The sequence below is a fragment of the Pelodiscus sinensis genome, chromosome 3, assembly GCF_052426305.1.
Source record: "Pelodiscus sinensis isolate ZL-2025 chromosome 3, ASM5242630v1, whole genome shotgun sequence".
Taxonomy (NCBI): Eukaryota; Metazoa; Chordata; order Testudines; family Trionychidae; genus Pelodiscus; species Pelodiscus sinensis.
Window position 1 is genome coordinate 59060160 of NC_143054.1, and position 103490 is coordinate 59163649.

The window sequence follows — 103490 nt, forward strand, 5'->3', positions numbered from 1 at the left end:
GACAATTCAGGAAGACTTGGTAACCTAGGGCAATTCAAAAAATGTGTGAATGGCTCCTTAAGAGCCACCTGGGGAGACACCTGGCCACCCTTTTGACATGTAATGATGACCCATATTTGGGTCCTGACCCATAGGTTGGGAAACCCTGCTTTAGCTGCAGGATCTGGCTCCAATCAGATATGATGCCCAGTTCCCACTTGGAGCTGTCCAGAGTGCTGGTGTTCACCAGTCAGCCCTGAGGTCTGCCTGGGTCTAGCTCCAGGATGGAACTGACAGGCCTTACCTAACAGCTCCTTTTATAGCAGCCCCCTGCACTCTGATTGGCTGCAGCAAAGGTTTCCACTTTACTCTGCTCAGAGGACCTCTCTGCTGCTCTTGTTGCTTGCCAGGGTGCTAAAAGGCCTCCAGCGGGGATGTCAGGCTTTGTCCACCCCATCACAGATGGAAAATATCATGTTGTCTCTGTATAAATCCATTGTATTCCACATCTTGAATACTGCAAGCAGATGTAGTTGCCTCATCTAAAAAAAGATATATTGAATAGGAAAAGGTTTAGAAAAAAGCAACAAAAATTATAAAGATATGGTCTGAGCCCCAATATGAGGACAGTTTAACAGGACTGGGACTTTTCAGCTTGGAAAAAAAGATGACTAAGGGGAGATGAAATAGAGGTCTATAAATTTATGACTGGTTTGGAGAAACTAAATAAAGAAGTGTTATTTACTCCTCATAACAGAAGAACTGGGGGTTGCCAAATGAAATTAATAAGTAACAGGTTTAAAACAAACAAAAGTAAGTATATTTTCACACAATGTACAATCAAGCAGTGGAACTCCTTTCCAGAGGATGTTGTGAAGGCCAAAACTAATAGGGTTAAAAAAAAAACCAGATAAATTCATGGAAGAGAGGTACATCAATGGCTGTTAGCCAGGATGCGCAGTGTTGGTGTCCTTAGCCTCTGTCTGCCAGAAGCTGAGAATGGGTGATAGGAGATGGATCACATGAGGATTACCTGTTCTGTTCATTCTGTCTGGGGCACCTGGCATCATCCACTGACAGTAAGACAGGACATTGGGCTAAATGGATCTTTTGTCTAATCCAGGATGGCCATTGTTATATTCTGATGTAGCTGGTGAACTTTTGTGGCCTACAATTTACAGAAATGCAGATTAAATGATTATGATGATCCCTGAAGACCTTAAAATCTATGAGACTAAGATGGCAAATATTTTGTTACAGAGGGAACTGCAGTAAAATCAGTGACATCTTTTTTGTATCTAGAATGACATCTATAAGTAAAGCAAAGAAGACACCAAAAAAAAAAACCCCCAAACAAAACAAAAACAAAAAAACAACAACTCACACCCAGATATTCCATCATATCCTGGTTTGAACCATACACATGCTGTTTCCCTTGCAGACAAAATTCTCCATGTAAATCCATACATGCAATATTCCTCTGACCTCAGAGAGAGATTTTGAACCTCTTACTCTGGCTAGGGATCAGCCATTAATGGAAAGTAAAGTGTTTACTATCTGGTCCAACATGTGTGAACTCTTCCACTAACTTTAAGACGCACAAAGCTATTCACTTTACACATATGAAAATCTTTCAGAATTATCCTCTCTTGTGGAAAGAAGCAGCTATACAGGGAGGAAAGTAGTATTTCTCTAAACCTGTAAACTCTTTCTATATAGTACATTCATGATTCTTAAAAGCCAACTTTCTGATTTGCCCACAACAAATGAATTAAATTCCCATTCTCTGTTTTACAATAGTAGAAGATTTCATTTACTACTAAGTCATTTGTATTGAAGTGGCCAGGTGCCCATTAAACCCAGTTCATGATCTTAAACTAAATCAATCACTGTTTAGCTTTTGTTATCACCATATGAGGAGTTATTAATATCCTCATACTGATTCAGAAACTGCCTCTGCAATTGAACCTCCTATTAAACCTTAGATTAGTAAGTGCAGTCCTGTCATACACATGTTCCATTAGCATGAAATGAAAGTTTGATGTATGATGTGACAGAGTTAGCAGGCTCACTGAATACACAGATATTATGGAAATTACAGTATACAATGATTTTGCCTCACAAAACTCCTATTGTAGCCTTAGTTTACTTTGTAGTCCCTGTATCTTTCGTGATACTAGTAAATAATAATATTTAGCTCTAGTATCTGTTAAGGTAAAACTTTGCCCCTGCTTAATAGCTTAATGCATTACTATCTTTATATGGCATATGTAGTGATAGTAAAAAAACGTACAGTTTTCCCTTTGTTAACATTTTGACCAATGGAATAGTGTGTTTCCAATTTTTCTTCTTTGGAGTCTTCCATACCTCTTGCAATGACACAAGAGTCTCACATTTCTCTCTACATCAATACACCCACCCTAATCATGGCCAAGGAAGACTGAATAATTGTTCTCTGTTAGAGCTGATCAACACACTGCATTAATTGGGCTCCTATAATTTTTGTAATACCTACAGCCTTTTCTGATCAGTTGCATGGCAAGCTGGGAGCCAAATCAAATATGGATTTCTCAAATGTCAATACAGTACTGACGTTGCCATTAAGCCAAAGGAAATTCTGCCTGATAATTTTATCTTTACCTCTCCTGGTTTTTTTGCACGGTTTGAGCACTGTATAATTGAGATATTAAAGGAATACATATGTAATATCATATCCAATGAAATCTTCATGAGGTTTGACTCTTTCCTTGCTATTTGAATTCAAGTTTATAAAGACACATTCATGCTTATTATTATTTGTTGTTAGACTTCTGATAATGCCTGGTGTTCCAAATCAACTTCACTAATACAATATATTTGTGAATTAATCTCCCTAAAATACAAAGTGACCTTTTCTAGATTTTCTCAAGCTGCCTTCTAGGGCACCATTTGGTAACATTTAACTTACTTTTCCTTTATCAAAATCAGCATCTTTCTCACTATGGAGTCTCAAAAAAAGACTCTTTTTGCTGCTTGCCTATTTTTAACAAGGTCCAAAGCTATAATTATTTTAGAATCAACTGGGATCCTCATTTTATGAATCATAATTTATGTTTCTTTCTTTCAATTATGTTTTACAAACAATCAGAAACTTCCAAATCCTAAATAACTTTTTTGCCTCAGCCAAAGGGAAGCCCTTTGCACTCCTGCATCCACCTTTGGTATGGACTGTCATCCAGTAGGGGGTCCACTGAGGATGGAGAAGGCTGAGCCCTTACTTCCATGTGTGAATTCTGTGCATGAAAGGTTCTCTCTCTGTGTGTATTTAAATTAGGATGATCAAGGACTCAAGTTTTACTCAAGTCTAGTTCAGGCAAATCTTCCAATGAACCAATAGCATGAGACCTTATGTCTTGACCTACTATTTCTTTCAATTTTGTTGCATTAATTCCTAACAATGTCATTCCATTTAATGCCCATTTCAATTTGTCTCCATTCTGAAAAAAAATGGTAGTATACTACTCTTTACATACTGACATTACCTCCAAACATTTTTCTTGTGGGCTCTATATTTACATTAGATATCTGTACAAACTCTGTAACAATTTTCAGAGAGTCAAGAAATGCTGTTTGAAATGCTGGTATAAATAGCATGTTATGCATAATTCAGTTGCAAATTAATTTAATTGTAATGGTTACATAATAGCAAAGGTTGGACTTGATTGTGTAAAGAAATGCATTTGGTTTCCTCAGATCTTCCACAGATTATTTGCAATACTCTAATGTTCCTGCATTTCAAAATAGCCCAACAGACTTTCCTGGAGAGTCATATCTATTTCTGTGAATCTCCATCAGAATATTGTGTGATTTAGTAAGACCACTCCCAATGTAATCTACTTTTTCTCATTATAAAGAGCTAGATTACCTAAAGCAGTTAATTAAATACCCTCAGGTTACTCTATCACTTTCTTTGCAATCTTCTATGTTATCCCTGTGCTTATATCATTTTAAATCAAAGTGACTAGTAGGCACACTCTTTCCTGATTTAGCAAAGGATTAAAATTGAGAGCCATCTATACTATTCCCTGCTTTTAATCTTCCTCTTAATCCATTCTGCTTTTTTGCCAGTATTTGTAAACAAAGTGATTTGATTTCTTTTCCATTTTACTGACATTAGGGCCGTGATAAAGATTTAGTGCAAAATTCAGTTGGACTCACACACACATAAATGAAAATGAAGGGGGCTGCAAACCTGCAAGCAGTTGGATCAATGTAACTGAGAGCAGAACTTGATCCTGAGCAAAAAATAAAGATCCAAGGGAACCAGCAAAGCCCAATAATGGAGAAGCTGGAGAAATAGATAACTTTAAAAAAATGGTCACGAGTTGCTCAGTAGAAGAAATGAACTTCTTGGTCTCTCCTATTTCTAATAATTTTCATTGGATAGAATCCAAGTTAAAAGCCTGTTTTTGCCAAAGGGTATGAAAGTGAATGTGCAGCACCTCTAGTTTTCTGGGATATTCACCCTCAATCTTGTTTCAGCATGATAATCATGAAGCAGTAAATACTAGACTGACCCCTACATGACTTCCCATCCATGGATGACATAACAGAGAACTCTCGGAATCTAATAGCAATCACAACAATGAAGAGTAGGCAATCCTGTGAAAACTATGTCTTTTGAAGGGAATTGAGTTCTTCCACTCAGTCCTACAGAAAAACTGCAAACCTCCTGATAACACAAAATTGAAAAAAAATATTTTTGTAGGAAGTGACAAAGCGTATTTATGTGTAAACAAAAATGATTGAAAACTTGCATGACTTATGTCAAAGCAAGTCAGTAAGCTTCTCATAATAAAAGAACTTTCAGCATTGAAACATCATAGGTCATTTGCATTTTAACACTTTGCAATGATAAGAATAAGATAGCAGGCAATTGTATGTATATCATTTAAAAACTGATTGCTTAGGATGAATTTGTGAAGGGCTTATACTCAGCTGTTACTCAGAAAAAACGTTAATTGAAAAAATTCTGGAGGCAGATGATGAGCAAGTGAGGAAAGGGGCCCCTCCAAAAGCACAACCCACATTTTTATCTTCTTAAGAACATCATTTGTTTATCTGAGGAGGGGAAATTACACTTTACTTCACATTTAAGTGACCCTCCTGCCCTTTAAATCTCTACACTTCAGAAAATCAGATTTGCCATTGATATGAACAAGCTGACACTTGCCACCTCTCAGTAGGCTGCCCTGACATCCCCTTCTCATTTTGAATTAGTTATATAAAGAAAGTACAATTTTCAATGTCTTTCCCTAGCAGCAAAACCCTTCAATATTTCCCAAATGAAAAAATATGTAATAGCACACAAGACAATTTTTACAGGAAAATAAAATTGACTCCATCAAGCCCAGCATCCTGTCTTGAGTGGCTAGTACCAGATATTTTACAGATGCAAGAAACCCCTGAAGACATGTCCATTTTTGACTCATAATGATTGTTCCAGAAGATAAATGTTTGTTCCTGGTTATGTTTCACTGTATGATGCAGCCTAGGGTGACACATGACAATGAACAAATGTCTGAGAATGTCTACACTAGAATTTACAATAGTGTCAGTTAATGAGCAAGTAATCAATTAGCAAGAGCTGTAGCATAACAAAAAACTCTAGTTAGTTTTCAAACCTCCTGTCACTCAACCACTGACTGACAAGAAGTTAGAAAACTAACCTCTTAAATTTAGAAAACTAACCTCTTATACCTAGGAAACTAACCTCTTATATCTCATACTCCTTCTAATATGTTAATAATCCTATCCAATATAATGTATAAACATCTAATCCTATTTTGAGTTCCTCTGGCTTCTTGGAAACAGTGATGTTTATATGCAATATAAAGAACATTATTCTTTTGTGTTATTCCACTTTGTAAACCATACCTTACAGGAGAGTAAAACATTTTGATGAAAAAGGGAAATTAAAAACTGTATAATTCATGTCCAAAATATAGATCCAAAAATGAATAAAGGAGCCTAAATCTGTCTTCTGCTATATGTAACTGAAGGCAAAATTAGCTCCATTAACTTTAATCTTTAAAGTCCAGTGTATTCTGAACTACACACCCACAGGCAAGATATTTGGAAAGCTCAGTAGAAATAATAGTACATTTTATTTTGAAAGATACCTGACCTGAGAACTGACTGTTAGTCTAACCTCTTCCAGTAAGAAAAACAAAACAGAAGCTTACCTCCTCTAACTAAGGAAGATATATATTATGTATTTGACTATACAACTATGAGAAATATAGATGGGGTAAGTAAATAAATAAATACTTCAATGACCAAAACATGGGAGGAAATAGTAGAGCAGATGCTTAGCTGGCATAAACTGGGAAAGTTACATTGATGTCACTTGGGCTATATTAGTGCCCTCATTGCCTTCAAATAAATTTAAATATTTATTCTTACAACCAGAGGCAGAGTTACATTACTTTCTATATTTGGGAGACCCATAAACTCATCCCAGGAAAGTTGTATATATTCATTCAAGAGTTTCTAATAATGTTTCATGGTGGTTTTATCTCCTATCCCAATGGGCTGCAGAAAGATCTGTGGTGACAACAGCTCCTTTGATAACTTCACACTCCTTTCACAGACTGGGTCCCATTCTAGGCAACATCTATACTTGCATTTTTTATATGAGACTGAGTCCAAGACCTGATTGTATTAAATCTGACTGGCGTGCGGGGAATCTGCAGCTGTCACAAAAAGGATGGCTATATCAGCTGTTCTTTCACTAGAACTTGCAATATAGCTTCAAGATAGGAAAACACATAAGCTTGGGTCTTTCCCAACAAGACAATGCAGAGTAGAATGTGGGTACTGTCATTATGAGTTATAATCTTCCTTGGTGATTTATTTGTGGGCTTGGATTTTTCCTCATCAGTGGTTTTCAAAAGAGCCAACTCTGACACTCCAGTTGACCAATATAAAGCCAAAAGCTTCAAAAAAAAATAGGAGTTAAGTCTCTCATACTACAGGAGTGACTGTCAACTAGCAAACCATTGAAATCCCAAAATGATTCATCTTAAAGGATAATAATGTTGCTTAGCAGTCAAATTTGCATGCCACATTACCTTATTCTGGTTACCCTCATGAAAAAAGAGACCAGGGTCAAAGCATATATATTAACAGTGTGTTACCTTTTGTTCAGATAGATATTCACTAGGGATTTAGAAATACCAGTCCTCATCTAGAGTAAATCTGCTTAGCTCTCCTGAAATCAATGGAGCTATGTTGATTTATACCAGCTGAGGATCTGGCCCTTAATTCCCAGAATTATGATTGCTTTGCTGTGATTTACAGCCCTGGACATACTCCCTGTGCATTTTGTTTTTTCTTGATTTGTTGTCTTTTAAAATACATATGAAGAATTCAATGCAGTGTTTCCAAAAAACTTGCTGTTTGGTAGATTCACTATTGAAGATTTCTTAAAACAACTTTAAATCATGAAACTATTTGCAGATTTTATCTTCTAAAGTGAGGCAAGTTTATACCAGATTGATTTAAACTGAAATAAACTTTAGCCTCTCCAATACCCATTTCATAGCTAATGGCGGAAGGTTTATCTTTTGTCAGAATGTTGGACAAATATCTTTCAAAATAGGTACCTTTAGATAGTCCAGATTTAGATTCCTTACAACCCACCTTTACTTCCTCTAGTAAAATTTTCTTGGAGGTTCTGGAAGATGGTGAGAAGCTGGCCCACATGCTGAAAAAAATAAAAAATAAAAGTTCTTCTTTTGAAGGACTTTGGCATTAAATGTATAGTTCACACATGCTAACTACTTAGCACATAATTGTACCCTGATATCTGAAAGTTTAGGGTGAGAACCGCTTCCAATGTTCCATTCCACAAGGACCTGCAAAAATGAATTGTTCTGCTGAGCATCAAACACTGGCTAAACTGTGAGGATGGTTCCTCTTCAGGTAACATTGCTTGCGTGGGCCTAGAGAAAGGGCAGAACTTGCACTGGAGTTATTGTACATGCTGTTCCCCAGCTAGATCTGGAGGCTTGTGGGACAAATGCCTGCCTTAGAAAACACCTGTAATTATGATGGGGTGCCACTCTCTTTGTTTTCAGCTCAGTGTCTTTTTTTTTTCTGTTCTGTTGCCTGGAGCAGGAGGACATTGGGCAGCCTAGGAGGAGGAAGTCTGAGAGTGGTCATGTATCATTTTCCAAATGCTATGCCTGATAAAGTGACCATCATCTAAGAGACCTGTTTAGGTTGAAGGGGAAACAGTCACCATTTCCATGAGCTGGAGGAAGACAGTTAGGCTGGATGTAGTGTCTGAAATGGAGAAGAATGTGCAAAGGAGGATTTAGTCCTATCATCTGACCCTGGGTGCTCAGTCAAAAAGTAATTTATAATGCAATATAAATTCCATTTATAAGAGGTTTGAATGTCTTCTTCTACACCTGTGGATGTGCTGCTCTTCCTAACTGGACAAACTAAAAGAAGAAAGTGATCATTCAAATAACATGAGCTTTATTCCCCTGGGGAAAGAGTCCAATTAAGCTTGAGTGTGTGTGTGTGTGTGTGTGTGTGTGTGTGTGTATGTGTATGTTTTTGTGTGGAAAAGAAAGTGAGCATGAACACATGTGCTTGTTTCTTTTTATGGGGCTTTAGAGTCAAAATCAAAACCATCCCCAGCTGTTCCTTATAATTAAATTTTAGTAACTCAAGCTGGGTGTTTTTATTTTGAATAGTGACTTTAAAATGTTAGCATTTAAATGGCCTCATCTATATTTCAAAGTTAACATCAGGAAACTTCACACATTTTTAGTGGTGTTTGCTGGCAAACTCAACTAAATACCGATATAACTATGAAGATATGTGAGGCTTAAAAAGCATAGAGCTTTATACACTCATGTGATTTTAAATCTAGGTGAATACAACAAAATCCATAGGTCCTGATCCCACAATCTGATTCACAGAGACAGACCTATTAACCGGTGCAGAGCCTTGCTAACTCCAAATGGATGAAGAGATTTGATTGTGGGCTTAAAGTCTTAATTTGTGGTATTTCATAGGATTGTTTTGACACTGTCTGCACTTCCTTCTGACTTCATCGCAAGCCACTGATGCAAGTTTGTACCACATCACCTTTTTGCGAGCAGTTTGCAATAACTGTACTATCCTTTTTTCATTCACAATAACTTAATTCAGCTATTTTAATAGTTCAAAATACAGATAAAAATAATATGAGAACTATTTCACCACAGGATGAAATGACTATTTATGCATTTCTCTTTGTTGAAGCCAAAAGCTGCAAAAAGTTGAATCTCTTTCCTTAAGCATCTTTAAAGGCACAGTTGGAAAGAAAAGAAGGTTGCATGAGTTGCTGCCTGTAGCTCTGAAATGCAAGTTTAAGTGTGGTGGTATAACTATGGATTGGAATAAAACACCACTTTTGCAGACTGAAACTCCAGGATAAGATGACACAATAATTTCTTGAAGATTTTGCTATCATTCTGCTTCCTGCCTCCATCAATTCCTGGCTGTATGGGATCCCATCATGTATCAGCACTGGGCCTGTGCACATCTTGGGTGGAGAAAGAAAAAAAGACACTCTTGAGAGTCTATGGTATGTTTCACTATGGCCCAGATTCAAAAGTTTTCTCTCTCATTTTTATCAGGAACCTCAATGGTGAAGCTTCACAGAGCCTGGATGAGATTCCTTCTCCCTAACCACCCTCCATCGGTACATAATTCCCCCCCCCCCCACCTCCAGTTAGGAAATGGTCTTTCACCTTTTTGCTCAACGGTAAGAAATTGCTAGAGCACATAGGGCATTTTTGCTGAAACAAGTAGGGGACAAATATGGGGGCCCGAGTATTGTCTGGAGTGACTCTAATGAAGTAATGACTATTAACCCCATGATGATTTTGGGCTTGGGTGGATATATTGTTGAGCAGAAGATTCAGCGTGGGGTGGTATAACTCACAAAACAGGGAGAAAGAAAGACATTTTCTGCCAACATACACGGGGAACAATCACTGATGAGTATCGATGTCCAATACCGAGAATGAAGGGAGGACAACTGCAAGAGCACCCTCGGAAGAACAAGAACTGTTCCTAACAAGGGTAAACAACCGCACCAATAGAGAGGCCCGAGCTCATTCTCCAGACACTTGGCATTTGTATTGATTAAAGGTTAGTGTGGAGGTCCCAAGCTTAGAACGTTAAGAAGGAAATGTGATCGCAAGAGAATGCTTGTTACAATTAAAATCCTTTTGGTGACACACGGCTGACCAGTCTTGGGAGAATTGGAGGAGAGCGGGGGGGAGGGGGAGGAGGGAGGGAGAAGGTGGAAAGTCAGTGGAAAGTTGCCTACAGGAGTTAAACCAAAATCAGTAGAAAATGTTAAATGGGAGAGGGAGAAATTATGCTGCAGCGGGAAGAACTCACATTGTAAAATCTATTTCCACTGTAAAGAGTCCCGAAGGACTCAAAGGGCGATATATTATTATTTGTTAAACAACAGTCAATGAATTGAACCTCGTTGGGGCTAGGTACTGTTGAGGCATGTCCATGTAACAGTCTATACACCAGAGAACAAGAAACCAGTCTTCCCCTATGCAAAGACTGAAGTTCTACAGTCTACCCTCATTCAAACCCGCGGAAGAGCAATTAAGCAGCAATTAAATTTACCCACTGTGTAACATCACTCACTGCTAAATTGGCAAGGAACACATTTCCAGTGTGCAGCGAAGTGCAATTAAATCTACCGTGGTGTGTACATACAAAACAAAACACTTTCAGGAAAAAACAACAACAACTTTTGCCCCCTTAATCAAGTGCCTTACTTCACGTCAATACGTGACTAATCTTGGTTTATATATCTGTTGGGCCGGTGCTGAAAAAGTGGCAAAAACACTAGAGGCTGATTCTTGGAAGTGAAAAGGAAGATATATGCTGTCACCAGAAGCCAATGTAAGTAGAGCCAAACCTTTGACTATCAGAACTCCAATTAACTCACACTCTCAGCGCTGCCAAGATTTTGATTGAAACGCTGCTCCTGCAGTTTGTAAGGAGATGGTTTCAGTGAGGGCAGGACCGGGTCTTTATGTGACGGTGATGTGACTTTCAAAAATGCTGAGCACCCGAGAGTGCTCCCGAAAGGGCTGGCCCTGTCTGAGGGGTGGAGGCGGGAGATGGAGCCGTGCGCCTGTTGCTGTCCAGTATCGCTGCTTCTCTCCGGCTGAAGTTCCGTAGGGGCGCTAGCCTATTTCAGAAGGTCTCTGTCCTGGACAGCTCCCCCAGACAGCAGCTCTTTGAGTTCACACACAGCCTGCTCATTCACAGTACCTGCAGGCAACTTTTTCCTCTGAGCTTCCACTTGAGAGCTTTTTTACAGGCTTTCCCTTCCCTTCTTCCCTTCGTTTATATTGGCACATCCCTGCTTCTCAGCTTGCCCTCCAACACGCGATGCTTTTCGCGCCTTACAAGCCATGTCAAGGTCTCTCACAGCTGCACCGCTGGCCACTTGCACAAACAGGGTTGTGTATTGAAATGGCTCTGTAATTCTGTGCCAAAGCCATGCCCTGTGATTCCTGGATGGCTCTACCTATATCAGCTTCCTTTCTAAATGCCCAGACCCTCTGCTTCTCAGAATTGCCCCATAAAAGCATTTCACTGTGAGCACCCCTAACAACTTCCACTAAAGGAGAGCTCATGCACAAGAGGAAAGTGCTAACCCTTTCCTCTCTTGGGATTTCACCCGGCCTCCTACACAGAGCATGCGGCTGGCTACTGCCTGGGCAACGAGAGCAAACGTGCAGCCGCAGCGTCCGGGCTGCACCAGGATCACCGACCTGCTCTCTGAACAAAAGGCTCGCTGGAGGTGGTGGTGACTTTGAGGACTCAGCACTCCCGGGGAAGGAGAGCAGAGCTTGCCAGCTAAAGAGTGACAGCTTCAATTGCCAGGCGACAATGCGGCGCCCGCGGAGGTTCCCGGGAAGATTCAATGGGCATTTAAGAGCTCTGAAGTTGTTATAAACAAACAACACTCACAAATCGTGTGTGTGTGTGTGTGTGTGTGTGTGTGTGTGTGTGTGTGTGTGTGTGTGTGTTTGCGCGCGCGCTGTGTACACACAGGTCCAACGCAATTCGGGAAGAGAATTCCCTTTCCTTTCCATTCATCACTGAGTGAGCGCTTTATTCCAGAGGGAGTCCCAAGCCTGGAGCTGTCAGCGAACCAGCAATAATCTTACATTTATTTTTCCTTGCAAAACTTCCCTTTGACTGCATGTGGGAAATGGCTTGAAGGTCCACTTCTCAACAGCGCCTAGAAGTTAGAAGCCCTGTATATTGGGTGTCCAGCCTGTACCACACACATTTCAGACTCTCTCTCGCTCTTTGTATGGAATAAAGCATCCTCTCAGTTAAATACAGTGTGAACGCGGGAGGGCTGGCTTTCTAAATGACAGCCTGATAGTGCCTTGACGCTCGGTTATTTGCTGTTTAGGACTTTAGGCTCACGCAATAAACGGGGATATACACAACATTTGTCCATTAGCGCTGGGCTCCCATCAGTGCCCCCTCCTCCCGTCCTGAGGTATCTCTGCTGGCAATTCCGGCTCCGAGAGGAACCTGGTAAGACTAATCCAGTTCCCAGGTTTCGATCCGTCACTCGGAGGCTGGGCAACCCCCAGGTTCTAGCTCTCAAACGAATACAATCACCTACTGCCACCCTGGAGCCTAATCTCCGCCCGCTCTGCTCGGGCGCTTTTGTTTGCCTTTCCCAACCGGATCCTGACTACACCTGAAAGCAAAACTTGCCCCGCAACGTGCTGGCGCACACACCGTGGCAAGGGGGTGGCTCGCCCGCGGGCAATGCTCTGGGGTGGGGGCGAGCCGGTGTTTAAGCAGCAGTCCAGCCACTGTGTGTGTGTGCGGAGGAAGGGGTGGTTCCAGCGAAAGCAAATGCAGCCTCCCTGAGGACCCCTCCGAGGAGACAACGCAGAAGGGCCGCACCAGCCCCCAGCCTCGGGTAAAACCGGAGACGGAGAAGAGAGATCAGACAGGAACCGCTTCCCCCAAGGCACCTGCCCTGCCCACCCCTAGCAGGGACGGCTGCAGGCAGTGCGGGGTCCGGTCTAACACCCCCGCTGCGCTCCCTGCCCCCTCGCCCTCAGCTCGTCTCTAGCGCCGAAAAGCGCCCCGCGGCCAAGCCCCGCGGCTGGCGGTTCCCGCCCGGGCGCTGCAGGCAGGCGGCGCGGCTCGGGGCTCGGCCGGCGGGTGTCTCCGGAGCGCGGGGCTCGGGGCGGGCTAGGGGAGGCGCAGTGCGCGGCCCGGGTGGGGCTGCGGAAGGGCGCCGCCGGGGGCGTTAGGACCCGGAGGGCTCCTGCGCGGGCAAGGGGCGGGTGGTGAGGCGCCGGGAGCCCGCGCTTGGCCCCGCACGAGTTGCGCTGCTCCGGCGGCTCCGAGCCGGGCTGCATATAAGGGCGGAGGCTGAGCGCCTGCCTCACTCCAGCCGCGCGGCTGCCCGGGGCCGCAGCCCAGCCCCTGCCTGCCTGCCCAGCGCGTGGCGGGGGCGGCGCCTTTGCGCCCCCCCCCCCCCCAGCTTCCGCCGCCCCTCCCGGCAACTTGAGTGAGCAGCAGGCGCGGGGCGGCCAGGGCGGGCGGGAAACCAGCCCCGCGGGCAGAGCTGCTCCGCCAGCGCCAGGGGGAGGCTCGAGGCTTCGGCGGGCGCTAAGGCAGCAGCGCGCGGCGCCCCAGCTGAGCTGCCCGGCGAGGCGCGAGCCTGCAGCCTGCCCCGGCTCGGGTGGCGCTGGGGAGCGGCGCGGCTCCCCGGACCCGGCCGGGGACAGCGGAGTCTGCAGAGATGCAGCCCGCTCGTCAGGCGCTCGCTTTCCTGGAGGGGGGAGCAGCCCCGCCATCTGCCGCCTTGGGTTGGTAACTCAACGCCGCCCGTCCCCTTGCCGGCTCCAGCCTTGGCGGAGAAAGTGATGGAGCAAGCGACTCCCTGCCAGCCGGCCCCCGACAACCTGAAGGTGCTGCACACCAATGACTCGTACCGCAACTGCAGCGCAGAGACAGGGGTCTACCAAGATGCCACCCCGCTCTCCTGGAAGATCGTCCTCACCATTATCTTGGCTCTGATCACCCTCGCCACCATGCTGTCCAATGCATTTGTCATCGCCACCGTCTATCAGACGAGAAAATTGCACACTCCGGCCAACTATCTCATAGCCTCCCTGGCTGTCACGGACCTTCTCGTGTCCATCCTCGTCATGCCCGTTAGCACCATGTATACTGTGACCGGGAAATGGACTTTAGGCCAGATCGTCTGCGATATCTGGCTGTCTTCGGATATTACTTGTTGCACAGCCTCCATCCTTCACTTGTGTGTCATCGCGCTGGACAGATACTGGGCGATCACCGATGCGGTTGAATATTCTACCAAAAGGACTCCCAAGAGGGCAGCTGGCATGATCGCTTTGGTCTGGGTCTTCTCCATCTCCATCTCCATGCCGCCTTTGTTTTGGCGTCAAGCGAAAGCGGAAGACGACACTGACTGTGTGGTGAACACAGATCACATACTGTACACCGTGTACTCCACAGTGGGAGCCTTCTACTTCCCCACCTTGCTGCTGATTGCCCTCTATGGAAGGATCTATGTGGAAGCCAGATCTCGAATTTTGAAACAGACGCCAACGAAAAGAGGCAAAAGATTAACAAGGGCTCATTTAATCACCGATTCCCCCGGATCATCTTCATCTGTTACCTCCATCAATTCCAAGGCCCCAGAGGCTTCCAGTGAAACGGGGTCTCCTGTATACATGAATCAGGTCAAGGTGAAGGTCTCGGATGCCCTTCTGGAGAAAAAGAAACTCACGGCCGCCAGAGAACGGAAAGCTACCAAGACTCTAGGGATTATTTTAGGAGCCTTCATCGTCTGTTGGTTGCCCTTCTTCATCATCACTTTGGTGTTGCCTATTTGCAAGGACGCTTGCTGGTTCCACATGGCCATCTTTGACTTTTTCACCTGGCTAGGGTATCTCAACTCTTTAATCAACCCCATAATCTATACAATGTCCAATGAAGACTTCAAACAAGCTTTTCATAAATTGATGCGTTTTAAATGCGCGAGCTGAATGTTGAACGCACTGTGGTCTCCAGGGCTGCTTGAGTACAGTTTTGTGTCTGATTCGACAGGTAGGTTGACTCTTCTTACCATGTTATCATGTCGCTAAAAGGCTGCTCTAATGCGAGAGTGAAGCTCAATGAGGAGAACGCGCAAGCAGGGCTTAGCTTCCCTTCAGAAGGGCGAATCTGTAAAAGTTTCTCCTCTAGCCCTGGTAATGACACGTCTGCTTCCGATCCCGCTAAGTAGCGATGCCCTAAAAAGCACTATGGTGTCTCCCTGGATTATGCCCTCTAGAGCCCATAGAGCACTATGGTAGGAAATGGAAAGCTTTTGGACACGTCCTTTGGACAGATCTACAGCTTGGCAGTACTTGAACTAGAAGTTTATCGCCCAGTATGCCCTAGGAGAACTTTATTTACCTGCTGAAAGCAAGCCCCTTGGCAATGTCTCGCTACAACTATCTTGCTCTTTATTTTTTTAATTAAAAACCTTCCGGAATGAGCCATGTGGACGTGGTAAGGCTCCAAAACCTAGCTTGTACTCGGACAGAGCAGACACCTGGAAGAATGGCAATGATGGGTTGAGTCTAACCGCCTCTGACTCGTTTATACTTGAAACTGGGGATGGGAAGGGAGGGGATATTGACTATGGGAAGAGCAACCCCGTGGTGTTTGTTTTCCCGCCGCTGTGTGACTTATTTCTGTTTAGCTATTGTCAAATCACGTCTAACAAATCAAACTAAATTGTATGTGCGCTCGTGCCAAAGCCTGCAAGCTGCTTTCATTTTATTACCGCTACACGTTTCTGACATTTTACACATTTAAACGCGCAGCCAACGAAGGCCCATAAGGAGTGACTCACACCAATCTGCTGTTATTCCACATATTAATACAGTCATTTAGCACAATTAACGTTGAACAACCCTATATTTTAAAGATGCCTTTGATCTCTAATCCAATCCTGCCAATCTGGCAAGTGGTTAAAAAAGCTGAAGTTAATTCAGAACAGAAGACTGATCAAATAGAAACTAATCTGATTAAAATGACACTGGGTCATATTAAGCAAGCCGTGGTGGGTGTTTTTTTTTTTTTTTTTTACCAGTGCAGGAATTTTAAAATGTGACGTTTCCTCTCCTTGTACTCCTTTGCATTAAGATTCCTTCCACTTCAAATTCCCTTCTCCTATACCATTTGCACTTTCGGAGACCTGCTCCCTTTCCAGGAATATCTGCAATGCAATATAGTAAAAATCCTCAACTAGCTCTGGTCTCTTGATTATTTTTCTCCTTGGGAGAATTAACTGAAATCCATGGGCTGCCTTCCATTTCTATCTGTTCTAAGGTAAAGGTAGCTAGTTTCAGTGTGTCCAGATTTTGCTCAAAGAGTTTTGGAGCTTTCGGAGCAATATTCAGATAACCAGGAGTTCTATAGTGTTCATTGGGATGAATAAATGTTGCTTTCAAATCTCTATTCCATATTACACTAAGTGCCAGCACAGCCCTCTTATTTGCTCCTCTCAGGGGACAGACAGATAAGTCATTACTTCTCTAGACAGAAAGCTTAGAGGATTTCACTGTGCAATTGGTGCCTGATCCAAAGCCTCCAAAATCCACTATGGATTTTTCTATCTAGTTTAACTGGTTTTGCATCTGGCCCTGTTTTAGGAGTGACCTTAACTTCAACACAGTTTGGGTTTCATGCTGACTTTGAACACCTCCAATTCCCTTAGGTTTCAAAGACAGTTTTTGCCTGAGTGAGTGTTGCAGGATTGGGATAATTTGAAATAAGATTTTAATATAAACAGTAACATTATATAAACAACCCCACTAAAGTTAGTGTTCCAAAGAAGTCTAGTTCACATGTTGAACAACTATGCCTAACATCACATTTAGCTTGATATGAGGTTTTATATACACACTTCAGTGCCATTTTATGCAGAGTGCTTACTGTCATTGTTGTGACACTTTAATTCTATGATTTTCCCCATTTTTTTTGTCTGCAGAATCAAGTTGCCATTGTAAAGACACATTACTTTACTCCCCACCCCCACTTGTCAGATTCATGATGCTGCAAAAACATCAAAACATACTGCCACAAAACTGTTCTGACCTGCATCTCAATTTAATGATTTTGTAAAGATTCTGTTCCAAAAAGAGGACAACTTCAAAAATCAAGATTTAGAACTCATGAGGGTTGGAAACAAAATCTGAGAATAAAATGTCTATTTTGCAGGCTTGTCTTTTAAGTTTTCTTTTTCAAATTGTAGGGGTGTCCCTAATAGTTTTGTGTCGTCTGTATTAGCATAGTTGTACTCATGTGCACCTATAATTTCTTTCTTTTTAGTGGAAGCAGTTGTTAACTTTGCTAAAGGATTGGAGGAAAACTGTGGCATTTGAAAATAGGAACATAACAGTAAACTGTGTAAATGACTCCTTGGGTGGAACATGTTTGAGAAGTAGAAGTGTGCAATATTTCAAAACAATAGCAAATACAAATACTGTACTAATAAGAATCCTAGACATATTCAGATGCTTTGCACATATTGCTGTGCCCTCAGGGGGATTTATCGCTTACCAAATGCTCTCTCTTGTGTTATAGTTTCCTTCATAAGTTTTAACACTTCTGCTCAAAAAGAAGGAAAAACAAAAAGTTCTATGTTCTTTACTTTTAACCGGCTGGGATTAAGTACTGTTTGATGTTGTAACTAACATTTTTTTGTTTTTGTATCCAGTTGCACACCCTTACTGCATCACACACTGGAGAATTTAGCATCTAAATTACTTAATATCTTGTATTCAGCTCTGTAGGGAGATGAAGCAGTTTGATTTGTCAAAAAAACCATAGCACCTGCAAAATAAATACCCATAATCCTGGATAAACTGATGTCAGACAGCAGTGAAATAACTCTCATTTCATTATCTTATTTGATTTTTTGTTTGTTTTATTCAGCTAAAACTTTAAGACAACTCTACTTAAGTCCAGCCGTCAAAATTAAGAGCTTCAGACTGTGGTCACCTGCTGTGATACAAGTGCATTGAGTGTTCCTCCTATGTGTAATTGAAAATGAAATACAAACAATAAAAAGCTTCACTATGTTCTCAAGAGTATTTAGTAGCAATTGTGTAACTAACGAGAATATTTACTGGTTCACTCGGCTTTCTCAATACTCTCCTTATAGGTAACGATTATTTGGTGAGTCATGCAGGAGAGTGACTGATGAGGACTAATATTGCAAACTGCAATCCGAAGTCATATTTTTAATAGAGTGCTTCAGTCTTGAACCTTCCAGTCTCGTTATGTATAGCTTCTAAGTTTATTTTCTATACCATCTCAGATAATTTTTTTCCAGTAATATAAATTACATGCTTAATAAAAGCACAGCTTATTGGAATACAAATAAAACCTACTTAATCACCCAAGTGACACAGTAGGTGATGCTAATATATTTTTTTAAAATGTTAGATCAAACTTTGAAGGCCTATCCAACAGGACAAATCTATGGGATTTAGTCACCTATTCTTCACATATACTTGTTGGGAGAATAATTGAAATAATATAGATTTACTTATTTAATTTGACAGCAAGTACCTTCATTCCTTGCACCTCAGAAACTCCCATTAATATCAGGAGTGTGTATGTGTGTGCACAAGTATGTGCACAGAATACAAAATATAGCCCATAAATTGCAAGCACAACCTATGGTCAAAACACATTTGTAAAAAGCAGCTTCCCCCAAACAATCTTGAGGGCTTTCTTAAAACTGGAATGGTTAATTAGTACCATAAGCTTTTAGAAAATATTATTTTTAATTATTAAAGTTGCAGCATTTTTTTTTTCAAAATTGGCTGGATAGAAGTGCTGTAGTGACTCTTTAAGCCTGATTTTCTTTCATTTTTTTGTGAATATGAAAGCTAATAGGAAAACATTTAATAATACTTAGCTTACACTATTTTCAAAGATCTTTTCAAACAATGGGCCAGACCTTATTCACCTCAACCTACCACTGATATCAATGGGCTTTTGAGTGCCCAAGGAAAGGAAGATCAAATCCATAAATACATTAATACTTTTAATATCCCTGAAGGGAAGTTAAACATTATTATCAGTTTTATAGCAAGGGAAAGAGTGTACATGACTCATCAGATAAAGCCATGAAAGAAGTCAGTGATAGAGCAGGGATTAGAACTCTGACATTGCTTATCCTAACACCCTCTCACTAACCTTTATTTCCAGACACTATAGAGCTGACATTAGATACTATTGGCTTCTATTTGTGATGTGAAAGTTTTGCTAAATGGTGGAAAAGATAATCCCATCAGAGGATTATCTGTGCAAATTTATGCCCAGTCTTTCTTTGATTTTCCATCATAAATAATTATGCATCAGCTAATAATATTCACTGTGGGGAAGACAATCAGAATAGAGATTGCACTGAAATGACTAGAGGCCAGTACAAGGAATTTTGGATTAAACAGAAACCACTTTAACATAGCCCCTTGTTACAGGATTTACTATTGGCTGAACACTGACCACATATTTCAAACATGTAACTTTGAAAACCATTCCTATAGGAAGATCTGCAAAATGAAAAAAGCAGAGTAGAGTACAAAGTGGCAGTACTCCTGGTACACAGGGGCTACATCTACACTGCAACGCTATTTTGAGATACCCCAGTATCCCGAAATAACTATCTCACATCTTAACAGCAAAACCATTATTTCAGGTTCACCATTCCAATGTCCCTGAAAACCTCATTCCACGAGAAGCAAGGGATGTTTCTGAATAGCGGGTTATTTTGAAATTTGGTGCTGTGTAGATAGCTCCAAATTACAAAATAAGCTATTTTGAAATAAGGATCAAAATAAGATATGCAATTTGCATAACTCAGATTGCGTATTTTATTTCCAGCTATAGTGCAGTGTAGACGGAGCCAGGGATTTACCAACAGGTTAAGCGTAAATACCGTTCCCCTCCCACCTTCAAAGAAATACAGCAGAGTGAAGTGCAGCTGGAATAAAATTAGGTAAAATACCAGTCAAGCTTGTCTAGTAAATATGCAAAGGACAATGGGAGAGATTACTCTTACAACCTGTATTTCAAGATAGAAGAAATTCCTCTGCAAAACTGAAGCTAAGAACATATGACCAAAGGCCTAGGGACAGTTACTCTACCCAGCATTAACTTCATTTTGGCATCTACCTTGTTAGCGAAGGGACATTACACTTACATAGCATAACTCCTGATTGAACTGGATTGTTAGAGGGGCCCACAGAGCAGCATGAAGGATTCAGACATGCCAGAGATCTGTGGCATTCCACATAGATCTTAGGGCATCCACAGGATTAGAGGGTAATTCGCTCTTACTCCTTTGAATCATCACTATTCCCCCCCCCCCAATGCTCACTGGATTAAATTAATCATTCCTCTCTCCCCCATTCTGTGTAGATGAGTCTTATTCTGTAACTGTCTTTAATGAGCATGTTTTTCATGCTCTTATCAGTAAATTGCTAAAATCCTAAAAGTGCCTAGCACACAGTATAATAATCCTTTCCTATTAAAAGAGTGTGTCTTGCTTTTAGACACAATCATAATTTTTGCACGGGGCTTGAACATAATAGTATGATGTAGTTAAGAAAAAGAAGAGCTGGGCATTGGGGCCTGAAATACCAGGAGTCTGTGAGCACTGTGCTTTGCATGTCTGAAGACAAGGTGTACATGTGACAATGATGTTCTAACACAGCTGGTTGATCATTATGCAGGAAAGCAGACGAGTTTGTGAGTAATCAAGAATAATCATGGTTAAAGTAGTGGATATTAACAGCCTTGTAGCTACCATGCTTCTGTACTCATAAGTTAAAAAGGAATTTCCATCTCTCCCATTTGTCATACAGGCACAGGATATTTAAATCAATAACAAAATCCTCTTTCTTCCCTTAATGCAGTGGCTCTCAACCTTTCCAGATCACTGTAACCTTTTCAGGAGTCTGACTTGTCTTGCATAGCCCCAAGTTTCACTTCATGTAAAAACTAAGACAAAACTACAAAAGCCACACAGCATTTTATTACTGAAAAAAGTTTCCTCTCTCATTTTACCATAAAATTATAAAATAAATCAACAGGAATATAAATATTGTACTTACATATCTGAATAAATCAGTTTGAACCTCTCTGTTTCAGGACTCTCTGGTCCAGCAACATGCATGGTCCAGTTGTTGCTGGTCTAGAGAGCCTCTGGACCAGAAAGCCCCAGTGGCAGAGGTTGCTGGTGGCTGGGAGTAGAGCTGGTCTGGCATGCCACGGGCAGTGGAGAAGGAAGGGTTGAGAAGAGCAAAGCCCAGGGCCAGGGAGGCAAGACCAGTAGAGAGGCTGGGACCTCCCTCCCAAGAGCCCAGAAGACTGACCTCCCATGGTCTGGCAAACTCCCTTGTTCGGGACCATCAGTTCCCAAGGGTGAAAGACCAGGGAGGTCCAATCTGTAGTATACTGAACAAATTGTTGTATGAAATTTGTACTGACTTTGCTACTACTTTTTATGTAGCCAATTGTAAATCTAGGCAAATATCTAGAGGAGTTGATGTGCACTCTAAAAGACCTTTGCATGCCTCCCAGGGGAATCATAGAATCCTAGGGCTGGAAGAGATCGCAGGAGGTCATCAAATCCAGCCCCCTGCCAAAAGCAGGATCAATCCCAACTAAATCATCCCAACCCAGGACTTTGTCAAGCCGGGATTTAAAAACCTCTACGGATGGAGATTCCACCACCTCCCTAGGTAACCCATGCCAGTGCTTCACCACCTTCTTAGTGAAATAGTTTTTCCTAATATCCAACCTAGACCTCTTCCACTGTAGCTTGAGACCATTGCTTCTTGTTCTGCCATCCGTCACAACGGTGAACAGCCTCTCTCCATCCTCTTTGGAACCTTCCTTCAGGAAGATGAAAGTTTCTATCAACACCCTTCTCCCTTCCCCCACTCTTTTTCTCTGCAGACTAAATAAGCCCAAATTCCTCAGCCTCTCATTGTAGGTCATGTGCTCCAGCCCACTAATCATTTTGGTTGCCCTCTGATGGACCCTCTCCAATGCATCCACATCTTTGTTATAGTGGGGGGACACAGAACTGGATTCAATACTTCAGATGCGGTTTCACCAATGCTGAATAAAGGGTCATAATAACTTCTTTAGATTTGCTGGAAATGCTCCTCCTAATGAACCCTAATATGCCATTAGCCTTCTTGGTTACAAGGGCACACTGTTGACTCATATCTAGCTTCTCATCTCCTGTAATCCCCAGAACCTTTTCTGTTGAACTGCTACTTAGCCATTCAGTCCCCAGCCTGTAACATGTTGGAATTCTTCCATCCTAAGTGCAGGACTCTGCATTTGTCCTTGGTGAACCTCATCAGATTTCTTTTGGCCCAGTCCTCAAATTTATCCAGGTCACTCTGGACCCTGCCCCTACCCTCCAATGTATCTACCTTTCCCCCTAGATTAGTGTCATCTGCAAACTTACTGAGGGTGCAATCCATCCCCTCATCCAGGTTATTTGTAAAGATGTTGAACAAAACCAGCCGTAGAACTGATCTTTGGGGCATTCCACTTTAAACCGACCGCCAGCCAGACAACGAGTCATTGATCACTACCCATTGGATAGACAGCTTTCTATACACCTTACGGTCCATTTATTCAATCTATACTTCCTTAACTTGCTGGAAGTATAGATTGAATAAATATTAATTTATTCAAAAATATAGATTAATATTGTGGGAGATCATATCAAAAGCTTTGCTAAAGTCAAGGTATACTTAAGTTTATGTGTAGTCCTGGCTGAGAAGCACTGCCTTAATGCACCTATGCAGAAGCAGGGTAGCGTACAGCCATGGCACTCATTTGAATGCTAGAAAGGGGATTGGCTAGTTGCCACTGCTCTGAGGGACATGTTCAGCCACACAGACTTTCTGTTTATCTCAATATTTGTATCATACTGATCATCATGTGAGCTGAGTATTCTGACCTGACCCACAGTACTTGCTTGAGTTTGTGAGGTAGTGATGGCTCTTATTACTCCCTTTTGAAGCAGCAGTAAGGAGAGCTGCAGAATCCTGTGCTGACATCTCTCTACTCCGTTCCTGATTCCTGCATGACATTCTATCCACTATTAGCAGATTGTTTATTAGGCCTTCTGATTCACAGTGCTTTCCCCTTGGTGAGAAAGGGCACAGTTTTGCTTTAAATGAACACTTGTATTCACTGTTCACAAGAAAATCCAGAACCCCCAAGTCAATCCAGTAGCTTCAGCAATGAAGGAAGCTTCTTGGGGAAGAAGCTGAAAAATAGAGGCCATTAACCATAATATGAGAACAAGTGATGTATTCCGCTCATTACATAAGCTAGAGCTGCTATGCAACAGGATACACTTTTTAATCATGAGGCAGAAGTGGTGTGGAGAGGATCCTGTATTATTCCAAGTACAGGCATTTTAATCAATTCTTAAAATGTTGCAAGCCCTGAGAAAAAGGAGAAAAACAAACATAAAAAGAGTATGGAAGAAATGGAGCGGGGAAGAACTGGGAAATCACAGAGTAGTAAACATGGTACTAGGAAGGATTCAAGAGCCATTAATCAATAGATAGCAAATAAAGCAAGATACCTGTCTTGTGAGCAGTGTTCCCTGTAAGCAGGGTGCATGTGTGGTTACCCAGAAGTGATTCAAATGCCACCCTGCTGAGTAGCAGAACGCCCACTGCTAGATTTTTTGTTTGTACTGGGGGTATGCCTCGGTGCACGTAAAAAATTATTCCGCAGATGATGGAAAAAATCCACACATGGATAGAAAAGATTAGAAACATTGCTCATGAATTTCAGGATTGCAGAAGACAAAAAGGCCATCAAATAAAGGAGAAAAGGGAATCACTTCAATAAGAAATTAGCTTCCTAAATCAGGGCCATAGTAGGCAAGTTGTTCAAAAGTTTCTTTTAAGGTAAATGCAAGTTTTAGAGGTTTGTCTTAGAAACAGAAGTTAGGGGTGACTGTTACTCCACAGAAATATATATATAAAAAATCAGCTTGTAATGTGCGATGAAACAGCACAGAATGGCGAACAGCTGAGAAGCAGCCACAGTGGATTAATATGAAGTAGGAAAGTGCACTAGAGATAGGAACTTTGAGTAAAGGGGCAAGCAGAAATTACAAATATCAATGGATGGAGGTGGCAATAGGAGAAAGAGGGTGATGAATAAATAGTTTCAAGTAAGTGGGAGTACAGTCACATCAGCACGGGATACTTTTCAGTGACTTTTTTCAAAATAATATTCCTAAATTGCAATACATAATGGTATCCAAGACAAAGTGCACACACGGTGCAACTAAATTATCTCACTATCACAAATTTCAGCAGGCCTCTAAACATTTAGGCATAGGAAGATCAAATAGAAGAGCAACAAAGAAATCTAAGCGTTTTAATCAACTCCATGTTAAGCTTGAAAGATAAGATATAACACTAGACTCACTAGCCTAGGTGGCAAAGTTCTCCACAGAACATCACAATTAACAGCACAGAAGTTGGGGAAGAAGATTCTTTGCTATCCCTCTGAGAGATCAGGAACCCTTTCAAATCATTGTAAAAGAACAAGAATTTTTCATTTCTAAAAACACACCTTTGAAGACACAAAACAGAGTTCATGACTGGAGAGCATTCTTTAAACAATCATACATTTCAACTTGTACGCTGAATGGTCTTATAGAATGATCAGGAAAGACATGGATCCTATGATCAATATATACAGTTATCCTCTTTTTTCTGTACTTCTTTCCTGTCTAGAACTGAGGGAAAAGATTATAATTACAGTAGAAAAAATACTTGATCAGGCCAATTTAGGCATTAATGAGCTTTTATTTGTTTTCCTGAATCCATTTAGGACAAGAGAGGTGGGTCAAAAATAGCTCCAGAATTTGAAGTAGCAGCTATAAAACCAGACAGTCCCTTCTCCTTTGATATGTCAGGAAATCCCAATATAAGTTGCTTAATATAATTTACAGAAATGTTGATCTGCCTAGGTGTAATCAAATTATCTTGTACTAATATAGGCATAAGCAATGTTATAGTATATTGTCCAGTTTATAATTAATTAGTTTTTTCCTGAACTATTAAACATTATTTTCAATTACCGTGCCCTAGCTTTACCTCTATAATTCTATTAGAAAATTACTCTGATTAGGAGCCAGACACATAGAATCTTGCCCCCAATTCCTGAAGTACAAAAATATGGTTTTCAAAAAAATTCTTAAGAAGAAAAGTAGCAGTAGATTTAAGACATCAGAACAAAACAAGCCAGGTTCATATATCTATGTGGCTTTTTGCAGAAAAAAAGCTACTAATCACTGACCAAAATTAACCATTGCTAAATCCAGTCAGAGGCTATAGGAATGACAGAACTGCAAAATAATGCAGATTTCAGACACAAAAAAAGAAAAGTTTAAATGAAACTAAAGACACATACAGGAATTATTATTAGAGTCTTGCCCGTCCACATTTAGTGACATTTACTGCTCTCAATCTCCCTGTGCAAGTCCCCAATAAAGGAAAATACAGTTTCTTACTGTACTCCAGACATTTAAGAGCAATCCTCTACTCAAGGGACATTAAAGAGCAATAAAAGTTTCAAAGAAAGGCTACAAAAATGATAAAAGGATTATTGGATAGTTTAGACTGAAGTAGAGTAGGGTATTCTAGAAAAATATAGGAAGAAAAGTGATTGGAACCCATTGTTCCTCATGCTAGAAGGCATAATGATGGTAGACACAGGTTACTTTTTCAAACTAACAAAAATCAGAAATTGGGTGCTTAAACATGAAGAGAGGAGACAAAAGTAAAAGTATGGCGAATTGCAGACCATATACAGAAAGTTATTTTTAGAACACCAATAAACAATAACAATTTTCTTTTGTTCAGGAATCAGTTGTCTGTAGCCTGTTCTAAACCTAGGGGGCTTAAAAAGAGATATTCATCCTAGGACAGCAGGACAATGCAAAATCCTATGCAGCACATATTCCTTTGACATAGGGCTAGATGAAGTTAGAACGGTTTTCTAGGGCATTGTGCAAGGCGACTGCATGGTGGTGAATATCATCCTAGTTGAACAGGGGATTGATCATGGATAAATCACAACCTTTTATCTATAAGATAAGTGTTTTGATGTTAAAACTCTAGCCTGGAGTTTTTACTAGTTTATGGAAGTTCACGAGCAACTAGGCTGAGGGTATCTGTCATTAAGGGTCTGGATCAGCACCTTAACTACTACCATCAATTTGCTCAGCTTTTGGACTGGTTGGGCATACAGAATGAATTTTACTCTCCCAAAAGTGATCTTTGTAGATTAGGAATTGAGGCACCTACTCTCAACTCATTAATTTACCAAAATGATCTGACAGGATGGGTGGGGAGGCTGAGGACAAAAGGGGAGAGCAGAAGCAGTGTGTAGATGTCTGTGGATAACAGAGGTCTACAGCATATCACCAGTCCTTTTATGCTTTGATTCAGCAGATGGTCACCATTTACCACTATGGAAGTTTCGTATCACATTTTGTATGTGTGCAACTGATTATTCCTTCTTAGGTGGAGTTCTTTGCATTTGTTCTTATTGAATTTCATCCTATTTACCTCGGGCCATTTCTGATCATCCCGGTCAGTAGAATAACTCTACTAAAGTCACAGGAATTATATTGCAGTGACTTTGGCCTCTGGCCTTTGTTGACTTGGGATCCAAGTTACTTTAGTCACCTTTACATAGGTCCTAATCCAGTGATAATCAGGCTGAGGCTCACAAACTGCAATCAGCTCTTTCAAACATCTCCTGCAGCTCTTTGCAGTATATGATATTAAAACACTGTGTGCTTTAATTATTAACCAGTGGTGATGCTTTTATTATGTTATTAAAGAATCGTAGTTGATAAAATAACAATACTTAGTTAATCATTTTGCTGTATCTGTATCTATAGATATATACAGACACTAAATATACTAAATATGTCTCCTGTTATACAGCACTCTGGCAAAGGAAACAAAGACTACACACTACTATGGCTCTTTTGGGTAATACTGATTTATAATTTGGCTCCTGAACCCTAGACATATGAATTTCACTGTCCTAATCATTTGGATTGGACTGAAGAGTTCCTTACCTGCAGTATTTTAGGCACAGTAAAGCTTTTTAATGTTTCATGGATCAGTATGTACTTATGTATTCCCATGGATGAATGAGACTTTAGGTGAGTGGTTAGTCGAGCAGTGCTGTACAAGGGCATAGCCCAACTTCCCCTGAAGTCAACAAAGTCCCATTGACTTCAATGATAGTTGGAATGAGCTCTTAAACATTATTTTCAAAAGATGCCTCTCTGTGGAAATCATGAGGATTTTTCATGTCTAAAATAAAAAAAAAATACCTTTGTACATGTTATTCATAATTTTCCTTCCCATGTAACTTTTTCTAATGGACAAAGACACCTATGGAAACAAAGTATTTCTTCCTCCTTTCTAGCTCACAAAAATCACAATGCCTAATCTGAAGCATCAGAATCATTTTCATAGCATTAACCTGCAGATTATGGATTAACTGCTGGAAGAAGCAGAAAATCAAGGCGGTTGTAAGAAAAGAAATTTTTGAAAACATAAATCTCTCCAGTACTAGTAATAAATATATAGCAAAAGAAGTGGTTGAAGTTAAAAAAGATGAAAATGTAGTATATTTTCAAACAAATCAGAAAATATTAAAAAATATAGTACAACTAAACCATGAGCAAAATAAACAACTACATTTGAACATGGTGCTGTAGAGAAAATTACCTCTATAAATAAAGCAAATGATACCATAATCACATCACTAATCAAATCAACTCTCTCACAAATACCCTTTTAGAATATCTAAACACAGAAAGGATGATATATAGGCATACATTAACTGCAGGCATGAGTAACAGTAAATTTTATGTCAAAAACATTTTTAATATTTCTTTTTTAAGTTTCTTTCTATGTGAAAGTTCATAAAGGAAAAAAATTTACCTCTTCAATCTATCTGGTAGTGCTTAGTTTTGCCCTCTCTAGTGGTATGGTTTGGGTAACATCGGTTGTTTTTACCCATATAAGGACTGAATAAAGATGCAAGATTACAGTTTATAGAAGTGCAAGAATGAAGGTTTCCAATTCATGTCAAATTAATCAGATCTTTAAAAAAAGTCTAAAACCTTTTGGATGAGCCAAAACAATAGATCATATTCTGACTTCAAATACATACATGGTTCCCAAATATACACATTCAGAGTCCAGCTGATCAAAATGAGTCAATATATGTTAAAAAATCATTACTTTATATATATTGAAATTGGATTATAAGAACATCAGCAAAAAACACAGCTACTCCATTGTCAGTAATGTAAAAAATCTGAGATGATGTTTCTGGAAGTTTTGTAGGGGTGTCCAAATATAGACATTGATCTTACCTTGCAGCTCAGAGAATGATTTTGCCCCAAAGTACTTAAATCTTCTGAAAAAGATGAATAATTGTGATGACTTCTCTCTTATTTTTGTCATTCTTCCTGATAAAGAGTCTGATTCAGTAAATAAAAAATGTCTGCCTACAGTGACCTTATGCAGGCTGTAAACCTGAAGAATAATTTACTGAAATGCTTGCTAACATTAAGACTGGAACTTGTTATAGTCAGTGGTGTGAGCTAAAGTGTTGTCATCTCATCGATATTAACAATATTACTTATCTAAGTACTTTATGGTAAACAGAAAGAGAACTAACTGCAGTATATCAGCTCTCATTAGCTCAGCAAGAAGGTTTCCTATCAATTTAGGATTTAAGGGAAATGGGACAAAATTAACATCTGATTGTTGGTCAGTAGGCACTTTAAGGTCAGATTTTTTAGTCATTTATCTGCATCTTTAGGTGCCTAAATATTTTTAAAAACCCAGCCTTTAGCACTGGATCTATTAGTAACAGCAACAGAACCTAGAGAGAAATCTGAAGTCTTGGTTTTGCTAGCAAAAATCAATATGCAGATCTGTGTGAAAGAGTAGTACAAAAAAGCACTGGGAAGAAAGAATGTGACAAGGATAAGGCTCAGGAAAATATATAAACACAATGAATAGTGGATAAAATACCAATGATGAATTTTAACTGAAAAGTGACTGAATACATAATCCTAATGCAAACCCTACTGAACAAAGCAACTGCTTTGTTCTACACCTGTTCCATTACTCTATGAAGTTTCTGATTCAGCAGCTTTGTTACTCTTTTAGATTTCCTATAGAAACTTGTGTTCAAGTCATTTCTGGTTGTGGTAGCATCATGTGTGGTGCTATATTTTTAAGAGGCTGCTTAGCCACACCATAGCACTTGCTGGCTACCACTTGGAGATCAAGGAAAGAGTGAATGTTGGAAGCACATGGAAAGCCTGTCCCCAAGGCAACTTGCTATTTAGGCCCTGTTCCTGTGTTGGGATCTAGTAGTAGAGAGTCCCACTGACTCCACAAAGGTCTGCTCTAGTGCAATGGAGTTCAACCTTTCCAGACTGCTGTAGCCTTTTCAGGAGTCTGAATTTTTGTGTGTACCCACAAATTACACTTCATTTAAAACTGCTTACTTACAAAATCAGACATAAAAATACAGCCCACCATTATTGAAAAAGTGCTTACTTTGTCTTTGTTGCCACATCATCATAAAATAAATCCACTGAAATATAAATATTGAACTGGAGTATAAATATTATAATTGTCTATAGAATGTAGTGGAGTATAAAGAAGTCAGTGTACATAATTTTAGTTTGTATTGACTTCATCAGTGCTTTTTTATGCAGCCTGTTGTAAAATTAGGCACATTATCTAGGAGAGCTGTTGTGCCCCCAGGAAAATATCTGCATTCCCCAGAGGTATACGTACCCCTGGTTGAGAAACATTATGCCAGTATATTCTGTTACAAGATCAGGGCCTTGATCTTTATGGGCTAGATCATGACCACGTAAGGTGTAAGGGAGTAAAACCCTCCCATAAGGTCTCCCTGGAGTCTGGATTTTGTGAGCATAGGAGTATGCAGATTCATCATGCCTGTTACTACCATACCTGCTGCAAGCAGAAAGTGAGTTGTCAGGTCCCCAGCTCTGTCCCTGGCTATTTCCATATCTCTTGCACCAGTAAGCACAGCTGATCCTAAGGGGCAGATAGGAAATAATAATTTGCTATAGTGCGGATCAATTATACGTACCATCTATTTCACTGTCCCCCTTTCTCCAGAAGGATAGGAATCTGCTGCTACTATTTACTAGGTCATTGTACATCTACACAGCAACATAATTTTGAAATAATGTTTGTGTCTACACAGCAGGCTGTTATTTCGAAATACTGTCAAAATACTGTTACGCTGTAAGACTTCCTACTCTGACTCCTGTAACTCTGCCATTGTACGAGGAAGTTGGAGGAAGAGTGCTTTATCTTGAAATAAGTGCTGTGTAGAAGCTCCCAATTTCAATTTCAAAATAAGCTACACAATTGATGTAGCTCAGTTTGCATAGCTTATTTCAAGTTAAGCCCTGCTGAGTAGACACACTTTTACTGCACAATCTACCCCAAAATCACCCTCATTAATTTGGCATCTGAATTCTTTATATTACACATATCTGACAGGTAGTTTGCTCAATATAGTTTTCCCTTGGAGTCTCTCTTTGGTTCCTCTTTCTCTTCCATGAACACACAGAAATGGGAGGCGGTTCTCTGGTAGGTTAGTAATTATAATAAATTAAACACACAGGCTGTGTCCAGACTCAGGGTTTTTTTTGGGAAAAGTAGCCTTTTCCCGAAAAAACTTCCCCTGCGTCCAGACTCAAGCCGCGTTCTTTCGAAATTAATTCGAAAGAACGCGGCTTTTCTTTCGATGGCGGTAAACCTCAATTTACGAAAGAAGCCTGCAGTCTAGACATAGCCACATTGTAAGAAAGAGAGGATAAAGAGCTGGACTTTACATTTTTCCTGAAGGTAGCGAGATTCATAATTATTTTAATTACAGCGATAATCTTTAAAATATTTCAATTATAACAATGAAAAAATATCAAACATATAGTTTAAATATAGTTAACATTATATTTGTTAAATACTTATGAATTTATGTACTATTTGTTCCTTCTTCCATCCCCCAGTGGTCAGTCCTTTCTGATAGAAAGTTCACAGTCTTTTGTATTTCACAAATGTGTGTAATATCTGAGGATATTATATCTTAGCTTAAACCTCTGCTATTTTCAATATTTTTATCTAAAGGTATTTCTCTGGCTTCCATTATCATAGTAATGGAATGCTTAATGTATTTATATGCCTGACACTCCTCTGAGACAGGGAAGTACTATTCTCCCCATTTTACAGATGGGGGATGGAGAGATAGACAGGTTAAATGGCTTGCCCAAAAATCAAACAAGAAAACCAGGGGCTGAAACTCATGTCTGCAATGTCCTAAGCTAGTACACTGGACTATGGCTCCTCTCTTGCCTTTGGTTTCATATTGTGTATTTTGGGAAACAGATTTTTGACAGCTCTCCACAATTCACTGACAACTGACAAGCAAACCTCACGGAAGATTCCACTAGTCTGACCTAGGTACGTCTCCATCATCTTCAGGACCATGAAAGGTGCACCAGTGTTAACGAACTGCTTGAATTAAGATATACTGACTCTTTTTTCCCCTTCCTAATCTGGAAACATTTGATTTGGCTCAGATCACTGCAAAACTCAGATCCTTAGTGTTTCAGAAGGGTAGCCGTGTTAGTCTATAACTGAAAAAAACGTTAAAAAAACAATGAATAGACTTGCAGCTGCAGGACTATTCGTTGTTTTTATTTTTTTTTTTCAGATCCTTATGTAAGTGCTGACTTCAGTGGAGGCAGTTTGTGAGTAGACTTGATGCCAATTCTCCAAAATATGCTGATAGGGCAGGCTTATCAGGCAGCTTGGATGTGAGGTTTAGTATTGCCTTTCTTAAACTACCTTATCTAAAAAGTTCTCCCCCAGCTTTACCAATGCTGATGAATTTATCATAAGTCATGAAATTTTGCTCCCTGCTTCAGGAACACTCGTGCTAATCTGAAGAGCTTTTGCCATGATGCTGATTGGGAGCCAGTGGCTGCACTCATCACCCCGGTTCCTCCTAGTAGTCAGCTGCTCTCTCCCCTCCTGGTCCCAACAACTATGCTGCATCCCTGACCCTTCATCCCCCACTGTTAGCCCATTTTACCTCTAATTCACTGGACATCTTTTTCCCTATGAATCATGGTAGCATTGTGGCTTTCTCCCTATGCCATGATGCCTTTACTGGTCACTGACCCCAGAAGGTACCTATTACACAACTCCTTGCTTCTCCCCCACACCATGCACACTTCTCTCTAATGCATCATACTCCCAGCTCCCTAGTGCTCCTCTTCCCCATTTTTTTCCTTTCTATTCCACTGACCCAGCCTAGGAAGATAACTGCAACGTTCCCCCTAAGGCTATGTCTAGACTGCAGGGTTACATCGGGAAAAGATATGCAAATTGCAAACCACAATTTATGTATCTTTTTTCCGCTTTTTTTTGTGTGGAAGAGGCTTTTCTGAAATTTGGCCCATCTACATGGGACCACATTTTGAAAAAACCTCCTCTTTCAGAACATCTCTTATTCCTCCGTGCAACTGTGCAGGAGGGGGCTCACCCTGGAAAGGTCCTTTCACTACCCGCAGTCCCAATGCCCTCCTGGGCATACCCCAGTGTTCTCCCTGATCGGGAGGACACTGATCCAGCGGCCAAACCTACTCCGGCGGTGGTCTCCCACAATGCTCCTATGTCGGAGGCCTTCTTGGCTGGCTGGCGGCTGGGAGAAGGTAGGGGGGCTTTGGCCCACCCCCTCTCCAAGCTCCAGCCCAGGGTCCTGAGGACCAGGATTTGGTTCACTGGTCTGGTTGGTGGGGTTGAAACCCGTAACGCACCAACTCACTGGCTTCCAAAGCCGCGCCCTGGGCCGCTTCCTACCTTCCTCCTCCTCTCACGGTCGCTCCCCAACACTCCGTCTCACCACCCCTTCCTGAGGCAGGGATGCTTCTTTTAAATATCCCACTGATGACATGGCCGATGTCGGGAGGACTGTGCCACTACTCTCGGCCCCTCCCCCTTCCGGCTCCTTGCTGTACTGGCGCCTGCTTCAAAAGCCTTTTAAGACTGCACTTGAAAGAGAATCCTCTGAACTGTTATTCATGCTTAAATTCGACACTTTACACTTGGGTCTGAATAAGGAATCTAATTATCTTACCCATTACAAAGACAGCTTCCGCAATTATCACCTCTAATATCATTAGCTCACAGACATTTACCTCCCCCCCATCCCTCTTCTGTTCTGAAATTTGATTTGTCCTTTTCATATGTGTTCATTTTTTTTATTTGTATCCTTTGGTATATATGGTTGTGACAATTTTCTTCCACTATTTGATCTGAAGAAGTGGGTCTGGCCCACGAAAGCTCAACATCTAATAAACCATCTTGTTAGTCTTTAAAGTGCTACATAGTCCTGTATTTTGTTTCAGCTACACTAGACTAGCACGGCTACATTTCTATCAGTAATGAAATAGTTTTCCTCCTATCCAACCTAGACCTCCCGCACTGTAACTTGAGACCATTACTCCTTGTTCTGCCATCTGTCACTACTGTGAACAGCCTTTCTCCATCCTCTTTGGAACCTCCCTTCAGGAAGTTGAAGGCTGCTATAAAATCCCCCCTCACTCTTCGCTTCTGCAGACTAAATACACCCAAATCCCTCAGACTCTCCTAGTAGGTCATGTGCTCCAGTCCCCTAATCATTTTGGTTGCCCTCTCTTGGATCCTCTACAATGCATGCACATCCTTTCTGTAGTGGGGGCCCAGAATCGGACGCAATACTCCAGGGCTACGTCTACACTGGCCCCTTTTCCGGAAGGGGCATGTTAATTTCAGAAGCCGTAATAGGGAAATCCGCGGGGGATTTAAATATCCCCCGCGGCATTTAAATAAAAATGTCTGCCGCTTTTTTCCGGCTTTTAAAAAAGCCAGAAAAGAGCATCTACACTGGCCCCGATCCTCCGGAAAAAAAGCCCTTTTCCGGAGGATCTTATTCCTACTTTGAATAAGATCCTCCGGAAAAGGGCTTTTTTTCCAGAGGATCGGGGCCAGTGTAGACGCTCTTTTCCGGCTTTTTTAAAAGCCGGAAAAAAGCGGCGGACATTTTTATTTAAATGCAGCGGGGGATATTTAAATCCCCCGCGGATTTCCCTATTACGGCTTCTGAAATTAACATGCCCCTTCCGGAAAAGGGGCCAGTGTAGACGTAGCCCAGATGTGGATTCACCAGAGCCAAATACAGGGGAATAATAACTTCTCTACATTTGCTGGCAATGCTCCTCCTAATGCAACCTAATATGCCATTAGCCTTCTTGGCTACAAGGGCATATGGTTGACTCATATCCAGCTTCTCATCCATTGTAATCCCCAGGTCCTTTTCTGTAGAACTGCTACTTAGCCAGTCGTTCCCCAGCCTGTAACAATGCTTGGGATTCTTCCCTCCCAAGTGCAGGACTCTGCACTTGTCTTTGTTGAACCTCATGAGATTTCTTTTGGCGTAATCCTCTAATTTGTCTAGGTCATTCTGAACCCTATTGCTGCCCTCCAATATCTCTATCTCTCCCCCTAGCTTACTGTCATCTGCAACTTGCTGAAGGTGCAATTCACCCCTCATCCAGGTCATTAGTAAAGATGTTGAACAAAACCAGCCCTAGAACTGATCCTTGGGGCACTTGCTTGAAACTGACTGCCAACCAGACATTAAGCCATTGATCATTACCCCTTGGGCCCGACAATGTAGCCAGCTTTCTATCCATCTTACAGTCCATTTATCCAATCCATACTTCCTTAACTTGCTGGCAAGTATATTGTGGGAGACTGTATCAAAAGCTTTGCTAAAGCTAAGGTGTATCACATCCACTGACTTTCCCATGTCATAGAGCCAGTTACCTCATCATGGAAGCTAATCAGATTGGCCAGGCATGACTTGCCCTTGCTGCTCCTGCATGTTCCTGCTACTGACTCCGCCTTCACCAAACTCCTGTGATTGTCACATGTCCACTGGGAATATGCAGGAAAAGTTAAAATATGATAAAAACTAAACAAAATGATTTAATTATTTTAAAATAATTTCATGATTTTATATCAGTCATGATCTTTAGGAGGTAGGGGACTCATAGAATCATAGAATACTACAACTGGAAGAGTCCTCAAGAGGTCACTGAGTCCAGTCCCCTGTCCTCACAGCAGGCCCAAGCACGGTCTATATTATCCTGGACAGGTGAATGTCTAACCTGCTCATAAATATCTCCAGTGATGGAGATTCCACAACCTCCCTAGGCAATTTATTCCAGTGTTTAACCACCCTGATAGTTAAGAAGTTTTTTCTAATGTCCAACCTAAACCTCCCTTGCTGCAATTTAAGCCCATTGCTTCTTGTCCTATCATCAGAGGCCAAGGAGAACAATTTTTCTCCCTCCTCCTTGTAACACCCTTTTAGACACTTGAAAATTGCTATCATGTTCCCTCACAGTCTTCTCTTTTCTAAACTAAACAAACCCGATTCTTTGTCCTATCTTCAGAGGGCAAGGAGAACGATTTCCCCCCTTCTTCTTCCTGTGGCACCTTTTAGATACTTGAAAACTGCTATCATGTTCCCTCTCAGGCTTCTCTTTTCCAAAGAAACAAACCCAATTCCTTCAGCCTTGCCACATAGCTCATGTTTTCTAGACCTTTACCGTAATAGTGAATATACTCTGCACCCAAATATACCCCGCACCTGAATATATCCCGCATTTTTTTCTATTTCAGTAAAAAAGAAAAATCTTGTATACTCTGCGTACGAGTATAACCCACAGGGTATACAAGACTGTGGCAGGGGTATATTTAGGGTGTGGGGGTATATCAAGGTGCGGGGGGTTAGGCTCCCAGCCTGCGACCAAACAACGTGTGACCAAACAATGCTCCAGAGCCGTGGCAGAGGCATCCCCAGCAGAGGTGCATGGTGGGAGGCTCCCAGCCCAAGCTGACAAAGGGAAGGAGCCCGGAGCAGGAAGCCCCGCTGCCCCAAACCATGCCCTGGCCCAGGAGCAACAAGCGAGCGCACAGCGGGTCCAGCGTGCGGTGGCGGCGGCTGCAGGCCGGGGAGGGCGCCCATCTGGATCGTGCAGGAGCAACAAGCACTATGCCCTGGGCCCGCTTCTGTGAGAGTCCCACCGCTGTTGCTGGCCGGCGAGCCCCGCACCCACAACTTGCAGCTTGCTCTGGGCTCCTTCTCTTTGTCAGCCTGGGCTGGGAGCCTCCCACCTTGTGCCTCTACTGGGGATGCCTCTGCCCTGGCTCTGGAGCGTTCCCGGCTGATGCTCCTCTTGTAAGTTTCCCCGTGTTGTTCGATCTCAGGCTGGGAGCCTAACCCCAGCCCAGCAAAATTAGTGAGAGGGGTAGGGGGTACTCTGCTATTTCAGTAAAAAAAAACCCTATATAATCCGTGCATGACTATAGCCCGCGGGGGGAGGAGGGAGGGTGCAGGGTTTGTAAAAATGAATATAACCCGCGGGTTATATTTGCTAAATTACGGTAATCATTTTTATTGCTCTTCTCTGGACCTTCTCCAACTTCTCCACATCTTTCTTGAAATGTGGTGCCCAGAACTGAACACAATGCTCCAACTGAGGCCTAATCATTACAGAGTAGAGCAGAAGAATAACTTCCTGTGTCTTGCTCACAACACTCCTGTTAATGCATCCCTTTGCTTTTTTTGTAACAGTGTCAGACTGTTCACTCATTCAGCTTGTGGTCCACTATGACCCCTCGATCCCTTTCTGCCGTTCTCCTTCCTAGACAGTCACTTCCCATTCTGTATCTGAAACAGATTGTTCCTTCATAAGTAGAGTACTTTGCATTTGTCCTTATTAAACTTCATCCTATTTATATCAGACCATTTCTCCACTTTGTCCAGATCCTTTTGAATTATGACCCTGTCCTCCAATGCAGTTGCAATCCCTCCTAGCTTGATATCATCTCCAAACTTAATAAGCATACTCTCTATGCCATTATCTAAATTGTTGATGAAGATATTGAACAGAACAGGTCCCAAAACAGATCCCTGTGGAACCCCACTTATTATACCCTTCACCTTCCAGCATGACTGTGAACCATTAATAACTACTCTTGGAGAACAGTTATGCAGCCACCTTATAGTAGCCCCATTTATGTTGTATTTGCCCAGTTTATTGATAAGAAGGCCATGAACTCTTAGGTAATACTGTCCTTCTAGCCTCTTCCATATTCAGAAGCAAATGTATCCCTGTTTTTCTTTTTTAAAACTAGGGTATGAAGTAAGTTGGGACAATAGTAGGTTTTTCCTTGCTCATGGAAATAGGCCCCACTGTTAGATGAAAATTTAGAATAAACTATTGGCATTTTCCCTTCTGGACTAAGATGTTCACATATATTCATCACTCAAGTTATCTTTGGCTTGACTTTCAAATATGCCAAACACTTACTGATCATGTTGACTTGAGGGGATGCCCAAGGACAAAAGGAACAGTGCAATCTTAGTATTTCTAAAAAATCATGCTGTAGATGTCTCAAGCTGGGCAGGCAAAACCATAGATGCCCCAACAACTCCAGTTCATAAAAATGGTAAGAATGAAAGCTTTATTAGAGAGACCACAAAGGAACCATTTATCACAGCAGACTCAGACTGCATACTAGAGAATTAAGTCATGTTGTAATTTCCCTTAGACTTGGACTCCAGAGTATTATTGAGATGGATGGCTCACACATGCTCCTCTGTATTCTTCCTGGTATAACCACAATTAGTGGGTATTAGTTTTCATTTATGAAGGAATAATTTTTATCACTACTCACTCTAATTAAATCATAGACCTCCTTACTAGCTCTTACATTGGCACTGCTACAACTCAGTTTCCACAGAAAACAGTTGGACAGTAACACCCTCTTGCATTCTCCTGTCTGGGTAGTTTTTAATGGCACCATTTATTTCAATTAAAGAGGATTTGTACTGGGAGTTTTGTATTTTACTGTATGAACAGACAATTGATTTCCATTTGAAATGATAGAATTCATTCACATCCAATTTAAAATATATAAAAAATTCGGAGAGCTTTTCCAGTGAGTGTAATTCCTGGTAACATCTGAAAAGGGTTGGTCTGTTCTTTTTCTGAAGTTGTACTGCACTGAGCAGAATGAGATTTTGAACATTTTTTACTTTTCCTTACATAGGGGAGCTGGGACTGAGCAAAGAAGGTAGATTAGATCCTTGAGTAGGCCAGAGAGCACTCTCTTGTTCACAGAACCAGAAATAGGACCTATATGTAAGAAATTGATCAGTAGAAATCTGGCAAAAATCTCTCCACCTGTCTTGAATGGGTATTCTATTGGAGTATGAATTGTAGCATGGACTTTATATGCTTCTGAAATTACCTATACTGATTTTTTTTTAAAAAGATGAATTTTATATACATCAATTTTTATAATTCCTAAACATCCAGTTACATTGCTTGAAAAGATGTTGTTTTAAAGTCCACAACTTGATATTAAAATGCAGAGTTGTTACTCTTTTAAACAGCTCCATGCCTTTCTCTGAGAACCCCATAATAAACTATGTTTTTAAAAATATTGTGAAAACCCAGAAAGGATAAGAAGGGAGACAGAAAAAAAGCACACCTAATAGAATGAAGTTTCAGGAGGTAGCTGGGTTAGTCTGTACAGGATAAACTTAAAAAACAAAAACTGGTCTGCTAGCACTTTATAGACTAATAGAACATGTAGATGGTATCATGGGCACATGATTGGAGTTTCATCTGAAGAAGTGGGCTGCACTCACAAAAGCTCATGATACATCGATATATTTTGTTAGTCTATAAAGTGCTAGCAGACCAGGTTTTGTTTTTTATGAATAGAATGAGATGGTAGTAAAATATGTTTGCTTGAATGTGGACATAGCTCTCTATCAGAGGTCTCTGTTTATGAATGTGGAAAATTCTACTTCCCATGGAAACCCTTCAGAGCTAAACAGCTCATAGAGCTTTCTTCCTCTATCTACTAGCTTAGTAAAGAAACACAGATTTTCAGTATCACTGCACAATTGACAAGTATTGATTTCCTTTACTATCTGAGGTGCTTGAAATTTTACTTTTAAATACCCTATAAAAGGCTCAGATGGCAGAGGGAACATTGACCCCTTTGACTGGGGGTATGTCTACACTACAGCGCTAATTCGAACTAACTTAGTTCGAATTAGTTAATTCGAACTAAGCTAATTCGAACAAATGGATCCAGACTAAAAAACTAGTTTGAATTAGCGTTTTGCTAATTCGAACTAGCATGTCCACATTAAGTGGACCCTGAACCGGGGTTAAGGATGGCCGGAAGCAGTGCCGGCAGGGCATCAGAGGAGGACTTAGAGCGTGGAGCTGCTGCCTCAGGCTAGCCGAGGGCTGTGCTTAAAGGGACCCGACACCCACCCCGGACAGACAGTTCTCAGGGGTGCCCCGCTTGCAAAGCAGTCCTGGCTTGGAGTGCCCGGAGTGCCCACACTGGGCACATCACAGCACTCGGCCATCAGACCGGCTGCACTTGCCACAGGCTGCCATCTGGGGAGAGGGGGCAATTGGGGGGCTGCAGGAGAGCTTCCACCCCTAGAAGCCCGCAGAGCCAGCCCAGTCCTCCCCATCGGGGGCTCGTACCCCATTCCTCCCTCACCTCCTTCCACTTACCCTTCCCTAGCCCCCCTTCCTGATGTACAAAATAAAGAAAACGTGTGGTCAAAAATAGAATCTCTCTTTATTGAACAAAACTGGGGGAGACTGGGAAAAGGAGGTGGGAGAGGGGAAGAGAGAGGGTGGGAGAGGGGAGGACAACTACAATGATGAGAGGTTTGGAACAGGTCCCATATGAAGAGAGGCTAAAGAGACTGGGACTTTTCAGTTTAGAAAAGAGGAGACTGAGGGGGGATAGGATAGAGGTCTATAAAAGCATGAATGGGGCGGAGAGGGTGCATCAAGAAAAGTTCTTCATTAGTTCCCATAATAGAAGGACTAGAGGACACCAAAGGAAAGGAATGGGTAGCAGGCTTCAAACTAGTAACAGAAAGTTCTTCTTCACAAAGCAAAGAGTCAACGTGTGGAACTCCTTGCTGCAGGAGGCTGTGAAGGCTCGAACTAGAACAGAGTTTAAAGAGAAGTGAGATAAAGTGATGGAGGTTGGGTCCATGGAGTGGTATTAGCCAGGGGGTAGGAGTGGTGTCCCTGCCCAAAGTTTGTGGAAGGCTGGAGAGGGATGGCACAAGACAATGGCTTGGTCACTGTCTTCGGTCCATCCCCTCCAGGGTCCCTAGGGTTGGCCGCTGTCAGCAGACTGGCTACTGGGCTAGATGGACCTTTGGTCTGACCCAGTACAGCCATTGTAAGCTCAGGGCTCAGGGTCGGGGGTCTCAGTGGACCACCTGGATTTTCATGCACACCTGCTCCTGGGTGGCCAGGCTGGCAGCTCTCCTGCCCTAGATGGCCACTTTCCTGTGCCTAGTGCGGAGTTCGTGGATGAGGTCCACGATGTCCGCACTAGACCAGGCGGGTGCCTGCCTCTTGCGGTCCCGGGCAAGCTCCCAGGAGCCGCCAGCCTGGTCCCGGGAAAAGGGGGAGGGGGGGGCTCGGGGGGGCATCGGGTGGGTGGCTCGTGCCACCCCGTGCCCCTTTAAGGGGTCTGGGGCTGGGAGGGGGGCATATGAGTTTCCCTGGTGTTGGCCAGAGTGGCCACCAGGGAAAGCTGGGGAGGGCTAGCCTCCCACTAGTTCGAATTAAGGGGCTACACACCCCTTAATTTGAACTAGTAAGTTCGAACTAGGCTTAGTCCTCATACAATGAGGTTTACCTAGTTCGAACTAAGCGCTCCGCTAGTTCGAATTAAGTTTGAACTAGCGGAGCGCTAGTGTAGCTCCTATCAAAGTTAATTCGAACTAACGTCTGTTAGTTCGAATTAACTTTGTAGTGTAGACATACCCTGAGGGAGTACATCTGCCATTAGTTACCAGAGATTACGATTTGGAAGTGATTTTATACCCCGAGCTGCTAGTAATCAATCATATTACAGTAGTAATTTGCTTAGTTTTTTCAGTTGTCATCTTCTGTAAGTTTGTTATCTTCCTCTTCGGCCGTGGTCCTTGTTACCATTATCCGTGCCTTTGTTCCCTCAAGGTTAGTCCATTGCAGTGTGCTCCATGTAGGGCTACAAATTAAAATATTTGGAGATGGAAGCTGGCACAGATGCCAACAGCTCACTTACTGAAAATGGCACCATGCAAGTGTAATAAGATATCAATACTTGTGCTATGTTTTGTGCTGTGTAGAACCACCCTAAGTGGCCATACTGTCACATCTGCAGCCAACAGGAGCATCTGAGCTGGGTTCCGTTCACCGGGAATGGGAAAAGGTGAGGTCTCAAGGACCTTGACTTACTCCCCTGCTTGGTCTGAAAGAGCCTGAATTTTGGGACTTTTGAGACATGCTGCAAAAGACAGCTGTCCAATGGGGATTCGGAGAGGACTGAGTGCCTGCTTCCCAAATGACAAAGGGGTGGAAAGGAATTTTTCTTTTTGTAGTTGTCTGGCTGCCAGTGTTCCTGTGTGAAAGACTGTTTTGATGCTGGGATATCTATCTCTGTCAGTTATGGCTCTAGGGTGCCTGGAGATTGTATAAATGTTTCTATATTATTTAAATTCAAATAGTAAGGACATAATTGTTACCTAACCCGCCCCAGCAATTTAACAACTGTCTCTCTCCCTTATTACTGGTAATAAGCCGCCATTTCTCCCCTAAATTTCAGTTTAAGCTCTGAGTGAATCTCAAAGAGTGATTTTTTATTTTATTTTTCAGAACAACACAGCACTGCACAGTATTTATGTTGCTCTCCCTTGGCCTCTACTTTCCCCCTGCCAGAAGGAAATCTGAACTCTCAGTTTCTCCACCTCATGCCAGAGGTAAGGAGATAGGCTTTCTTACTGCCAGCCAAAGCCCAGACACCCACACCCAACCCACATCACTAATTGCCCCACTCTCCCCATACTCCACCAGGCTTAAAGTCCCCACCCCTTAGTGCTCATAGGCCTAGGTGCTGGAAGTAGGGGTCCTGCCACATCCTATGGCTTGACATGGTTTCCATCATAGAGGGCTTACAGGTTGGTTCAATGACTCTCAGCATCCCCACTCAAAGGCCTCACTGCCTCCTCTGACTTCCCATCATAACCAACCATCCCATACTGGACAGAGTACCAAGCCCCTCACGTGCCATTCTGTGCTCACTATAGTCCCAATTCCTCCCTCCCTTTTCCTACCATATCCCCAAATCACACCACTCCATCTTCCTCCTTGTTCCCCATCTCTTACTCTTCTGATTTACCCTCAGATGCTTTCTGGGCTGCCTCATATCCCCTTTGTCCAGTAAGTGATGCTTTAAAATGAAATGTGCAATACTTAATATACACCTTTTGAGTGAAGTGGATATGCATACAAGTCACTGCCCTGAATTCTAAGTAGAGGGGAATTCAGCATACAGAGGGGCTTATAGGAGCCAACATTTATCTTTTTAGAAATAAAAATAATGACAAAAACATTCTCCCACCAGGTCCAAGATGACATCAAATACAAGATTACAAACAGCACTTTTAATTCTTTTGCATTCCAGACACAGCTGTCTGCCTGACAAGCAAGATTATACAAGATATGAAATTTATTTGAGGAACTAGATTTTTTCTTCTGTCCCTACCTTCCTTTGCATTAACATTTCCTTGTGCTGATTCTCTGAAGTATCTTTCCTAATACAATGTTACATGTTTCAGCATTCTGCCTAAACAACTGTGGATAGTAACAGATGACTTATGTTCTGAACTGTCATGTCAGAAAAGATGCAGTATCTATTAAACAGGAACCTAAAACAGTTTTCTTTCACTGAAAATTTTGAACAATTTTTGTTTGGGGTCTACTGTAATTAGTGGCTGAGTCTAGACTGGCAAGTTTTTCTGCAAAAGCTTGCCAGCTGTCTACACTGGCTGCTTGAATTTGCGCAAAAGCACTGACGTTCTACTGTCCGAAATCAATGCTTCTTGTGCAAATGCTTTGACATTCCCATTTGGGTAAAAGTCCTTTTCCGGAAATGTTTTTGCGGAAGAGGGCCAGCGTAGACAGCTAAAAAATTGTTTTGCGCAAAAAAGCCCCGATGGCGAAAATGGCAATTGGGGCTTTCTTGCGCAAAACCGTGTCTAGATTGGCACAGACGCTTTTCCGCAAAAAGTGCTTTTTTTAAAGTGTGCCAATCTAGACGCTCTTTTCCACAAATGCTTTTAATGGAAAAACTTTTCCGTTAAAAGCATTTGCGGAAAATCATGCCAGTCTAGACGTAGCCAGTGTGTAATTTATTGTCTGGCACAGTCAGTGAACTGAAAATTCAGCAGTCTGCACAGCTCTGCTTCCTCTCTCTGTATGTCGTCTATTTTAACTGTAAGATCTTCAGGTCTACCCTGGTTTGTACTATGTGTTTGTACAGGGAATAGCTCAAAAAGAACCAGATCTCTGTTGTAGCCTCTAGGTGATGTTGTAATATAAATAATTAACGAAGCAAAATGCAGAATTTGGGAGAAGGAGAGAAAGTAATTTTTTTTACCACACAATAAGAGGAAGGAATAAATACCAAATTATTCTGCACGAAGAGTTATTTGTGATTTCATTTGAGCATGACTACTTGGAAGACAAGAGATTTTGCAGCCAGATTTCTCATGCTCAACAAATCAATGAGAATGAAATCAAAACATCAAGATGGAACATTTTAATAATGGTCAGAACAGCCCATATTGCAAATTATTAGTAATATGATTCATATTATTGTAGTTGTAATGGCTCAATTATTCTATAGGCTCTATGAATAGAATATGCAACACATTTAATTCTGACCTCTCATGTACATTAATCTTAACACATTCCCTGTTTCAGTTATATATAATGGTAGTATTTGATTTTAAAAACAACTCTTGCTTTTTACATTTTAATTTTACTCCTGCCTTTCTATGTTTTAAAATATTTTCTATTTTATTTTTCATTGTGGTACTTTGCATTTGACCCTTGATTTACTATTTAAATATTGTAACTATGCCCATTGACGAAATTATGGCCTAGTCGAGCTCCTATTGAGGTTAATGGAATGACTCATTAATTTCAGTGGGAACTGGGTGAGGTGGGCGAGTGACAGAGAGGGAATGGAAAGGCAGCCAATGCTGGGGCTGCTTTTGGAATCCTGGCTCGTATGGCATTTGGACTTGTGCCAGTGAAGACATCTAACATGGGTTGAGCAGATTTAAAAGATAGCCAGAGTCTTGGCTCTAGGGCAGCTCTACACCCAGAAGATGGAGATGGTAGTCACATCTGGTAGTGGAGAGACATGCTCCTGTGATCCAATGTCTGGGATGAGAGAGGGCTGCCCTGATGACAGTAGGAAGAATGGAAGAGGTTCTGTTTGCTCAATGCTGTAAGTGCATATTTTTATTTTAGAATGATATTAGTTTATAACTCAGTCCTCTTCCTCCTATTGACGTCAGTGACAAACCTCTCATTGATTTCAAGTGATGCAAAAACAGGCCCTTAGTAAGAACCTGGGTAAATATTTATGCTACAAGTGCAGTGAACTCCTATTCAGGGAATAATAAAGAGATATATATCATAGCATGAAATATGAGAACTTTAATTTCAGAGAAATTAGTTACATAGATTTATAGTATGTTTGGCTGGCATGATTACAGTATCAGTATCTTAAGAAATATAAAGACAGCCTAGGATCAGATCATTGGATCTGAATCCCTTAATTAGTATGCTTTCTACATTATGACCTTGTTTTGCTTCATAGCTGTAATTTATTTGTTTTAATTCCAAGAAGAATTTGTGTTTGAAATGATCATTTATAATGCTTTGTTGATTCTATATTTTATACAAAATACTCCCACAATATTGTTAATAATTCTAACCACAATTAAATTAAATGCACTTATTGCAAAATCATATTCCAATTTACTTTTCAAAGATGCTTAATTTTCTTCTGATGCTGAACTGAGAATTAACATCTGAAATACCTTCATACTTCCTTCATTATGCATTATTAAAACACTTTCTCTAATCCGCAGGTTATTTACAAACATAGAATGAATAAAATGAAATAAAAGTAATCATTCAGAAATCATTATCTTACCTTTGTTGTCAGTTGATAGGGAGAAGTGTCAATTAACAATATTTGACTGCAATTTTTACATTAAATTCAGCACTTTTGCAATAATGCATTTCCCAAGAAGCACTTTAAAAGCCGATGCTTAATTTCTACCACTTGAACTGTCAGTGTACGAAGAAGATATATGCTGTATTAGAAATGTGGTACAATGTCACACTGAGGGCTAGCCTTCTGGGGAAAAGCAGACTTGTGGTTAAGACAGCAGGCTACGATTCAGGACATGTGTGGTCTATTTTTGGCTTTGTCACTGACTTCTTGTGCAAACTTGGGAAAGTCACTTAATCTCTGAGCCTTAGTTCCCCATCATAAATATTGTTATTTATTGTTTATATTTCTCTATTGCCTACGTATTCTTGTCATAGACCAGGAAGCCATAGTGTTAGGAGCTGTACAAACACAGAACAAGAAGATGGTCCCAGCCCAGAAGAGATGACAATCTAAGTAAAATACAAGAAACAGCAGAGAGAGACATGAGAGAACATAAGGAAATGAGACAATATTGGCCAGCATGATAGGCAGTAGTTTCGGTATACCAGCAGCTTGACTGTTGTCTATTTTTGATAGGCATTATGGCAAAAGAGGCTGATAAGAATTTTGAAGGAGGACAATGAAGAAGTTTGTAGATGGTTACAAACTATCCAAAGCATGAGGGGCAGCATAGGAGAAAAGTGACTTGTTTCAAGATTTGGCCACAGAGGTGGGAGTTGATTTCTGGATAGTAAAGAAGGGTATGTCTACACAGCAGCGTTATTTCAGAATAACTGTCAATATTCTGAAATAACATAGTGTGTGTTTACAATAAAGCCTTTATTTTGAAATAATGTCGAGCTGGAGGACTTCTTACTCCAACTCATGGTAACACTCATTTCACAAAGAATCAGGGAAGGTGAAGGAAGGACTTTTTGCTATGTAGATAGCACCAAAAGACAAGTTAAGCTATTTCGACTTAAGCTACGTCACTGAAGTTACGTATTCCAACTTTAGCCCTTTAGCTTATTCCAACTTTAGCCCTGCTGTGTGGATGTACCCTAAGAGATGTTTGGCAGGGTGGAGAAAGGCCATGAAGATCTGTGGAAGTGCCGTCAAGTAGATTATGTTTGCTGAGATGGAAAAAGGGGGAGCCAGTGGAGGAACATAAGGAGGCATCTAATCAATAGTCTAGGAAAATTATCTTTGCTGCAGCATTTTGAATTGATATGAGAGACACTGTGTCTGCAATCCAAATACTATGCTATTGCATAAAAAGGAGGGAATGAGATTGACTAGAAACCAACTATAAGCAAACACAAAACTGATAAGTCAATTTCCTTTCCTCAAATTGTGAGAGCTACAAAAAGTAAACTAACATCTTAAATAGTCATAAAAGGAAAATATTAATAATGTATTCTATTAGTACAACACTAGGAAGGAAACGCATGCTTTTTTAAATCACTGCTATATCAGAGAGAAAGATGGCTCAGCCCCCTAGGTAGTTGCACACATCACTCCATGTAAATGAATAGGAGTTATTTACATGTCTGTAACTAAAAGCTAATCAGACTTAACTTGTCATTGTCTCTAAAATCTCAGTGAGCAAAGACAATGCATGTTCTCCTTGGAGCTAGATTTTGGAGAGACTAAAATATTGCTTCTAAGGAGAATTATTTATATCTAATCTGCATCTTTCAAAATGTAAAGCAGAGCACTCTGTTACTGACCACACAACTGCATGCATTTCTGGCCTCAAGCACTAATGGATTCTGGGTATGAGATTTTTCAGGGGGAGGGAGGATTTTTCCTCTCTATTTTATGTATTAATTTATTTATTGGATAGCCCTGAATCAACACTTTGTATCCAGACACTCAAAAATGTTGGTATGGTTCTTACTTACATCTGAGAGTTGTGTTTAAAAGGTATTTTTAATGTAAACAGCTTGAAGGAGTACAAATCAAAATCTGAAAATGGATTATAATGATCAAGTTTACAAAACAGGGGCAATTAGGTGGCAACACTGATATTTACTGTTGCTGAATAACTGGATATGTTTTTGCTGAGCTCCAAAGGCAGGCGTTCCTGGGTTATTTTCTCGTTGTGTTGTGTAGGGGCTAGGAAAGATGTTAGCTGAACAGGAGATACAATAAGTTAAGGCAGATCAGAACACAATGGCTCTGCCTGATCAGATCTTGTACTCCCATGATTTTTGTGAAGTTACATTTATGAAGTTAACTTCTGAGAAATCCATTCATAGATTCAGAAACACCTCTCCCCTGTACGCTAATAGGTAGAAGCTATGACGTTATGTAATTATAATTATGTAACTTTGCAACTGCTTTTCACTATATCTACTCCCCCTCTCCTTTGTTGCCCATTGTCTCTTTTCTGCTTCTGAAGTATTTTTGGTAGCCTCCAAAGAACAGTTGTTAGAAAGAACAATTATTTACATCTGTATAGCTAAAAAGCACTCCTGTGGCAGATTCCACTTCTGCTTCCACTAAAAATAATTCCTTATATATTTAAATGGGGAGAAGTATATATCCTATCCCAGTATGCAACACACAGCTTACAAGATCTTGTGAGGAAGATCCCCTTCAACAACATCGGCATAGCTGCTACACAGCTGACAAGACCCTGGGCAGAAATTACTTTAGGAACTCGCTTGGAAAGCCATCTGAGTGTTCCAAAATATATCAGACACACAGAGTGATGAGTTTGTCAGGGTCAAACATCTTCAGCTGCTCTAGGCACTATATTGGTGGGGTGGAGAAAAAGCAGTTATCCAAATCCTTCCAGCCCAACTTAACTTGTTTCTGAGGGCAAGGGAATCTTGTGCATCCTTGAAACTCTCTGGTCTTTCCCCTATAAACTTCTCCATCCCTGAGTGAGTGGGAACAGAAAACCAGGACTCATCAGAAAGGAAAAATGTACAACTCATTTCTAAAATGGATGATGGTCTCCTAGAACATAGTGACACTGGAAAGGATTTAGGGGTAACATCGGATTAACAGGATTATAGTAGATTACCTACAGCGTAGTCTGTAGGTAAGCAGGCTCAGATGTTCCTTGGATGTATACGTAGACGAATACTAAGCAGGAGTAGGGAGGAGGTATTACCTCTGTAGACAGCGTTAGTTAGGGTATGTCTACACAGCAACATTATTTTGAATAACTAGCGTTATTTTGAAATAACTAAGTCCATGTCTACACAGCAGGCAGTTATTTTGAAATAATGTCGAAATACTGTCAAGCTGGAGAACGTCTGAGGGTACATCTACACTAGCCTCCTAGTTCGAAGTAGGGAGGCTAATGAGGGCAACCAGAATTGCAAATGAAGTGTGGAATTTAAATATCCCACGCTTCATTAGCATGTTCCCGGGCACCATTTTGGAAACTGACTAGCCTGGTATAACTGCCCTTGTCTACATGCGGCAGTGAAACGGGAGTTCGAAGTAAACCCCTTAACTCGAATTAGCTGTTAAACCTCATTCCACGAGGAGTAACAGCTAATTTGAGTTAGGGGTTTACTTCAAACTCCCGTTTCACTGCCGCATGTAGACACGGGCAGTTATTCCGGGCTAGTCAGTTTCCAAAATGGCAACCGCCCGGTAACATGCTAATGAAACGCGGAATATTTAAATTCCGCACTTCATTTTCAATTTCGGTTGCCCTCATTAGCCTCCCTACTTCGAACTAGGGAGCTAGTGTAGATGTACCCTCAGAGATAAAACAAGGATTAGAAGATGAAACTAGACAAATCCAGACTAGAAACTTGGAGCAAATTTTAACAGTGAAAATAAGTATTGGAACAAATTTACCAAGAAACATGGTGGACTTTCCTTTGCATGAAATATTTAAGGCAAACTGGATCCCCTTCTAAAAAAGATATGCTAACACAAACGGAATTTATGGGCTTAATGAAGGAATTACTAAGGTACTAAGGCCTATGTTATAGAGGAGGTAAAATGGGATGGTTGTAATGGTCCCTTCTGGCATTCAAATACATAAAAAACCAAAACAAAACCTGGTTGAGGGAGCAGTGAACTCAATTATATGAGTTTCCTATGCCTCAGTGTAGCACCTTATATCTTGACATTGGAGTATCTGGAGAATCATTCTTTATACCCATCTGTACTGGCCCCATTTTCCTGAGAATTTGCTAATCTGGTAGAGAGATGGCTTGCAAAGATGTGAAATTGAATATGGCCCTTTTGGTTATGTGCAATTAAATATGGCTCATTAAATCTCATAACTAAGGTAGATGGGGAGATAGCTTGCAGAGGGATTCAGATATTGCAGCAGACATGTATTGAGGGACAGGAGTCAGAGTGGATATTCAGAAAGAAACATTGTGGAAGCCAGATTCCCCTCAGCCACTAACAAGGCAGCAACTTGTAATAATCTGATTGTCTGAGGCAGTTCCAAATCAAAATAAAGGCACTATTTAATACTGTAGAATTTAAGACCAGAAGAGACCATTTGATTATCTACGATCACATCCTGTATATCACAGTCCATTATATTTAACCCACATACCACTACATTGAGGACAACAAGTCTAGAGCAGGGAACTTAGGCATAGGGACTGGATGTGGCCCTTGGCTTGCCTGAATCCAGCCCGATGCTCACCCCTGTGCTGTTGCTCCAGCTCCCCTGCTGCCACCCTGAGGGCTTGAGCACATAAAATCTACTAGGCTGCCCCCCATCCCAGGCTCTGGTGTACAAAGGGAATGTGGGGAGTGTCTTTATCCTTTTCATTCAAGGGCCACACAGAGGTTTTTTCCCCCCACTTTTCACTTGTGTGTGGCCCCGATTGATTATTTTTCTTCTCACTTGATTAGTGGCCCCCGACCCCCAAAAATGTCCTGCACCCCTGCTTTAAACTATAGCATTTCAGTCTTATAACACTAATGTATTGTGGTTCACTTGCAGATGATTGGAAAGACCAAGGTCTCATCAATGTGAGGGAATTGATTAGGAAAATATACACAGATGATCCTAGCCAATTATCTGCACTTCTTGCTGCAGAGCAAGAGGACTTTCCCACTGAGCAAGGTCTTATCTGACCTGGGAGAAAATTCCTTCCTTACTCCACAGAAGGCAATCATTTTGACCATTGAACAAGACTCACTGGCCAAACATTTATAAGTGGTGTTAGAGCAAGGTTGCAGGCACCCATTAGCATTGGGTGAGCTGCTCAGAATGTAGGCCAAAGAGTCTGAAGCCGGGCCAAGTTAAATTGTGAAGTCAGAGTCTGTTACCAAATTGAGAGTGCCAGGTGAGAATCAGGGTCAGGCCAAGCCAGGTTCTTGCACCAGGGTCAGCAAAGGTACTAAACTATAAGGCTACGTCTACACTGGCCCCTTTTCCGGAAGGGGCATGTAAATTTCATGAGTCGTAGTAGGGAAATGCACGGGGGATTTAAATATCCCCCGCGGCATTTAAATAAAAATGTCCGCCGCTTTTTTCCGGCTTTTAAAAAAGCCGGAAAAGAGCGTCTACACTGGCCCCGATCCTCCGGAAAAAGTGCCCTTTTCCGGAGGATCTTATTCCTACTTCAAAGTAGGAATAAGGCACTTTTTCCGGAGGATCGGGGCCAGTGTAGACGCTCTTTTCCGGCTTTTTTAAAAGCCGGAAAAGCGGCGGACATTTTTATTTAAATGCCGCGGGGGATATTTAAATCCCCCGCGCATTTCCCTACGACTCATGAAATTTACATGCCCCTTCCGGAAAAGGGGCCAGTTTAGACGTAGCCCTATGGTATATCAAGATCAGCACTGGGAACCAGGCTGAGGACAAGAGCCAGGTCAGGAAAGTTTCAACTAGGAGCAAATTTGGCCTATGGGAAAAGTACACCATAAGTCTGCATTGCTCAAACAACCTCCTGAAAAGGCTTCCTGGTTTATATGGAGAATGTCAGCCAATCTGGGAATCATGGAGGGCTGTTGCTCATGCCCTTCAGAGTAGGACTTCCTGCAGGACTCAGTTTTTCAGTAGTTCTTGGTGGCAACCCTACCAATGAGGAAACAGCACCCACCGCAAGACATGCAGTCCTCAATTCTAGGCTGATGGATTCCGACAAGTATTCTCTTGAGCTCCCCAAGGCACTGTCTACACTGTCTTGTGTCCATCTCCAGCTGTGGCCAATCTCTGATGCTTCTGAGAAAAAAAGTCAACCCTCTTTACCACACACATAGAAATCCCCTAGAACACAGTGACTATGCACCAGGAGAAATATTTTCTTCCTGACCCCTGAAGGTAACCAGCTGATGCTCTGAGGTGTAAGATTTTATTGTCATTGATTAAATCTGCAACTGTGAGTTTAAGAAGAATGTCATCCCTTTCTCCTCCTGGTACACAAAAGAAGGTAACAAACATGGTGACTCATAGATTCCAAGGTGGGAAGGGGCCATCATGACCCCTACTATCTAACAGTCTGCATGCACAGGCTTCAGAACTTCTCGCAGAAGCGGAGGAAAGCATATTTTAGAAAGAGATCTAATCTCATCTGTGCTGTAACAGCTCTGGCTGTAAAAGAAGTACTTTCTGTCATTTCTTTTATTCTTGTTCTACGGAGGTGTTTAAGCACTAGCAGGTATTCAGTTCTGCAAATGTGTTACTGGAACTATTTCACTGAATAGTTTCTATTGTTAATGGAGTTTCTGAATTTTACACTGAGAGTTTAGTGACAGTGTTCTGTGTTTAATCTTATCATGTTTGTGCTGTTTCTGTCTCTGAAGTCTTGTTAAAGGGAAGGTTAGATTGGATGCATTTATTACATTACACTGAATTTTGCTTTGCAAATTGCTTTTACTCCATCAATGGAAGTACATAATCTTTACCTCAGTGAATTACGCAAACTTTGCAAATGCTCTGTTTGCATAATGAGCTACCATCATCTCAGACTTCTGCCTTTAATACTGAACTGAAGCTTCCTTGCTTATTTCTTTATTACCCTGTTTATTTTTATAGTATAAAAACACTGAAATGCTAACTTCTCTATGTAGTATCTTCAGTGACTGAAAGTGGCCTTGACTTTCAGGAGGCACAAAGAAAGTTCTTTTCCTTAAAGTGGCCCTAAGCAAGCCCTTTGGATTATCTATTTAATGACATTATTTCCAGTGTGAACACAACACTGTGTAAAAAGGACACATTGGGTACATCTAGACTACAGGCTTTTGTTGACAGAGGCTGTGTCGACAGATACTACATCCAGTTCTGTCGACAAAGCAAGCCGCTTTGTTGACATGAGAGTGTAGACGCAAAGGACAGTGTAGATGCAATAACACCTTCTGTCAACAGAATTCTGTCGACAAAAGGCATTATTCCTCGTAGAATGAGGTTTACCGCTGTCAACAAAACTGCCGAGTTCTGTTGATGTTATGTCAACAGAACTCAGCAGTTGTGTATGCAGGTATAGTTTTGTAGATAAAAGGCCACTTTTGTCGACAAAACCCTGTAGTCTAGACACACCCACTGTATTTGGTTTAAAGCTAATGTTTTAACTTCAGCAAGCTACAAATATTTAAAGGGACAGTTCCTGAGCTGGCATTAATCTGTGAGAGTCCATTGACATGAGCATTTATTTTAAAAATGGAGCTATGTTGATTATACTTCTTGAATATCCTCAAATTAATACCTAGAGAATTTTACTGGAAAAAAAAGTTTCAGAGCTCTCATTACCATCATCTCCTTGTCATTTAACTTAAGTTGTCATTGAGGCATCTCAAAAGATTCCAAAAAGAAAAGATGGAAAATATCCTGTGTTGTTTTACACTAGAGAATATTTGATTTCAGCATCATTTTCAGAGGAAAATATTTCTTTGCTTACATCTCTCTCATACCCTCCACAGCAACAGACCCTAGAGTTCATAGGGCCTCAAAGCAAAGATAAATCCTCTAGGAGATATGTGCACTGAGTGATTGAGTTTCAAACTAATGAAATATCGAGAGAGGTTTTCCCAGTAATAAAATGCCACCTGTCACTGCTTTTTTCCTTCTCCAAGAGAACACAGAGAAAACATGTTTATTCTTAAAGATGCTTCCTTTGAGGCCAATTATTAACCTTTATTCCACCTTAAAAACCAAGTTACAAATTTGTTAGTAAATTATGAGGCAATACAGTACGTTTGCAACTTATCCAAAGGGCCAAACAACTTTACTTTTTTGGCCTATCCAGAGGTCCTCAAAGGACTGAATTCAGAAACTGGGTTTATTGAAATACTTGTTGGAACATCACCCAAAAGGAACTGAATGCCATGCGCACAAAAGTCATTCTGCCGCTCTACTCTGCACTAGTTAGGCCTCAGCTGGAGTACTGTGTCCAGTTCTGGGAGCCACATTTCAAGGAAGATGTGGAGAAATTGGAAAGGGTACAGAGAGGAGTGACAAGAATGATTAAAGGTCTAGAGAACATGACCTATGAAGCCAGGCTTCATGAACTGGGTTTGTTTAGTTTGGAAAGAAGAAGATTAAAGGGGGGACATGATAGCGGTTTTCAAATATCTAAAAGGGTATCACAAGGAGGAAAGAGAAAATTTGTTCCTCTTGGTTTCTGAGGACAGGACAAGGAGTAATGGGCTTAAAGTGCAGCAAGGGAGGTTTAGATTGGACATTAGGAAAAAATTCCTAACTGTCAGGGTGGTCAAATATTGGAATAAATTGCCAAGGGAGGTGGTGGAATCTCCCTCTCTGGAGATATTTAAGAACAGGTTAGATAGACATCTGTCAGGGATGGTGTAGATGGAGCTTGGTCCTGCCTTGAGGGCGGGGGGCTGGACTCGATGACCTCTCGAGGTCCCTTCCAGTCCTATGATTCTATGAAAAGTTTCTCCCATAGTTATTATTAACAATAATAATAATAATAGTGGCCAATTTATTAATTTGGGATGCCCTCTGTACCCCTTTCTTGATGAAGTAAGTGACTTCTAAGATGGAAGAATCAGATAAAAAAGGAGCTCTTGCTCATCTCCATAGTCATATCACAAATGGCAACTTACACAGCACCTCTGTGATACAGGCTGTCATCAGAGAGAGACGTCCATTTGTGATGGGGAGTTACTACTTTTCATAAGACAGGTTGGACCTATCTGGTCTGGCACCCTCAAGACCTGGTCAGTCCTGGATGATGGATTTTGCCGGCCAGGGGAGGTCATTTCTGGACCCCTGCTACCAGCCCCTCCAGCCTTAGCCCAACCTACAGCCTCCCGGCCAGCTCCCCACTTTTGCTGGCCCCCGCTGTCCTACCGAGCAGCCCTGCTGCTTCTGTGCATATCAGGCAGCATCTGCAGTACTCGGCAGCCCCGCTGCCTCTGTCCATGCCTATTCCTACTTTCGGACCGGGCAGCCTCACCGCCCTTCTGGGCGGTCTCACTGCCGTGCATTATGCTCCCGCTGACCTGCCAGCCTGCAGGGCTCCTAGGTGCTAACTCTTCACTGGGACAATCAAGTCTGGCCACAACTGTGGTCCAGCTGGACCATGTTAAGAGTCCAGCTCTAGTCCCAGTTAAGAGTTTCAACCTGTAATTTAATGCATTTTAAACTATTGTGGTTCTTATTAATATATTATAGTACATGTATGAGTTTCCAGTAATTTCAATCAGCATTTAACCAAAGTTGTTCATAAAAGTTGCTATTTAAATTCAGTGGAATTTGAAAGACCCTGCCTTCCTCTGAGGTATTCTTCCATTTTAATTTTTTGTGCACAGCATATGCTTTTTTTTGGAAATAACTATATATTTTCAAAGTTGGGATGGTGGTGACATATTGAATATTTAAAACCAGATGTAATGAAATTGTCTTATTGTCTCAGACTCTCAATGGTGTAGTAGTTAAAGTTAACATGGACACTATAGAATGGTGAATCTTACAAAGTCTAGATTTTGGGTTTGCTTTTAGTAACTGCTCAAAAGTTATGTCACTGAGACAAGTTTACCCATCCCAAAGCCTACTTGATTGTAAGCTTTTAATCTATAATTTTAGCTTTTTTCAGCTGAATAGAGTTAATCTAATTTTTTGTGGGACAAAAATATTTTATGTGTATTTATTTGAACATGAGAAAAACACTACTGTGCTTTTGTGCTCGGATACAAATCTTCAGCTGTGATAGTCAGTATTAAGTCCCAGACTGTGGAGAAGTTACTTACATGAGTATACTCAATAGCTATATTGGGGCTGGTAGCATGGGCAGACTTTTCTTTATGTGAGAAGGGTTACATAATTTAACTCTAAGGAATTAGTTCCTTGTCAAGTTCAGATTAATTGGTTGGAACATAAATAAAATATATCATGTTCCTTTCAACTGAAGCATGTAGTGGGGACAGATTTCAAGTCACATGTGTCTAGTGAGCAATAGATTGAAATGGAGCTGAAGCTGGAAAGTAGAATCTGCAGACTAGATAGTAGGAGCTTGGAACCCTCACTGGAAGAGCAGTAACGTGTGCAATAGAAGGAGAGGAATCAGCCGCATGGAAGCCCTCATGCAGGAAAGCATGCAAGAAAATGCTTATGACAGCACTTCAGCATGTGAATAACTTTACACATGTTCTGATGTCCCATTGATTTCAGTAAGAGGGAAACAGGTCTTGTTTTTCTGCATAGCGATGCTTTTTTCAATCAAGGGTGGAGTGTGAGGTGTTCATGCTGTTATCTGGGAGGAGCTAAAGTGGGAGAAAAATGTGTAAATAAACCAAGGAAAATCAATAAATGGAAATCCACCAGACAAAACAAACACAGAAATCAGTGTTGTTTTTTCTGTTGACCAATTTGTCACTTTGTTCAACACACTGAACTAGGTAGATTTAGGAAAATGAGCTAATATGGCGTATTTTAGTTACTGGTGGACAGATTTCTATGTCTCCTAGAAGGTCTTGCCATCACAGCTAACACTAATCTGAGTCCTAGTTGCCAGTCTCAGCAGACAGGCTGACAGAAGATCGCACCCTCCCACCCCCCGCAATCTCAAGGGCTTGCTGGGAAAAGAGGGAAGTGGCTCCTTTAAAGGTCTTCCATCCATCGGTGGAAGGGTGATCGGCCAGTGGGACGGGAGAAGGGAGAAAGGCATCATTTAAACTGCTGGGTGGCTCAGTACTATCCCCTTAAACTCTTTTCCCTGAGCACCTGAGGAGGGTAGCTAAACCTGTCCCTCTATCCTCGTCCCCTTCTTGTGCCTGGATTAACAGCTGCTGCAAAGAGGTAGAAGAGCCGTCTGTCATGTGCAGAAATGCTAGTTGTTCCATAGAGGGGTTGGTTCCCTAATAAGCCAGAAGTGGAAGCAGACTAGGGGAAGGCTTCCCTGAAGGAAACTGGAGACTAAAGCGGGAGAGCGCCTGACGTCTGATGAAGAGAGAAGTCAATCCCGATTTCCCAGCCCCTTCACCCTGACAGTCTGGGGACTAAGATGTGGAGAGGTGGGAAGCTAATTGCAGCTCTCCACCAACTGGAGGAAGGAACTATGACCTGTGCTAAACAGGTATTGGATATAGAGTTCCTAGATTAATTAAGTTAATAATTAATTAAACCACATCCCTTGTATCTTGTCTTTCTTCTCACCTATCTGAGACAACGGACATGGGGACAAACACTCTTGCCAATGGAGATGGGCTGACCAGCTCAAGATGAAAGCACACTGAAGGGGCAAGAAAGCTGCTTGAACTGCCATTGCACAGTCTATACAACTCTTTCACAGATAAATAAATACTTCAGAGTCCAGCTGTTGTCAACATAAGATTTTCCCAAGTGCTAAAATTTATGGTATTCGTCTTTGAAATGAACATTTATCGCAGACAAAGCTAAGATGCTAATTTTTTAAAAAACAACAACACTGATTACAGTTTTCAGCAGTTTTCTTTTTTCACAGCACTTTACCTCTTGACAAGTTTTCATATTTTGTTTTCATCTTGACCAAGTGAGTTAATAGCTATTAAAAAGAAATAGCATGTCTGCTAGATATTTCAACAGTGTGCTAAAGACTGAAAAGAAAAGAACTCTTGGCACCGTGTACATGATCAGGAGTAAAGTATTTTAAGTATAGGTGGTTGAAAATTGAAAAAATATATATTTGCAAAGATATTTGTGATTAAACAACTCAATTTTCTGCTATTACTGATGTCATTACTATTCACAAATATTGGACAGCTGATTGTCTATGAAATGTCTGTGAATTCTGCAAGTTTCATTATTCAATATACATTATTCACTATTTGCTATTCCTCTTTTTGCAGTTAAGTGTCAATCATCCAGTAAGATAACAGAGATAACACCATGTGACCACACAGCACAAGTGGCTATCATGAATTCTGAAAGTGAACTCGGAGTTAAAAATTTGTTGTTAGCAGTAGGTGAACATTTACAAATATCAAACATATCTGGAATGAACAGGACTAGTTTCACAAAAGTTTAATGAAATATGAAAAATATTTAAAAAACCCAAACAAGTAGAACTCCCCCCACATAGAATCATTATCCAAAATTAATCAGTTTTTTCCTTTACTGAATTCACCTAATTCTAATCTTTGTTCTCAAACATATGAATACATAAAAATGGCTAAACAATACTTGAAGTACTTTCCTGAAAAAGCCAGCTGGTGTCCTGTAAAACAAACAAATGTTCCTCTGGCCATCCCTGGTGCATTCTCAGTAAGTTCTTCTTTTCCCAGGTTTTGGATGCTAAGGTAATTTAATCATGCTCACGTTGCATCAGATGCAAGAGACTGCTTTGTTGACTTGTCCAAACAAACACTTTTATTCTACAATGAATCAGAACAATTCTAGATATAAGTTGTTTGGTTCCTATGCCAAACTAAAGAGGCTATAGCACTGTGCTCAACTACGTTAGAACCATTGCCACCTGATTTAGTGAATTGATTTATATCCCATGAGGCTGATATTTTTGCAGCCTTTCCATTGATACTCTCACCAAAGTTGTGCTGTTCCATTTGTAAGCTTTAGGAACCATTTGGCTGCTTGTACTCTCTCTTTTTCCTGAGACTGAACACATCACCACTGCAGTGAGCCAACCCCCCTCCAAGCTCAGGCTTCAAAGGCTGCTTTTGATCCCTAAATTTGTTTTCCATAAAGCTGCCCAAACCACCCTGAAGTCCAAAGAATTTGTTCCCTTTGGTGTACTGACCTTCATTATGGGATAAGTTCTGTGTCAACATTCAGCTGATCAACATGGTTTTCATGGGGGCACTTGGAGCTGATGAATGAATTTGTTTTTCCTCTGGGATCTTTGGGCTCAGATGGAAATTGTCAGATGAATTCAGTGTATGCATTTCCACAGTACAAGCATTTTGTATGATTTGGCACAACTTCTCAGCAGGATTATGCATCAGCACTCAGTAATGGTACAACAGTTATATTTGGAGTGAGATGTTCTGGCAGAACTGTGTGGGAAAGAACATGGTTCCATGGGTGTTCACTGAACAGTACTATGAGTCTTACATTCACGAGAAACCCTAGCAATATTTTTTACATTCAAAACACCACCCACAAAATTTAAAATCCCCCCACAGTTCTTCCCTTATTTTTAACAGTAACTGTTAAAAATGCCATCACTGTAGGAAGGTTTGCAAGTGTTTTTCAAAGCATTACTTATGATTTTTAGAAGATGCAGTTAGAAGATGCAGTTATGAATAATCTCACCTACAAGTAGCTCCCTAAAATACAGAACAATTGTGCAGAACTATTATTAAATTTACATCGTCTCTCTATTTACTCACTATACAGACTTTCCTTCTGACCAGCTGAGCACATTTTATGTTTATGTTAGAACCAAATTTCAAGATTTATATTAGAATGATTTCAAATGTTCAATAAACCTACTCACCATCTGCATTTGGCAAAACTCATTGACATCAGTCTGTGTTGCTTAGCAATAAATACGTGTGCTATGACTCCAGTCACAAAGAGTGTTCATTACTTTGTAATTCAGCCATTTTACACAGTCTTGAAGTCCTAAAACTCCCTTATTTACTCTGGTCTTGGCTGGAAGGGAATGGAACAAGAAGAAATAGATGTCTGGAATGAGAAGAAAAGAGTTAAGGTCAAAAAAGGGAAAAGAATCTGTAGTAGATTCACAAGCTCAATAAACGGGGAGAAGCTGTCCAAAAGAAAGCAGCGTGGCTCTACTGTTACGAAATATAAAAGCAGATTGGTAGTGATGCTTAAACAGCTTGATAGACATCAATCTTAAAACACTATTAGAATGCATATTTTGTAACGGCATCAATTGTTGTATTGTAGGCATGAATTTTTAAAATGTGCTAATACAGGCAATTTACCAGCAAATGTATCTGATGCAATAATAATGTGTTCATGCTTATATTCAGCTTGTGGGCAGTTGGAAGGCTTATGCAGAATTCTGTGATAATTGCCCTGTTGCTCATGACTTACTGAGTAAGTCCTCATACTCAGTCTCAGCTAAGAATGGAACTCTTCTGCAAAAGTTTCAGGAAAATCTCTGTAACGATTTTTGAGTTGTGGGAGAGCAGAAAAAACAAAACAACAACAACTGCTGTGTAATTTTAACAGTTTTGTTTCCTCACCAGTCAGAATGGCCACATTTATTTAGGTGCTTAAGTAGGACTTCACGAGGTTAATGTCAGACACCCAAATGTGCAGATTTTTGGATTAAGTTTCCAGAAAGGCAAAAGACACATTAAAATAAGAGGCGAGGAGGCCTGTGGCACCTTATAGACTAACTGAAGTGTAGGAGCATAAGCTTTCGTGGGCAAAGACCCACTTCGTCAGATGCATCTGACGAAGTGGGTCTTTGCCCACGAAAGCTTATGCTCCTACACTTCAGTTAGTCTATAAGGTGCCACAGGACTCCTCGCCGCTTTTGCAGATTCAGACTAACACGGCTACCCCTCTGATATTAAAATAAGAGAACACTCTAATAGACACATTCTGTTCCATTGGTGAACTAATTGCAGAATATGACAGGGAGTCAACTGAATAGGGATAATTGCTCCAAATATTGCGCTGCTCCCTTTTATTTTTCATTTTGCTTTCTCTTGGCTACATTTTCACTGGAATTTTTTCATGACACTTTCTCCTAGGCAAAAAGTGGACCCCATAGTATTCCAGTTCAGAACTTTAAAACCCATCTTCAAGTGGCTTTGATATGAGGCAAAATAAAAATCAACCTGATTTGATTATACCACCAGCATACCATGGGTTTGCTACAAAATCTGTCTAGGAACCAGTTGGTGAAATTCTATGATCTGTGCTAGGCAGGAGATCAGAGTAGATAATTACACAATCCTCTTTAGCCTTCAAAGCCACAACAGTATTAAAGAATGCTGAAAACGGGCCATCTCAAAAACATTAATGAGCCAAGAGGTTGTAGCGAGCAGCTCTGTAGGGTGAGACTGACACCTTGCAACTCTCCGTGAATAAGTGAGGATGTGTAGCTAGTTGCCAACCCTACAGGATTGCCCTGGAGTCTCCCGGAATGAAAGAGTGATCCGCAATTAAAGATTGCCATTTGATGAACCCTCCAGGAATAAGTCCAACTAAAACTGGCACTCCTGGGGGATGGTTCAGCAGCAGGACAGGGAATCTTTCTGGGACAAATGGAACCTCAGTGTTCCTCTTGCTGTAAAATAAGTTATACCAACTGCTGTCCTGGTATAGCTTTCTTTCCCCTTCGTGCTGACTCAGCTGTGTTGGCTTTGCTCCTTAGCATCCTAGCCAAGGCTATAGGGAACATGGAAGGTCTTTACACTGCCTTTATTTTCCTTCCCAAATATTCAGCAAGGCTCACAGCTGAGCTCCAGCCTCTCTCTCAGCACAGTCTTGGGCAAGTAAGGTCACTGCATGTATATTTTATCATGATCACTACATTCAGTGTCAAGAAAAATACACAGGAGGCCTCTTTAGGGGTTAGCTGTGCACTAGGCAGGTTGCACCTATTCAGCAAATATTTGCAGCACTCACTGAGTCAGTTAAAGCAAGAGGCCATATGCTGCCTGCTCTAATAACACCAAGTCAAACAGGAAAGAGATAATGCAAAAGGAGGTAGCAAGTAAATGGGATTGTAGGTGGAGATTAAATATACATGTCCTTTTTATGCCTATTCTGCCAGACAATTCAGTGTAAATTAAAATTCATAATTCTTCCAGTGACTCAAACAAGAATCAGATGCAACAATATACAGTAATAGCAGCATAGGGAAAATATTAGGCTTCCGTTTAGGTATGGATGACAGTTAGGATCAATGTTCTTAATTCTGATTTTTATTTCCTTATTCTGGTAAAACTTCTTTACAGTTAAAACAAGAGTAAAAGCAGTTCATGTTATATGGTTATTTCCCCCAAAATTTGGACTAGAATGTAAACCGCAACCACCACAAGTAGGGACGTTAGATAGCATGTAATTGAATAGTCATGTAACTCCATCAAATTTTAGCAGTTACATAACTATTCAATAGTCTCCGGGGACGGGACTGGCAGCAAGTGCACTCTGGCCCCACTCCCAGGGAGCCACCTGCCATCCTATGCTGCTTCCTCTGTCAGAAGCAGGAAAGTGGGATGGCAGGCAGGAGCTGGTCTGCGAGGGGAGCCAGTTTAAAAAAACTAGTTCCCCATGCAGACTGGCTCCTGCCATGTAGCCCTGTGCTGCTGCCTCTGATACAGAGGCAGGAGCTCAGGATGGCAGCATCACCTGTCCGCGGGGAGCTTGGCTTGCCCACAGACTGGGTCTGCTTCTGTGGAGCAGCCTCTGTCCATGTTGGGCCTAGACTCGCCGTGAACAGAGGCTGCTCCGTGGGATGCTAGAGCAGTCTGTCCACGGAGAGCTCGGACCCACTGCAGACAGAGGCTGCTTCACAGCATCCTCTCCTGTCCTCTTCCCACCCGCTGCTGCCTCTCAGAGGCAGTGGGGGTATGTGTGGAAGAGGCAGTTTCATGGAGTGTATGCTCTGGGGAGTCTGCTTTTAAATGGGCTTCCCCCAGCACTGGCTCCTGCACCCCATCACTGCCTCTGTAGGAAACAGCATCAGAGGCAGCAGTGTAGGGGTTGGGAGGATGGGCAGATCTGGTGCTTGTGGGAAGCCACCTCCCCATGGGCACCAGCTCCTGCCTCTCCCCTTTCTGCCTCAGGTGATCCATCTGACAGCTAAGCACCTCAACATGTCATGCTATGGCATTAAGCTTAATTCCCTTTTAAAATATACACAACCCTGCAAATATTTACTTTATTAGGAGGAGAATATGATACAATACAAAATTTGTATCTATAACCCAGCAAATTCATGGATACCTGCTTTATATCCGCAGCCAGCTGCATCCACACATGTGGCCTTACAAAAGGTAGATATTGCACCAAATATATTTATTTAATCAATTTTTTGAAGCACGATATTGTTGAAGGCTATATTCTTCCTGCCCGTCCCTTAGTCAAAGCTTAATCTATGCATCTATGAATCCAATGTATTGAAAATGCAATGGAAAAACACTCAAAATAGACATCTTATAATTAATTTTAACAAACTCAATACTGAACATTTCCAATCCAAATAAAAAAAAACCCAGCCTTAATAGACACAGCTGTTTGTTCTCTCCAGCACAACATAGCATAGAAGAAAGTTAGACAGCGAACAGGGCTTTAGTGAGTGGTGGGATTCATTTGATTCTAAATAAAAAGGGCCCTAACTGCCAGAGGTTTTGGCTGAGAGTGTAATTGATAAAGATGATCTGTATTTGAGGATCACTATGACAGTGATTAAAATGTAAATGGAACACTTAAGGGGAAAGGGAAGGGAAAATTGACAGAAGAGCTCCAATAGATTTGTCAGTTTCAACAACACTTGCCACAGTCAATGAGTATCATCTGCTTAATATGACAGAAACTTTTACAGTAGCATCTCAGCTCAAGTCATTCATTACCAATACAGCTGTTGGGGGTAGCTTTTTAAAGAACAGCATGTTGTTGGTGTCAATTTTGACAGGTCTTTTCTAAAAAAAATTCTTCTAAACTTTTTATCTTTAGCAGCAGTGCTCTGGGAGTTTTGCATTGTATTGTGTCTAGTGAAGTCCCGTCTAGTACTGCTGGTCCTTCCATCATGCCTTCCTCCACATTTGGGTTGTAGACTGTTCACACGCTTTATTCTTTTGCAGCTCCCCTTCTTTTGTGGAACATACTCCTTATTCTTATGTGCCAAACACCCACCCTAACTTCATTCAAATCCCTCTTAAAATGCTCCTTTGTAAAAATCAATAACCCACCCAGGAACCAAGTACCTCACCCAAGAGTTTTAAAACCAAATTCCACATCCATGAAATCTGACCATTATACTGGTTTATTAGAGTAGCTCAATTGGCTCTGACACTGAGCACCCAACAAGGTAGATGGATGGATCTCTGTGTCCAAGTAATGGTACCCACTGGAATCACTAGAGCTCTACACATTCAGGACTGTGGTCTTAGAGGTAGACTCCATGGTGCAGCCATCATGCCAAACTATCATTTTTGCACAGCCTCAAACACATCATTGACATTCACTAAATAATTAACAGTAAAGCAGTCTACATTGGTACTATACTGGATCATGAGGCAAAATAATCTAGAGGCTTTTATGCAGAAGAGGGCCAAATTCCATTCCCAGCTTGGACATTGGATTAGCTATTTCATTTGTGTTTTCCCGTCAGCAAGACAGGAATATTTACCCAAAATGTCTAGAGAAAGGAATTCTTCCCCCACCCATGGTAATGCCCTAAAAATTGCATTCAGATTATAGCAAGTTGCAATAGTCTTGATAATTTAAGACAACCACCCATGATGATGCAAAACTACTACAGTTTTCAGATAATGTCATATAGTCAGCACCATTGGCTTTTAGCTCCAGGATATACAAGTGAAGTAAAGTGCATCTAAGTTTGTGAGAGAACCGCTATAGATATGCACATGTTGGCATCCTTACAAGAGTATGTTCTGGAATATACACCATTGTGTATTAGTCTCCACATTGTGCTATCCCGATAGTCGATTTACAGCGGTGTAGCTGTGTCCATGCATTTGGTTGCAATGCTTCCAAAAATGATTTTCATTGAATGCTAAAACAGTTCAGTGTCATAAAATAGAAAACTTATGGTACCAAATACTCTGAGAAAATAAGTAACTCATTGAATAATTTATTGAATTTACTGAAAATATTGACCTAGATTTAGGTTTCCAGATTAAGAACATAGAAAGTATTAGTTAAAATGGTATTCTGAGTGAGTCTAGAATGAGACAGCTTCATGATTATTAATTTATAAGTGTAAGCAGTTATGCAAGAATGTCATTTGGTTTTTAAAGGTGTTACTTATGCTGCACTGGCATCCTTCTCAACAATAAAAATAGCCTATCAAGTTGGTAGTAATGGTCCTGATCCTTCATCTTTTATTTAGGAAAGACACGTGAAAAATAAGGAATGTCTGGCAGACTAGGGGCAGATGGGTACCAAGCATGTGATTCTTCTGAAGCTCCAAAACTTCTTAACTTGTACCTCATTATCTTTGAATGAGTCCAACCTGGACCCATTAGCTCAGGCATCCTGTTCTGGCCTATTTGCCTGCTCAGTTCAAATTATGAAATCTCTTATGATATTTTGGGAACCTTGTATACCCAGTGATTAAAATATTTTAACTGACTCCCAGCGTGAACTTTCACAGACAGGCTGGCAGGCTTCCTGAGTTGCAGAGTAAGAGTCTAAAATTGTGGAAGGCTCCAACATGAAAGTAGAGAATAATCAATGAGAAAAGAAGAAGATAGGTGAGTACTGGAAAGCCAGGATAAGATCGAGAAAGTATCCAAGAAAAAACAAATTAAGATTCATGCACCTCTCTGTGACTATTTATAGGCCCTACCAACTCCTGTTGATGTCAATGGGACTTCCATGACATTTCCGTGGTAGCAGGATAAACTGTGGGCGTACCCCATCATTATACTGACTGTATCTGGGCTATTCTTAGATGTTATTTCATAAAAGTTTGCATCAAGCAGATGCAATGAGCTTTTAAGCTGGGCTTGTGGAATTGCAATTTCTAAGACAGAAGCTTTTCCTAAGTCTGTAAGTTAGTTTTGCTGTGCCTAAGGAAATATTTAGGGGCAATAACTAGGGGGGAGGCATAGCTCAGTGGTTTGAGCATTGCCCTGCTAAACCCAGGGCTGTGAGTTCAATCCTTGCAGAGGCCATTTAGGAATTTGGGGCAAAAGTTTGTCAGGGATGGTACTTAGTCCTGCTGTGGAGGCAGGGGAGTGGACTTGATGACCTTTCAAGGTCCCTTCCAGCTCTAGGAGATAGTCTCCCAACAACAAATGGAGATTGCCTATGCTGACATGGATTTCAGTTAGATCTCTCCAATGCAAAGTTTCATACTTCCTTTATAAAACAGTGTCAGAAATTAGACAAATAGAAAACAAAATATCAGAAAGCACTGAAGTAAAATACATAGGATGATAATGTATATATAGTTTTGTTCATATGCTATGGATAAATTTTTTAAGTGTGCTTAAGTGATTTAGGAACCCATATCCCATTGACCATCATTGGACTCTAATCCCTAAATCAACTTGGGTGCTTTTCAAAACTATAATCCTGGTGCACAGGAAAAAGAGTGATCCAAAATGGCTCTGGTTCTGCAGTATCTTCCAGCTGACAAGCAAAGGAAAACCTTAAATAATTAAAGCGTTCAGTCCATTCTCTTAGCACACAGTCAGACATGGAAATTCAAGTTGATGCTTCCTTCAGGAGGGTAGAGATGTGTTTGGAAAGGACAGTCATATCCTCCAGCTGACAGGCACGAGGAGGCATTTTGAAACTGAAGCAGCCAATTTCACCACTAACACAGAGGAGGAGAGCTGTTTGAAAATAAAGCTCTCTTATCAGTGACAGGAAAGGGTTTAGCTGATACTTTGTGTAAACAAAGAGAATTATGCTACTTTAACACTTTTAATGTTAAGTACATATGTTACCTGCAAATAAAACACAGGTATTCTAAAATGCCCAATAACCAAAATCCATCCTGTAGGCTGGAGATCTATAACACAGAACAGATTAACGATCAACATGATTCCTGTAGTACTATTTCCTTGGCTGGATTAACACATGGTTAACCCATAGCATACCAACTTACTCATACTGTCACACAGGACTGCTGTGTGTAAATGAACTGAAAATCACCTCAAAGCATTAACAGTCCAAGGGTAGTCATACAATGCAGAGCAATACAAAACAGAACAAAGATAAGATGGGTGTGGGATTCTGATCTGGACTGTTTACCTTTTAGAGAGTCCTTTCATAAGCATACCTCTATGCTCAGAGATGTGTTTGTATTAATATATGCCTACGTGTGGGTGGCAAGAATCTCCTCTTGGCACTTTCAAACAGTGCCCATACAGAGTAGGAAATATTTACACTGACACAAGGTGTCAGTGGCATGATCAGAATATCTGGGAATAATTCCAAGGGGACTTCTGTGACCGTGCCTATCACAGAAGCATCCGCTAAATAATCCAAATTGAAAACTATGTACTATGGCCTACGTTCTTCCCTTTGTTTAAGCAAAGCAACCTCACTGACAACACTGGGGTGGCAAAAGTGGGGAAAAAAAAAGTCAGCACTGACTTTGGCCCTGTCTTTACAAAAAGTTGAACTTAAAAGAGTTGTAAGTGCAAAGAAAAACAAGGTTCAATTGTCTGTTTCCAATCACATTGTAGGCTCGGATCCTGCAGTGAGAAGCATACCTGTACCTATGATATTGCAGACTCTGCATCCTAGTCTACAACATTAACAAGTCCATGCAGTCATGCTTTCTTCCACCAATCAGTGACAAAAGCAACCTCTCTTCTAATTCCCAATTCACCCTGCAGATTTTGCAGTTTCTCTAGCTGGAAATATATGGTATAGCCCACATTTCAGTATCTGATTGTGGTTGGCGGATGTGAACATTTCCATAGCAATCAAACTAAGTGTCAAATTGTAACTAGCACTTGGAATATTAATTTCTGCTGAATATGCAAGGATAGCCCCTCTCCTGCAATTTGTAGGAATCACCTGTATGGAGCCCCACTGAAATGTGCCTGCATGTTGTAAATAGTAGAACTGGGGCCCGAAAGAGTAGAAATTGTTAAACCACAGCTCTCCACTAGACATGCAAAGCACCACTTGGGCATCCTCCTGGAATGCTGGAATTTACGAAGGGGGAAAGGTAAGAACAAAAGGTATAAATGTTATGAAGAAGGTAAACAGATGGAAGCGAGGTCAAGCATATTATGTGACTGCTTGGGACAGGTTTTGCCAGCAGCTAATGGGACTGGCCTAGGAGTGATTGACTGAAGTGCAATACCACAGCTCAGAAGTTCTAGGTCCCAGATGCAACCTACGCCGGATAACCAGTTCCTGGGGTTGCAGCTGTCAAGGTAAATGTTACATATTCCATTTGCACTGTCTGACTCTCCTATAACAATAAAAGGCTGAAAGGACAGGTGCAGTTGTGTTTCCTGCACCTGTAATTTCACATCCATCCATGTGCTGGAGAAAAAAGTGGAATTTATTAATAGTCAGCTGTTATCAGATTGACTTTCTTTCTCCCCTAGATGCGTACTATTATATGGATATACTGGAATGTAGAATTTATTTAAGAATGTGCTTATTGCGTAATAGTCTTAGTGCTGTAGTAACATTCTAAATAGACACACTATTAATGTAACAACTTTCTGTAGCTAATTTCCTTTGCTAATAAAAAAAATAAATACATTTCAATGGGATCATGTTCCAGTGTTTGCTGTTCCTATTATATTAGGGTTGGCAGAATTTGATTTCTTAATATAAATTTGACAGATAAATGTTTGCTTTTTCCTGTTTTTAATATTAATTTCCTACCACTGAGAAAAATAATGGAGTGCAGACAAGAGTGGAGTGTTATACTTTAGTGATAGAAGAGCCTGAAATTCATAAAGTTTTAGAACCATTAAAACAAATTTTCAACATCACACGTCACAAAGTAAATATCCTCCCTTTTAACTCTAAGGCTATGTCTAGACTACACCATTTCTGCAGAAGAGGAAATGCAAATGAAGTGCTCATTGGTATTTCTCACGCTTTCATTTGCATAATCTTTTCCAATCTTGTTTGTGGAAGAGGTTTTTGCGGAAAAAAACTGCAGTGTAGATGGGGTCATTTTTTTTTTTGCCAAAAAAACCTTTTGTGCAAGATCCCTTATTCCTCAAAAAATGAGGTTCACAGGATCTTGTGCAAAAGGTTTTTTTTTGTGAAAAATGGCCCCGTCTACACTGCATTATTTCCCCCTAAAAACCTCTTCCACAAAAAGGACCAGACAAGACTATGCAATCGAGAGCATGAGAAATGCTAATGAGCGCTTCATTTCCATTTCCTCTTCTGCAGAAATGATCCAGTCTACGCATAGGCAAAGTAAGAATGCTTCTTGAGAACTTAGGCTATCTGTAAATTTGGATTATAATGGAAATATTTGTTACTTTGTGTGTATACAGTGAAATCAATATTTACCAATATTTATAAATAATATTTACCAATATTTATTCAAAGCCATTTAATGCACTAGAGAAAACGTTCCAAATAGATTACATTAAACGGATATAAATATCAGATGATCTGGCCAGTTTGACACACGGTCAGAGAGAATGAGATTTAATTCTTTGCAATGACTATTAGGGAATCAATATGTGCATTAGAAAACAGAATCTCCTCTGAACGGATTTCTTATTGAATTTTAAAACAAATTTTACAATTATGTCCATGGTTACCGAACTATAAAATTAAATTTGAGAGGGCCACTCCTTCAGAATAAGGCCAGGAGAGACCTTATCGTTTAGTCCAACTTCCTGTATAACACATCACAAAATTTCACCAGTAATTCATGCATCAAGCCCAATAACTTGTGGTTGAACTGGAGGATAGTAACTAGAAAGGCATACAGTCTTGACTGAAAGACTTCAAGTGTTGGAGAACCTATCACATCTTTGGATAATCTGTTCCAGTGAGAATTAAAATTGCATCCCTTTTTTAGTTTGAATTTTTTAAGCTTTGATTTCCAGCCAAATTAGCCATCTCTTTCATCATCAAGATACATTGTGAAAGTGTGAAGGTGAGTTTACAAACAGCCTTAACCTGTTTTTCTAAATTATTGTTAAAAATTGCTTTTTATACACAATGTTTAATGAGTAAATTGGCTTCATTTTTGTACACCCTATTCTGCTGACTTGTGAAAATTAGACCACTTTTCAGGCCCAGGACAGAAATACTATGACTCGAAGGGTATGTCTAGACTACAGACTTTTGTCAACAGAGGCTTTGTTGACAGATACTGTTGACAAAGCTTCTTTTGACAAAGAGTGTCTAGACTACATCCAGTTCTGTGGACAAAGCAAACGGCTTTGTCAACATGAGAGTGTAGATACAAAGGAGGTTATGTCTACTCTAGCCCCCTAGTTCGAACTAAGGAGGCTAATGCAGGCATTCGAACTTGCAAATGAAGCCCGAGATTTAAATATCTCGAGTTTTATTTGCATCTTCCCATCCGGTCGCCATTTTTAAATCCCCCTACTCTGAACTAACTGCCCGTGGCTACACGTGGCAGTGAAATGTTAGCTCGAATTAAGTCCTTAGTTGGAGTTAACTGTTACACCTCTTTCCATGAGGTGTAACAATTAACTCGAACTAAGGACTTAGTTCGAGCTAACATTTGATTGCCGCGTGTAGCTGTGGGCAGTTAGTTCAGAGTAGGGGGATTTAAAAATGGCGACTGGACGGGAAGATGCAAATAAAGCCCAGGATATTTAAATCCCGGGCTTCATTTGCAAGTTCGAATGCCTACATTAGCCTCCCTAGTTTGAACTAGGGGGCTAGTGTAAACATACCCGGACAGTGTAGATGCAATAATGCCTTCTGTCGACAGAACACTGTCGACAAAAGGCGTTATTCCTCTTAGAATGAGGTTTACTACCATTGACAAAACTGCTGAGTTCTGTTGACGTTATGTCAACAGAAACAGATTGTTAGAATTGTCTGCCACTAGTACCATATAACTTTGGCAGAAAGACATGGTCCTGTCAGTGAAAGAGATAACTGAAATGTATGAATACGAATATTCATCTAGGAAATTACCCAAAAGAGGGTACCCACAAACTTCTTATCAAAGTATTAAACTCTTTACATAAGCACTATATAAGGCCAAATGGAATTAGAATTACTAGAGAGAGATATTTTCTTTAAGTATGCAATTTAAGGGAGGAGTTCTGAATTACTGGTTTAGGCTGCAAATCCCTACTTGGCAATTTTGCAAAGTCCTGTGAACAGAAAGACAAGACCAGCATTTGGAAGTGTAACAAAATTCAGAAAGGGAAAAAGGGAGAGGAGAGGAACAGAATGAAAGATGAGGTAACGGGTCAGTCTCAGCAACACGTGTCTGAAACTTTATGTAAAAATGATTGAAGACTGTATTACCTTGACTCAGCAAACTCCCTAAAGATTACTTAAACTACATGTTGAACTTCTCTAGTCTGGCACTCTCAGGAACTAATCGGTGTTGAACCAGAAAATTTGCCAAACCACAGGAGTTCAATATTGTAGTGAGTGGGTCTCATTTTTATTTCACCGAGGTGAATAAATGGAACAGTACTTGCAAAGCTACTTAATAATGTATGTCTGTATTGATACACCCTATATAAGCCTATGCCTAGCCAAGCCTTATCAGCTCTCTTCATAATAGTGTTAGTGTTGTTACACAATTTTATTGTATTGGCACAAGGAAACAAGTAAATAAAGCATTAAAAACATGCTTACTTTTAGCAGCATTACCAACACTTGCACTGCTTGCTGAGCTCTTAGAAAACATTTAGGAGTAATTTAGAGTTAAACAACAGCATAGAACACTGAGAGCCAGTACTGCTGTCTGTGAACAAACTTTATGGCACTACAGGGAAACTTGGCTACACCCATGATAAGTGGACATCTGGCTAAAATCATACTGGACCAGATGTTGCCAGACCAAAGAGTGCCAGATTAGAGAGGTTCAACCTGTGTTAGCTGACTTGGTTGTGATATGGATGATCTGCCAAGCTTCCCCTATATTTGACATTGCCTGTCCTGGTTGGTTTCTGGGGCCCTGAAAAAGAAAGAGTGGATTAGAGAGTTTGGGTTGTAATGAGATTTCTTATTTTGATCTTCCATTCACAAAATCCGTAAGAAACTGTTAAACAATGATGTGCAGTTACAGGGATTCTGAACAACTGAGCATCACCAAATATTGAACTGTAATGGGTACATGAATACTGAACTGCAATGGGTACAGGAATGAAAGTAATAGGCTTGAAAGTTTGGATGGCAATGGAAAAAAAATCTTAAATCTAGTTAGTCAGCTAAGGAACTAGAATTTAGTAGTAATGAGGTATTTTTAAAAGCAGTCATACAATTTTAGAGAAGGAAGGAAAGTCAATATAATCTATGCCAATAAACCACATAACTGGACAGCATCTTTCATTATTTACATGCTTAGGGAAAATGATGAGTAGTACTCTTGAGAAAGCAAACACACAGAGTATGTCTATACTATGGGACAAAGTTGAATTAAAACACACATCTTTGGCTATGTTAATTGCGTAGCTGTGAAGTTGAAATAGCTTAATTCGGCTTTTGGCATGGTCTACACTGCAGGAAGTCAAAGGAAGAAAATTCTTCCTTCAACTTCCTTTACTCCTCAAGAAAGCAGGGTTTCTGGCATTGACCAGAGTGCCCCTTCTCACTTCATATTGGCGTGTCTTAACTGGACTGCTAATTCGAACCCTGGAAGATTGATAGAGTTCCTGGAAGATTCAATCTTCCTCTCTAGTGTAGGCGCACCCATGGGGACATAATGAAAAATAGTTGTGAAGCCACTTTAAAGAACTGTTATACTGAAACTTTTATAACTACACTAATGACTGAAGTCCACTGAATGAAATAACAGCACACTACAGGTTAGAGTAGGAGATGGGGCGTTACTGAGATCTACTCTATACTTAGCCATCAGTTTTAGCTTTTCACTTCATGCCGGTATCCTTGTACCATGGCAGTGGACTACCAAAATACAAAGTAGGCGTCTCCAAATCATTGACTGAGAGGTTTAAACACAATGCTATAAGTTTATAATAGCAACTATGGCATAAGAAAAACTATTTACAATTTAAACTTAAAATTCAGTTCTGAAGCAACCAATAGTTCCTACCTGAAGGACAGTAAACACCACATTGTGTGCTCTGGTCACCCTTGCAGATACCACAGTACTTCCAGCATGGGCCCAGACCTGCTGAAAAGCAGTCACCAGCTCTTAGATTTGCTGCTGCTCTTCCTGGTGCAGTTTATGCAGGCTGTCCTCATGGCACTCCTTGAGGATGACAACCAGCCTGGAATGGGTTGGGCTTGAACCTTCGACCTCTTGGGACACCCCAATAGTATAGCTTTACACTGGCATATCAGATATGAGCAGTTCCCATCTATGCCCCCGATCCAACACTCAGCTATTTTAGATTCTTCACTCTTAATCATTTTACTTATTTTTCTTGGAGTAAGGGGTATTAGATATGCCCTTAAAAGTATACTGGGTAGTTAACATTCTATAATGGCAATTCTGCCTGTTAGGGAGACTGGATGAGTCAGGGAATTAACAGACTGGTATTTGGTTATTTGAGCTCCAGTTTCTTAGTTAACAAAAGTCTTTTCCCACAGGCTCTCAAATGGTAATGGGCATAGAATGTTTCCCAATAGAGAGGCATCAGTAGGATAGATACTGAAGGACAATTGGCAGTTCTCAGAAGAAAGGACAAGGATTTAATGGGCAAAAAGGCTTGTTGCTCTCCTGTCCAGCCCCAGCTCCCTCCAGGCTAAAGGTGGAGCATAATAAAGAAACTGGGCATCTTACATAATTGCTGCTGTGCTGCACTTGCTGAGTGGATAAAGAGAGCACTTCTCTGTTAGCCATTTGCCACCAAACATAAAACATTGTATTTAGCCACAGCAGCAAGAGGAAAATGAAAGACACACTGAGCACTGAGTTCTTACATTATTATTTTTTTTAAATTTAGCATTACAAAAGCAGCTTTCAGGTATTCTCTCTGCTTCACTTTTGTTGTCTAATACCTTTGAATCAAATATTTCTTATCCAATTTATTTTAGAAAAGAATTCCCTTAAAGAGCTGGCTATAGTACCACAAATCAGTGCCCCCACTAAAATGTAGAGTTCAATTTTGAGAGGAGCATCCAAAGGAAAAACAAAACAAGTAATAACAAATGAAAACTTAGAAACAAGACAAATATCCTTTAAGAGTGACATGGGAACAAGGACTGTTAACTATGCTACTCATTTTTGAACATGATATTTTGTTGCTTGGCTAAAATAGCCACTTTGAATACATACTCAGATCCAACCTTGTTGTGTTCTTTTGCTAATTAATTTGTTTAAATGTTTATCTTTAAGACTCAGCTGTTCTTATAATGGGAATAGAATGTTTCTGAAGGCTGTTAACAGCAACATATGTGAAGAGTAGCTGGGTATGTAATGCAAGGAACAGATGTTAAAGGTGGTGTAATGTCTTAATCTCAGCCTTATCGTCTTATCTAGTGAATGTATTATTGGACTACCGCATTTAGTATCCACCTCACTGTAGCTGGGGAAGGACTGTTTTATTTTGTTTGAGCATAAAACGTGATGTTCCAAACCTGACTGCAACCAATGGACACTGTGGGAACACAAATATCAACAATAAAACCACCACCCTCTTCACGAGTGAATATGTTTATACTGCAACATGGTAACTGACTTTGGTATAGTATTTACAGCATACTACTTCTGAGATAACAGCTATCTTCAGAGGGTGAGACCTATACTCACCACAGCTGTTCAAAATCTGATAACAATATAGTAACTTCTCATATTTTAAAGATTAATCTTTCTATAGTAAAATCTGTGTTACACAGCACTTTACTAATCAGAAATCTCTTTTGATCTCTGAAAGTCCAATTGGCACAGGGCTGGCAGGCTCCCTCCCTAACTCTACATAGCTTCTGGAAAAGGCCAACATGTCCCTGATGGTCCTAGGCAGAGGAATGGTCAAGGGGGCTCCCCAGCTCCAATTAGCTAGGAAATACAGCCGGTGGGAGCTGAGGGGGTGATGCATGTAGGTGGAGGCAGTACACAGAACCTCCTAGGCATACCTCCACCCACAGCCCATTCCTGCACCTCAGTTTCCTCTCTCTTAGGTAACCAGAATATGTCTTACCAGCACCTCCCATCCCCTGAACATGCCAGATAAAGCTTTTACTGTAGTTTGAAAGGTGTTATAGTGAGAAGTGTGACTAAAACACTTAAAGTGTATTACAGAGAGAGACTGACTGCATGTGTTTGGATATACAGCATGGTGGTAGTTAGAGAGGGAACACACGAGTTTTTAAATAGGCATCCTTGAATTCACCAGGGAAGGCAGCATGATCCATTATGTATGGCTTTGGATTGGCACACAAGAGAACTGGGTTCCATTGCTCACTCAGACTGACCTCTTACAAGACGACAGGCAAGTCACTTCATTTTCCACTGCCTGTTTCCCTGGCAACTTTTGCCTGTCTTGTCTTTTTAGACTGTAAATTATTTTGCAGTTTGCTTGCATAAGACCTAGGCCAATTGGCCTCCATCATAGTTGGGGTCTAGCTGTTGCATAAGTAATGGTCAGATGAGCTGAGAGACTGTTTAATTCCATGAAGAGTAGTATATTTTTGTAGAAACACACACTTTCACTTTTCAGAGTAGTGACTCATGTAGGCAATGTCTACACTACAAGGTTTTTGCACAAAAACAGGTGGAGCGTCCACACCTCAAGCACGTTTTTACGCAAAAACCCCAACCACACCACAGTAAATCGACAGGACAGAGGGCTTTTGCCAGTAGAGTTATTCCTCTGCCCATGAGAAATAACTCCTTTTGGGCAAGAGCTCTTGTGCGAAAAGGCAGGTGTGGATGCTCCACAGGGGTTTCTTGCACAAAAAGAGCCTATCAGAAAAAGCACAGGTGCTCTGATGGCCATTCTGTTAATGGCAATCAGAACATTCTTGCGTGCGAGTGTGCATGTAGTGTGGACGCTCTCTTGTGCAAAAGCTTTTGCGATGCACTTTGAAGTCTGGACATGCTTTTGCTCAAGAAGTTTTTGTGGAAGATCTCTTCCGCAAAAAAACTTCTTGTACCAAAACCCAGCAGTGTAGAGAAAGCCATAGAGTACTCATAAGATGGTACCAGCATGGGCATCTCAATGCATTGCTAAAGGGTACAGTGCATTCATACATGAATAAGTTATTTTCCAGGAAAATTCTGAAGGGCTTTTCATTCATATTTTCTTCATTTTCTGTTCCCTAGGGACAAGTCAAAACAAAAATGCAGGCAAAAAAAGCTAGCATCCTCCAGTGCATTATAGTAAACTGCAATAGCCTCAGCTGTTCTGTGTCACTACTTTACCTGCTATTGATATTCACAATTTCTGAAAATATTGTAGCGATTAAGGAAGTTAGAGTGCTGTAAATATGGTCTATGTAATGGTACAGCATGTCAGGTATCATATAGTATAGAGAGAAAGACACCCTACCTGAAGAGCTTAGAATCCTGCCTCTTGACCCACACAGACTCACTAGTTTTATACAGCTTAAAGCTCCAGCACGCATGCACAAAATGGAGTAAAAAGACAATACTAGGTTGGGAGAAGAAATTGAAAACAAAATCCAGTACATGGAAATACACAAACAGAATATTCCCTTCTCTGCTTTGTTTGTTAAGTCTTTGATCTGAAGCAGACTCACTTTCCCCATTGTTCACTGGAGAACTCTCCTTGGAATCTTTAAAAGGCCTATATGGTAATGTCAAACGATGCTGTCACCTAAGCTACAAACTGTGCACCATCCCCATGCCAAAGATGGCTGGGTCCTCCTGCAAAGGGAGAGAAGTGCAGCTCAGTTGTTTCAGGCTTCCCCAATGTGAAGAGCTATAATGAAAACAAGCTTTATGTGGGTCATCTCTGTATTTGATCAAAGAATTCTGAAGGGCAGAAAAGAATGTAAAAGAAAAAAATCCCTCTTCATAATTCACCTTTAAGATACACAATTCTGAGGTTTTAATATATGCTTACTGAAGAATGAACACTGATTATTTTTCTAGCTCTACAGAGAAGCAGCAGCAAAATCATAGGAGGGGGGACTTATAAGATGTGAGTAAGAGGCAGCACCCAAGGAAATGAAAAAAATATTAGAATTGTTATTATCTGTGCTTACAATAGAAGTATTGCATGGCAGATAAGAAAAAAACACCCTTCCAGGGTTCTATCTTGCATTATATCTCTGAACAAAACCAATATGTAGACAACAGAAGCTTGTTCTAATAACAAAAATGTTGCCTGAAATGAAATTCTTGACATTCCAATCATTCTCCGTAACAAAGCCATTTTTCATATAAAACACGTTTTGGCTAGACTTTAATGAATGCTTTAAAGAGTTGTTTCATTTATGTTCTCAGCTAAGGAGGAATTTAAATTATAGCAAAACAATATCCTAACCAAGGAGACCCCAATATGAAGACCCCACAAATCAGATTTCATTTAAAGAGAAAAAGTTCTCTTGAACTACATGAATACATTCACTTACCTACAACCAAGGCTCACTGCTATTAAGCTAACATTCTGCTGAGAAGGTGCCTCACATTCCTCTTATCAGGAAACCCAATTCCAAAACAAACATACTCCAAACCAAGTGTTGGGAGAGCCTAGATACTTTCTGCTCCTGCAGGTTCAGCTCAACTCCCACCTTGCAAGAATGCTTACAAATCAAGCTCTGACACACCCTGAAAAAATATGCTAACTTTAATAAACCACCTGAGTCACTGACTCCAGGAACTCTGTAGTTACATGAGCTTTACTAAAAATTTTGATCCAACAGACTGTCAACCAACTGCAAGGATTAAACACTAAGCTGAGAATCCAGTTACTGAAGGAAGAGGAAAAGTCAATCACCAACAGCTGACAGTTCTCATTTCCAACTTCACAAATTTTGTTTCAGAAGGAAAAGTACTAAGTTAGTCATAAGTACTTTGTCTGAAAACGATCCTCCTATCTATTCAGAGTTATATGAGGAAGTGTATATTTGGGGGTAGAAGTTACAAAGAAAAAATGCAATTGTAGAAAATAGGTCAAAAACATATACAATAAACTGCCTAATTTGCCCTGCACACTGATAATAAACCTCGTCCCATACTACATATCCCTTACCCAACCTCTGAAATACTTAAGTGGCTAAAAATGGATTTTACATCTAGTCAAGGCCTTTGCTGGTGTGAACCTGTCAAGAAAGTTGGGAGGAAGCAAGTCCTAGCCTTGAGGATCTTTAGTGGGAATACCTTCCTGCCAACTTAGAATTTTTAAATTACTTATTCCTTATATTAAAAACATATTTGGATACAAAATGAAGCTGGTAGTTTTTTAGCTTTTCAATTTGTCCTCTGGTCAATGGCATTTTAGGAGGATTAAAGTCTACTACGTCCATGTTGATCCTGTTAGCTGCACCTGGGGGGCAGCTAGGTGCTCCAGGTGACACACACACACACACACACACACACACACACACACACACACACACACACCCCTAATTATCAGTGGAGCAGATGACCTAGAAAGAGTCTTCTGGAAGAAGATATAAAGGGTGGATAAAGTTAGTCTCTACGGCTGTGTCTAGACTGGCAAGTTCTTCCGCAAAAGCAACTGCTTTTGGGAAAAAACTTGCCAGCTGTCTACACTGGCCACTTGAATTTGCACAAGAACACTGAGGATCTAATGTATGAATGTCAGTGTTCTTGCGCAAATACAATGACTCTCCCGCTTGGAAAAAAGCCCTCTTGTGCAAATGCTTTTGCGCAAGAGGGCCAGTGTAGACAACTGAGAACCGTTTTGCGCAAAAAAGCCCCGATGGCGAAAATGGCGATCGGGGCTTTCTTATGCAAAACCGCATCTAGATTGGCACGGATGCTTTTCTGCAAAAAGTGCTTTTGCGCAAAAGCATCTGTGCCAATCTAGACGCTCTTTTCGCAAATGCTTTTAACGGAAAAACATTTCCGTTAAAAGCATTTGCGAAAAATCATGCCAGTCTAGACGCAGCCTATGAGTTCTTGGCAAAAAATATGCTAATGAGGGATTCATTTGCATGAGTCATGATCTCATTTGCATATAGTGTGACGGCGCGTTTGGGGGTCCCCCGTCTCCTGCACCCCAAAACGGCATGAACAGACTGCACCAGCCGGTGGAATAGAGGAAGTTTATTGCCTCTCCAGGATATAGCACAGCACAGATGTAATCTGGTCACAGAGCTGGGCTAGGATGCCTCAGGCCCCCTTGAGATGGGGGAGACTGGGCCCCTAAACTCCAGTCCCTTTCCCTAGGCTGTCTCCTCCATGCTCCCAGACAGCCAGCAACTAACTAACTCCCTTCCAGCCCTGCCCCCCAGCCAGGGCAGCATTCCACCTTCCTTTGTTCCTCTCCATGGGGGGTGTCTGGCCACTGATTTGCATAGTGATTCATCCTGTTTTGCTGGGTCGTGGTACCCACAGCAGCCAGTGGGGGTTACCCCAGAGCCAGCAGCATAGAAACCAGCCAGGTACCCCCACTACGTCACAGTTCTCCCCCCTCCGAGAGCGAACTGAGCATGGTGACTCCGCTTGTGACCTAGGGAAGTTCGGGTCCTCTGCGTGGGAACCCGCCCTGGGGACATGGGTGCTCCCCTTGACTCAGGCCAGCCGTGGCGAGGCCCCACATGAGCTGGCTTCCCTCTGTCCACTCGCCGCCCCGCTCCAGGGCGACTGGCACAGGCCTGTTCTCGGGGGTCACACCCACCCTTCCACTGGCCTTGATCTCTGGCCAGGGTCTCTCGGGCCGGGGCCATGAGCCCAGTGAGCCTTCTCTGGACAGCCAGAGCAGCTTCCACCCCCGATGCTCCATCCAGGGAGGTCTTCCCCTCCCATAACTCTCTCAGCAAGCCCAGAGGGTCCTTTATCTGGGGTAGAGACCCCCAAGCCGCTTTCCTACTGTCTTGGGCCTTCCCACCCCTCTGGCAGGAGTCACAGGACCGGCAGTACCGCTGCACGGCTGTAAAGATTCCCGGCCAATAGAAGTGTTGGAGCAGCCTCAGCCGGGTGCTCCGGATCCCCCGGTGGCCTCCAACGGGGACGTCGTGGGCCAAATACAGCAGGTTGAGGCGATACTTTCGGGGGATGACCAGCTGCCGCTGGACCCTCCATGCCCTCACCTTCCTGGGGGGAAGCCATTCACGGAACAGGAGTCCACGTTCCCGCAGGAATCTCTCCTGGCCACCTCTCCCCCGGGGCTGAGCTGCATGGAGGCCAGCCTGGTCCCTCAGCCTCTGCAAGGAGGGGTCTGCCTGCACCTCAGCCTGGAATTCAGCTGCTGAGGCAGGTATCGGGACCTGTTCCCCACCTTTACCTAGGTCCGGAGTCCCAGCCTGGCTGGACCCCGTGTCCACTGGGATGAGACCCTGAGGACGCTGCCAGGAGTCCTTCCCTGGACCCACGTTGTCAGCCCCCCGCTGGCTCTGGGTGGTGACTAGAGCCCGCTGGGATTCATGGGGCCACTCCTCTAGGTCATTCCCCATCAGCACCTCGGTGGGCAAGTGCGGGTGCACCCCCACTTCCTTGAGGCCTTCCTGCGCCCCCCATTTCAGATGCACCCGGGCTACAGGCACCTTAAACGGGGACCCGTCTATGCCCTTCAGGGTCAGCTGCGTGTGGGGTAGTATCCGCTCTGGGGTCACTATATCGGATCGGGCCAGCGTCACCTCCGCCCCTGTGTCCCAGAAACCCGTCACCTTCCTACCATCCACCTCCAGCGGTATGAGGCACTCGCTCCACAGGGGCCGTCCTGCCCCCACCCGGTACACGGAGAAATCCGCCTCCTGAGAATCAGACCTCCCAGGGGAGGTGCACTGAGCATCCTTCCCCTCTCTCTGAGCTGAGGTTTGCCTGCCAGCCCTTGCCTCTGCGGCAGCCTACCCTTCCTCCCGCCCCAGCCAGTTAACCCTGGAAAGTCCCCGGTCCTGGGACCTGGTGCACTGAGCCCTCTTGTGGCCTTTTTGCCCACAGCGATGGCAAGTTAGGCTTTGGGCTGTCTCTGTCCAGGCCCTGGCTGGTTCTCTGGGGCACAGACGACCTGATCCTTGGTCTTGCCCCGTAGTTGACTCCCTCCGTCGCTCAGCCGAGATCCGGTCTCTGCGCGGTTCCCTTTCTCTCCGGGACTCCCGTTCACACCCGGACCGGCTCTCCGTGAACTCATCCGCCAGCCTCCCAGCCTCCTGGGGGTTCTCTGGTCTCCGGTCCTTGAGCCACAGCCTCAGTTTGGGTGGGCATGCTTCATAGAACTGCTCCATCAGGACCAGCTTGAGCAGCTCCTCTGCGGTCTGGGCTCCGACTCCAGACACCCACTTGCGGCCGTATTGCGACAGGCGGGAGGCCAGATCCACATAGGTCTCCCGTGGCCCTTTCTGTACCCCCCGGAACTTCTTCCTGTACATCTCGGGGGTCAGCCCGAACTTGTGCAGCAGGGCCTCCTTAACTCGGCTGTAATCCCCTGGCTGTAGGTCCTCCAGCTGACTGAGCACTCCGGCCGCCTCCTGGTTCAGTGCAGGGATGAGCTCCTGCAGCCAGTCAGCTGGGGGAACCCGTTGCAGTCCACAGGCCCTCTCAAAGGAGCTGAGGAACCCGTCTATGTCGCCCACGTCCTTCAATTGGGCCACCACGAGCCTCTCCAAGCGTCTGGCAGTCCTGGGACCCTGGGGCCCATCCGCACTTGGCGCAGCCGGTGCCCCTCCGGTTCTCCGCTCTGCCATGGCCAGCTCATGCTGCCGCTGCCTCTCTCGGTCCTGGCGGTCCCTCTCTCGATCTTGGCGCTCCTTCTCTCGGTCCTGGCGGTCCCTCTCTCGGTCCTCTACTTCCAATTCCTTGATCCGCAGCTGGATCTCCAGCCGCCGTAGTTCCGCTGGGCTGGCCCCTGTCCTAGATGGGCTATGACTTGCAGGCCTCCCAGGAGACGCTGTCTCATCTCTCCGGTGGGTTCCAGAGCTCCTCCCCCTCTCTGAGCCTGACACACTCTCAGGGGGGGTCTGGCTGCTTCCCCTGGGGACAAGATCCTGGCCCTGTGGCTGGTCATTCTCTTCCAGCTGGGCAATCAGCTGGGCCTTGGTTGCTTTCTGCGCAGGCAAGCCCCTCTCTCTGCACAGCCCCACCAGCTCTGCCTTCAAGAGTCGGGCATAGGCCATCTGCCCGCGGGTCCCCTCGGTGCAGACTCACCAGTTTAGTGCTGCAGCGCCCCACGATTCCCAGGAACCGCTTCGCTCTGTCTCCAGCACGCCTGGCTCCAGGGCTCTTGCTTCTACTGCGCCTTGTCGCTCGCCGCTGGAAGCTCCAACCATGGGGTGCAGTGCATCCCACTCCTGACACCAGTGTGACGGCGCGTTGGGGGTCCCCGTCTCCTGCACCCCGAAATGGCATGAACAGATTGCACCAGCCAGTGGAATAGAGGAAGTTTATTGCCTCTCCAGGATACAGCACAGCACAGATGTAATCTGGTCACAGAGCTGGGCTAGGATGCCTCAGGCCCCCTTGAGATGGGGGAGACTGGGCCCCTCAACTCCAGTCCCTTTCCCTAGGCTGTCTCCTCCATGCTCCCAGACAACCAGCAACTAACTAACTCCCTTCCAGCCCGGCCCCCCAGCCAGGGCAGCATTCCACCTTCCTTTGTTCCTCTCCATGGGGGGTGTCTGGCCACTGGTTTGCATAGTGACTCATCCTGTTTTGCTGGGTCGTGGTACCCACAGCAGCCAGTGGGGGTTACCCCAGAGCCAGCAGCATAGAAACCAGCCAGGTACCCCTACTACATCACAGAGGGATTCATTTGCATGAGTCATGATCTCATTTGCATATTTTCTGCCAATCCGTTTTTTTGCTGGGATTTTTGAGCAAAAACAAGCAGTGTGGACGCTTTCTTTCTGCGCAAAATCTCCTTTTCCTGAAAGATCCTTATGCCTCAAAAAAGGAGGTTTACCAAACTTGTGGGAAAAAGGGGGTTTTGCGCAAAAAGAAAATGTCCATGCTGCTTGTTTTTGCACTAAAACCCTAGTGAAAAAATGGATCAGCAGAAAATATGCAAATGAGATTGCCACTCATGCAAATGAGTCTCACGTTAGCATATTTTTTGCCAAGAAAACTCGTAGACATAGCCTAGGAGGGCAAATTCTGAATGAGAGCTCAGTGACAGTGAGAACCCTTACTCCCCAAAACCCCACAACATCTGTCAGAGCTCTTAGCGAAGAGTAAGAGCAGCAAAGCTCTTCTTACTAAGCTCTGAAAAGAGAGGAGGCATAGGCCTCTAGACCAGATTCCTACCAGTGAAAACTGACTTCTAGCAAGAGAGGAAGGAGAAACATCTAGTAGAAGAAACCTACACAGGACAGGTTACACATCCAGGGGAGAAACTCAGAGATAAGGCTTGTAAGAGGGTCCAGAGAAGTCCCAGAAACAAATTGCCAGTTTGTCATCAGCAACATAACCAAACCCACTTTGGCTTACCTGGGCTCCTCCCTACTCTCCAAGTCAAGGGATCCCTGGGTTCTGCAGTTGTCATTCATCTTGCTGTGATAAATGGCTAGTGGCCACCCAAACAGCTCCTCTGTTCCCAGTGTCTGGCAGTTTCTCTGGCATTATAGCAGCCTCCACTGGGCCCAGACCCCAGCACCAGCAGGAAGGCATCCTGCTCTTCTAACTTACCCTGAGGGCATGCCTTTTATATTTCTGGTTCCTGTCCCGCCCCTCTGCTTTTGGCAAGTCAGCTGTAGGTATCCCAGCTCTGTCCACCAGGAGGTGTCACTGGTATTTTCTGGTCTGTCAGGGTGGGAGACCACACTCCCTCACTACAAGAACAAAGAGTATTTTATTGCCTTTTTATTTAAAATAGACCACCTAAATGTGGAATGTAAACATGGTATTTTTATATGTGACATGGTTCTCTCAAGTGAAATCACTCCTATTCAGTGCAAACTTGTCTTTCAAGTCTCATACACTTAACACTAGACAAACTGATTCTGAAATAAACAGTTGACTTGAGACTCCTTTGGTCAAATTCAGAATCCACGGTTATGCTCACTGTATGTCCTCAATTTGAGTCCTCATTTACCTTTTCCTACGGAAAAGAAGGCAGGCCACCTTAGGTATGCAACCTGGTAATTGTCATTAAATCCTTCATTTTGTTTGAGGTAACTCAATTTTATTTTCCAGTGGCCTTGGTTACTGGCAGGTGGGTTTCATTTTTGTTTAAAAAATTGCTGTCTACATATAATCTTTCCCTTAGGTAAATCAATTCAGTTCTATACACTTTACCCAATTTTAGATGTCCTTACTTGTGAGGAAGTATGCAGCATCCGAATCAAATTCAAAAGGAATCAGAACCAAGTTTCTAAAAGCTTGTGCAAAAATCTGCATGTCAGTCTCAAGCAGTAAGCTCATGACAAATTGCCTGAGAAACTGACAGGACTTCTGGCTTAGAATGAAAGATACAATAGGCTGCAAATTCCTGAAGGTCAGGAACGGAGTGTCAGATACCGTGCTTCCAAATTTTTACTAAATAGAACATTTGAGTCATGTCCACTGCAACTCTGTAACTCTGCAATATTAATATGTTTGATATGCTTTTGACAAATATCCATCAAAACAAAAGGGGGAAGTACAATGCATCAGCAGTGCTACTTGAAAATACTACCTGTTTAAAAATACATATATGTACTTTATACATTCAGACATACCTTACATTGTGCTGATGAATCCATGATATAAATTGTAGAGTCATGTCAGGAATGAATGTTATAGCCCTCTGATTTGCTCATCTGCCCACTAATACATTTTCTTTGGAGCTCAATGAATATTCCAATCTGCTAAGCAGCTACAAACAATTTAAAAAAAATCAGTGTCCCAGAAGCTCTTCCTCCTTTCCCCCTGAATATGGAATTTCTCTCACAACGTGATAGCTGCCTAAGGCCCAACACTAGAGGAATGTATTTCTCAGATTTCCGTATATAAAAATAGCACAACTCTAAATTTTTATGTGTCAGACCTTCACGCCCAGAAACAAGGAGATTCCCAGTTTTCCGGGAGACCTACCACTTAACGTCAATCTCTGCAAATATAAGAGATAATGTATTTTCATGCTGTAATGCTATCCTATTAAATGTCATTGTTACACTTTTTAATGGCTCCTACAGATACATGTATGGCTGGATTTATGACTAAGACACATAACTTTACCTTGAGGAAGGAGGGAGTTACACATATTCGTTGAATAGATTTTTTTAGAAACCTTTACAATATTTCTCAAAATATTTTCTGTACAACATGTCTATAAAACACAATGCCTGGAGGTATGGCATGGTAGATTATTCATTCAAATATCTGAACTACTGTGAACTATTCTACTGGTTCTGTAGGGAATATTGCTGACAAATTTCCCAAAAAAGTCTTTTACACTTTTTATATTACATGTCCATTTTATAACAACTTTTATTGGCTTTCTGTTGGGATGAGCTGTAGGTGGCTCAAAAGCATCTCTTTCACTGAAGCTATACAGAGTGTTTTCAGAAAAACAACCATTTTTCCGAAAAAACTTCACGTACGTCCACACTGCAATCATGTGGATGCTATCTTTTAAAAAAGCAGATAACTTTTTCTATGCACTTGGGCAGTGTGGACACTGTCTTTTGGTCAAAGTTTTTTTGGAAGATCTCTTCCAGAAAAGCTTCTTCTGAAAGAAGCCTGCAGTCTAGACGTATTCCAATAGAAATTAGTCTAGGAAAAGATATTACCTCAGCCACATTGTTTCTCTATCTTCTTTACAAGTAAAACTTCCCCACGTTGCCACCTGCACCATCATTCTCCCTGCTACTCTTCACAAGATATGTGAAACTCAACAAAGCTTAATTTTTGGATATCAAACAGTTTGTGAACCACCTATTAATGAAGTGTTGCAGAATTTATACATTGACCAATTCTGAATAGTGCAGAAACTCCCAACTGCTCATGGACAATTCCTGGACTGAAAGAAAATACACTTGCTATGAAATATTTATCTGGTTTAGTAAATATAAAATTAACAAACATAATGGAATACTATTATTCTAGTAAAAATTATACTAAATCCTCAAGAGCTCTGTGTTTCAGAACTCTGTTAGAGATGGAAAAAAAAAATCTCGAAAACTACTGACTTTCTTATTTTGCCAGTAAATAGTTGCATACTCCCGTCTGAAGTGGTTTCCTAGAAACACCTGCTAGTAGCAGTAAGATATTCATATGTGCGGAGGATAGAAGTTCTGTACCTTGAAGGATTTTGGATTTTAAAATTTCACTTAATTCCAGATTGGAGCAAATCCCCATCGTTTTGAAACTCTCCACAAGGGATTTTTTAAAAAAATATTTGTATAATTCAAAATATTTAGTTTTCACAAACTCACAATATTTAATTTAGATTATGTTTATTTTGTATAATATGCCACAAAATAAAACTTAAAACAAAAACAGGAACATCTTATTCTGGAAGTGTAGGAACAAAATATGTTGACACCATCAGAGCTTTTTTCTATTATTTAAAATGAAATATCAGTGAAACTGACCATATTTTGAAAAATGTTTTGATTTGAATGAAACTACACAATCCAGTGTAATTTGGTTCTCTTAAATTTTCTTCAGACAGTTATAGCTATAACCATTATAAGCAGAATACTGAAGTAATTTTTAATAGAAAAGCAAAGTACCAGTCTCATAAAATGTGTTTTATGGGACTGGTATAAAAATAATTTATGTGCAAACAGTTTATTTTCAAAAAATAAATGTATATAAAGAGAAAATAAGACTACTCCTATAAAATGGTTTAGACTGTTCACCTATCAGGGTCTGATCAAACTAGAGAACACAATGGCTACGTCTACATTGGCAAGATTTTGCGCAAATACTTTTAATGCAAGAGTTTTTGCGTTAAAGTATTTGCACAAGAGAGTGTCTACACTGGCATGTGCTTTTGCACAAGAGATGTGCTCTTGCGCAAAAGCATCCGTGCCAGTGTAGATGCTCTTGTGCAAGAAAGCTCTGATGGCCATTTTAGCCATCGGGTTTTTTTGCACAAGAAATTCATGTTGCCTATCTACACTTATTCCTGAGTGGGAGCATCATAGTTCTTGTGAAAGAAGCATGGATTTCACACATTAGAACATCAGTGTTCTTGCACAAGAACTCCCCGACAGTGTAGACAGGCAGCATGTTTTTGCACAAAAGCAGTTGCTTTTGCGCAAAATCATGCCAATGTAGACACAGCCAATGAGTTGTTTGTTAAAGCACCTCTCTAATGTGTAGAAATACAAATTTTGTGTTAGTCTGGGGGTCAGTCTGGGAAACTGATAATTGAATGTCTCACATGACCAGAAATAAAGAGTATGACAGGCTCTAATAGTCTAGATGATGTAGATTTTCTAGCACAAAAGGTTAGGTACATAATCACAGATAATTATATTTTAGAATTCGTGATTACAGATAAAGTTGAATTAAATAACTGGACTTGGCATTGGTCTAGTGTCACAGGGCAGACTCACCACCATGACACCTCCAGCCGGCAGCCCTGGGAATCAGCTTGTTGACTCACTGTACACCTCCCTCTAGCTGGTGTCTCCCTGTGTTTTTGCTCCTTCTCTAGTCCAGACCCATGTCATTCTTGGACCATGGTGTCCTCTTCAGGACACTGCCCTCCAGCAGTGCCCACTCCAGTGTCTCTGAGCCTCCTTCCAGGGGTTGAGTTTTATCTAACTTTGCACTCCAGGGTTCTCCCCTCCCAAGGGGCACCTAGTTCTCCTCCCAAGGAACACCCAGTTCCCCCATACCCACCTTACCTCGGTGACCCACTGCCAGTCTACATCTAGCCTCTGCGGCAAACTGCAGTCTGTAATGGCCACTCATCGCTGACAAAGGGGTGTGGACCTGTTGCCTTTGCCTAACCTGGCTGCCTCTCTGCAGTCCTAGTAGCCTCAGGCCTTGCAGCCCAAGAACTAGCTTAGCCAGCGCTCCCCCAGCCCTACTTGCATGCCTGCCTTCCCTAGCTCTGTTCTGCCTCACTTCCCTGGCAGCCAGATCCCTCCTGCTCTCTATTCAAAGAAGCAATACAGTTTCTTCTCACTCCAGGAGCCCTTCTTTATATAGCCCCCAGCTGGGCCCTCATTAGGGACAATTGCCTCAGCTGGGGCTTTGCTTTCAGCCCTCACTCATGGCTGGGTTTTTGTCCTTAAAGGGACTGTGCAGGGCAAATGTCCCGTCACACCTAGGGACCATGATCATGGCCTGATTACATTCAATATGGGCAAACACAGGAAGACCCAGCCTATTATAGATGTGGTGTGTCCAAATGGCTAATTTCCCAAAGCTGAGGAAAATGGAATTAAACTGATGGTGGGAAAATGTAGATAGAAAAATGTGAAGGAGCAAATTAAGACTTCTTTAAGAAGACTTTATCAGATGGTCATAAAGCCATCAAGAAATAGGCCATCATTGCCTAAAAACCTACCAAACTTGAGTGGTGAAATGAAGACAGCAATTAAAAAGAATGTACAGCAAATGGAAAAAGAGGACAGCAGAAATTGATATAAATTTGAAATTATGAATTGCAAAAAACTGAAAAGATAAAGACATCAGGGAAAATGAATGTCTGCAAGGGCTAAAGAAAATCAGAGGGTTCTTAAAACTATATTAAGATCAAAAGAAACCCTAAAATTAGCATGGGCTCCTTACTAGATAGAGAAAAAGAACAGATATATTTAAATATTTCTGGTTTATATTGGAAGAAGCAGGATAAGATACTTGTATCGCATGAGGATGAAGAAATACTTTCCAGTTCATTAATAACTGAGGAGGGTGCTAAATGACATCTGCAAGGAATAAAAATTTATTAATCAGCAGGCCCAGATAATTTGAACCCAAGATTCCTGAAAGAATTATCTGGAGCGATCTCTGGTTTTGATACTAATCTGGTCTACATTTTAGATGGTTTGTCTGTTTGTTTGTTCAAAAACTCCTGATAACCAGTAAGAATGAGGACCACCAGTTTCGGTTTCCAGCTTCCTCTTATCATAACTTAAAGCAACGTAAGGGTTTGGTTGTGCCAGAGAAATGGAATGTTTCAGGAATGGGATTGTTTCTCATAAAACCAAACGGAAAATAGAATCACTAAATCAAGTACAGTCCTCAAAATGGACATAATTGAGCAAATGTTGAAAGAGACTGAACTTATTTTGATAAGCCAGAAAATAGAATGAACCTGGAATAGAATTACGTCTCAGTAAACTTTACAGAAAACAGATAAAATGGAGAAATTTGAAGCAGTGCTCTGTTTTGCACAGCTAAATCAATGGTTAAGATATGAAAACTAGAAGAAAAGGTTATTGAAAACCAAATTGTCTATAGCACATTTTTAATTAAAACATAGTGAATAATAAGAGTTTATAGCGATGAAGAAGAAAATACTTTTAATGGAATTCCCATTTTAAAAAAATACTAAAATTAACCTTATAAAAATAACATTGTATTTTTTAAAAAATAAAAACATTTCAATAAAGGATGGATATTTTCCTTTTTTGTTTCCAAAGGATCCAAGCAATGCTGGGTAAATCTGCTGGTGAATTATAAATAATTATTTTCCTTTTAGTGGTCAGGTGAGTGTATAGAAATGGGTATTGTATAGCTTACTTAAATGCCAGAATGTAATTGAATCATGTACCAAAATAAAGTTCCTCTACAACTGTATCTATGGACTGACCTATGTCTATATTTTGTCATTCTTTCTTGCTGAAGTATTTTATTTTAGAAATAAGATAACTTCACTTAGTGAGCTTAAAATCCTATCTCAATTTCATCCTTAAAAATATTGTTAGAATCAAACAATTACTTGTAACAACTTGAAATGTTAAGAAGACAAAGAAACTCACTAACTCAGTTTGCACATTTCCATGATAGTTTTTCAAACTTTTCAGTAAATTTTGATAGACTATAGTTTAGGGAAATCTAGTTTATATTTTATTACTAGGGTACTAATAATTACATAAAATAACACAGTATCAAAAGTAGGCAGATAAAATAAAAATCAAATTATTTGAAATAAATTGTCTTTCCAAACAGAGAGCAGTGATATTCCTGCATGGTCATGAAAAGAATAGAGCAGACCACTGCTAAGTTCCCAGTGCTGCAGGAACTCACATTAATGTATATATCACAATGCACTGATCTTGGCAATGACATTCCTTTACCTGTATCAGAGCATTAGCATAGAGGCCAACGTAATCATACCATCATCAAAATTTGTTTCCTAGGTAATCGTTATCTCCCAGAGATATCCAACCCACTTAAAATGTGCCTTGGGTTGCTAAATTGGTTTATAGCCAGAGTCCTTTGGATGTCTCATTGCAATTGGATGCTCAAATAGCTACTGTTGCAAATAAAATGCCCACTCCATCTTACTACAGCATACATTCTTCTGATCTACCTGTCAGACTCACACCTGGTCATGCAAATTAGGCATTTTTGATTCCGGATTTGAGTATTAAGATTAATTACATATAGAAATAAGTAAAATTCCAACTGTTAGGAAATTAAACAAACTATATGTTTTGCAACCCAGGTCACTGTAAACCAATCCGGTGCTTCCCTTTCAGTATTCAGTACTGATCCCTTATTACGGTGGCTCTCAGCCTTTCCAGACTACTGTATCTCTTTCAGGAATCTCATTTGTGTTGAAGCACTTTAAAAAATTGCCACTGTTTATTTGTCTGCCCTTCCCTGATGCATTGGATTCCTTTATATGCGGTTGTCTGCTCTAGCCCATGGTTTGTCCTCTCCCCATCTCTCTTTCTGACTATAGCTTAGAGAATCTCTATCAATTTATTCACCTCTAAGAAGAGTCTCCATCCAATTTATGTGCTTCTCCGCACCAATCAGCTTTTCCCCATCTCTTAGTTTAAAAACTGCTCTACGGCCTTTTTAATGTTTAGTGCCATCAGTCTGGTCCCACCCTGGTCCCACCCTGATCAGTTGGGGCTCTAGTTAAAATACCTACTGCTATGAGAAATTTCCCTGGTATATATTCAAGGTTGAAAAAAATAGCTTCAATCACATTTGAAATATTTGAATCCAAGATGGAAGATCAACCCAACAAGTTCCAAGCTAAAAACATCACTAAGATCTTGTGGTCTGTTTATATGTTAAAAAAAATCCTGACAAACAGATAGGGCTGCCTTTCCCACTTGAGCATATTGTTGCTTGTTTCTGTGGGACTTTTTGAAATAGCTCTGCTCTAAACCATATGAAGATAAGTCTGCTGCTACAGTTGTTTGACAGTTTATTGAATATTGTGCCAAAATGGGTGATCTCAGTAGTTCTTTTATTTTAATAAAAAGTGTTTTGTTGCAAGTGATCTCTGATCTATAAGTTGTGACCATTGAAGGAAAATCTCTTTATTGTTTTATTAGATTAGCTAAATTTGGTAGGAAATTTGCAAAATGATTTGTCAAGCCCAGAAATATTCTTATAGGAGAAATATCTCTGCATTCAGGTTCGTGAGTAATGCCTTCAGTTTGTCTGAATCCAGCTGAATGTCTTATTTGCTATTTGTGTCCTACAAATTTTATCTGCCCCTTTCCAATTTCACATTTCTCCTTCAGAGACAGGCTGGTTCATTGGAAGCATTTCAAAATTGCATGTAGTCATTCATGGTATTCCTTTTTATTTCTGTTATATTCTGACACATCATCTACATGGCAAAGGATACTAAGAAAACTTGACACGATCTGAAAGATTCTCGTTTGGAAATATTCTGATGTTGAAAATATGCTGAGCGGAAGAGCGAGTGAAAGGACCTTTCAAAAGAAGGTGATGAATGTTAATAGAGGTATAGATAGATTCTTTAGCAACTGGTATTTGCCAGAAGCCTGCTGTACTATTTGTAATACTGGGGCAGGTAAATTGTAGCCTGTCCATAACTAAAGCTGCACTTAATTAAGGGGGAAGACCCCTAACTCCAGACTATAATTGACAACAAATATAAAAACAGGAGTGAAATTGAGCTCAAAGTTTGAATATAAGGGACCCAGAGGGGAAAGTAGCAGAAAACCTCTGCCAGTGCCCACTTCTCTTCAAAGACATCAGGTGGTGTGTAGACATCACCTACAAGAAGTCTCCCTAGAGACACAACCAAACACTTGACTGGAAATAGGCCTCACAGTTGCAGAGTCCCATCTCTGTGCAGCAGCCTCCTCCCGGTACCATACTTTGTCATTTGGCCAACACCAGGAGGAAGCTGACAAGGAGATTCTGTGACTTAGTGGGGACATGGACGAGGTATACATAAATCAGGAGGGGTGGGAAGAAAGCACAGTCAGAATCTCAGTAAGAAGTTCTAGAGAAGATGGAAGAGAGGCTTCAGGGTCTTCCTCTCACAGCAAAAGGGTCAGGTGTCAAGGGAGCTTGTGAGCCTTGCCAGATCCATGTCCATGATAATGCTTATGGCATGGAAGAGTTGACAGCTAATCAGTAGTGCCACAGAGAGCTGTGGAAATGGAATGTAAGGGTGAAAACAAAGAGCACATACAGATACCCTCTAGGCATGGTTTGGAGGCAGGCCAGCTGAATATTGTGCAGTGGCCCAGATGGTATGTTGTGGTTGGCCAGAGAGGGCTAAGGGGAAGAGGCTACCAAGCCCATTATTTAAAAAGGGACTGGTTATTTTGAAATAATTCCTTCTTTCCACAAGGAATAATGCTTATTTCAAAATAGTGGTAGTGGAGATGCTCTACGGCCGCTATTTTGAAAAAACTACTTCCCAGAGTCATTCAAAATAATTACTCCCCAGTGCTTCCTGGGGCACTAAGTCGAGGTAGCACATCCATATTCAGGGAGCCTGCCTCGGACTAATTTTGAGGCTTCTCTGTAGTGTGGACATGCTATTTCAAAATCATTATTTTGGGAGTTATTATTTTGAAATAACTTATTTTGAAATAATTTCGTAGTGTAGCCATGCCCATGGGGAGTTCCAGAAGGTGTGCTCCTGAAGGATTCACTTGAGCCAATGAGAAAAGTAGGAGACAAGGCTACCCTCACTTCCTGGAGCACATGTCAGTGGGTACACAGGGTGGACAGCACCATGCATGAGCTGAATGCCACAGCATCCACCCAGTCCCTCTGACTGTAGTCCAGAAGACCTCTAAGTCTGGTGGTATTAGACAGGACCAACTTCTCGTACACCCAGGAGGACTCCACAGCTTGCACACAGAGAGCAGAGGTTCTGGGAGGATCCAGCTGTAGTAGCAGATCCTAAGATGACTTTGGCTTCAGATAACTGAGATAATGGTTGATTGCATGTGAGGGGCACATTTCTTTCTTGACAAATACTTTTATTATGATATGTGATAGCCTCATAAATATGGATTTTGCCATTAGATTTTAGCACTGCAACCACCCCTTCACATCGCTCAAAAATGCAGCCATGGGGCCATTTCTCTTAAAAACCTGTGGGGGGAAGGGACACACAAGCACATGGCTACTCAGCCTGTGCGGGCACAGAGCAGGAAGGGAGGCTGTCTGGCTGAGAGACTTTTTAAGCTCTTCAAGCCTTAGCTCTGCAGGGAGGCAGGCTGGTTGGGCTGCTGGCTGGTAAGTCTCTGGGCTGGATCCTGCCTTTGGCACCCCAGCCCCTCCCTTCCTTAATCCTCTGCCCTCCCGCTAAACATAACCAAACCCTCTGTCCCCCTCCTTCACTCATACATACCCCCTCCCAGAAGTGGCCCCCAAATCCCCAGCCCAGATCACAATCCCCTTTTACCTTAGGTTATAAACTAACCTACTGCACCCTTGTCTCCGCCCCTAGGTCACAAACCAAACCCCTGCATCTTAGTCTCTGCCCTAGGTCACAACCCCCTCTTGCCCTAGGTCACAACCCAAACCCCGGCACCAGAGTCTCCTGCCCAAGGTCACAACTTTCTTTTTTATCCAAACTCCCTCCCAGACCACACACCCTCATGCACCCCAATCCTCTACCCCAAGCTCCCTTCTGTGCCCAATCTCCATCCCAAACCCCTCACCTCCTCCATTAATATCCTGGAAGAATGCGGCCCTCGACCACTTTCCAAAATCTTGAAGTGGCCCCCTAGGAATAATTATTGCCTACCCCGGTATAGCTTCTGCTGGCATTTCTTATACCAACATCTATCCCGGCTCTTCTAAGTTCTTTCCCCCTCCCCCATTCCATAGTTGTAATGTTCAACATGACTATGTACTGCAGCAGCAGGGCTGACAGCCACCGCAAGCCTGAGGCAAGGTATGGAGTGCTGACTCCATGCCCCAAGAAAGGATGCAGCTGAGGGCAAAAGGGGCAGGGCAGAGGACAGTCAGTCCTTAGTGCCACCCAGAGTGCAGTACTGAGGTCGCCCTCCAGCCCTCAGAGTCACCTGCAGGAATTCAAAGTAGTCCAGGGCTCTTGCCACCACCATTTCCCTTTGAAATGCAGGGCCTCTGTGAAAATGCCCTGTCATCAGGCCTGAACTGCTGTAATAAAAGTCTCACCTTTTCCCCCTTTCTCCTGGCACCTATTGAAACCGGCCCTTTTCTAAATAACATTCAATCTACCCAGAAGAGAGCAGCAAAAGCCTCTTTCACTTGGGAGTATTCTTTCATGCCCTCATTAGTGAGTGGAAGGCCTATATTATACTATCATCAGCAAATATTATGGCATTTACCTGGTAATTTGTGCTTTTGCTTGTCAACCAAATCCACCCAGAATTGTTAAATCTACAGATCCAGCAAGGTCAGCCACCCTGAGATGCTAAAAATCAAACTTCTCTAACAGATCTATTTGTGCTAATGGGCTCCATTGCTGCACTGAGACAGGGCTCTGCCTCCTTCCTGCTGCTGCTTTCACAGGTCTCCTGTCTGATTTTCCACTTTATCTTCTTTATTCCTTCTTTATAGTGAGGGATTCCCTGCTGCAACAAATCCTGGTTTTCTCTGGCAATAGTGGAGGACCAGGAACTCTATAATCACTGTGTGGTGATGGTGGTGAGGATATAAAATGGGAAAAATCAAGCCGCATTGATTACAGATGGCATTACCAGCTCAATTTATTTTTATTATTTACTTGTATAGCGGGCGTATGTTGATCATGGGAAGAGGATGGATCAGAAGTTGGATCATTTTAATCTGATGGAGATGTAGTAAGGTCTAGACTTTGCTCCTGCTCGTTTCCTTCCAGATATAGCACAAACATCATGGGGTGTGTGCTCACTTAAAATTTATTTCAATTCCTCTTCACCAATCTCATCACAGATCCTCCCCCCACCCTGATGCTCCCATCTATTTACAATAGTTGCTGAGCCTTAGGTCTTCTATTCAGGTCCCACAACAGAGATCTCCTAACTCTGATCCCTTTATATTACTAAACTCACATAACTTTGTTCCTCCAGACCCTTTTTTCCTGTGTTTCTTGTATCGACCCTACGCTAAGTGGATTTTCATCCCACCATGTGCCCACTAGCCTGACTAGATCATTACCCAACTCCGTTTCTACTGTGGCACTAATTAGCATTCAAGTAGTCAGAGTGCAGGCTTACCTATTTAGTCCCTGCACTCTGTAACAGAAGGCAGCAAAAAGTAGTCTCTTTTAGTAGACTATATGTGGTCTGTTTTTATGGACCACTATCCAAATCACCAGCTCACCAACACATACTGAAAGATCTTAATTTACTCTTATCAGTGAAGCCAATGATTCCAATGAAAAGTGATGTCAACAGGACTTAAAAGAGATTCCGAAAGTTAAACACACACCTAAATGCTACTTTTAATCAGGACCATTTACAAGTATTCCTTTCTAGGTCAGCAGTGTTGTATATTTCTGGAGCACTGCAGGGAAGCTTACACAGTTGCAGCCCAGACTGTAACTTTCCTATTAAATCTGTTTCAAATTTTCTGATTACCCAATCTGGTATTTTTCCTGAGAACCAGGTTCATTATTACTAACAGATTATTGCCTTTCACAGACTGTCTGATTTTATAGTCTTCCTTTGTAACAACGTCATAACAATGTGCAGAAGTAACGGTAGTTCTTAAAATACAATTAAATATTAATAAGTTTAAAATGAAGTTATGTGTTCTGTTAGGTATCTCCCTCAAGTATTCTAGAAGGAATATTCTTAGCCATGTTACTTTATGAATACTGGTCTAGATTCCAAAGCTATGTCAAACTCACCCCCCATCTTTCCTCAGATAAATTCCCATTTGAGAGCAAGAACTGCAGATTCTAGTCATAAAACATTATCTCTATATTACAAATCTATGCAAAAAAAATCTAACAATTCAACATTCATATTAAAAAGTCAGTCACTTGACTGAGAGCCTCAGAAACTGGCCACTCTTGACCAATGCATCTCAAAGTCTATTTAACAGTTATAGTCATTAAATGAAAGCAGTGTCCTTGCAGATGTTCCAATGATGAATCTGTTGCTGTCAAAAAACAGTATGTTGTGGTGGTATTTTATATATAGGTCGGATCTCTATAAGCTGGATTTCCCTCATTCGGAAACATCTGTGATCCAGCATCCCCATCCCAGTCCCTGTGCTCAGCAACTCCTCCCCCATCCTTTCAGAGTGCTACAAATAGCTTATTGGTGGTATTCAAGATCAGAGAACAAGAAGGAAGAATGAGGATAGAGGCGTGCTTGAGGGGAGAGGCAGGGTGGCTGCAGAACCCCGTGGCTGGAGGCCAGAAGTGTAGCCCAGTGGCAGGTGGTGAGGGGCAGAAGAGCAGCCCAGCATCCACAGGGCTCAGTGCACTTCCATGGGGCTGCACTATTAGTCCCCAGCTGCCGGGCCCTGTTTCTTCTCCCAAGAGCCCCCCCCCTGTGCCTGCTTGGTCACTGCTAGCCCCTCTGCTGCCACCAGAGTGGAATCCTGCAACTGGCAGCAGCATTGGAACTGACACTGACATCCCCTGGTCTAGCAAATTCCCTGGTTCAGGGCAGGTGAGGTCCCAAGGGTGCTAAACCAGGGAGGAAAAACCCTATGGCATCTTACATGCAGATAATATTTGCAAGCAATGCTCATATAGCACAACTGAAGAGCAAAAGTCTCTGAAAAAGGGATCAGCAGCCATCCAGCACTATAGGTACTAATCCATACTTGGGGAAAAGGTAGTTTTGTAGAGCAAAATGATGCTCCTAGTGATTTCTCTATAGGAAATTCTGCATTCTCCCACAAAGAGCAATGCTTCCAAAAATGCTGGGTATATTGACATACCCAAGTTTTCATGGAAAATCATGGTCAGAAGCCAGGTCTCCTGAATCTTAATACCAGGTCTAGTCCACTTTAACCTGTTTTTATCTCAGTGTGAAAGTTGTTTACCTAAGCTAGTGCTGGGTATTGCCTCTGTTTGCTCTTGCCATCAGCTGTACCATTATGAGACTTTGACATAGGAATCTTCAGTGCTTTGCTAGCCTTCCAGCTAAGGCACAAAGTTCACCCCTTCCAGGGTATAAATGATTAGTTGTGTTAGTAGCGTAACTCAAATCGCCATAGTTTAGAGCTACTTCAATTTAAGAACATAAGCATGGCCATACTGGTTCAGAACAATAACCTATCTATCCAGCATCCATTCCAATAGTGGCCAAAGTCAGATGCTTCCAGGGGAATGAACAGAAAAGGGAATCATCAAATGATCTATCCTCCATATGCAGCTTTTAGTAGTGAGAGGCTATGGACACCCAGACCATGTGGTTTCATCCCTGACTAAGAGCCATTCATGGACCTATCCACCATGAATTTGTCTACGCCTTTTTTCATTCCCATGATAGTTTTGGCCTTCACAGCATCTGCTGGCAATGAGTTCTATAGGTTGACTATGCATTATGTGAAGAAATATACCCCTTAGTTTGTTTTTTTTAACTTGTTGCCTCTGAATTTCATTAGGTGATCCCTAGTTCTTGTGTTATGTGAAGTAGTAAATAACAGTTCCTTATTCACTTTTTTCTCACTCCCGTTATGGTTTACCTCTGTCTAATTCCTTCTTAGGTGTCTCTTTTTCAAGCTGAGTAAGTCCCAAAATCTTTAATCTATCCTCATAAGGAAGCTATTCCATCTGTTAATCACTTGGGCTGAGTCTAGACTGGCCACTTTTTCCGGAAGAGCAGCCGCTTTTCTGGAAAAACTTGCCAACTGTCTATACTAGCTGCTTGAATTTCCACAAAAGCACTGACAATCTCATGTAAGATTGTCAGTGTTTTTGCGGAAATACTATGCTGCTCCCATTTGGGCAAAAGTCTTTTTCCTAAAAACTTTTGTGCAAAAGGGCCAGTATAGACAGCAGAGATTTGTTTTCCGCAAAAAAGCCCCAATTGCGAAAATGGCAATTGGGGCTTTTTTTGCAGAAAAGCGCATCTAGATTGGCCACGGATGCTTTTCTGCAAAAAGTGCTTTTGCGGAAAAGCATCCTGCCAATCTAGACACGCTTTTCCGAAAATGCTTTTAATGGAAAACTTTTCCATTAAAAGCATTTCCGGAAAATCATGCCAGTCTAGACATAGCCTTGTATTGCCCTTCTCTATACCTTCTCCATATTAATGTATCTTTTTTGAGACGGAGTGACCAGAACTGCACACTGTATTCAAGGTGTGGGCATTCCATGGATTTGTATAATGACATTATTATTTTTTTGTCCTTTTTCCTATCCCTTTCCTAATGGTTTCCAATACTCTGTTAGCTTTTTTGATTGACACTTCAGATTGAACAGAGGTTTTCAGAGAACTCTCCTCAGTTACTCCAAGATCTTTCTTCAGTGGTAACAGCTAAATTAGATCTCATCATGTTGTATGTACAGTTGGGATGATGTTTTCCAATGTGTACCACTTTGCATTCATTAATATTGATTTTCATCTCCCATTTTATTGACCAGTCACCCTGTGTTATGAGATTCCTTTGTAACTTTTTGCAGTTTGCTTTGTACTTAGCTATCTTGAATAATTTTGTATTTTGCCACATCACTGTTTGCCTCTTTTTCCATATCATTTATGAACATGTTAAACAGAGTGGGTCGCGGTCCAAAGCCCTAAGGGACACCACTATTTAGCTCTCTCTATTCTGAAAAATGATCATTTATTCCTACTCTCTGATTCCTATCTTTTAGCCAGTTACTGATCAATGAGAGAAACGTCCCTCTTATCCCAAGACTATTTACTTAGTTTAAGAGTCTTTGGTGAAGGACTTTGTCAAAGGCTTTCTGACAGTAAAAGTACACTTGCACCTCCATACTCTGGGGCTACGTCTACACTGGCCCCTATTCTGTAATAGAGATGCAAATGTAGCATTTGGGAATAGGCTAATCCACGGGGGATTTAAATATCCCCCGCGGCATTTGCATTTTCATGGCAGCCGCATTTTTCTGGCTTGTAGATAAGCCAGAGAAAAGCGCCAGTCTGGACGCGATCCTCCGGAAAATAAGCTCTTTTCCGGAGGATCTCTTATTCCTACTTGAAAGTAGGGTTTATTTATTTACGGTTTATTCCTACTTGAAAGTAGGAATAAGAGATCCTCTGGAAAAGAGCTTATTTTCCGGAGGATCGTGTCCAGCCTGGCGCTTTTCTTCGGCTTATCTACAAGCCGGAAAAAAGCGGCAGCCATGAAAATGCAAATGCCGCGGGGGATATTTAAATCCCCCGTGGATTTGCCTATTCCCAAGTGCTACATTTGCATCCCTATTACGGAAGAGGGGCCAGTGTAGACACAGCCTGGGTGTCCCTAATCACTGCAGAAACACATGTGGTAGGGACCTTGGCAGATAGAGGAGGAAGTGGCTTTGCACCCCTGCCACGCTGCCTCCCCCAAGCGGGGAGAAATGGCAGAACAGGGATGAGACAAGGGATATTTAAATCCCCAGCGGCATTTGCAATTCCGACTTGTCTCATTAGCATCCCTTTTCCGGAAAAGGGTGCCAATGTAGACACAGCCTTAGTGTATGTCAGGCTGGGATGTACATTGACCCCTCTGTTGTATTCTGTGAACTATATGTCCCTGCGGATTGGGTTACTGTACACTTATGGTATGTCCACACTGCAGTTAGACAGCTGTCCCATAGCAGCTTATTTGGTCATTAGGAGTCGATGTCTGAGCTCAGGCTGGAGCTAGAGTTTGAGCTCTGGAACCCTGCAAGGTGGGAGTCCAGAGATCGGGCTGCAACTAGAATGTCTACGGGCTCTTAGCCATAGGTATCTAACAGCAATTTCCTAGTGCATTTCTGAATCAAAGTGGCATAGACCAGAACACACTAGGGAACTGTTAGAAGGTCCACATGGTCCCAACCAGCAGGAAGGTCCACATGGTCTCAACCAGCTAATACAGGATAGATTTACACCCCAGCTTGTAGTGAACAAAACGTTTGCTTAGATAAGCCCTTAGTTTTTGCATCAATAAAACACAAATAATAGTGTTTACCTATTGCATTTCACAGGATAATTTTGAGGTATAACTATGTTGTGTTTGCAAAATGTGGTATAAATGCTAAGTACCAAAGGTTAATCACAGCTAGTACCAGAGGTGTGACTAGAACTCTGCATTGTGAAATCCCTATTGTGTTCTCATTCTTCTAAGCCATATGACTTATAGGGTGATGGCAGCTGCTGCAATTTTTTTACAGTACATGTTCCAGGATTCCAAGTCTCTTTGCAAGCCTCATTGTTAAGTTACAACACAGCTTAAAGCACTTTCCTGTGCCCCATCAATTGAGGCTGCTTTAAAATGAGCAAACAACAATGAACAGCAAAATCTATTACTGCAGTGCTCTCCAACCCTCTAACCTATCATTTAAGCAAAGAAAGCTAACACAAAATCCTACCACATGGGTGATAAAATGTTGATATTCATAGAGTCAAAGCTCCTCAACCCAGTAGTGAATGCTTTACATAAAACAATATCTTTGAAGTATTTTTTTCCAAACACATAACTAGGACTATAAAATTATGAAAGTGAGACTGGGGAGTCAATTTCAAAGAGTAGTTTTAAGATGTTCTCTTTACACTTTCTAATAACTTCATTGCTTTGTTTATTTCTAGGGTGACTAGTTGTCTGGTTTTCAGCTGGAATGCCAGTTGAAAATGGATCCTGATGGCTCTGGTCAGCACCACTCACCAGGCCATTGACTTCTGGTTGGTGGGGTCACAAAGTGGGGCTATGAGATTTCCTCTCCAGTCGCTGAGTCCCCTATCCAGTTCCTATGTGTGTGGGCAGCCAGGAGACTCCACACACTGGACCTGCCCCAAATGCCACCCCACTGATTGGGAACCAGGGCCAATGGGAGCTGTCAGGTCTGTGCCTGTGGATGGGACAGCACACAGAGCTGTCTGGCAGCACCTCCATGTAGGAACTGGAGGGGGGGATGTGCTGCTGTTTCTGGAAGCTGCTTGAGGTAAGCATCGCCTCAAGTCTGCTCCCCTGAGTTATCCTCCATGTTCCATCCCCCTGACTCAGCCCTGATCCCACTTTCACCCTTCAAACTCTTAGGGTATGTCTACACTACAACGTTAATTTGAGTTATCTTAATTCAAAATAGTTAATTTGAATTAAGCTAATTCAAATTAACACGTCTACACACGAAATGCGTTCAAATTAGCATTTTGCTAATTTGAAATACTGCATCCACACTGACTGGACATAAAATTGGATTTAAGGCCAGCCAGAACCAGGTCAGGCAGGGCATCAGGTCAGGAGTGTCTGTGTGTGGCTGCTGCCTGAGGCTATCTGATGCCTGTGCTTAAAGGGACACCCCCCCACCCCCCGGGCAGCTGGTTCTCAGGTGACCCTGTTTACTTGCCTGCCTCAATGAGGGACAGTAAAACATTTGTGTCTCTGTATGCTCTGGTTGCCCACACTTGGGACATCACAGCACTCTGCAACATGGAGCCGGAGCTGCCCCTTGGCACTCTGGTGCTTCTTGTGGATGTGTTGCTGTGAGCCTGGCTGCACTTTCTGCAGGCAGCCATCCCGGAGCTCCGTCAGGGGGCTGTGAGTATCCAGGAGGCCCTGCAGGAGAACTTCCACCCTGAGTAGCACAAAGAGCCTCCCTGGTGTGCCCCATTCCTCCCTCCTTCCACTTACTCCTCCCTAACCCCCCTTCCTGATGTCAACCCCCCTTCCTGATGTCAAATAAAAACACATTTCTTGCCAAAAACAAACTCTCATTATTGACTGAAACTGGGGTGGGAATGAGGGTGGGTGGTGGGGGGCGGGGGGAACCTGGGAGGAGGGAGCTGGAAGGGGGAGGCAAGGAGAGGAAGGGGGAGGAGAAGCTCAGGGCCCAGGGTTGGGGGTCTTGCCGGACCAATTTGATTTTCATGCAAACCTGCTCCTAGGTTCGCATGTGGCCTTTGGTGGCCAGGCTGGCAGCTATCCTGCCATAGAAAGCTGTGTTCCTCTGTCCAGTGCAGAGATCATGGACATTGGGAGCATCCCTCCAAACCTGAGTATGGTCCAGCCTGATCTCCGCCCTGGACCAGGAAGGCACCCACCTTCTCCAGGCCCTGGCAGGCTCCTGAGAACTGGAAGACTGCTCCTGGGGTGCAGTGAAGGGCTGGCTGCCAGTGGCTTGCTGGCTCATGTTTTGGGACCACTGGGTCGGGGAAGTGACTGCTGGCTCTGGGTCAGCAGGCTTGGAGCTGGCACAAGCACTGTGGCCAGAGTCTGCCCCTTTAAGGGCTCCGGGGCTAGGGGATGGAAAAGTGTTTTTCTGGTTTGGCCCAGAATGGCCATCAGGGGAAACTGGGAAGTCTGGAGGCCCCCTATTTCAGAATAAACGTCTACACAGGGTTTATTCCAAATCAGCTAATTTGCGTTAGGCATTATTCCTCATAGATGAGGTTTAACTAACTCAAATTAAGCGCCCCCTATTTCAATTTTAATTCAAAATAGCAGTTTGCTTGTGTAGACGCTATGGAAGTTAATTAGGAATAACGGCTGTTATTCCGAATTAACTTTGATATGTAGACATACCCTTAGATCCCAGCTGGGAGCACTCTCCAGCATATCAAACTCCTCATCCTCTGCCCCATCCCAGAGTCTGTACCCCCAGCTGGATCCCTCACTCCCCCCACACTCCATGCCTCGAGCTTCTGCCCCAGTCATGATCACCCTCCCAACCTCAAAAAACCTTCGGTCCCAGCCGAGAGCCCCCTGATGCACCCCAATGCCCTCATCCCTGGCCTGCAACCCAAGCTGGAGCTATTACCTCCTCTCATGCCCCAGTTCCTGAGCCAGCCTGGTCAAAATGAGCAAGCGAGTGAGGGTGGGAAAAGGGACTAAAAGAGGGAAGGGGAGTCGGGGAAGGGCCTCACAGAAGGGACATGTCAGGGCAAAACTATTCCATTTGGTGCACGTAGGAAGTTGGCAACACTCTCTGGGTATGTCTACACTACCACCCTAGTTCGAACTAGGGTGGTAATGTAGGCAACCGGAGTTGCAAATGAAGCCCGGGATTTGAATTTCCCGGGCTTCATTTGCATAAAGCCGGGCGCTGCCATTTTTAAATGTCCGCTAGTGCAGACTCCATGTCGCGCAGCTACACGCGGCACGGACTAGGTAGTTCCTAGTCCGAACTACCTAGTCCGTGCCGCGTGTAGCCGCGCGGCACGGAGTCCGCACTAGCGGACATTTAAAAATGGTGGCGCCCGGCTTTATGCAAATGAAGCCCGGGAAATTCAAATCCCAGGCTTCATTTGCAACTCCAGTTGCCTATATTACCACCCTAGTTCGAATGAGGGTGGTAGTGTAGACATACCCTCCGTGTGATATTTACCATAGGAAATGGCTCGGAGGATTCTGAAGTTAGAATTACCTA

At 42.0% G+C, this 103490-nt stretch overlaps 1 protein-coding gene and 1 long non-coding RNA gene across 4 annotated transcripts; one reads left to right on the top strand and one right to left on the bottom strand.

Annotated features, from left to right (window-relative positions):
* Nucleotides 1-7550: 7550 nt before the first annotated feature.
* On the bottom strand, nucleotides 7551-77326 carry LOC106732617 (uncharacterized). 3 transcript variants are annotated; one of them, XR_016349143.1, is made up of 4 exons: nucleotides 77149-77326; nucleotides 59300-59490; nucleotides 58601-58856; nucleotides 7551-7726 (listed from the first exon to the last, which is right to left on the bottom strand). It is a non-coding gene; the product is annotated as an uncharacterized LOC106732617 (long non-coding RNA). The 3 variants fall into 3 exon arrangements; XR_016349142.1 differs by lacking the exon at nucleotides 7551-7726 and adding an exon at nucleotides 51233-51630; XR_016349141.1 differs by lacking the exon at nucleotides 7551-7726 and adding an exon at nucleotides 53315-56129.
* HTR1B (5-hydroxytryptamine receptor 1B) lies at nucleotides 13409-16202 on the top strand. The gene has a single exon (XM_075923790.2). The coding sequence runs from the start codon at nucleotides 13971-13973 to the stop codon at nucleotides 15117-15119; it is 1149 nt and encodes a 382-aa protein (XP_075779905.1). The 5' UTR covers nucleotides 13409-13970; the 3' UTR covers nucleotides 15120-16202.
* Nucleotides 77327-103490: the final 26164 nt, after the last annotated feature.

Bases quoted from the DNA above. Each gene is read 5' to 3' on its own strand.
- HTR1B (XM_075923790.2), top strand. From the start codon at position 13,971: ATGGAGCAAGCGACTCCCTGCCAGCCGGCCCCCGACAACCTGAAGGTG.